Below are 144,179 nucleotides of genomic sequence, written 5' to 3' on the forward strand. Positions count from 1 at the left end.
TTACAACTTGTCTGGTTGTCCCTTTCAAACTGTTCATGCAACTGTAATTTTAAACAGTCCCGACAGCGTGTTGCTGATTGTGCATCGCTACGGAAATAAACAAGGAAGTTGATTCTCGAGAAAACTCCATTATCAATCTACATATACAACTCATATTCGAGTTTTATCACCACATAATAAACATATGTACGATATTACTAAAGTGTTTTTATTAGGACTGGTTAAGTTTGTGCAGGGCTGTGTGTCTCTTGTGTTAAAATTTTATTTGAGAATTTTGTCTGTGGTTTGGGTTTTCGTCAAAGTTGAATTTCTACCGAGTGATTGCAGCGTTAGACTTAGCTACCATGTCTCTCCGAAAACAAGACCGAGTTTTATTTCAATTTTCTTCGGAAAAATAAGAATAACAATAGGGCTTATTTTGAGGAATGTCTTTTATTTTCAGTAGAAAATTTTTATTCAAGTAGAAAATGACGAGATTTTCAAATATACAAAATATGACCAGTATCCGTTTACTTATAAATAACACGTTTTTATTTAAAAAAAAATCGACTAGGTCTTATTTTTAAAGGACTCAAATTAAAATCATTCTTTAAAATTCAGGCTAGGTCTTATTTTCGGGGAAACACGGTATGTTAGCGTTGCAGGCCTCAGATTGAAGCCGCCTCACCCAGCGTGCAAAAATTAGGTAGAAAAAGGTAAGCTAATTATTTCACCATCGGAGTGTTTAGGGTTAGCTACGGGAAACCCACTGCATAACTGGTAGCATTCATTCACTTACAATGCAGTACACCAAACTTTAGATTCTAAATCTGTTTTAAGTTGACTAAAAACCTCATATTAAGGTTTCTGTTTATAATTCTCCTCATCGACTTTCTTGTCATTTTCCAGATTACTTTTTATAAAAAATCTCTTCAGCGTGAGGTTGATTTCTTATGACTCAATTCTATTATTTTAACGTCGGTATCTCTTGTGCTAGCGCGATCCACTACATGCTCTTCTCCCTTACTTTAGTTAGTAGTCTTCACTTGCGCTATATTTCCGTGATTTTCAAGCAACCTAAATTATATAAAAAAAAATGATATTTGTAAAATCTTGCGACTCAAGGATATACTCAAATACTGAGCGGCATGTATTACTTTTATGATCGCAAAACTGAATGACTAATATGAAACAATAATTTTTACATAATATTTATTTCCCCAGAAATTACTTCAAAGTAAGAAAGCGGCACTTGTTTGCCATCAGCGAGTTTATGAAACAATGGCGTGGCCTTACTCGTGCATACTAAACAGTGCCAAGTTTTTACGCCGTGATACTTCCCACATATGAGCAATACTTCAATATCAACTATAAAATGAGCAATAAAGCTTAGTAGAAATAAAATTAGGCAATTTTCAGGATTTTAGGAGAAAAGGGCCCCAAGAAAATACTTAGGCAACTCATAGGTTGGGAATCACTGCTATACTGTATGGCAAATTTTTTTCGGGGGGGGAGGAACTAATGCTGATTAAATATATTCATTAGATTTGATCTTACCCTCCTTGTTTTAGATATTTACGTTCCATCCACATATTTTCAACATGTTTTTTGAATAAAACATACTTTCGCTTCACTGTCTGTTATTTGACTTCTAAAAAGAGGGCGCGGCGCGGCTTGAAAAGTTTGAGAACCGCTGCTATGGATATTTAAGTTGAGCGAAACCTGGTATTAAAGTACCTAGTACTTATTTTATAATTAATCACAGTAATCTTTTTTGTTATTTTCATGGCTATTTTTGATACTAGCTAGCAAATATCCCTCTATCTATCCCAGGGGTCACCAACCTTTTCGAAGTCGAGGGCTACTTTCTGGGTACAGATTAAGCTGCGGGCTACCAGTTCAATGTTCACTTCTAGAAAAATCAGTTGCTCGATTAAGCTTCAATTATTGATATAATTACTGGTATTTAGTGAAGTATAGACACTAATAAACTTTAGGATTCTTCAGGAAATCAAACGATTATCACAACGTTGCAAATAAATTTCTATCAATAACACTTTTATTTCAAAACTGAGTGTTTTTAAATTGATTTTCAACACTCTGCACAAGTCTAAGATAAAATGGACTTAACAGTTGTACTATCAAATGTCGTAGAGTATTATACTCCGACGTGTAACTTGACACTGTAACTCTGAGCGAGTCTTGCAGATTTTTATCAGTGAGGCGTGTTCCATGTTTGTTCCTGGTGGAGTGAGTCGCAGCGCTATGGCCCATCGTGTTAAGCGTTAGGTTCGCAGGTTAGAATCCCATGCGGGGATTGTTATGTGCAAATGGATAGCTGGACTCCTCGCCGCCGTAGGGTGGTTCACGCAACCGCTGGTCGGTTAAGGCTTCCTTCGCCATCAAGTCCAGGCTTCCGGAAACAAATAACTAACTAATTCCATACCCGACATCGAATGGTAACCGGCGAGAAGCCGTGGTTCATCATATGATTAAGCCGTCCTATCGGCTATCTTCTCCCCCGGGATAAATATGTAAATCTCCTCCTATCCTGAATTTATGTCAAAAATGTTGTTTCGAAAGGATAGGTTGAAACAAACGATGGTCTCGTAAAATAGGATTGCTGTATGATTTGAATCGCTAGCTTTTTCTGTCCGTTCTGTGCTGACCAGTGGGTAGTTAGCGCGGAAGATTACGTGACAAGATGTGAAATATCTCTCCGCTTTGCCGTCGCTAAAATCGCCCCACTAATGAGACACACGTAGGCTGTTTTCATGGTGGTATAAATATATCCACCTCCCATTCATCGTGAAAATGATGGGGTTTGCTTTGGAATCAATATTTGTATTATTAGTGCTCCGCTAACCAACGGACAAGAAAAAGCGCGGGTTCGTGGAAAGTGATCTCAGTGTGATGTCATAATTGGAAGAGTGTTAATTGACCCGTCACATTACTGAGGTCAAATAAAAATAAGGTTGATGTTTACAATAATTAATATAGTGTCATTTCTAGTTCCCATATAAGTGTGATTTATACTTAAATAGCAGGACAAAATATAATTGATGTAGCTTACTTATAAGAGCCATTATTAGGCTTAGTTTGGGACAGACCTGCGGGCGACTTGGTGCCCGCGGGCAACGCGTTGGTGACCCCTGATCTATCCGTTACAAATAATTGAAACAGATTAATATGCACAAGCTAATTTATACACCAAACCACGACGTCACAACTGCAAGTAGTTCGCAAATGTAATTGTTTTCGCATCATAATTGGCGACTCACGTTGACTCTCCTGACCACCGGTTCTCAACCAGTGAGCCATGGCCCACAGCAACATTTTCAGGTGAGTCACAAACTTATTAAAAATTAATTGAGTTATTGGAATATTCGTTAATCTTGATTGTTATGGCAATGAATTATGATAGCGTTTTTACGACTGATCAAAAACTTTTAGTATGCTTTCTGAAATAGATTTTTTTCTTGCATGAAAAGTTGATTGTCCGCAGAATTTATGTTTAACAAAAATGAGCCACAAGAACAAAATGGTTGAGACCTGCTCCAGACCTATCAAGACTGCTGTGCCCTGACTGGGCACTATCCTGCCATTGCCCCTCCATAGATTTTCTGATCCATTTTCTGTTTATCTTGGGTTGAGTTATCACTTTCTCTGTTCATCCCGATCATTGCCCACATCAACTACTCTTTAACTGGTATCAAGTTAATTTTCCGGCATGATCTCATCCTAATCTGTTGGCCAGGTCAATATGCCGTTGCCAGATTTATTGTACCATTTTATTGACCAACGTTTCAATACCAGTAGAAACAGATACAAATGAAATTAAAATGAATATTGTTAGGCTAAGGAGTTGACAAAATGTTTGATCTAACCCTGTTTCTTTTTTGGGAAAAATAATGGTGACACTGGTAACTCATTTGAATATTTCCACGGATAGTTTTCTGGTGACAAGATTGGCAACGGTATTTACGAAGCTTGTCACTATTTGCCATTGTGACGCTTGAATGATGTAAAACGTTGCTAAGATAGGGATGCCAGGTGTCGTTATAAATGTAAGTTGCTACAGATAGTGTGGCTTTTGCAATCTCATTTAGATTTGGTTCAAAATTTGATTGTAGATTCCATCTGCATTACCTGAAAAAGAACCGAACTTATCGGCGAGAGTGGACACCAGTACGTATGGCTTTTACAGACTAGTGAATTGTTTGCATGGTCTTACTAGAACTAGAGTTTTGACATACTTTGTCGATGGATTCTTGAATATGCCCTTGGATTTCAGATGCTGAGCCAAATAAAACGATACAATTCCTGTCGATACCTGTAGGTCAAATCATGAAGTGCGATTTATAGCAGCAATACAGTCTTAGTTACTAGATAAAGTAAGGTATCATTTTGAACATCAAGGTTCATTTTTAACATTAATGTTCTGTAACTATATATAAAGGATTAATTAGGTCTAGCATGTGGAGATTATTGAATGTATTCGTGTAAATGCAAATCGGAGGTGCGCGATATTCGTTTTCGAATATTTCAAAAATATTTTCTACTACTGTCAGTTTCGTTCTATATTCCTCTCTTACGTGTCTGGCAACGCCAGTCAAGCAGCATACCAGTTTGAAGTCCAGCATCGTTTTTCGATGGTGTGTGTATTGGCTGATTGCTGTTCGAGTTGGGACTGGTCGACTTTCATTGGTAAGTTTTCTTGATTCATTATTTCTGGTGGCGTTAACTTAAATTTGTGTTGGTTAATTGAGTTCATCGGGTTCAGGTATGAGTTTCTTGTTGAGAAATACTGTATTTTATTATTTTTTTGCGAACGAATTCTTTTTAACAGTTTAGTGATTTTTTGTGTCATAGATGTCAGTAGATAGCTATAGACGAGGAAACTGCGCGTATAGAAATATAACGCTTAACGGAGCCCTCAGCTCTTCGGTAGTTACGGCACATTAATCCATGCATTCTCAGTTCAGTGTATGGAACAGTGAGAATTGGACAAACCTTGGTTCGTTTCCGAGGATTTATATATTTATCCCGGCGAGAGGAAATCTGCTGAGACGGCATAATCATATGGTGAACCACGGCCTCTCGTGCGGTGCCAATCCATGTTGGGTATGAGCATGACTGGGACTTTTAAGAATACCGAGCGAGACGCCTGGACAGCTTGTCAAAATACGTCCCTGCTAAACCGTGACGTATTACGGAGTGATTCTCGCGGACACGAACAGACCCCTCCATTAGTTACCATTCGTCATGATGTAATGCAATTTATTCATTTGCTAACATTTGATGGCTTTTTGTTATTAAAAGTAGCTCATAGAATACCTGGCGGAATCGGGCTGGTAATGAACACGCACCTTTTTGCGCACCGGCTTGCGACAAGTGTATTCAGTCATTCTTCCAATTTTTGTTGGGTGCATCGAACAAACTATTACAGAAATACCAAGCAGCGCTCGCCGCAGATTAAGTAGCTGACAAATGGAACAGGAATTTACTTAGCGTCGTGTCCGTAGTTAGATCTTTGTTTTTTACACTAGAGTGTATTTCACTATTTTTGGCAAACTCAGGACTGCTCTGTTGAGCGAAACCCCTCCAGGATTGCACTATCGCTTTTTCAACAGCTGTTTTTGGCGCCATAATTGACGGTACAAACTCCTTTTCCGACTGACTCTCTCGTTTTAACTTATTTTCCTTTTAAACAATTCTCTCCTAAGTGACGTTTTATCTTCGATCCACATTTTCCAAATATATTCTAAATACTAGTTATTTGATGTCATCTGCTGCTGACCACGGCAATTTTGGTGTCGCTGACACGACGACTTTATAGTTTATTCGGGGCTCCTCGTCAATTGCAATCGAAATATTGTGTTATTTTTTTTTCCAATAGATTTATTTTTGTGTTCTTTGTTTTAATAGTGTAATATTTCATGCATGACGGAAATAAATATATCTGAATCTATACATATTACATACCATTGAGTATTATTGACATTCTAAATTTCCCGTACGCTACCTCGTCGCCAAGCAAATTTGTTTCAAATGCTATTCCCCGACAAATCTCTACTACCTTGTTTTCCCAAAAATGAGACTGGGCCCTTTTTCAATTTTCTTTCGAAAAATAACACTAGGGCTAACAAGTTACAAAGTGGGAAGTTACGAGATTTTTTCCTATCGACTAGGTCAAATCAAATTTCGCGCTATCGACTAGGTCTTATTTTAGGGGGAGGACTTATATTACGATAATTTTTAAAATTCGGGCTAAGTCTTATTTTCAGGGAAACACGGTAAATGTGTTTATATCACGCGTCGTTGACTCAATACACGGGTCACTGCTAATCGTAAATGCTGAATGAGAAGATTTTTCGCCACCGTTGGACTTCATCCATTTACAAATAGTCCATCACGTTTATTTCCAGCCAGAATTCCATTTGGGTTGTACAGTACAAGCAAATTCTACATATGTTATTTTATGTAAATGAAGTCGCTAATAAACTTGAAAGTCAAAGCAACTAATATTGAAAATGAGTTAGAAATTGTTAGTTAAGAAAAATAATTTATGCAGTTATTCTCCGCGTGAAGTTTAGTTTCGAACATATTCTTAATTCGAAAATATGTTTCTAGGCTATATTCGAAACAGCGAGTTATCGCATAACCTGATATATAAGAGACCAATGCCCTTCTTCGGTCTCCCGAAAACCTGTTCTCGAGAAAGTGCTCGCAGAAGTTAATAAAGCAAAACTAGTTAGGTGTAGGGGTGTTGATACGGTGCAGACTGCCATTTGAATGATCGCCCATATAGAAATCATATTGTACTTCCATATCAGGGATGGATATATGGTCCCAATCTTTATTTGAATGTTTTCTTCGGGCTATTATATAGATTATAGACAGTAGGTTGGGAATAGGGGTGGATATATGGTCACAATCGCTGTTTGAATGGCCTTTTTCATAGAGTGCTGTTGGGCTGTCATATATACAATATAGGTTAGAAGTAGGGTTGGATATATGGTCCCAAGCGCCATTTGAATAGCCTCCCCTGTAGAAAGGATATTGGAATGCCATATGACATCAGGTTAGGAATAGGGTGGATATATGGTCCCAATCGCCATTTAAATGGCTTTCTCCATTGAGGGCATATTGTGATGCAATATTCCTACACATTTTATCAATAACGACCCGTAAAACATTTCCTGCAAGAGAAAAAAAATTAATTTTGCATCGGTTACGAGTAATTGTAACCGATATCTGTGTTTGACCTGTGACTTTGTTTCACTTTACGTATATTTTGTACAAAGCCCGCGCCACTAATGAGAGATTGAGAAATAACAAATTGGTATTTCCCAGTTAGGGTTGGGGCGAGGAACGATTTAAATATCCAACACAATCTGCATGACTAACCCTAACTGGATAATTACCTGTTTTCTTATTTTGAGCGTTGGCGGGTGTTTTTTAGCAGGGGCTGTGTACGAAAGATCCATATTTACATATATACAGGGCATTTATATTCCAGCCACTGCAGTTCGTAGTAGTCCGCCACCACTAATTTTTTGTATTACATCATAAATGATTGATGAGCGGAAGTTTGTTACGTAAGAATGCATTCCTATCAGTACGTGAAAGTTCGACGTGACGCCCTGTTCACGTAAAACCTTCCGCTTTCATAGAAATTGATGCAATATGACTTTATACGTCATTTCAGAAAAAAATATTGATTAGTCTGTACCAGTTCCAGTTTTTTTTTATATACTCACCATGCATGGATGGAACATAGTTTTAGTGAATGCTGTTCGGCTCTTACATGATCTTTCTGGGAATGTTATTTTTTTAAACACTCGATCTTTACTGACTTGCGGATCTGTCGAGCAATTTTACTCGTTTTGTGTTTCAGAATTGGTTATTTGACACGGAGTGGACCTATGAATTTTTTTCTATCATGTTGTTGTACTTGTTGGTGTTATCTTTGTTGTTACCGTAACCGTATAAAAAAAAATATCTATTCTCATTAACTACTACAACAATTGCTTTGAAATTTTCAGTGGGTGTAGATTTTATTTTTCGCTAGAAGGCTATTATGATTTATTTCTTCTTTGTTAGGAAGTTCGTTTTAGAATATGGATTCTACACCATTATTAATTTCGATTAGATATAGTCTTTCCGACGGTTCATTCGTGCTTGCTGTGTTCAATCTTTATCTTTAGTTTTTCAAATATATTTGCTCAATTATATCTCAGTAGAATTGGTGGGCATGCAGGATAATATGCAGTTCTTTTTCGATTTTTACCGACTTGTGGGACCTGCATTTTTTTCAGTTCCATATTGGTTGAAAAACAGTCGGTATTCTGGAAATCTTCGCTGTTAGGAATAAAATTCCTATAAAAAGTTCATTCTAAAAAGGTTTAGTATTTATTAGTTTGCAGTTTTTGATTTTGTCTCGTCTTTTACGATTTTAACGAAATCTGAAATTTTACGTGGAAAGTCTTGTTGTTCGGATGCGATCCTTGGCCACTGCAACCTGTATTGGCCATAATGGGACCTGCGTTATAGCCTGTAGATGTAAATTATTAGGTTTAGCTATTATAATCGTGTATAGGACAGAGTGTTTATTCTGTGCAGAGTTCGTAAAGTAAAGTTACTTCGATCTGTGATTGAGAACTTAGTTAAAATGTATTATTGAAACTTATAGAATTGTCCGCGACCAGAAATGTTTAGGTTTAAAACTTATTTAATTAACTCATTTGTATATTTATTTATTTGTAAATATTGCATAATATGTTAGCATAGAATTTGTAATTATAATTGATTAATGGGGCCAAAGATGTTGTGCCTGTAATTTTGTATATAGTTGATTCTCCCTCTACTTCTGTACGATTCCGTCTAATGCACCAGCGTATTTCTATATATATTCAAAGTTTCTCGATATTTCAGTGTTTTCCGTAACTTTGCATATAAAGATGAGGAATTCATGATTCTGCGTCAAAATTTTCTTAAAATACGATCTAATAAATCTGTTGTCTGTCAAAATATGACGTAATAATTACCATTATGACATTGATAAACGGCGATATCAATCGTGTCTTCTGCTAATATGAATCATGCTGCTGCGTAAACGTTTTAGCTTTTATATGTCGTTTTTCACACATTTCGCAAGGCCTGGTAACAGCTGATACCGTTATGTAAGGCGGTGCTGGTTTTCAACCTTTTTTAATTAGCGGACCGATCAAATTTCAAAACTAATTTTGGGGACCGGTAAACCTTCAAAATGTCCAAAACATAAATAAAGATTGTAATTACGACAGAAGTATGCAATTCGAAATCAGACAATTTATTGAGAAATTTGCTGCTGTCTAGCTGTTCTATAGAAGTTTCTGCAAGGTGAAGGGGAGCGTTGACTTCCACACGATTTCTCTGTTTGGTCTCGATGAGAGATATCGATGGCAAGGCATATGTGCTACTTCATTATGATTGATGTTCGCCGTTATTAATTAAACATAAATTTAACGAAACATCCAGTCCTTCAGGGTTTGAAATGGACGTAGGACCTCAACCCAATTTTGGTTTACGCATAAATAGGAGTTAAAACTATAAAATAAATGGGCAGACATGCAATTAAGATGCAATATTGTAATGTATGTGGCGGACCGGCATTAATGCTGTTGAGAACTCTTGATTCAAGGAGCTACCTTACACCTTTTTGTAAGATCAAAATCGTTCCCGTTCGGAATTGCCTTTTACCCATACGCTAGGAGCAACTATTTTTGGAAAGATCGGAATATTTTCGCTTCGGCATCAAGTACCAAAATCATTTCTCTAAGTATTAGGTCCGAAATCTTTGACCCGCTATGCCCACATTTTTACGTTCAACTCTCCAACTACTAAACTATGACGCCCAGTTTTGCGAATATTCGACGTGCTATTCACGAGGAGTGCCGACACTTGTTCCTAAATTGAGTGTAAAAACACTCCCATAATAAACCAAAAAAATGTGAAATAATCGCTGCTTCATAGAAGACACTTCCAATTTCAACTACTAAAAATTTAAAATCGAATATTCAGTTTTTTTTTTATATAATTTGTTAAATATGAATGTGATGCTCGATAGTGATATACAAGTCGTTTCATTTTTCGGCAAAACGATCCATTGGTTCTCTTCGTGTTCAATTTATCCGGTAACCTTCTATTTTCGTGTCATGAGTTTGACGGTTTTGACAGAATCGGATGAGTCAAGTCCATACTCGTCAGCATCGGATGTTTCTCTTCATTTATCTTTATTTCATCAGCATTTATGAGGCTTGATTTGGGTGTTTTTGTGGTAAATTTCATTTGAAATTCTTCGGGGACAGGTAATAGGCTATTTTAATCCCATAATCGCGTCGATTATCAAATTTTCAAATGATTGGTGTATTGTTAAGGTTTAAGATAATGTTACTAATCTACCAAATAAAACGTACCGAAACTCGATCTCTCGTCTGGTTACCAGGTCAGGTATGGGAATAGCTAACCGGCGCGTATGGGATCCAATCTCCAAAAGAAAGAAAGGCCGGTATTATTTATTCGAATGATAAACAATGCTATTTTCGATGACTGCCATACAATTTGGGGGTTGTGGGTTTTTATGTGTCATTTTAGGTTGTATGTGTTATTTGGTTTTATGTGCAATTTGGGTTTTTTATGTGATGGAATTTTGCAAAAATCTGAAAGTTCGCTGTACAGAAGCAAACGTTTGAAAAGCACGGAACTGAAGAATTCTATGTCGTTTAACGAGTTCTCGCTTTCCATCATTAAACGCAAATTCTTGTGTCAACATTTCATATTGTTTAAAAGAGAAAGATCGGCATTTCGTAATGTTGTTTGTGTATTCAAAAAACAAGATCGGCCAAACGAAATTCTGGCCTAATATGAGACTTTTTAGTACGGGCCAAACTTGATCAAGTTATAGTTTCTGATTCAGGGCCCCGATTTGACTACCAACAACTTCCTGCCTGTGATGTAATAATGCTTTGTGGTTACATCGACAACATTTGTTGCCACATTTGCAGAATTGAAATTTCGTGGTAGCCAGCTAGATATAGGAATAGTTATGAAAAAAGTAGGTTCTTGCGTATCAGTGGAGTTTGTAAAGAGCATTGATTTGTGGATAATGGCGTTTTGAATTTGTAATTTAGTTAATAAATGCTACATTAGCCAGTGAGTAAGTCCTCGTAAGTTGAAGACTGACCACTCATCCTTCTTCTTGCCACTGTGCTGGTGGATGCGTATGCATATGGTGCAATGACGCTAAAGCACAGTGGTTCCCAACATATTTTTTAATTACCCACTTCGATTAAGACCGAGTATTCATTCCCCACTTAATGAAGCCTCCAATAAAATCTGGTAAGACTTTGTTTACTTTTTATTTAGTTACTCGGGTTGTTCCGGCTTGTGTATCCACTCTGGATGTCTCTCCGGTAAAGCTTCAGGCCTATAGTTCAAAATGTCTATGTTTAAAGCTAATTACATCGTCTTGAAATATCATTAATATACTATATTTTTAGAGCTGTTATATATTTAGTTCAGTTTTTATAAAATTTCCTGCTCTGTATATCATGCTAAGATTATTAATATATTCTATTTTAAGAAGCTCTTAATATGGTTCATCTGATGCCGGTACTTCGGCATCTCCAAATACGTAAAGCCAATGAGATAGGCATGAGCCTAAATTGGAAACTTATGCAAATCTTTACGCAAACGTTACGTAAAGTCGTTAATATAGATTTAATTCAGGTCATGTACGCAGTCCCGTTTTCAATAATACGTGCGTAAAAGAATAGAAATTTACACGTTATGCTTTCGGTGCTTAGATTAGCCTGTCTAGTAGTTGAATTATCGCAGTTTCTGGTGTTTTAACAAGATATTGCAGTGTCTTGGCTGATTAGTGATCGCGGACTGTTTGTGTTAGCCAAGTGAATATACCACCAATATTTAATATTTTACAACTCATCCTAACCTAAGATAAAATGAAAACAGATCAAAAGGTCAGTAGTTCGACAATAACATGGTTATAAGTACGGCCATTTCTGTATGATATTTCGGGTTATATGAAATAAAAGTGTTCATTCACAGAGACCGAATGGTGGAACACTGAATGCGATTTAGCTGGATTATTCATCAGGAAAAGCCTCGTGAAAATGTTCCTCGAGCAGTGAATCATATTTTAACAAATTTTCTCATCAAAATGTCTCGCTGCGTTGTTTGTTATTCTAGGATCCATTCTATCTAGTCAGGTTCTATCTAGTGGGCCTCAGCGCTCAATCGTAGCCAGTGATCCATGGGCCCTTCTTGAACCAAACGAACATTGGATTAGTTCGACAGCGAAGTACGTCTGTGGAGCGATTCTTTTATCTGGCTTTGTTCGGAGCAAAAGCGTCATATTACGTCATTATACAAAAAACTGCCCCCATCCCCCAATTTGGGACTGGCTACGCTCTTGAATCATATTTATCATCCCGAGCAAACTTTCCTGCAAAGAATTGCCATTGTCTCGTTGTGTTGTTTGTTATCCATTACACCTAGTGGTGGGCTTCAGCCGTGATAATCAGCGAACGAACCCGTTCTTGGAATATCGTTGAATTAGCAAATCTTTTTTTGTTTGTTTGGACGTTATAAGACCGCATCAAATGATTAACGTGCACCACTTTGACGTCTAGCGCTATATTCAACGTTTCGAAAGTTATGTGAACTATTAGATTTATATAAAGCGCGTGTTGAATACATTTTCTGAAATGAGGGACCTGTTGTTAGTGAAGTCGATACAATAGAGAACCAGTTCTAGAAATTTTGATTCCCCACCTATTTCTTCATCCATTCGAATTTAGGTAAAATTACAACCTAATCCATTTTTTATTAATTCGTTGTTGCGCTCCGCCACAAAATAAACAAACGTTTTATAATCTAGTGAACGTGACTTACCAGAAGTGAATCATATTGAGTACTTGGGCCTTTAGAATGATGACAACCAATGCTGAATCATCAAAGTTGGACGCGGGCTGTTATGTCGAGTTACCAGAGCTGCGAGCGGACTTATTTTTACAAGGCTAAAGCTCGGCCCTAACTCGATCGAAACTAATCCGAAGGGGATATTTTTATGTCGATTTGGTTGAAGTTGAGTTGTGAGAATAATCTCAGGACTTTGAATACACGATATGCAGTATTGCTTAATTGAAAGTGAACCTCCTTCTTTATATGGAAAAGCCAAGACATACAACTGGTTTATTGTTGTGGCAGATAAAGCAGTAAATATTAGACATCGAGACTTTTTCAAATAAGCGAAAGCGAATTTCTAAATCTCGAGTTCCCGACAAACGTTTCACGTAGACATTCTATACACGGAACTGTGAATGGATAAAAACCAGCTTATTTAGTAGATCAATTGAACATTTTTTGTGAGAATGTGAACGATTTATAGATCTGTGCCGTCTAGAAATTATTCAGTTATTTGTATATTTTCACCTTTCTCCACTATAATATCTAGCGTATGTGGCCTACAAGTCTCGACATTTGCAGGCACGTAATGCGCTACCTTAATTCTAGCTTTTGTCATTTTAATGGTCGGCCATCGCTTTAGTCAAGATGAGTTTCCTCACTCCAGAGTGAGCGCTTCAGGCAAATTCTCTTTAAAAACTTTGATTGTGATTTTTGGGAGATTTGAATCTAATTCTAGTCATATCCGAGTCGAAGTAATTCAAAAAGAAAGAGAATACTCGTGTCGTCTGCATTCATTTATCATATTACTGTGATGTAATAGAAGGTACGATTTTGATCGAATAATATGTCGCACTTCGCTCGCCTTCTGCCGTCATAATAAGGAGAAAATCACTTCTAGACGGAGTCGTCGTTCCAGTGTCGTTTTCTGGGGGATCGAGGGTGATTCATTTTCATGGTAATTAAGCATGCTTGGCCATGCTTGATAGGTATGTAAAGTTTGAATGTATGGCTAGTTTATCCTTGTCCCATGATTGATAGATTGAGGTGTTTTTTGTTGACAAATTGGTTTTGGATTTATCGTATTAGTTAGTAACATAAAACAGTACTGGTAGCGAAATGATGAAAATATTAGCAATAGTTTGTTGCGTATAGGCTTCGTTGGATAGCAGAGATTGGGAACGATTATGTCTGGGTGTTGTTGTAGATAGTGGTGAAATTTAGTCGAGCATATGGTTATTCTTAACATACGAAGTAGGTATAGTGATATGTTATGGTAGACAAAAGAGTTTACTTTTAACCTAATTTTTGAGTTATGCTCGCCTTCCAGGTATTTCTGCAATCAGTTGGTTTGTTTCCTAATTGTGTTGTTTTGATATATATCGCGACCCTCAGTTTGGGGAGCCCTAATTTAGTGCATTGACTCAATAATGAATGCGCATAGCTGAGTGGGATCAACAGAATCCTGAGTTTTGTCGGGTTGGATTGGAATATTACTTTGGAAGCAGCGAAATCCTTCATTACAGTAATTAATCTAAAAGTATCGCTTACAACGTCTCAAATAAGTATCTTGTTACGCTCAGCACTTATATCTCACAAATCGATACTCTATTTTGGGCGAGAGGGAAACTTTCAATTTCATTTATAAAATACCGTTACTATATAAAACTGGAAGCCGACGAGTCTTGAGGTTTTATTATTATTGTTATAGCACTTGCGAAATAGTCGTGTGTTCGTCGGTAAATAAAACTCATGTTTATTTCATGTTTTAAGAAATTTTACTCCCAAAATATCGTAAATCACGGTAAATATTTCTGTAAATTTAGTCGATATAGAATTCGTTTTGGGGGTTAGGAAAAAGACTTCATTGATTGCATTGGTATAGTCACGAATCCACCTAACTGAGTTGGATCCACATAATCTTAGAGTTGTCCAGTTTCAAATATTGCTGCGAGAATAATCGACAGGGAAGCGAAATTCTTCACACTAACAAGCAGTTAAATACACTTCCACGTTCAACACGTCTGAAACAAGAATACCGTTAGACTCAGTTCTGAAATCTCAAACATCGATACTCTCTTTTGGGCGAGAATGGAAACTTTCAATTCCATTTATAAAGTACGGTCACAATTTAAAACTGGAAGTCTAGAAGTTGGTTTACGACGGGATTTCGTGGTTTCATCTTTATCGTCAGAAAGTAATCGTATTTTCTCGTCTGCGTCTGGTCAACCATGACCTTCAATCGCGACTAAAAACTGTGATTTAAGGAACGTTGGTCATATATGGGCCGAATCTGATCGACGCGCTTCATGTACGGGCATCTTCGGGCAACCATTGATAATAGGCTAGTAATGAAAATTTTAAAGCCGCTAAAATTATATTGACTTGAACTACTTTAAGAGCCGCGCTGGTCGGCCTTTATTATCTCCATGGTTTCAGTAGGTCTTGATATTTCCGTGGCCGCCCGTCACTTTGCTCAGAGATGAGTAAATTTACTTTTGGGTAAATGCGCGTGAACTTGCTTTCAGCAAATTCCCTGTGCAACTGCAATTTTCAATTTGATTTTCGAAACTGTATTTCGGCTCATCTGGTATGGTATTGTGCTCTAGAAAAATACGTTATTTCTTTAATTTTAAAATGCACTTCCCGTGGTGGGGGAGGACGTTGTAACAGATGATCATGCATCGTTCCAACCTACGAAAAATTGCCTATTTTCAATTCAAAAGGGTGAGGGCCGACTCCCGTGTTTCGCTATTTGTTTACCTTAAAGCGCTTCGATTATCCACATAAATAGTACTTCATAAAGCGACTTTCATGGAGCATTTCCCTTGGCTCGATTACTTACAAAGTGTTTACTTTGAAGCGCTTTGATTATGCAATGAAATAGCACTTTATATAGCGCCGTTCATGGACCATTCTCGTCTGCTCGATTTCCTGCAGAGAGAGAGAGTAATCCAATTCCTACCAAGCTAATTTTTAACCAAGACGATAACGCACCTGCGACGACAGGTGGCCGACTTATCAACATCTCAGGCTATTTATCTAAATCGACCCAATTCATTTATCCGACGTTAGATATTGCTTATAAAAAAATAGCATAAAGTTATCGGAAATTCAAACCGAGCTATCTTTCTGAATCAACCTTATTCATTTTGGAAAAAAAATGGTAAAGTTATCAGATCTTGTAGGACAGTTCGCCGACCTTTGGACAACTAGGACATCTTTCTGAATTGACCATTTAAAAAAAAAGTTGCTGGAATTTGTGTGTTCGTCGTACAGGTGGTCGACGCATAAACAACTATCCAGACCGTTAGAAATTAATGCAATTCATTTATGCAAGATTGGAATTGTTTGCGCAGAAGAAATAGTAAATTTATCGGGAATTCGCATATTGGTCGTAAATTTTATCATCATTTTCTGCTTATCTGATCTGAAGCCCTGTCCGTAGTGGTTCTACGTTATCAGTTATCCTTGTTTGAAACTTTCCAGAGCAATAAATTCATTATTATTAATTATTTCATATGAAATTTGGATATTGACTGTAGATTCGACCGTATTCCGTACTAACTTAAATTCATCCTTACTTTTGAGTTGCCGCTTGTTTAAGGCCTTCTTCGGAATAATGGATGGGAAACATTTATTATTTATCAAGAGCCTGATTTTTACGTGAATAGGTTGAAATAGCTCGCACTATAAGTCCTATGGTGAAGACACCTTAATATTTTATTGAAATCGAAAACACAAACCAAAAACTTTTCCACATCCACAGCTCAATTTGATAATAGCCAAGTTTGGTTCCCGTACATTTGAACCCACGACAATTGCACCTGCATACTATTGCACCTATGGGAATTTTTTTTGTTTTGCTGATATTTGAACCCATACTAACCCTAACCCATGGCTTTTAGCACCCGCATATAGATTGAACCCGCGAATATACACATGGGTTCAAATGTACGGTCACCGCCAAGTTTACATCGTTGCTTTTCAAGTAACGTCAATTAAAACGGATTGTGAATTTTCATATTTATCCCAGGAAAATAGAAGAGAAATAAGACGGCTTAATGTTCGCAGTGTATAATTCTTCTGGCATACTTTTTCATTACATGATTTCCAAGTGCTTATAGTCAGGTCAGAATCTTCTCAAAATGTTGGGGTCTTCCTTGTTGCTTGCTTCCTTCCTTGTCGCACATGTGTAGTTGAATAATTTCGTGTTTTCGCAATGATCGATTTTTTGCAAATTTGCTCCTTTTCTCGGTGATAATTCAAAAACTTCGTCTCATTTATATTCATAAAGTATAATTTACTTAGTTTGTAGTTACAGTGAATTTCAGTTAACTCCGCTGCGCGTTTTTAACACCATGCCGTTCTCGCGGAAGGGTTAGGAAATTACATAACGGAAATGACGACGCTTCATTATTAGTACGATACCTTCGGATTATCTCCGATCGAATACGGCCGTGTATAATAGTAGAGTATGTATACTGTTCCCATAGATGGTCGGTTTTAATTTTATTATCGCTGGAATAATAGTTGTGAGAAGAGGTATTATATTACTATTAAAAATAGTATGATGATTAAATAGATGATGCGTTTAACCTAGATTTTTAGGTTATAAATTTATCTGTTGACCATTGTATATAGCTTTAGATAAGCCACGCTGTATATGCTTTTACGACAGGGGCAGCTTTAAAAATTTCATTTCGAAATTGCTGTAAAATTTTAGTTTTTTTTATTGTATTTTTTACTGTTCTAGGATATCGCTGTATCGTGTCACGTCGGTGTTAGTTAGGTTTTTCGGGTTCAAAACGACACAAATTAGGTTGTTTAGAAAAGCTTCATTTTACTGGCACTTGCTATGGTAGTGTGAATTAATACGATATGACAAATTTGTTAAAGAGGAGATGGTGGGAGTAATAAGGCAATTTTGTTACTCAGGTCAGGGCCGAAAGGTTAGGTCACCGCTATTTTTAATCAGACCCGAAGTAGTTCGAGTATGCAATGTGGCACAGTATACCAGGGGCGTATCCAGAAATTTTCAAAGGGTGGGGGGGGGTTGAATTTTTTTTTTGCCAAGTAAGATCTAGTAGCGGGTACGATCGAACGCTGAAATACGCAGGTTTTTCAAGAGTCTTGGGGGTCTAAAAAGCATTTCAAGCTACGGAAAATTGCTATATATGATACAGTACAGGGGAGGTGTCGACCCGCAAAACCACCCCCCTGGCTACGCCACTGCAGTATATTACCGGTACAGCGGTCTTCACGATTTCAACTGACCAACAGATCGCCAACGCAATTTTGATGACGTCATCACACACAAAAACGAATAGAGCCTACAGAAATTTTTAAAATAAATGGAAGTAATAGTCTTCTAACGACGAATACAATCCTAAACCACTGAAAATTTCAAATGAATTGGGAGAGAAATTCAAATAATTGAATAATTCCTCATTGTCACTGGAATTCAATTTGGCAAAAAAATGAAAGGCATTCTTTTCTTTTAACTAAAATCTGAAAGAAAGGCCAAAGCATTAACAAATATCACAGGGGGATTTAAGCTACGTTTAACATCTGCACTTGAATAATTCGTTTCGTCTTCGGGTCTCTCCCGGGAATAAACCGATAATGTATTCATGATAATTATTCCCTCTGGGACAGGAACATTGTTCGTCTTTAGCGTGTTGTTCAGTGATATGCTGTTTTGTATTTGCCGTTTAGAACGTTTTGTTTGACAATTAGGCAGAAAACGCTGGTTGTTAGAGTACAAGTTTATTGCGACTTTATGAGCAGCGATAAAGTATTGATAAAACAAACAATTAAAATCATATTATAGAATCAGGAGAGCGAACAAAACCTTAGGTAAGGTTTGAATGTTCAATTGTAAGTTGTTTTGTAGTTGAGAACTGGGATGTCAAGATCAAATCGAATATTCGAATAATATTTGGTATTCTATATATTCAGTTTCTTGAATTTGTTGGTTTCTACATGTTCTTCGCTGAAAATCACCCAATTACGAATGGTATATACAGGGTGTCCATGAAGTCCTTTTACAGTTTCGATTATATTCTGAAGTCTGTTCTGAATATATGTTGACCAGGTTCGTTGTTTATTAATCAGTAATTGTATGTAATAATACTGTACTGTATTAATCAGTATTTTTACTTCATTTAGTACTGTGATGGCCAAAACAATATAATATGGTATCGATAAATTCCCTTTACAATTTTTAAAAATTTCACGACATTATGGACACCCTATATATCCATATTTGGAAGTAATATTTCAGAATGTAGTTTTTAATAACAGTTCGTTCGGTTTTGGCCATCTATGGATCTTACTTGTAGTCATTGTCAGCCTAAATAGAACTTGCGTCACGCTTGCGTCGTTGAGTGTTTCAGTGTTTTTAATCAATTTTTAAAGGCCAAAGCGTTATGTTATTGTCAGTTAGGGTATTCTTCGCTTTCGTGAGGCACCGGTCATGAAGCCAGTTTTATGAGGGAAGCTAATGTGTTTGAAAGGGCCAAAATAAGAGCTTAACTTTTCACTCGCATTTTTTGTAAGCTTGTGAATACGTTTCAATCAGGATCGTACAGTTATGAAAAGACTTATGACATTCTAACATTCAGCCTGTTTCAGTATTTTTCTTAATTTATCTTTGAAAAGGCTTCAGACTGTCGCGTAACGAATACTGTTTTGGGAAGGTTACAATATGACCCTGTGTACAGGTTTTTTATAACCCTACGGAAGCATTTCAATCTTACTGATTAATTATATACGATCATGTCTATGAAGTCGAGAAAAGTCCTATTCCACCATGACCTGATTTCAAACGTTGTTTCCTGGAAACCTACAATAGCGATTCACTTAACTCCCATCTATTTTGAAGCTATTATTAGGTATAGATTGAAATGATTGATATTATACGACTATGACTATGAAGACGAGAAAAGCCTTATTCCACCCTGACCTAGTTTGGAAGTTTTCTTCATGGAAACTGCATTCCATGCACCTACCTGCCTATATGGGCACCTGTATGTTTGTATCTCCAGACTTTATACGCACGCTTTACCGGGTTTGAATATTATATACTACAAATTATTATACTATCTTGGAAATTCTTGGTACCACTTAGCGTTTGAATGACATTACCGACTTGCCAATTATGGTTTGGAGTGCGCCCTTGACTTCTAGAAATAATAAATTGCGGGCTCACATTTGGCCTCGAACCCGGTGAGCTTATTTCATCTCAGCCTCATCACCGAGTGGAATAAACTATAATTCATTCATTGCTGCAAATCAATCAACAATACTGCAATATGTGGCGACTGCGAGGTATAGTTCCTGTCGCGACCACAGAATATTAATTATAGTTGACGGGGCTGTGGGAGACTAAGTACTTTTGTTTTACTGCAAACGTCTAACGTTTCTGGCAACGATCATAATGCTAATTCAAGGCCTATTTCCCAGACGCATGTTCATGAGACGAATGACTGCCTAACTAATCCCATACCCGACACAGACACTAACCGGACACAACATGATTAATCTGTCTTATCGACTTTCCTCTCCGCCAAGATAATATAACCTTCTATAATAAAACCGTCTTATCGGCCTTCTTCTGTCTACAGGAAGAACATGTTTCTATTACCGCAGGCAACGATCATAATATCAATCCAAGTCCATGTGACTGGAACAAATTATTGGGTGGCTATCTCATACACGGACTGGCAACGAGAGGCCAGTCTTATCCGCTTTCCTATCCCCACAATGAGTATGAAAACTATTAATTGATAATAATCGCATGCGAGACCGTGGTTCGCCATATGATCATGCCGTCTTATCGGCTTCTCTCCACCCGAAATAAATATGAAAAATATTATCTTGCTTGATTTGTCAATTAATATTAATCCCATATGAATAGGAAATATCTTATCTGATATGGATATGAATGATAACAATAGAAATTTCTCAGTCAGCATAGCCACAACTCATTAATTCTCCATCTTACCAATGTCTTTGAATATTCCCCGCGGGTCAAGACTGAACAAACAATTTGGCAACGGTTGTTCGTCGCTGAAAACCGTGTTTGGAACCAATTCAAGGATGCCAGACAATATCAGCTGAATAATTCAACCATGCTTGGTAATGAACTGAGTGGGTAGTAGCAGCGATCTCTTCGAGTTTAGTTTGGACGATGAGGGATTTTGTTTTGATGACGTGATGAGAATATTTAGAAATTATATTAGATGAGAATTCGATTAGAACTCCACATTAGTATAAAATATTACAACACACAAGTCAAACTCACTGAACGGAGATTTAGAAAAATTGCCGAAAGCCTCTAGGGCAGGGGTGTGCAACATTTTTGGTCGTTAAAGTGATTAACCAACTCCAGACATTTAGCCGAGCCACAAAAAAAAAATAGTTTTCTCCAGGCGGGAAAGTGAAGAGAATGCAAAACCTTAGAAATAATGAAACCGGGCATATTGGCGCAAGATGTAACGCAGCGACATGAGCGAAAAAACATGTATTTTTATCCATTTGAGCGTTTTTAAATATAAACTGTCGAATTTTATGCTTGATGGCGAAAAATCTGAGTGCTGCCAAGTGCCACATTAATTGGCTTGGTGGCCCGCGGGCCGCCTGTTGCACACCCCTTCTTTAAGGCAAGGAAATTTTGTCATTCTTGAGTAAAATTTTGCTTAGTATTTGCTGTTGTACAGCTACTAATATTCTTTATTATTATTACTATAATGGTAATTCATGCACACATAAACTACTTTCATTGCACAAAAGCGTGAGTGCGATTTTCACTTTCAACTAGCGATTTAACCATCCACCAAATGACGTAATGGTTAATATTGATATTGACAAGTTCGAGCTCACCCGACCTTGTTGTGATGACGTAAAGTTATTGTCTGGCCTTATTCCCGCGTTCAACTAGTTTCTAGTAGAGTTATATCACAAGGCAAACTTAAATGACATAGTTTTAATTTAAACCTTTGAAAATTTGTACTGAAATTTTGATTTTTTTGCGTTCAAATAGCAATTCACTTAACTCACATCTACTTTGAAGCTAGATTTATATTATCAGGTATGGATTGCGATGATTAATTACTATTGAATTTGTCAATTGCCACCGTTTATAGTTGGAAATGTACCTTAATTTTTACGATTTTGTTCACAGTTTAATAATTAGCGTCATATATATAAATTTAAACCACGATTGGATTCGTGATGGATGAAAAGCCGACTCGTACAATGTTGTAATTCCCAAGAACTCAACGCAACGTGGAATTCATTGCCAAAAATATCGGATATTGATTATAGTTTTGCGAACCACAGTCTCGGATTTAAGTCTACATGGGCTGGTATGCTAAAGTTTGGGAGGGAATATCGGAAAATAAAGATCTTTCAAGGTGAATTTGGTGAGTGTGTTGACCAGGTGTTAGAGCAGGGGTGGGCAAGGTTTTTAGACCAAGGGCCAAGTATTTGCCCACCTAGACTGGCAGGCCATGTAAGTGTGAAATAAAAGTTACATTTTAGAAACGATATTTACAGTGTTACAAAAGCAAAAGTGGAAAACAATAGGTCTTGTGACGAAATACATTTAATCGCAATCTCAACGAATTTTTGAGCTGTTTGGTACTAGTTTTGTTGTGGCAGCATCGGGCGGCCGAGATCGAATTACCCATCGGGCCGGATTGGGACTGCCAGCCGTAGTTTGCCCATGTCAGTGTTAGAGTATAAGTTTTTTTTGACTCCATAGCCAGCATAACAGGCGTTAAATAATAATTGATGAAATACTAGTTATGGAACTAGCAAGTAAGATTTTATTTTAATTGAGATTAGCGATATTATATTTGGTATTTTAGATTTAATTTTGTTGCTTTTTACATGTAATTCTTCTATACGGTGTCTAGCGCTCAAAGCAATGCCCTAGATATGGGTGTGTATTTCATTAATCAAGTTATTAATGTTTGTTTAAGATGTTCCGCGCTCATATACAAAGCAAGACCCAGACTAGAAGGGAGATTTTTCACACTTTTGCTTATAGCAAAGCTTCAGACAAGGTATATTTGAGGATACTGGTAAATTTTGAAGAATCAATGGCGACTTATGACGGTTTTAACTTCTTCCCTTTTTGTCGAGGGATCGCTACCTTTAAGAAAGATTGTAGGAAGGGGTATACACGGTCTTCAGTTTTTAACTCGACAGGAGTGCCTCAATACTCTATTATTAGCGACCGACTATCAGCTGAGTGCATGCGGCGTTCCTTTAGCAAACTTGATACATGTTCAATGATGTGTTATTGGTTCGAATGTCTAGTCTAAGATTTCCTCATTTCATTATTTTTTCTTTGTTAGGTTCGGGTCTTACGGCTGGACACAAAGGTTTGGAATTTCGCCAAAAATATTGGATTCTGAAAAGTTAAAGCTTATATCTTTCAAGCTCACAGTGTTTTACCCCACATAAAAACATTTTGTCAGCGTGCTGCTAGACTCCTGAATCAATTAGTTATTTTTACTCTTGCAATATCATCCTCGCCATATACGGATACACCATCGCTAAAGAGGAGAAATACATTTGTGTTAGTGTGCAGCGAACCTTTCGCATCTCTTAGAAGAGTGGTTCCCAAATCGCGACCCGCGGGCCAATTACGGCCAGCGTAACGATTTGATATGCCCCGCCAAACTTAATTAAATTAGTTTAACACTTTTGCGTTCCAGATACCGCCGATTGTTACATCGTTATCACAGCTTAGACACGTGCTTATTCGTAAAAAATTTATTATACCGGTATCTTGATTCTACGTACCGGTATACCCTGCGGACGGTCATCTCTCTTGGCTCGCGAATATCCTTCCGCTTCTAATTTTGGCCCCTTGTCAACCGACTTTGGGAACTACTGTCTTAGAATAATTGTTGTAATGTTTTGTGACACCTTAATGACATGACGTATTAGAACGATTTATTTTTTGCCATTCTGACAGAACATGATATATGGCAGACAGTTTTTATCGAAAGCAAAAGATTTATTTTCATTTTTGAGAATCAATCAGCTTCGCCAGGTCAGTGAAGGCTGAGAAACGTTTAATTATCCTTGTGGTTCACTTAAAATCAAGCATGTGGGTTCTAACAGTGAGGAATAAGGCCTAAAATGTTCTCTGTTCGGCAGTTTTACTATCTAATTTTATTACACTCTAGACAAGATAGGGAACATTCGTTTGAATATTTTCATTCTGATGCAACAACATAAGTTCTAAGTGATTTATGGATCTTACCGCACACTTGCGCGGATGTATTTCTGTAACGTTCCATCCCTGGGCTGTATGTATCAAAAATGAGACCCACAGTGTAGCAATTCATTTTCCACACTGCAAAATTATGATTATCTGATTCACTATTCTTGCTTCACAATGGTATATTTCCATAACGTTTACCGAGGTCAGACTTTTTCAGACAGGTCCAATGAGAGCTTAATTCTTTCTGCCTAATGGTGGTAAGTTTGGAGCGCTTTGAAGCATCCTTGCAATATACCCCCATTTTTGTGATTCATAAACTTGTTTGACTTCGGTCAGACGGAATCTTACAGAAGTGTTGCTTAACCTGTGGCCACAGAGCAGTCGAAGGCCACAATGTTGAGTGCAGAAATGCTTTTCCCTTTACAAGATCGTTTTTCCAAGTTCTCGATAAGGTTATTTGACAGGGTATTGTTCAAATTGTTGAGCATGAATTGTTTGAACAAACTGAAAATTGGGATCTGCCAATCAAAATAACACTAGAATTACCACTGGAATGATGAGCACAGGGCACAGGAACTAAAATCCTATGGAAGGGGGCCACGAGCCATAAGAGGTTGGGAACAACTGCCTTACATTTCAGTAAGACTTCGCAATATTTTATAATAATTAGTCTAATAGCCAATTCGTTCAATCCTCTGTGACACCTTAATGATATGACGAATTGGAACGATTTATTTTCGACCATTCTGACAGAACATGATATACGACAGACAGTTTTTATCGAAAGCAGAAGATTTATTTTCATTTTTGAGGATCGATCAGTTTTACCAGGTCAGTGAAGAAACGTTTCGTTCGCGTAAGAATGTCATTTCGTGCGCGTCCGCCTATTGATTATTTCTGATATTTTTTGAAACCTTTCAATACTGCTTCCTTGCCAATCGTCGGATTTCGGGAATAGTGAGAAGAATAGTAGACGTGCTGGTGTAGACTTTATGGGTGTTTAGTTACTGTTTTCGTTCAATGGTGGAATACCTACTCTCATGTTGGGATGGCCAAAAATTTCGTACTATCTTGTTAGGGGTGTAGCCAGGGAATTTCAAAGGAGGGTTCTGACATTTCTTATCGTTTCAAGCTACGATAAATTGCTATTTATGATTCAGAAAACGCTTTTTTTTTACATTTCAAAGGGAGGGGTGTTTCTGACCCGCCAAACCACCCCCTGTTCCGTTTGGTAAATCTTAAGATAAGTTGAGTTAAATTATTTTCATACCGCTAATCTTGGGTTATCTTTTGTATCACTGTGACATTGTGTGAAAATAGGCGCGCGTATTATCGTTACGTTACTATACACCGGGCCCAAGCCTAGCCATGCTTAGTAAGAATTCAAGGATCTTTTGCAGATAGCTTGTATTTTAGGAACCATGGTTTCTACTTTGTTCAGTCAGTTTTCCATATTATTTATTCAAAAAACTTTTTGTGACCAGGATCATTTTCATTCGATGGTTTCCAATACTGAAGTATGTCTTGCAACCTTTAAATGTTTTTTTTTTACTGATTCGGTACTTATTGTGGAATTTTATATCGTTAAGAATAGTAGATATGTAACTTCGTGACGAGCGAATGTTATTGATCCGTAGTGAATGCCATAGTTTCGTTTTAAGTTTTGCCATGTATTTTATTTTCTCTATTGTGTTCAACAATTGTATTTTATTTCGACGCATTCATTCAAAAAATCAATTCAATGCGTGCGTTGAATTCAACCAAGTATTGATCACTATTTTTTGTTCAGTCGAGGATTTGCTCAAACACTCACTCAGTAAGCAAAGGAGTTTCTGAGCAAAATTATTGACACTCACTCAGAGAACAGGAGACTCATATCTCTGCAAAGTTGCACACACTCACTCAGAAGTGAAGAAAATTCATCTCTGAATGAGGTTACCGGCGATCATTAAAATTCAAAGAGTTACCAAAAATGTTTATAATGAATTCATACATAACATTCGGAAAGAAATTGTGAAACAACTGAAACTGTTTTTCCCTACAGATTGCAGAGTTTCCAGAATGAGTTATAAACAGTAAGCCGTTTCTAGTCTGTGTGGGCGACTCACGTAAGACGACTAAATCACCTTTATTTTGTTGCGATGGTCTCATTTCGAGAGTGTATTGTGATTCATAATATCCTTTCACAGTCTTATTGTTATATCACAAAATATCGACGCATTGTTTGATTAATGCGTCATAAATGATGCGGCGCATTTATCATCTTCTGTTTCGCTCGGTTTCATGGACTCGTTTTAGGATTGGATATTCAGGTTGTTGTAAAATGGGATTTAATATTATTTTTAAGGAGAGTGGAAAGCAGTTATTTTTCGTCATACAGTAATCTAGAATAACGTCGGCGATGTCTTTTTTGATAAAATTTAATCGTAGAGTGATTTGATCGATGATAGGCGTGATAGCTTGTGGCGTCCAAAAATTTAACTGATATAGATTGAAATGCTAGAACCCCTAAATGTAAGACTTCATCTTCATTTTCACGTTTTCTCGCAGCAAGTTAATGGTCTTTCACGATAAGTGGAACGAGTACTGATAGGATAGCAGCAAGCTACCACCGAGGTTTATAATTGTGGTAGATATGCCAGCAAATAGCGGTTGACACGATGCTTTCAACAATTTAACTAAAACTTGAGATTGAAAATATTGCTAGACTAAGTTTGGGGGGGGGGGGGGGTCTTGTAGCTAACAATGGGTTAGTGCAATTTTCAATCTGTGGTAGAATATTTTAAAATTTGATTTCATACAACTATAAGAAAGAGGAAAGCTGGTAAGCATCATGTTTGTCGTACAGTGTCTCTTTTTTACGACTTTATTTTAAGGATAATTTTTGAGAGGGTCATCTAACATGATGGACGCCACTGTTTTTCTTGATAATTGATTGTAAAGTGATAAATGGTGGTTCATGGCGTCCAAAAATTTGAAACATATTTTTAAATATATCGATCTGTCATAACTCTTGAATGAGCGATTATAACATAAAAAGATTTCGCACAAAGACACTCATATACGTGTAGCTGATAGAGTGTTGTGCTTATGTTTAAAATTAAAACTATTTTGCCAAGTATTTTCGTATGATTTTGCTGAAGTAGTTTGCTCAGAGAAGGTTGTCGTCCCAACTCGAAGTCGAAAGAGCACCGATAGAAGCGTTGCAATTATCAGTAAGAGCTATATATAGACAGGGATACCTTTTCAGGTTCTGTGGACAGGTTGCTTACTGAAGCCAAATTATACCCGCAAGCAGTCCGTCGCTAACTCATGAGATTTACCGTGACTCTCACCGTGAATTAGCTATGCCAGATATCCCTACATTCCAAGAAGAGGTTCGCCGATATCGCGACATTCCAAGAACGGGTTCGCGTAACCCTTATGGTTTTCCGATATTCAGAGTCTTGTCGGAGGGAGAAACCCACTATAACAGCAAGGAGTTCTTCATGGTATTTAAGTTATTACGTGTAAATATCTATATTTATTAGAGTAAATAGAATTGTTCGTTTGCTTATGGGAAGTCAGCACGGTCCCATTTGAGTTGCAGCTGCATCTTATTGGAGGCCAGTTTTTCAAACGTTTTAAAAACCAGCGCTAACTCATGAACTTTAGCGCGATTGTATTAAAATTTAGCGATGCCAGATATAAACGAACTTTATGGTGAGCGGCCATTAATACATTGCGTTGTTCTGTATTTTAAAATAATGTCATCATCCACCCGCACTCATTAAGGTCCTACATTATTCATTAGTTAAAAGAAATATTAAGCCGGTTTTGTTATAGGTTAACAGACTAATTACGTTGGCGGCGTCACCGCACGCGTGGGTGCTTATGCTTATTGCGTGATGAATTGTCTGTTATTATTTATTGTCAGTTTGCGTTGTGTATTCTGTACATAGTGCATGGCTTCATAAACAGACGTCTGGTGTTAAAAGTCAGCAAGAAGGTTGCTTTCAGTACTAAGCAAGCCCAGGTGCGTTGCTATAACGTGCTGTGTGTAGAATGGGATTTTAATATTTATCCCGATGGAGAGGAAAAACGATAAGACGATAAGACTTAGTTTCAATCTCGAATCACGGCCTCTTGTCGAGGGAGTAGCTGACCAATTAATTGTCCTATACGTATGAACTTATAAAAAATTGAGTGGTAATCTTCATTTTTTTGTTATAAAATATTGGATTTGTTATTTTCTAGCAAAAAACACTCATCATGGTTATTCGACATCGGCACCATTATCTCTTACTTCTTTACTTCTGTTATGGTGCATCAATCTAACCAAACCCAATTATACCGCCTGGGACCTTATTTAATGATGAAACGTATGTTATTATTTATCGCCGGTTTGTGTAGTGTATTTTGTCTATAGTGCATAGCCTCATAAGAAGTCTCGTATTTAAGTCAGCAAATGTGTTAATTAGCTGGCATTAAACTAGCTTAGAATTGCTGTTAGGTGGAGATGGTAAGCAGAGAATTTTCATATTTATTTCTAGAGAAAATTCGGTAGTGCATAACCTTATCATTATAACAAGTCTTGTGGTAAGATTAAATTTCTTTCTTACTGCTTTACTTAGCATTAAACGAGTAAGGATAGAATTACGGTACGTACGGATCTCCTGAAGTATGCGCACCAAGATGGCGCAAAACTGAACTCAGGTTGTGTACCAGGTTAGGGTTCAGGTTATGCGACATCTTGGTACCTCGGGAGCACCGTACGTTTTTTATGTCTGTTTCCGAGCTGATTAGATAAGTTAATCGAATGGCGATCCACTGTCTTTCGTTTGGTTACGGGTCCATCTGTTGCTTCTAGCTGTCAAGGGTATCAGGACAATTTGCCAGTTATTTTTACCATATGCTTGAATTTATTGGTGGTGGAAGCCGTAACATGGCGAGGCGAGCAGTCTTCCTGCGCATAATTATCCACCCCGACATCCAAACCTGCAGAGCGGCGCCAGGTGGAGGTATTCGCATGTGGAGTTGCAAAGCATTTTGTCAACTTTTGAAGCAAATTGCTAATCAATGAAAAGAAGTGCTACCGCAACAGCAACTCTCTCACCCAAACCTTTTCCCAATTTTATCGTAATTGAATATTCTCCAACGCAAGTAGAATAACACACGGACACGTGAACCGGTGTTCCCGAAATATTCGTACCAAGATGGCGCACAACCTGAACATAGTATGTACCAGGTTAGGGGTGTTCAGGTTGTGCGTCATCTTGGTACGAATACTGCCGGAGCGACCGTGAACCACCTTGTGACAAATAGTAATTCAAAAAACATGTAATACCCAATTATCCACCTTCTCACAAACCGACGGACGCTTAGCGGATGTGCATTGAAAAGCGTATTGCTAACTCTCACAAAGCCCAAGACACCGAAAAGAAGTGCCACCGCAAATCACACAAATTCACCCGATGTATCTGCCGATATACCGTATTCGGATGTTTTCTAACAGGTGTATGCAAACACATGGATATCCGGTATATGGTCTCTAACTCGTGTTCAAAAGGTTAAAACTCGTGTAAGTTTAGGAAATATGATTTGTGAATATGATCATCAAACATGCGTAGACTTTATTTATTTGAAAAGAAAAGCGTGCGATAAGTAATGCAGATAGAGTCAAAAGTCAGTAGCATTAAAGATATTTTGGATTTATTTAGTACTATTGCAATGTGTATTTATAAACTATTCGATTTGTGCGATTTTTTGTGTACCACAGCTGATTAATGATCTGGGGGTAACAAATGGAAGCAAGAGTTTATATGCGGAGTGAGGAGGGGTATTATAAGGCAGGAAATGGGGCAAGGGACTGAAGGGAGGTATGTACAGAAAATTGTTGGGAACCACTGAGTCAAATATTTATCGATGTTTTAAAGATATGGAGTTATATAGGCTGTAGGTAGATAGTTGTAGTTAGTTTTTAGACATTAATCTTCAAATACAAGATCTATAAATTGGGTAGACGTTACCGAAGGGAAACTTCCAGTTTTTCTGAGAATTGAAGCAAATTGCAAAACAAATAGAATAGAATGAAATAAAATAAATAAAAGTACGCCGAGTTAGAAATATTTTAGTATTTTGTGCCCTTTAATTATCACTGGATAATTAAAATTGCAATAACTTTGACATAGGGTCTCTGGTCTGACTGGATATACGAATTGTTATCAAGAACATACTTTGCAATTCGGAAAATATCAGAGTTATTGCTTTTCATGTCTGTCCCGGAGATGGGAAGTTGATAAGACGACTCAATCACATGTCAAATCACCGCCACTGGCCGCGCGGTTACCAGTCCCCATGCCAGGTATATGAATACTTATCCGTTTCTTTGGTCTGTCTTACATTTTAGCAATAACCAATGTGGTTATGTGGGCTTTTCTCAATCATGTTCACATATTGTTGTCTGTTTGAACAGTCGGTGAGTCATCCTATGGATTTAACATCTTCGGCTTATACGGTTAGAAAAACGCATCAAATTGAATTATAATTTATAGTAACTCAATTTGTATTTATATGTGAATATTCGCTCAAAGCATGCTCACGATAGGGGATGATGGGTCTGACTCACGAGTAAAGTCGCATGCTGCCACCGATTACAAAAGATTCAGCTAGCTTACCAATTTTTGATGTAAAATATCAGCTGACAAGACAAAAGAAGCAATTTAAGTCGACTCGATAAGAAAAACAGCTCAAGATCGGCAAATTACAAATGTAAGTTCTTAAAAGTGAGTCCATGGCGTGGAAATTGGTTTGGTTTAAGACTATGAAGTTTTCAATGGTATTGTTCCACAGAAGAACGGTTCCGATGCTTGCAACAGTATCTTTGCAATCCGTGAATATGGATCCGCTGACACAAAGCAGAGAGAAAGTTAGACATCACAGGTCCCAGTCAGTCATATAATTAATTCAATGTAATTATTTTGATTCTTGCTATACCAGGTTATCAATTTTATGATAACGAGTCTTCAGATAACAGCTGACGAGACAATTGAACCAATTCAAATCAATTAGATAAGAAAAAACAGCTCAGAGAATGCAAATGTAGGTTCTCAGATGTGAGCTTCTAGCTTGGATATTGGTTTAGTTTGAGGCTTCTAATTTTTCAATATATAATGTTAATGTTGCACAGAATAATAAATATATCAATTCTGATTCTGGTTGTATCATATTTTAATTCTTGCTACACTATACAGTAAACACTATCAGGAAGATTGAGAGAAAAGGAGCAATATTTGGAACAGCAGAGTACTCTATAGTCCAGTGTTCTTCAGACTTTTCCCATCACAACCCACGTGGCACCGCCACATAAAAATGATTAACATTGATTAATGCAGAAATATTGAAAAAAAAACTGACAATACTTCAATACTGGGGTCTCGCTCTATCCAATCATATATATAAATAGTAATCTTACTTATGAGTTTTGAAGATTTATTCGAGAGAGCAAGATATGGACAGGAATGTTACGCAACGGTAAAGCACCGGGTTTGCTGAATAAAAAAACGGCTGGCAAGTGTGACTGAGAGCGGCGGCATATGAAGAGTTAATTACAATTATGCCCTTTAATTATGATAGCAAGCAAAATTGTTGGTGAAATATCTAGTACAGTGCTCTTCAACCGGGTATACGGTATACCCAAGTGCATACCAGAACATAAGTTGGATATACAACTGATAAAGGGTGTACAGCCTAAGTCAAGAATTTTAAACTCTGATATATTAAATTATAAAATATTAAAGCGGGGACAACAATGCAGACGCGGCGCAATGAAATATAAAATGTCGCAAAGAACCGACGTGAGCACATTATTACTTCACAAACTATATAGAATATAGATAATGCAGTCACGTGTCTGGGTTGGTGATTTCGGTTGCCATGCACTCCATTTGATTTACGTTGAACATTATTCCCGTTGACGTTAAGGCCTCAGTCAAATTTATAACTTGCGTACACTAGCCTTATTAAATTGCATGATGTAAGGTATTTGTAAGGTATACAAAGTTCTTGGAAAATTGTAAAAGGTAAACCACGATAAAAAGGGTTGAAGAACACTGGTCTAGTACCATAGAACTCAGAAGAAATAAAGACTTCTTTCGTCTTTCAAGCAGTGAAAATATGAAATCGATTACTCTATTTATTGCAGAAAAACGATTTTTAATGACAAGAATCAAGTAAAACCATGCATGTATATTCCGTGTCTGATAAGTTTTCTATGAAGTTCACAACAAACAAAGGATCTTCTGTACATCGCAAAAAACACACACCCGCCAAAGCGAAAAATAAGAAAATTAGTATAACAATCTAGTTAAGGTTAGAAATGCAGATTGCGCGGGAAATTTGAATCTTTCTCAACTTGATAATTACTAATATTTAAACGTGGCAGAGGTGTTTTTCTGAATCTCACATTTTCGATTTAATGGCGGGGGTACTGTACTTGTTGATATGTAATTTTGTATTAACATAGAATAGCCAGTAATGTCACTGAATAGTTTTAACAGTATCCAATTTGTATTCAAATACGTTTTCCATACGTTCATGTATCACGCATCCGTTTGAACGTGAGTCATATTTGTGCGAACAACCGTGCAAGTCACCTTCATGCTCGGGATAGGAAAGCCGACATGGCTTAACAATAGGATTGAATTTCCATATTTATGCCAGGAGAGAGGGAACATTTTTTCCGACCGGGCAAAGATTGAGGTCTGTGTCGCCTGACTAACTCCAATTATGGCGTTAAACACTGAAGCATAATTGAAAATTCGGTTACAAAAATTTCCGCGGTGCCTTCTCTTCCCTTGGTGCCCTAAACACGTGCTTTTGCTGTATCGACGCTAAATTTAAGCTAAAACAATTCAACTCAATATAATAGGAAAACCACTAGCCTGCGAGGTAACGGATGTAACACTCATGCTGTTCATCCTAGCCGACTTCCTGGTTGCCAATGTCAGTTGTTCTACACGCTGTATTGTTCAAGGTTAGATGGAGACTGCGTGGAGGTACTGACCAGGTTTGTGGAGTCGGTGTTTTCGCTGAAGCTTAAACCACGTCGGAGACAAAATTTAAATTTGTCGAAATCCTAATTTCAGACTTTGAGATAGAATCGAATATTTTAACTATAAGGAGCGTAGCCCTGAGTTTTCAAAGAGGTTCTGAAATTTCTAATTGCCAAGTTAGAACGTAACAACCAGCGGGTCCGTCCGGAAAACCTGGGTTTTGGATAGTCTTGAGGGTCTAAAAATCATTTCAAGCTACGAAAAATCGCTATGTATGATACAGAATAGTGATATTTTTACACTTCAAAAGGGTTCTCAAGTAATTTAAGTTAGAGAGAATAGATTAAAGAGATTTTTTGGTTTCAATAGACGAAGAAAAACGCATTGCTGCATTTTGCACTGTGATTTTGACATTTCTCATTATCAAAATCGTCGTACTATGAGGAACGATGGCCGTGTGAAGCGTTTCCCAGCCGGGGAAGAAATTTTTTTTTGGTTCCAAGTGATAGATATTTTTGAGCATATTATTAACTATTCAGTTTGTACTAAAGCCAAGGAGTGAGTCAGTTGCGTGTATCAGGTGTTGCGGATTTTTTGAAAATTGAACAAATAACGAAAGTTGAGGAGATTTTATGTCAAGTGAGAGAGGATTGAGGAATTACCGGTACTTGAAGGGGAAGGAAAGAATGAAAAAAGGTTGGGAACCAATGTGCAGGATGTGCAAAAGGCGGCCCGCGGGCCACAACCCGGCCTACCAAGTCTTTTAGTTGTGGCCCCAACTTTCAGATGTTTCCCCATCAAGCATAAAATCTTAATCCGACAGTATATGTTTATAAAGGCGCTCACATTGGTTAAAATGCGTAATGTTTTTACATTGCATACACATACATAATAGGATTTTTGAGTTTTATCGGACTTTGTGTCATTACTACATTCAATCTAGCAATTGTTTTTCGAATCGAATCATATCTTGAAATAAATATTTAGACCCGTTAGTACAATGAGGCACGGTGACCGAAGGCGCTTCGGACTTATTTCGGTCCGTGGCGTGAGTTAGAAATTTCATATAAAAAAATTTTAATATTAGGATCATTTCACTTATTTTTGGGCAAGCTAATTAAATATTCGCCGGGGGTTTAATAAACTTTGTAGGAAACGCAAGAATTCTGTTTACATACGTAAAAGCTTTCATATCGTCACTTTCTTCATGCGCGAAGCCAAAAAACATAAAAATAAATACTCCAATCTTAAATATGAACCTGAAAACTACAATGCATTATCACTTGCTCTATAGCTGACCATAATTCCCAAGAACCCTGTGACGCGGTCACACATTAACGCGAACTTCAAAGCCATGTTAAGAACTTCAAAGACGATGGCATGCTGAGCATGTCAAACGATAGTTATAAGAGGTCAGTTGAATAGTCAGAGACAAGGTTGTTTGCTATGAGATGCTACAAATTATGAGGAATGGATGTGTAAATTTTTGAAAATTATTTGACGTTTAACCGAGCTTGGACAAGATAAACGCAATTGCCCTATGAAAGCCTTGTTTCAGTAAATACATATACCATTGTTTAGAATCAAATTGTACCAGTTTTTTATATGTCGTTTGTCCGTATCTCTCGCTCCGAGCAAGGCCCTTTGTGCAATAAAATATTATGCTACTTTTTATTTGGAAACACCAATTTTCGCCACATTTTGATCGCATGTCTACACATACAACTAATGTACTGTTATTTATTTGTTTTGGTTGCTGTTTTCCATTATCGCGTCTTAATGGGTCAGCATTATAACAATATAATGAGAAAGCGATTACGATTTGATGAGTCACAATCGAACACCAACCGCTCATTCGTCATTGTCGTCAGCGGACAGCTGTTTGAAGTTCGCTATGATGTTTGAATTCTAGCAATTAGTTAAATAGGAAGGAATGAATTCATTGTAACAAAATTTAACACTCATATTTTAACTTACATTTCTACAATTCAAATTTTATTGAAATCAATGTAATTTTCCAAGTAAAATTTGTTCTTTTTAGGTACAGTATTATCTAGGTCTCGCATTTGGTGTTATTAGAATGTTAGCAATCGGAATTGATTGCAATAACTATCATTAGAATCTCAAATTTTTCAGATATGAAGATTGGTAGCGTTGAATTACTGAATGAGGCAACCCCACTTATAAAACAACGTTGCTTTGAAGCTTTCAAGGCATAGATTAACTTAAGTGGTTGATAATTCATTGTTTACGTTACTCAACTGGGCATTTTATGTGTCGGCTCTGTTGTTTTCATCGAAAAAAAAAAACGGTGAAGAAACATGTGCTGATGTAAAATCACTATTTTGATACGAAAATGGGCACCGTGTTATGAGTAAGTTTTTTTTATCTCAAAGTCCCCCCCCCCCCCCCCTTCAATAATTGAAATTTTAAATACAATGGTAATAAGGAATACCTAACGATATTTCAATCACAAGCAAATTTTTCAAAATCACTTTCTTACGTAATAATGTCTGAAGCAGACGACTGACTTGAGCAAACACTCGATAACGATGAAGAGGTTTTAATAAAGCAGTCTTCGAAGGGCAGGCGTCACTTTCTAGACTTCTGGGTCACGGCGAGGACTGTGATTAAGACATTTTGTTTTGTACAGTCGAGATTTTTCAAGGCTTTTAAAGCACTGGTTAAAATTTCGGGAGCAATTTCCATGCTCAAGTTGAAAGATAAAAAAAATAGTAATGCTCCGCGACCTGTATTACAGAAAGTAAATGCTTAGAGCGACTAGTAAATAGGGCTGGACGTTTTCGAATACCTGATAAATTCAGAATCGAAGCAAATATTTTTTTCCAATCGAATCTCGGATACTTGGAAAATATGTGGTTGTATTTGATTTTTTATATTAATGGCATGGGTCCTCCAGAAACAATGAATTACCAAAAAAACATAGAATCCATCAGTTACGACAGTTTGTTGAGAGATCACACAAATGTTGGTGGTATGTTAGAATTGCATTGTAGAAGAATAACAAGATGGCAGCAATTTACTATTCGATTCGAAATGCTCAGCCCTACTTATAGCTGAGAGTAAGGTATTTGCAACCAGTAAGCCTTCGCACCCTGTCTATATTCTAGTATTTTTGTTCAGTCTAGTGCCCATCATCTCACTCAGAATGTAATAAATTAGGTAACAAAGTCGGAAATATTTGAGCTTTACAAAAATACTAGCACAGCGGTTCTCAATCTTTTTCGTTAAATTCCTCCCGTCGCCTATTTTGAAACCCTTCATTCCCTCCTCAATATCCATAAAAGTACCTTGTTTATTCAATATCTAATGGAATCATAGCTAGTGTATGTGCGAGTCACTCTAACTGTTTTACATAGTTCAAGGAGTTTATAATGCGCGCAAAAATAAGTATTACAGTAATAATAAAGAAAACTAATGAATATTAGTAATACTCGAACAAAAATAGACAAAAATCCTTTCCGGTTGGGAAACGTTGTATTAGCTCTTTACGCAGCAGTGACCGCATGTGCAGAGCCTTGTTCGAACCGAGGTCGTGAAAATTGTCTTATCAATTTGGTTTCTGTGGAAATAATTAGCTTTACTTCTTTAATACTTTCGTGCTGGTGGATCCGTACGTGTATAATACAAGGGTGCTATAGCAAGTATGAAGATGAATATCTCACGAATTTTGGGGCACACTAACACAAATATATTTCTGTAACCTTCGTCTGACCAACGTCAGACTTCCTTAGACAACCATTTATCAAACTACCAGTTTGATCAAGGTATCAGTTCGATAAATGTTTAGCTGAGGAAGTCTGACCTTGGTCAGACGAAACGTTACAGAAATAGTGTGCCGCAAGACTTTTGAATCGCTCAGGATAAAATTAAAATGTCAACTTTTTGTGTTAAAAGTGATTTTACAACAAAGTTGGTTACTTTGTTTACCTCACATTTACCATAATTTAGATTCTCGGATTCACGCTCAACATTTCCTTGAATTTTGTTTGCAGACGACAATTGTCGTCCGCTTTCGAATAATCTTGTATGACGTCATAAGGGAAAACCCATGTTTTGGTTTCCGTAGACTGGCGTAAAATGATATCGAAAGTTTTATTGCCTTTTTTAAAAATACATCCTCAATTGCTATTAAAGCTGTATGAAATTGAATATACTTTGATAACAGCATTGAATGTGTCCCAAATTAAATCGGAAATCGATTATTTCGTGCACATTTTCAACAAACGGACATTTTATTTTCAAGACAACAAACCAGTGCAATTGCACTTACCGCAGATGGCGAGAATCGAATAATTTTTTTTATTTCGAATACCTTATGATAAACCACATTTAGAAAGTAATCTTGCACTACGGTACTTTTATTTATTTCGATTCAATTTGGGCACCGTAGAATTTCTGCCTTAACTTTCAGCGCGAACAGCTTATTAGCTAAATATTGTATAGCTAAATAGGTCTGTGTTGAAATAGATAAAAAGTTTAGGAAAATGGTTATAGTAAGCTTAGGACGGTAGTTTTATGGTAAAATAGGTAATTCACGCTCATGGCACTCTGACAAAATGCACTAATGCATTACAGTGAGTTGTTGTTCTCGTATATTACGCTCCTTTCTTGTGTTTTATCTTCAGCTCCGTTGCAATTGAGTCTCATATTCATCGGAAATGATGACTTCTTGACTAGGGGCAATAATTCACCGACAATATGTTGAACACTGGTGCTTATCTTCTCATAAAGAGGTCGAAATTAGGGCACTTCATGTAAAATTTCGCAGGTGTTATAAGTGCTGCCATGGTCTTGAATACATACGACTTTCCGAAATATGATTCTGCAATGTTTCGCCTGAACAAAGTCAGTCCTCAGACAAGCAAAATTTGTGAAAGCAATATTCCACGATATAGCGTTTTCATTTTTGCTATAGCAACCTTACAAAAAGGTCTGTAGGGTCGGAAAAATTGTGATTTACGATCGACTCTCGGGGTAGAAACAATATTGGATTCGACTTCGACTAACTCAGCGCTGGGGCTACAATCGAAACAAGGCTTTACACATCAAGCCAAATTTTTGCAATTTCTTTTGTTTGGTCAAATTTGCTTTTCCGAAAGATATTTTGTAAGGCGAAACCGCTATTCAGCAATACTGTCAAACAACCAAAAGTTGTCGAATGGCGCAAAATTTTCCTCGTTTGCAAATTTGAAGACAAATGGGAATTATGCAGCAAAGGCTTGCGACAAGAGTATTCGTTGTTGAATAATACTTCTTTTATTACGCCCAGCAATTTAAAATATGCGTTTTTGAAAGCATGACTTGAACAAACATATAAGTGCGCCAATTGTTCAAGTAATGCAAAGAGGTTTGTGTTGTTATGAATTTTTATTGCTAATTCATGTTTTTATATTTCTTCTGGACTCATACGATTGTTGCTTTACCCTAAATTTTACTAGATTTAAAAAAAAGGTTGCATATCCATGTATTTTATAGATTTGTTGATATATCGCATTGCTTCTTTATAGAAATACCTGGGGACTGACTTTTATATGGCAATGTTGAAATCTTTATTATACCTCATTCCACCGTTTTTCAATGTCGTCTGCCAGACGATCAGGGTCCGATTGTTTGCACAATGTTGTAGATTAGACGGAGATGTTTGCATTATGATGTCACCGTATTGTATTAATTTTGGCGGGAAATTCAAATCTTTCAAACATAACATATTTGAAGTGTTATATATTCAATAGAGCGCAGACAATGTTTGCATTTGAATGATGATAAAGTGCCGCAGTATACTCAATTTATTTGATGTATAGTGTGATATGACATAATTAGATAATATCCATGACCGAACAGAGCTTTGTTTAAATCATACGATTTTCGGGATAGGGAATATTATTGTCTTACATTTAATATATTAACTATTACATTAAACGGCTGTTGCAAATTTGGACCTACGGTACATCGTTATCCTAAATAAGTGATCGTCATGGCATACTTTGAAGAGCGCGTCTTTTGAAAATATATTATTGTCTTATATATATTATATCAACTATTACATTAGATGGCTGTTGCAAATTGGACCCGCATCGTTGTCCCAAATAGGTTATCGTCAAGGTTTACCCTGTACAGAGCTTATTTTAAAATATAATGTCCTATATATATTATATTAACCTCTAGATTAAGCGGATGTTGCCAATTTGGACCCGCATCGGTGCTTCAAAAGGTATCGCCAAGTTTAGTCTCAAAGACGCTGACAGTAAATCCGATTGACGTGAGATTTGACCTTACAGCTACAGCTATTCTGGGAATATTTCATGTTAGATTTTACTTCAAATTATGAGGTGTGATTTTAACCGTCAACCAACATCCGTGTGATTGTTTTGTGAACTTTTCTATCCTTGGTTCTTGACAAGTTAGCGGTACTGAAGTTGAAATAAAACTTGGATTCCAAATCAATTGGAAATGAATGTCAATTAAATGTACAGGAAATGTACCGGCTTAAGCATACCTCTTATCCTAAGAGTGAAGTGAATAGGTGTTTCACGACGTTCACTTCGTTTGTATAAAGTTCTCACAATAAAGCGCTTGTAGTTGACATAAAGGATTCAATAACATTACTGTATTCAACGACACCAAGTACATTTTGCTGATTCAAAATGCCGTTACAAAAATATTCGAGGTGCTTTACACATTCGCTTCTAAAAAGGCTCTGGAAACGCAGCTGCTAATACAGAAGCAGCAAAATTGTGACGTCTGTATAATCCGTTGAGGTAACTCCGTGATTCCCAGCATTTTCCGTTATATTCCTCATTTCGCCTATTTTTGAACTCTTCTATCCTCCCTTCCCGCGCATACAAATCCCTTTATTTATTCAATTAATAATGGATCCCTGGCTGGTGTTATGCGCAAGTCGTACACCCGCCTGCACGGTTGACACAATATTAGTAATAAACTTACTACAGTTAATACAAAACGTGCTGTTGAGCAAACCAAAACGTGGAGACAATCAAATCCCTCCAAAGTGGGAAAATGACTAAAATTATGAGATAAATTGTATCTGAAATTTCGCAGAAGACTGCAGTCGTCTGCTGTTAAATATTTCCCATTGTTCGGATAAAATGTACCGGTGTCACATCATAATGGTTACTTAGAAACGTCGTTTTTAATATGACATCATAAACTAGTTTCTTCCAACTCGAGTTGCGTTTTCAAACACGTACTATTTATCAATAATTTTATGGCGAGCAGTTGTACGCGCTGTCGGAATCGATAACTGGATTTTTAAGTTTTTTTTAAGCTTTTTGTTTGGTCGGTTTTTGTCACTGGTATATTTTCGGAAATCCAATTTTCTAGTGACTATATTGAATATCGCCAAGTTTCAGCAAAAATTAAAGTCAGCGCAACTTTCCTTTTTCGGGAATCTGAAAATTTAAGATGGCCGGACTTGTTATTTCTAAATATCTTTCTGATTAGAGCCGTGGATCTGTCAGTAAACGAGGAGAAGAAAGTAGTCAAGTTTATCATAATTTAGGTCGAGATACTGTATTTATTGTCAGCATTTCTTTGAGAGTCTTAGCTTATCAACTTGCAATTCTTCTATCATTGTCTTTCAATCTTCATAAATTCATATTAGCGCCGGCAAATTGGCTTTGGGAGAATTGTAAAGTAAAAGGTAAATTGTGTATTTACTCGAGGTAAAAGTTAAAATACCGTCGATCCATGTGCTTTTATACATGTAATATGATTCGTCATTAGTATTAGTGTTCTGTGAGACGCGCCAATGCTAATAGAATTAATGAAGAGGCATATGCAGAATTCAGAACCTTTGTCTTAGAGCGAGATTATTCTGGCAGATCATGCTTCATTAGTTCCAAGTATGGAATAGATTTTCTCATAAAGTTGTTTAGGAACAGATGGGATTGCAATTTTAGTGTTTTGTCAATGCAAGCGTGACTGACAGCATTAGAAACCCAGGTACCATGGAGATCGCAATTTTAGTTCAGAGTTATGTAAATATAAAATAGACTTATGTTCATCCATCGTCGGTGTGAAACAAGGTCTTTCGCGGTATATTGAGTTCGGATATTTCGGCAAATTTAGCGGGTTTCCGATGGGTTTGGAAAATAAGGCTGCTATCAAACCTGTCCACGAACTAAGGTCATATACAAAATATATAGTTGAGAGATGGTATAATAAACGAAGTCATAGTGTCTAGAACGGTGGTTCTCAACATTTTTCTTTCGTGACCCCCTTTTGATTGCAAAAAAAATTTTTGTGACATATTAACTTATTCGTGCAAGAGAAAAACTACAGAAAAACAAAATAGAATTTTTTCCACGAAGACACTCTCTCTCTCTTTAATAAATACATTCATTGCTACGACAATCAACGTTTAAATAAGTTACCAGGCAATAACTACTCTAGTAAATTTCAGATGATTTGCTATGGTGCTTTTGAATTTTGTTGTTGGGGGATTTCGGAAAATGTCACTGTCATAATGGAACTTGTATTGATGTATTGTTTTGCATTTACAGATATTATATAATTATTGTCTAATGTTAATAAACTGTGATATTGGATATAACAAATGATTCTATCGACTTATAAGTGATTACGTCATCAACTACTGACGTCATACCTACAACATGACGGATATGGAAATAATTAAACAGGTATGTTCGTGGGTTTATGTGACTGTAGACAATTTTTCTTTTCAAATTGACCTGGTTACCGGGAGATTATAATCTCTTTCCTTTCTGGTAGCGCATATTTGTCTCGAAAGAAGACAGCTTAGTCACATGGGGAACCACGCCCTCTCGCCCAGTCACAAATCCACTAAATGGATGTCCACTAAATGCCGACGAGGAGTCTAGTATGACTCTCGCACATAATTACTCATACTGGATTTAAACTTGATAACTAACCCACGAAGTTATCAAGGTTCGTGTTCCTAAGGTTTAGTGCGACACCCCTAACCTAAATAAAGATATTACTGACTTGCCAATCGCTACAGTAATATGTCTGCTATTTTTAGGCAGACAAACTCATAAGTTCAATGATTTTCGCGCCAATTTTATAAATAAGATTATTGTTGCTATCATTCATTGTTGTCTAGTGAAATTATTATGAGAAAGGCGCTCAACTTTCGCGCGCCATTTATCATTTTTTTTTTAAGATATTCGATTTGGATTATCAGCCCACCAGTTCCAAGCATAGCCCCCCCCCCCTCTTTTGATCTACTTTTCAGTTACATATCCAACGCCACCAAGACTACTATACCACCGACCCACAGTTACATGCTCAGATTGATTTCTTGGCCTCAGATTGACTGAATCTCATAGCATAGTTTGTTGAATACAACCAGCGTTATATTTATCGTTTCGTATTTATCGAGTGGTATGTTAATGTAGCTTACGTAGTGAAAACCCGAGAAAAAAAGAGAACCCGGTTTCACAATTTTAATTCCCATTACTGGCCATGGAATATATTTCGAATCTCTTACAACAGGGTGGGCAATTACTTTGTGTAGTGGGACAAGTACGGATAATAGACTTGGTTACTGGGCCCTTGAAATTCAATGTAAATAAAGAACAGTTTATTTAAAAATAACAGCTACTGGCACAAAGATAAATGGGACTGATGTAGCCGACGATTTGGTATTTTCATCGATATTTCAACGGAAATTTATACTCATACAATACAAATATATTTCAGCAGACACAAGTGGGCCGGATGAAACACTAGACCGGATCGCGAATAATTTGCATTAGGCATTTTTGAAGGGCCTAAATCATGGGTGGGCAACATACGGCCCGCGACAAGATTTTGACCGGCCCGCTGACTGTATCCAACCGCACTCTGTAATGTGGTTCGACGCATCATTCTTGAAAGTTGCCGATAGCTCTGTATTCTCACCACACAGTCAGTGCGAGCTGGTGAAATAAACAATTGCGTTAGTGACCAAACAATAGATTTTAGAAATCAGATTTTATATTAAGTTTTATTAACCATGGAATATCCCAAGAAAGGTAAAGTTGAACTATGTATGTCTGAAGAAGTCTGACCTTGGTCAAAACGAAACGTTACAGAAATATATTTGTGTTAGTGTGCAGCAAGACTCTTGAATCACTTTTGACAGAGAGTGTCGAGCATTTAACAAAGATTTGATACCGATATATTTTTTGTAATATTCCGGCCCGCCGTGGACTTCATTTTCCCACATCTGGCCCGCCGACTACAAAAGTTGCCCGCCCCTGGCCCAGATAGTTATGTCTAAAGTTGGTTATATACCGCACCAATTATAATGTCGCACACTCTGTCTTATATTTACTGAAAAGATTTGTTTTCCAGGGTTCCCGAGTATGGCTGGTGACCGGGGAAACCCCTGATGATTGGATTCCTGCCACGGTCGAACAAAATGATTCCGTGGAAGTTCTTATCAAGACTGATTATGGAGAGGTACGTATTGTGCTCAGAGCTTATTCATAATCTTTTGTACGAAATTCCCGCAAAAAAACACCCCCGCGACCGCTTATAATAAAGAAAACTAGTAATTATCCAATTAGGGTTAGAATGCAGATTGCGCTGGAAATTAAAATTTTCAAATTATTCCTAACCCGATTGGAAAATTACTCATTTCTCATTTTAAAACGTGACGGGCCTGCTTATCTCAATTGTCATATTTTTTGCATTAGTGGCGGGGGCATTGCACAAAAGAAATCTTCTTATTTGGCTTTAGTAGTATGACATGTCGATGGCTTTAACCCAAACCCGGAAAAACTGTTTAGAGAAAATGTGGAGAACTTATCTTTTTAAATCTTAAAATCTATCAAACTATGATTAAGAGCCAGCTTGTAGATCTCCCATTTCCTTCGTGATAATTTTAGATAAATTTTTAATTTTGGGGAAGGGAAGCGGTTGGGAAACGTTAGCCAAGCTAGTTATTTCGGTCCCGGTTGGTAATGGAAAGAGATATCATATATTTTTATATTATTAAGTATTAACGTCTTCCCTCTCCCCGGGATAAATATGATAAATATATACAATTCTGAAGATAAATAAACCGTCTATCGTAAGTTCCGACCTTGGTTAATAAGTAAATTAGAAGCCAGAGGTTTCCGAAATGATTAAACCGACTCAACGGCGTATCTCGGCGTATTAATACGAAAAATGGTGATATTCAATATGACGAAACAAACCACAAATATGCTAATCCAAGTATTGTTTTGTAATAAACATTTTAGGCATCGATTTCACGGTATTGTGTGATAATAATTGACAGTGGCGCCGCGTTAATGGCAGTATGTGTATCGGCGATATGTATGATATATGAACTAAATTATAAAAGCATTCGGCTTCTCTCACAAGTGATACAAAACTTTGCGAGACGTCCTATTGTGTAGTCTGTAGTGGTTCTTTTAAACTTCACGATCTACGACCTCCATTCAATGACTCTCAAAACTTGTACCCCTGCTATTCGATCATAATAAAAAAAATGTGTCTGATGCTTTTTCAGTTCAATACTTAATACAGTGCTCGGCAAAGTCTTTTAAGAAAGGCCCGAATAGTAAGATGGAAAACATTCCAACCAGGGCCTAATAATTTCGTTGGAAATTTTAAATTCAACCACGTAATAAACAGGTTAAGAGACATTTGATTTGTTGTAATGTAAACGTAATGTATGATCGTTTGATATGAACAAAAACCACTTGGCAAAAAATTATAAGTGATTTTGGATTTATAGCACTTTTTTTGTATATCACTGCCATATTTAAATTTTCTTTGTGGCCCGCCAGAAGATGCTCGGCGATCCACGATTCCGCCACCGTCTTATTAATACAAAAGGTAGCACGCCCCAAGCGCGCCTATATCATGCACGTATGGCTAGTCATAGCTATCACATATCTTCTGAACTTCTTACATATCCGTGACTGCTTATACATAGCCATAGCAAGGTGTGAAACTACATAGCAATGAAGTTTAACGCTCTGAACTGGCGTTTTTCTCCAAATTATGCTCGTCTAAAAAACCAAGCAATCACATATTTTCGACTTAATATTACAGCAAATATGTTTGACCGGCCCTTCCAAAATCATAGATATTTACGCACGAAGCTTGTCTAAACCTTGTTTAAAGAAGTGAATGCACATTTTGAAAGAAGTTCGAACGAACTTTCAACACATAAAGTGCGCAATATTTTCGGCTTAAAGTTTTAGCAAATGGTTTTGACCGCAAATATGTTAATGCTGATTCAGCCATAACACATCGTTGTAATACGATACGATAAGTAGTGAGGATCACATTACACGGAGTATCGGTTTACTAGAACCGATTTGCGATCACGAATCAAGACTTTGAAGAATCCAAATGGCGGTGGTATTCTGTTATTGCCCCACAACTAATTTCTGGTACGTTCGCTGTAGGCTCGGCGGTGTGGCGCATCGCGCTAAGCGTTAAGAATACGCTTGCCACGGCATCTATGATTGCCCTGCGTGGATTCGGAGGTTCGAGTCCCATGCGGGCATAATTATGTGCAATGGGATTAATAAACTCCTCGACACCGTAGGATGGTTCACCTGACCGCTGGTCGGTTACTGCTTCTTCCGCCATCAAGTTCATGCATCTGAAAACAAATGACTGGATAAATAATTCTGTACCCGACAAGGGCTGGTAATAGGACGAGGGGCCGTGGTTTACCATATGGTTAAGCCGCATTGTCGGCTTTCCTTTCCCCGGAATAACTATATATATCCTATCCTATCCCTACGATAAGTTAGTCGAACTTAAACAGGGAAAGGTACTTACATAATCTATAAAAGCCGGGGCAATAACCTAACTTATATTAAAGCTAAATATCAACGGAATCAAAGAAAACGAATGGCAGAAACAGTCTGGGAATCATGATTTGAAGATTTTGGGTTCAAACCCTTTATATCTGACTCGAACATGTAGGTTTACTATGGTTGGTATCTTTCTCAGGACCAGCAGAAAAACTTCAGTAAACTCCTACCCTTGCTTCACTGATTATTATTCAATTTTTTCTCCAGACTCATCGCATGTGGTGCTCAGAAGTTGACTCAACGATGGTTCGACCAATGAATGGTTTATCAGCCGAGGGACTGGACGACATGGCTAAATTGTCTGAACTAAACCAGGCCTCCATCTTGTGCAACTTGAACGTCAGATATCAGAAGAATACTATATATGTGAGTATATGTTTCTTTTTCACGATAAGAACGGCCTCAAAAACCTGACAGCCGACATTTGCTCCGAGCTTGGCGCTTCGTTCTGGGGTGTTGAAAACACCCCAGCCATTGTACTGAGAATACCCTCACGAGTTTACAGTTTTGAATGAGATGGAGATGGATCAAGTGAGAGCGGATTGTTTGGGGTTTGCTGTTTCCCACCTTCGGCAAGTCCACCATACAAGTCCGTTCACCTTGAACGTTTCACCAGTGACCTAATTCTGGACTAGTAACATGTCAAAAGGATTGGTTCGCCATATTGTTTGAGCCACCTACCCCTCAAACCCATCCATATGGGAATGGGAGTCGATGGGACTTTCAACTGGTTCGCTATTTCCATTCTGTATATATAACCTCACAGATGAGAGAATATGGTTCGCCACATGAATAAGTCGTCTCCTCCGCCGTCCACTCCAGGAACACTGCGTGAGGAACATTTAATATACCCGCTGGTCGAGATATCGTGATTCACCATATAATTAAATCGCCTTGTTCACATTTACCAGGTTACTGAACCCCATACCCCAAAACTAAGGTTCGTCATATGTTTATCAGCCTTTTAAACCACCTTCTAGCCTAGATAAACAGAATAATTCCACTGAAAACCTCGTTTTAACATTACTAGACATACATCGGTTCCATCCTCATCTCAGTGAACCCCTACAAGAAGATCGAAGGCCTCTACGATTCAGATAAATTAGCGTTGTACCGAGACAAGGACCTTGGGGAACACCCTCCCCATGTCTATGCTATTGCTAATGAAACTTACTCCTGCATGTGGAAAAGAGAGGAAAACCAATGCGTGCTAATCAGGTAGGTGAATTCAAACTTCTGGGAATTCGCTTTTCATGCTAAGCCTTTGATTACCCGTTGTGGGTTTGTAAGTTTGAATCATGTGAGAATAATTATGTGAAGAGGATTGCTCGACTCCTTGCCATTGCAGAGTGGTTCATGTATAGTAATTCTTGGTCAGCTTCTTCCATTCTCCAAGTGCATGTATTTGTAATGAATAAGGGGTTAGCAATTTCTATACTCGACATGGAGCCCATGGGTTGCTTAAAATACAAAAATTTTCCCAGTTTGGCATAGTCCACCCATACCTTGGTTGAGGTGGGGGTTATAAGATGAAAGAACCCAAGATTGGGTACTCCTGAAGTATGCGCACCAAGATGTCGCATAACCTGAACCCTAACCTGGTACACAACCTGAGTGCAGGTTGTGCGCCATCTTGGTGCGCATACTTCAGGAGGTCCCAAGATTGTTTTTATTTTGTCATGCAAACATATTCCAGTTCAATAATCTTTTAAACATTGGCACACAGGATTGGAATGTTAACATTTTTAATACTCAAATACCGTTTATATTTCCAGTGGGGAAAGTGGTGCCGGGAAGACTGAAGCAACAAAGCTGATGCTGAGATTTCTGTCGGATGCGAGTCGAATAAAAGCCCATAAAACAGAGTAAGTTGTCTGATTTCAAATCAAAATAAGGAACAAAATGGTTTTGAAGATTGAGATGAGTCTCTGTTGCCTCTGATTGAGTGTGCACAACTTTGTCATAAAATGAGTGCTTTTTGACCTTTGAGTGAGTGTGCATGATCCTGCTCAGCGATGAGTCTCTTTTCTATGATTGAGACTGCGTCAGTCTGCATGGCCTTGCTTTGTGCAAATTCTTTTCAGCAGCGCTAGGCATTTCAGTGGTAAGGTGACTCTTTTTTACTTCTCAATAAGTACACATAATGCAACGGCATAAGTCTGTATAGTTGTAAGCAGCTCTTGCCATTCCATTGGTCTCAATGATTTTTATTTACTTCTGAATGAGTGCACACAACTCTTGGCATTTCAGTGGTATCTCATAACTAACTTCACCAAGGGATGAGTCTATTTTACTTCTGAGTGAGTGTTTTGAGAAAAGTCTGAAATGCTGTGGGATTGTGCTGTAGCCTGTAGTAGGAAAATTCTGGTTCTAATAGCCCTTGAAGTGCAGCTCGACTAAAGCCATGTTCAGAGGAATTAAACATCACCTAAATCTAACAATATTTCCTTTCTCCAGATCACAAGACAATGGTCGAAACACATCGATCGAGAAGTCAATTTTAGAGAGCGGACCATTATTGGAAGCATTTGGGAATGCAAAAACTGTCTACAACAATAATTCGAGTCGATTTGGAAAGTTTATTCAACTTTTATTCGCTCAAAATGGAGGAATCCAAGGAGGAAGAATCACTGACTGTATCCTTTGTATTAAACATATATTATAGTTTAGTTGGTTGGAACATTGTACTTAGCTGTGCTGGTATCTCAAGTTAAATACCTTGGATTGTAACCCTCGGTTCATGTAATTGTTTCTAGAGTCAGGTCATCATGTTCTTGCTCTTGGAGCAATGAACCTATTATCTATTAGCCTCTCATCTGGTATATTGACCAGGGCGGACATATCCTATACCAGTGGTTCGCCATATGGATAAGCCGTCTTATCGGCTTTCCTCTGCCCGGGATAAATATGTAAATCCTATCCTATCCAGTGGTGGGCAAATTACGGCCCACGTCCCAGACCCGGTCCATTGAAGTGTTTAATCTGGTTCACTTGTGTTTGCTGAATATATGACTATAGTTTTTATGGATATAAATCGCCGTTGAAAATAAGGTCATAACAACCCCGATTGTTACATTGTGCTTCTTAATATTAATATATAAACGTTAGCATAGCCGTGTGACTAGCTATTGTGATTAAACTTTTTTATTCATAGTTTTCCATATTGAGTTTAGGGTCTCATGCCCAGTAACCAGTAAGTCTATTATCTGTAACTGGCCCACTCAGGAAAGTAATTGCCCACCCCCTTTAGTTTTAGGGGGGAACATTATCAACAAATTTTTGGAACTGCCATGAGCTCCCCTGTTTTGGTCGTTGTTGCCAATATGGTTATGGAAGACGTAGAAGAAAGGGCATTGACATCCTTTCCTAACAGCCGAAGAATTCGGGAAAGATATGTTGACGATACCTTCAACATCATCAAAGAGGAATTCTGAGACGCGGTTCATACGTGGAGGCAACCATGCACTATTTAATCTGAGATATGTTATCACATACATTCCAAGCCTAACTATTGCTGGTGCCTCTTATTATATCATTTTTGTAATTATAATATATTTACAATACTAATTATATAATTAAATTTGAATCAATCGTTTTCCTTAATTAACTTCAATTTCTACTGGAATATAAAGATCTTCTTGAAAAGGTGAGTTTCTTACTTTGCTTGAACACTGAGATGGCACTGCCTAGGTTGGGAAATCAAATCACTATTTATCAAAGACTCGACTCAGCTATCCTCTATTGAGACTTAGCTCATGATTGACTCACTCCACACTTGGACTAGAATCTCATGATGTGTGATACGCTTTGTACGGCTTTCTATGTTTTAAGCTTGATGTATGTTGGGAGCAAACCCATATTCACCACCACCAACCCAAGTGGTCACTGGTCTAGGGTCTTATTTAGAGAAAGTCGCCAAGCACCCCCCTCCCCCCCTCAAAAAAAACTATAATAAAATAGTAATGATATAGATGTTGGCGCTTACCTAGAGTCTTATTCCTGGAAAGTATACCCCCAGAGTGTTTTCAGAAAGCTTTCAATACTTCTGGGTATAGTCGCTTCTTGAATAATTAATAGATGCTTGCATGTAGCCTTGTTCAAGCTCAAAAGAAACTAACAATTCATTTTATTATCTTTCTAGCATCGCGTTGTTCGACAGAATCCTGGTGAAAGGAATTATCATATTTTCTATCAACTTTTATCTGGGCTGGAGCAAGAAACTAAAGGTGAGAGATTGACTTTCTCTGTTTTCAATAGTTAACTAATGAATGGATTTTGGCCTAAAGATTGAGCCATCTATATCAACTACCTTTTCCAACATACCTACATACAAACATAATCAAACAATGACTCTTAAATTCTCAGATTCTTTATTCCTGACGAACCCCAAAGACTTTTGCTACTTGAACACAACCGGCTGCATCTCTGATCCTACATTGAACGATGCCGGTGATTGGGAATCACTTGTGGTGAGTGTTAGGAACATGCCTGCCATTGTGCCTCTGATGATGATTCTAATTCCTTTTTAATCTGTCATATAACCATATATTGCGTACTAAATATGCTAGTACTACGCCCCTCAGCTTACTTAAAAGTACCTTTCCATTTCTAACGAAGAATGTACAACCTTGGTTTGTGCTGAATTATTGTTGCTAGTTACCTAGGATTATCTCCCCTGAGGAAGAGACTTGTAATTTATATCAAACTCATGAAATAGCTCAACAATTGGAATAATGTGTGTAATTAGAAACATACCTTATTGTCTTCGTTTTGAATCATTAGTATATCAGTAGAGTGTGGTTACCATGAGACTTGAAACAGTTTTACTTTAACTTGTCAGGGAAACTTAACTGTAAAGCATTTTTATTTTTATTTTCGTATGAATTAACCTTATTTGCATTTTCCACAGAATGCTCTCAAAGTGATTGGTTTCAAGCAAGGGCAATGCATAGACATGCAGAATGTGTTGGCTGGCATCCTTAACCTGGGAAATGTTAAATTCATGAATGCTGGAGGAGCTCAAGTCACTGATCTAGATGGTGAGTATACGTTTTGTTTTTATAATTTTTTATAGAATTTGCTGAAAGTAAGGTCTTATGCACTCACTCGCAGTTAAGGAGACTTGTCTCTGAGAAAAGGCGAGATTCAGTGAGCGACCACCATAATACTGTAATGCCGATATCTATTAAAACTATACATATTTAATGGTAGTGCATTAAGTGAACTTACTCAAAAGTGAAGAGTTGAAGCCAACCGGGTGAAATACTGTCAACACCACAGACCTGTTTGTGGGAGATGTCAGGTTAAGGTTTGGGGGCTGCTATGGCCTGGTAGTTGAAGCAATGGATATAACTATGTTGGCATCCCAGGTTAAAAAGATTTCCCATGCGCACTGCCTTACCCAAGCTTCAATAAATTAAGTAGGCAACGGCGGATGTAAATCGGTTTTCACAAATATAATAGTTCATGACATAACAATGACTGGCTGAGTGCTATTTGTTTTAGCATTGAGTTCAAGCCCATCACATAATTGCTTGAACGAAAATTGATAGGTAAACATCCTCTATTTATTTATATTATTGATAAACTTAACTGTTTACTATCTCAATTACTCAGACTTAACTGTACGAGAGTGGGAGCCCATATTTAGCAATTTGTTTGAGACCAAGATCTTTAACTTGCCAACAAAATTCTTACTTTTATTTGTTTTTCTTCATTCCCTATACAGCTGTCGATAAGGCATCCCAGTTACTCGGGCTCGAAAGTGAGCGTTTGGAATCGGTTTTGAAAGAAAGAACAATGAAACTGAGAGGAGAAAACATCACATCACCACAGAGTGTTGACCAGGTATGTTTCCTTGCGTAGTAGATTCGGACTTTGCAAGTCTAATCTCAGTTTGCTAGTTTTAATCAAATGTTTAAATACTTCTCTCCATATTGAAGTTGCATTCTAATGAGAAGAAATTTATTTAACAAAATTGATGGAGTTACGGTACCTTTATTAACAAAATTAGGTATTTAGAAATGCTATAATAGGAATTTCATTTATCCCGGGGAGAGGAATGAGGTAAGCTGATCTAATTACCCAGCCTCAAATATGGGGAAAGGTTACCAATACTCACTTGTCGTTCATGGCTTGCTCTGCAAACAAATACAAGTAGTGAATGAATACTGGTTACCTACTCCACATCTGATATGCACTGGCCATATTATGGTTGTGCCATTTTGTCAGCTTTCATTTTTATCGGGATCAATATGAAACTCCTATTCTAAACATGTCAGTATATTTGCTTCAATTAACATTGTTTTCTAATTTATCTCTCCAGGCCTGCGACTCTCGGGATTCCATCTCCATGGCTTTGTATTCCCAACTCTTTCGTTGGATGATTTCAAAGATCAACCACAAAATAAAAGGACCGGATGATTTTCATTTCATCGGGATTCTGGATATTTTCGGATTCGAGAATTTTGAGGTGAATTCTGCAAAATTTAAATCCAATCTGTAATGGGGGAAAGTACTGTTAGAAGAGTGTATTATTTTTTTAGATTTAAAAATTTAGAGTTTGTTGTATGCTTGGTCATATTATTAACTTTCTTTTTTTTTGGGATAAATTTTTTTTATTAACATTAAGATTTCTATTCTATGCCATCCACAATGGAATTAGGTGTAATATGTGAGAGAAAACAATTTTTTAGACATTTAAGCAAGAGTTAGGGGACTTGTCTTTTTCATGATAAAACACTTGGAACTTCTTTGCTCGAAAATTTAAAAAATTGAATTTTGAATGGTGTATTGTAAAATTTAGAGCGAAGCTCTAATGGGAGAAAAAGCACTGTTAGAAAAGTCACCAACGACTATTGAGCTGTATTGATTTTTAGATTTAAAAATTTAGAGTTGAGTAATGAAAAATAAATAAATAAAAGTTTTTTAATTAGGGTTCCGGACCCTCAAATAAAGTGTTTAATATGGCATTTCATATGAACAAAGTACATACTGTACGGTTAGCCACTGCTAAGTAAAAATCCCTATACTACCTACTCCAGTGGTTCCCAAACTTTTATAAACTGCAGCCCATTTTTAGAATTTGTCAACTCTTGCGCGCCATCCCAAAAATAACTAGTTAACAATAAGCTACATATAACAGAAGTTATGTTTTATCTAAAGAACTCATTGAAAGAAAATATGTAGATGGAACGTAAATATTCAAAAATAAAGAAATGTAAATATCCAAAATAAGGCGGGCAGATCAAATCTAACAAATATTTTTTATTTTCAATTGACTTCACGCCCCCTCAAAAAATTGTTGACGCCCCCCCCTATGAGGCACCCCACTGCTTGGGAACCACTGGTCTAGTCGATATATTATACCCTGGATGAGGTGCTGGGCATGGGATTCAAGCTCGAAATGTGTAACTTTCAATGCCGACATAGTCACGCTCCTTTTTTCATATGGTATGTCATATTTGACTTGACTGCTTTTATTACAGACAAACAGATTTGAACAATTTTGCATAAATTTTGCAAATGAAAAACTTCAGGAATTTTTCAATCGACATATTTTCAGTCTGGAGCAATTAGAATACAGAAGGTAATGTTCCTTTTCAATAAATCTTGAAATTGAAAAGTTTGGATGGGAATATTTCCATCATGCCACTGATTACCGGTACAAAGTTACCAGTTGTGGTATTTATATGAGATGTCCATAAAGTCTTGAATTATTTTAAAAATTGTATAGGTAATTTATCGATACCATATATTGTTTTGACCCTCACAGATGTATTAAATGAAGTAAAAAATTTTAAACAATTACTGAATAAAAAACAACAAACCTGGTTAAGATTTATTGAGAACTTACTTCATAACAAAATTTAAATTGTAAAGTGACTTTATGGACACCCTATATTTATATAACCCAGCTGCCTCTTCGTGTTAGACAAGGGAATAGTCAACCAGTCAATTGTTTCAAATATATGGACTTGGAAAACAAATTGAGTTCGCTAAGTGGTCTAAGAATCTATTAAAGAAGGCTAAAACCCAAGTTTTACTTTCAAAATTTGATTTTCTTAAAATCAGAGTTGAATTTTCTACAAAGGGAGGCCGTCGTCGGAGTTGAAATTGATTGTAACTTTGCCCTACTTCACAACCCTAGTTTTGTGTTCCCATGTTAGACATGGAAAGATACCCCTTTTAACAGCTTTCCGCAAGAAAAAAATCTTAACTTCCATTTTTATCACAGAGAGGAGGTCGAGTGGTGTGATATAGAATGGACTGATAACAGCGAATGTCTAGATCTGATTGAAAAGAACATGGGAGTCTTATCACTGATAAATGAGGAAAGCAGATTTCCCAAAGGAACTGATAATTCATTGCTGAATAAAATGCATGGACAACATCAGGTGAGAGGGAACACTGAATTTAAGCGGGTTGTAAATTGGAATTTCTATGATATGTTTCATGCATTTAAGATTAATTCCAATCCAATTTCTCTTAACAATAAGGTAAAGAGCTATTTACAAAATGAAAATCATAGTTTACTATATTCGCGGTCAACGGTGTGGCGCACGCGTTAGGAATACGCTCACCACCGCACTTCTAATTGCCTTGTGTGACTGTGTTATCGACTTTTGTCTCCCCGGGATAAATATGTAAATATATAGTATTCCCTTGTGACATCAACTTTCTATCCACTAGGCCCCATTCATCTAAACTCTTTTTGCTTTCATTCACTCCATTCCCTAATTTATCGCATTTGCCATTTGTAATATTAAAAAAATCAATGGAAGAAGTCAAAAAATAAATAGATTGCAGTCAATTTATTTTATATTAATGCAGTCATTACAAATGATGCCTAATGAATGCATTTGCTTGTGGCAACCATAGCTCCCGCAGAATCTCTGTTACTCGCTGAGGTGACTGCGGGCCCAGTTTGAGAAACCTGATCTAAACAATGCTTTTCTTCATTCCAGAACAATTCCTACTACCTGAAACCTAAAGTATCTGGTCAGCAGTATGGAATCAAACATTATGCAGGAGAGGTGAAAAAGCTATTATTATTATTTTTTTGACCAGTTTTCATTTAAATCAGTATTGCTGTATCAGTAATATATCGTAGTATTAGCAGTATATTATTCGAATAATAAGTAATTAATCAGTAATCTGTAGTTTTGAAGAGCCCCCATTGAAGGTTCAAATACTGTGGGAGCCACTTGCCTTGGTCATTAATTGCCTTCTTATCCCTGTATCTGAGCTGTAATTAGCATCTGCTAATTGCTCAGAAGGCAGTGTCGGGACACAGTACTCAGTTATGGGTTTTGTTTTACAGTTCGGTTAATCTCTTCCCAGGATAAGTATGAAAAACCTTTTTTTTTCTTTTTGGTAGAATTATGCTACTGGGTAGCGCTCAGTTAAATCTTATGTTCACTATGTATTCAGGTATATTACACAATCACTGGATTCCTTGAGAAGAACAGAGACACATTCAGAGATGATCTTCTGACCTTACTGAAAGATTCTAGGTACGAAAAGAAAGTTTGAGACCCTCTGAGTTATGATCATTAAATTTATTACAGGAAATGGCATTCAAGCAAGGTGATATCGACTTCATGATAAAAAAATTTAGTAACTTCTCTATAAATTTTTGACTCAAGTAAAATTTGAATGCTTTGAATTATTTCCTATTGTATTTTTGTCGACTTGTCAACCACCAAAAACCTTGGAAAACCAGCATCAACCTTGAAAGTTACTTTCAAATCTAAGAATTAGATCTAATTTTTTCTTTACTTTTCTCAGCAACGATCTCATTTATGACTTGTTTGAGAAAGTTAGAGGAAACAATGAAGCAGCTGGAAAAGGGAGAAACAAAAAAGCAACAACTATGAGTGGACAATTTAAGGTGAGAATGAAATTATTGTTGCATATTATGCACTTGCAATCGGTCCTAATTGTCAAATTAAGTCCAGTAATCAATCCCTTTTATGGGATGGGTATGTTTACGTACTTGCGAACACCTTTATTATAACTGAATGAGTTTTTTACTCACTTTTTAAACAAAACTATCTGAAATCAGAATAGTGATACGAACATTTATACAAGAAGGCATCAAAGCCTTAAAATCATTTGTCAAGAACCATCTATCTCATTACTTCTAAAGTCAGTGCGTGACCTTACTTCAGAGACATTCTCTCTAAACAACTCAAATCTCTTTTTTTATTTCAGCAATCTCTTCACTCCTTGATGGAAAGACTTTCATCTGCGAATCCATTCTTTGTCCGATGTATTAAACCAAACATGGAGAAGGTGGGTGAAAAATATAAAGTATTAACAATCGATGTTTTCATAAGCCAGTGGTTTTTAAACCTTTATAATATGTGGCCCATTCCAAAGTCTTTTGCGACCCCCTGCCTATCTATAAAAATCTAATTACTTATCGATTTTAAGATCGGTAAGTATGTTGATAGGTATTTGTCTGTTTGTTTGTTTGTTTGTCTGTTAGATACTTGCGATATCTCACGAAAGCGAGGTTGAATCTGCTCCAAATTTTGCATGTGCATTCATCATAGTTCGGAACAGAAGCCTATTGACTTTCGATGAATTATGTCGTATAATTAGCGAGTTCCTAATTAATTAGTGATGGGACACACGGTGTTACTATGGAGTAAGAGCACTGTTTTGAGGGATCCCCTAACCTCCGATCGATAAGTCTTCGGTCTCCGACCGATATTCTCGTTTTATTCTTAATGGGTTTCCATTCATTAATAATAAAAACCCAGCAAACGAAAACAATATTTGTCACAAACAAATAAAATAACAGCAAATATTAATTAATGTAGTCTCTATAGATGGTACCTGGAGCTCATTGCTCTCTTACGCTCTGTGGCCCTTTTAGGTTTTTTCAAAAATTCTGCTCGAAATAAGGTTCTGTACAAAGAGTCAATTGTAGGTAGAAAACGATACTTTTTGGAAGATCCGAGTGTCATGGTTCACAAGATGATTGGATCGTTTTATCAGCTTTCCCTCCCCCATTTCATATATTCTCTTTTTATTTAACTTTTATTTAACACAAACTTAACCATGTTTCCTACTGCAGGACCCAGACAACTTCGCAGCAGGTGTTGTGTTGAATCAACTAAAATACTCTGGAATGTTGGAAACTGTGAGAGTTCGAAGGGCAGGATTCCCTGTCAGAAGAATTTTCCAGGATTTTGCAGATCGGTAAGCAGTCAACTTCATGTAAAATCCATTCCTTACAAAAACAAAAAGTGGCATAAACAAACAAACTTTAACATTGGGCTTTATGCTGCCAACATTTTTACCTATTTTGAAACTTCGCTTTCCATTCGGTATGAGTATTAATTTTTTTTCCATTTGTTTTTCAATAATTAGTGGAGCTAGTTTGTACAGTGATACCTCGGTATTCAAACGACTCGATACTCAAATAATTTGGTAGTCGTCTAAAAAATTCTAGTAAAAAATGTAAATTTGGTGCTCGAACACCCAAGCGAGACGTTGAGTGAGATGGATACAAAGGCCAAAACGTGGGTGTGCAATCTTTCACAGTAGATTACTGGTACGACAGGGAATGCAATTTTCTCGACTAACGCAAGAGTGAAACCGCCAAAAGATGCGAAATTTTTGCACACAAAAAATGAATCACACAGAAATTTGTCCAAATGTACAGTAACTGATACAATATTGTTTCTATTTTTGTCTTTATAACGTACACATTTAAATAATTATTGTTCCTCAGGTCAAGTTTTGTTAATAATTTGCTCAGGGGGCGTAAAGCTAATTAAAATAAAAAATTCGTTAGATTGTATTTTATACGCCTTATTTGTGTTTGAAACTTTTATTTTATTTCATTATTTACGTCCCATCTATGTATTTTCAACTTGTTTTGAAACATACTTTCGCTTTACTATCTGTTTTTTGTAGCTTATTGTTAGCTAGGCATTTTTGAGATGGTGCGCGAGACTTGACAAATTATAAAAGGTCCTAAAAAGTTTGAGAACAATCGTATTAGAAGATGAGTCGAATAATTCATGTTTATATCATAACAATAAAGCAATAAACATTAATGTATTCTTTGTTGTTATTTTTTGTCTTTCTCAGATACTGGATGGTTAAAAACTTCAAAGTTCTTCCAAATAATCCCCAAGATACTTCTAGGGAGGTTCTGGTTGTCATTGACGACACAATGAAACTGTGGAAACTCGGAAAGACAAAGGTAATAACTAATTTGTAATTCAAACAAATACCAAAGATTCAATCGAATATTAGAGACAGGGAAGGTGATAAGATGATATAATCATATGACAAAGCACTGCCTTTTGAATGGTCACATGTCCAGATAGGGAAGTTTTTTGATGAAGGTTTTTGATGTGTGGAATTAAATTAAATTTAAATGCTTTGAACATACTTGAGCTTGAGGTCAGCGCATTGTGTTTACAATTAGGAACACGCTTGCCATTGCACCTCTTATCCTGTCTGGGTTCACAGGTTACTTGTACAAATGTTTGTTTGGAGTGAAATGCATGAAAAAGCACTGTATAGAAAATTTGTAGTAATTAATACTAAACAACTTCACATATTTTAAGGTTTTCATGAAAGAAATTCTCGAACAAAAACTTGAAAAAGTCCGCCTTGAAAAAGTCAATAAAGCTGCCGTCATTGTGCAAGCAACTTTACGAGCTGTTGCTTGTCGGAAACGATTCTTGAAAATGAAGAAACTAATCATTCATGTACAAAGGCATGTGAAGGTATGGACAACGAAAATAATATTTTGTTCCTCATTTTTTGGTGTATTCTCATTAAGTATTGGAAAAAAATGGGCAATTTTCTAGATAACTTTGTTGCTCCAGAGTCGGTAACTATAAAATGAGATGGATTCAATATTCTTGATTCGATTGAAGTATTCTAGAATTGTAAATTATTCTACATTGTCCATCTTTACTTCTGACTCTATGCAGCACAACGGTTATTACGGTATTACCAAACCAGTAACCAGATGAGGTTGAACAGTTGACTTCAATTTATTGTTTTTTTGGGGCCAATACTTTTCAGTTATTCCTTCTTGGTCCTTACTTGATTTGGGGCTAATTTTCAGTGTGTTTAAAGTGATGGTAAGAATGTTAACTCAAATTTATACATTTGTTGGAGTGCCATACTTTTTGGAGACTCCCCTAGAGACTCTACAAAGTTTTGTTTGTAAAAGATCGTGGTGCATGACATATGATTGAGTTGTTCTATCAGTGTTATTTTCGACAAGTCGAAACCTAATAAATTGTCAAAGTCGATGATTCCAAATCAACATTGCATCCTTGTCAATGAGGATGTGAAACTAACAGTTTTTCTTGCAACCTGAAGCACAATTTATCTTTTCAGGGTTTCATTGCAAGACAAAAGTTCAGGCGGACCATGCGAGCAGTTGTCATGCTTCAACGTATAGAGAGGGGAAGAAAGGCTAGGACTCTCTTTCGCCAACTACTGGCTGAAAAACGAGAAAGAGAAAGAATTCGTCTCGCTGCTACAATCGTACTTCAGAAATATACAAGAGGGCTCTTACAAAGAAGAAAATACAAGGTTTGTATCTCAATTCTTCTGTAAGGGGTCAGAATTATGAAGTCAAAAAATTTCCATTTCGTGTCCTTTAAAATATTAAACTTCTGGCCATAGGTTCAAAAAAATTTTTTACGCTGACTACCATATCCAGATTGAAGATAATTTTGATTCCAGCTTCAGACTAACAAAACCAAATTTTGAAATTGAAAACTTTGGCTGTTAAAAATTCTTTGTCAACTTATGAGTACCCCTCAAATTTTGAGTTAAAATTACAACTATCGTTTTGAAACCTAACTCCCTGGTGACAAATGAGGAATTTTTGTACAAATTTGCTTAAAGCAAGATCCCATGCCCTTCAAATAAAAAGAAAATGGCTTTTTCCTCCATTCTGATCAAATTCAATCGGATGTAGTAAAAAAAATGAGAGTGAAAACAATTATCCAGGCTAATATATTCACTTTCATTCAGGTAATCTTGGAGAAGCATCGTCAACTTATTGCACTCAAAGAGCAAATGGAGAGAGAAAAGAGAGAGAGAATAGAAAGAGAGAAGAGAGAAAAAGAAGAAAGAGAAAGAAGAGAACAGGAAGAGGTAAATTGATAATATAGAAGCATGAGTTCGAATCCCATCTTGTCTGGTTGAAATTAAAAAAATGAATTTGTCTGGTCTTAAACTGACTTGGGGTTTAGAAAGTAGTAGTTGCTAAAATACAAAAGAACTTTTTAATAAAAAAAAAATTTTTACCCTTTTCTCATTATGTAAAGTATACGATACCATGATAGGAATGGAATCCTAGTAGTGATATTTTTCTGCATCCAGGTCCAAATAAATCAAATACTCTAATACAGTGCTCCTCTCCTGCTCTTCAATAATACAAAAATTTTGTTTTTGATTGGTTACTGTTTCATATACACCACCACTTATACTTCAAAGAAAAAGCCCGTCAATATCAGACAACATTGGAGGGGCTACTATTTCCTGCAATAACTGGGATCTTTATGGTTCGGCATTGCCTCCCCAATTTATTACATCCTGGGTGAAATAGGAGCATGGAATTCGAACCCAAGATGGGTAATCTGTGATACTAACACCGATAAGTCTAGCGCTTTAACCGCTAGGCCATGGCGCTGTCCCAACACCTACCTTTCACTTTCTCCTATGAGACACAACTTATATATAAATCTGCTTTTTATTCAAACAGGTTCGAATTGCCAGAGAAAAAGAACTAGAAGAAGTGGAAAGACAGAGAAGAGAGGTAAGAGTGACTCATGGGATTTTTAATATATGATTACTGTTGAAATTTTATTAATAATAGCTTGAGAATGCAAATTTCGTATTAAGAAAACCAAACAAAACAACAATGATAAATGATAAATAAATAGGTTTGATATATCATGTCTAGCATGGATTTGATTGCTAGACTCCTCAGTGTCAGTGCCACTGGCCGGTTATGTTTCCATGAACAGCTAGCCATACATTTGTTTATGTCTTGGCCATCTTTTCCTTTCCTCCCAAGATAAATATGAACATCTCATCCTATACTAATAAGTCCTGTTTTTGACATGTTGTCCTGCGTCCCACCTGGTAGACCCAGTAATATTCATACTAAATTGTTTTTATTCTAATGCAAACAGCCCATTTATCACTGATTTACGAGTCATTTCACCAGTATGCCATAATTATAAATACATCAATTTAACATCTAACGTTAGTTGTACTGCCGTTCAATTATTCGAATTCCTGAAAACTTTCTCCATCTCACCGTGGATTAAGCATTGAATTTATGAAGCATAGGTCATGGGTTTGAATCCCACTGGTGACAAATGGAGAATTACATCTCAGAAATATTATTTTGCGAGTTTAACAAATTTTCAGGAAGAAGAAAAATCAGCAAAGCAACAAAAACTAGATCTGGAAGCTGTTAGTAGAAAATTACTCACTGAAACACAAATCGAGATTGTCCCCACTCAGCCCCAAATTTTACCCCTACCCCCATCTTTGGATGAAGATGCGTTAAGTCCTAGTGAGGATGACTTCATGACCTCCCCAGGGATTGAAAATTTATCTGGGAAATCCCCTAATTTCAATGACGAACCGTTCCCGTTTTACGAGGAAGACTCGACAAGTTTTATAGAAAACCGACCAAAGGCAAGCTTGAGAGAAGTAATTAGAAGTTTGTGGATTGGATGTAATCAGCATGAAAAATTAACAAAAGAGGGGAGGGGTATTCCCCTGTAGATTAAATACTAATTTGCATGGCGGTGACGAATCAAAACAAAAAATTAACAAAATAGAGGAGGGGTATTCCCCAGTAGATTAAATACTAATTTGCATGGCGGTGACGAATCAAAACAAAAAATTAACAAAATAGAGGAGGGGTATTACCCAGTAGATTAAATACTAATTTGCATGGCGGTGACGAATCAAAACAAAAAATTAACAAAATAGAGGAGGGGTATTACCCAGTAGATTAAATACTAATTTGCATGATGCAGACAAATCAAAATGAAAAATAAACAAAATAGGGGAGGGGTATTCCCCTGTAGATTATATACTAAATTACAACGCGGAAAATCAAAATGAATAAATTAACAAATCAGGGAAGGGTATGCCCCAGTATATTGAATACTAATTTGCATCAGGAAAAAACCGAAACAGTTTTTTTTTGAGAGAATTTAATCCGCATGAGAAAATTAGTGTACTTGAGGAGGGGTAATCCCCAGTACATTATATATTACTTGGAAAATATGATTTGCATGAAAATTAACATAATTAACCCGCAGATCCAGATTCTCGTTGTTCTGAAAATTACTTTGGGCTCTTTTTTCATCCAAATTTTGCTTTTTTTGGGACTAGCGTGACAGCAACGGTGATATTCTGCTATTTAAGTGAACGGGTGCACAGCATTCACACAAGAGCATTTAAACAGTGAATGTTCATGTAAATGACACCTAATCTCCTGACAGGTTATAATATTAAAATATTTAAAAAATTTGCAATCCCGCCAGCCTACTACTTGGTAGATGCAGCTGATGAATTTTTTGTTTTCTACCCCCCTATGTATTGTTGTTTACCAGTCTTTGTTTTATTTAATCAAAAATTAACATTGCATGTTTAGTTAGAAACTAACAGACTAATTTTTTATTTAATCTTATATTTTAGTTGTCACTGTGATTAGTGACTCCTATTAGTTTTTTTCAAGTTAATTGCCATAGGAATACATTAATATTTTTATATTTTTCTGATAAGCTGATAATAATTGGATGTGAGACATATAAATAAGCCGTATTATTGGCTTTCTCACCACCGGGATAAATATGTAAATCCTATCCTATCCTGAGCCGTGATTAGGATGTGATATCTGCTTACTCCTTCTTGCTGAATATGGAATTCTCTCCTATTGTATTTGCAATGATCAAAAGATTTTACAGAACATCTGAATGAGAATTAGATTCTGATTAATTCAGTGTTCCCTTAGATATCGTTCCTATTCCTCTTCTAACCAACCTTCCTTTTTTCAGAGTGCAATACTAGCGGACTTGGATGCCGTATTGAAAGATGCGGATGATCTTGCAAATGTCGACAGTGCCTATTCAACTGTAAGAAAAGGAGAGAATATCAGTAAGTAGATTTATATTAGAAGAGAATGTATTCATGTAATATACGTTTATTGAACATCCTGCATACAGACTGTTTTAATAAATTGTTTTTGCCGCAAAAAAAAGATTTGGTCACAATTGATTGACTTATCGATTTCAAATTTTCAGTACTTATGGCAGAAGAAGCTGCAAGAAGGCTTTTATTTATATACATATATATTTTGAATTTTCAATCTCCAGTCCTACGGGGCTCAAATTTCCACCAAGAATTTGGCTATTTTTACTCGTATTGCGCAACCATGTGACATCCCATCAGACTAATCTGTCATCTGCTCAGCTAAGGCCAGTTACCCCAGTACCAGCTCCTGCTACATTGCATTCATCATATATTCAAGCATTGATTTATTGTTTATTTAATTACCAGTGCAAGACATTTACGATGTTCCCAATGCTGATGATGAACTTAATGAAGCAGAACAAAGTGAAATGGAGAGAATTCTGCAACTGGAAAGAGAAATCGCAGCACTGCAGTATGTTGCACCCCAGGTAACTGACTATTGACAGATTTGGGAAGAAGACTTTCAGATTGTTAAAGATCCATGCGTTAGAAATGTTATCACCATATCATCCTGTGGAAGGATATGGGGATAAAATTCATTCAAATTCTGCCATGGTGCCAAAAAAATAAATATTGACAGTTTTGTAAAGAAGGTTAGCTAAGAAGCAAAGCATTAGGAACACCATCTTGTGATATCATAAATGGATAATTTAACATGGTGCCATGGTGCCAAAAAATGATAACACACACGACAAACGTACAGGACATAAGATCAGAAAAGTTTTCACTTTGAATAAGTACTTAAACATGATTTTTAAGAGTACTACCCACATTGTGACATAGAATATGAATGAAAAAAATACGATGAGATACTCTCAAATCAGCGTTTAAGCTTGTGAGTAGTGTGATAATACACGCCGGTACGCATGCAGTTAGCATTCAATAAATATTTTTTCAATGCTTTCAAAATTGTAGATTATGCAGTTTTACATATCATCAAGCTCAATATCACCATACATTTTTATTTTCAGCCGGAAAAAACTTTATTCGAAAATGACATATTTGGAGAAATTGACAGAGATGTCGGTGATATGGATCTGCTGAAGGTGAATGAATAATACAAGAACTATTTTTCACTGATTTTAAATGTTTTTATTTGCAACACTTGCTTATCAATTTACTTCTGAGTGAGGCCCGTAACTAATTCAGAGATAAGTCTCCTTTACGTCTGAGCGAGTGCTCGTAACTTTGCTTAGAGATGAGTCTCTTTTACTTCTGAGTGAGGGAACGTAGCTTGCTCAGAGATGAGTCTCCTATACTTCTGAGCGAGTGCTCGTAACCTGCTCAGAAATGAGTCTGATTCACTTCTAAGTGAGTAACCGTAACGTGGCTCAGAGATCTCTTTTACTTCTGAATGAGTGCGTGTATCTTTGCTTAAAGATGACTGTCCTTTACTCCTGAGTTAGTGTTCGTAATCTTGCTCAGAAATTAGTCTTTCTTACCTCTGGGCAAGTGCCTGTCAGTTTGCTTAGAGATGAGTCTCCTTTACTTATAAGTGAGTGCTCGCAACTTTGCTCAGACATGAGTTCCTTTCATTTCTGGGTGATAGCCCGTAACTTTGCTCAGAGATGAGTCTCCTTTACTTCTGAGTGAGTCCCTGTAACTTTGCTTTGAGATGAGTCTTCTTACCTCTGAGTGAATGCTCGTAACTTTGCTCAGTAATGAGTGTTTGTCTTACTTCTGAGTGAATGCCCGTAACATGCTCAGAAATTATTCTTTTTTACTTCTGAGTGAGTGCCTGTAACTTTGTTAGTGTGCAGCAAGACTCTTGTATTAAATAGAGTAGTCATTTTTACTCTTGCTACATCATCCTTGCATTATAAGCAGATTGAGCCTCGTGTCAGTGTGCAGCATGAATTGTGAAACGGTTAGAATTTCTTACAAATCACACAACCAACACTTTTTTCAATTTTTAGGATCTCGGTTTCAAAGAATTGGAAAACACGATAGATGAATTGATTGATACTAAAGCTGTGAAAGATATCACTCCTCTGCAGTCAGATGAGGAAGAAGAACAGGTAGTTACTCAAATTCCAACAATGCCGGCGGAAGAAGAACACGTCTATGACATGTCACCTGGTAAGTTGAATGAATGTTTAACGGACAACAATTAAAATGCAAAAGCTACTGAAATCATATAAAATTGCATTCTATTATGCCACGACAAAGCCCTCTAGACCAGGGTTTCTCAAACTGGGGGTCATGACCCCCCTGTGGGGTGGCAATGAGTGTACTAATGACACAATCTTGGAATAAAGACAGTTAATGAAACTAGTGCAAAACATAAATCTTACTATTTTGAGATAATCCATAGAATTAGAAATGCGACACGCTTGCATAACTATGCCGACTTAACAGGGGTCACGAAAAATATCAAAAAATTGGAAGGGGTCGCGAGATTAAAAGTTTTGAAAGTTTTATCCTATACTCCAGACTCAAACTATCATGATCATGGTTAATCATTACCAGTTCTATTACTCTTCTTTCCTTCAATAACATATTCACTTTTCTAGGCGAGGACTCCTGCTATCCTCAGACAGAAACTGATTCCTACTTCACCGATTCATCCTTCTCAAGCGACGAGGATATCAGTGAGGAGGGAGCGGATACTGATACAATCGTTAGTTCAACACCTGAATCTCACTGGCGCCCCACAGTGTATTTCCATGGATACTTATATATTAAGGTGAGTGACAGGTAATTTTTTTTTCATGGGGAGGTTTTCGCATTGTCTCTGGAAACAAGGCTCTGTGCAAGCATGCTTTAATATGCAGAGAACGACAATTTTCAAAAAGACTCGAATCTTCCTTGGAAAAACTATTCCCGGCTGGCTTCTGGAATAACTTTCATGATTGTACAAGTTTTTTCCCTGTCTCATATATTGGAGATATTATGAATAGCTTGAAATCCAACTTCACCCCGAACAAGATTTCATACAGTAATAAATTCAGTAACCAGTAGTTTATTCTTCCACAATATGTAAATACACTTACAGAATATGAAAGTAAGAATGTAGAAAAACTAATATTTCCCCAATCTCCCTAATGTTTTTCATCGGATTGTGACATCTTTACAGATGATAAAAATAAAGTTACTTGATTTTAGTGAAGGAGAATTGGCATTTTAGAACACCTTGCATGTCAGTGTTTACTTGTATAAAGTTTTTGCGGTTTAAAAAGCTGTCTTTTTTCATATTCAGGGAGGATTGCGTAACCAATGGAAACGACGTTGGTGTGTACTCCGAGATGATATGTTTATGTTTTTCCGAAGCAAGCAAGAATTCATTAAGTGTGGGTGGCTTTATAAAAAAACTGGCAAAGCTGGAACTATTCGTGGCACCTTGCCTAGGAAGGCATGGCAGAAAAAGTAAGGCAGTGTAGTGCTGTGTATATCTAGATCTAATATTGTTGGTTTAGTTGAATATGTTATTGTTATGGCACCATGCTTGGAAAGGCATGGCAGAAAAAGTAAGGCATTACGTTTACAGCTTTCGCAAGTCGTAACACTCTGGGGGTTGTTATATCTCATATGGTATCACAGTTTTAGAGAAACCAATAGTTTCGCTAATTTTTTTAGACCGTTTAAAATGTTAGGAAGTTTCACAAATATGTCATCATATGAACATGTCTTCACATTACGTATGTAATGTCACTATAATAACAACATTATTCCTCATTAAAAACATAAGTCTTGAAAACATAATTCTGTGATACCTTCCTCCAAATCATTGGTTTTTTAAAATTATGGCGCAAACAGTACTAACGCATATTTATATTATGAATTATAATATTCAATTTTAGAAGAAAATAATACTATACGTTGTTTAAAACAACTGTTTTTGTCTACTAACTTTATTCATTGTTAAAATTCATTATTGTTAGCTAATTGCAATTAATCTTACAGTTCTTCCAAATTTAAAGAAAGTTAACGATAATATTCAAATTCGAAAATTGTTGAATCAAAACATTCTGATTGGAAATTTGATTCGAAAATAAAATATTCGAAACTTACATCCCTAGTGGCTTTCTGTATAAGGGGGCATATAAAAAAGAGTAAGGTAATAATATATTGTCTTATACGGCAAAATATGTTGAAGCCTGTTTCTACTGAGTTTATTTCACCACTCTGGTTTAAACAAGCAGCTAAAGGTGGTATACATGGTGTTTTGGGTAAACAAGGTCTGGCATTTTGCACACAATTTTATTACACCCTGGGTAAGTTGGCCGTGGGGTTTAATTCATGTTCGTGCATCTGAAACAAATGACTGGCTTACTAATTCCATACTCGACATGGACTGGTAATCGGGCGAGAGGCTCTGGTTCGTCATATGATTAGGCCATATTATTAGTTTTTCTTTCCCCTCCGGGATAAATATGTAAATCCTATCCTATTGAGGCATAGTGATAATACACCACAGCATAAGAACGAAAATTAAATAATTTTTTCAGATGGTTCATCGTGGATGATAAAGAATTGAAATATTTTGACACAGATGAAGAAGGAGCCAAATCTAAAGGTAAGAAATCAAAGTTCCATCTGGAATGTTTATTTATCTAGAAAGTACTGGTTTGACAACTGTAAAGTATTGTATTGGCAACTTTAATGATCAGACACGGTTTTCAAGCATGTTATCCATATGTACATTCTGTCCCCATATCGTCATTACAGATTACAAGGAGAAGTTTTGACATGATTTAATCACACATTATCATGATGTCAACAGTGCAACATCTGTCAAACTAGCATGTGCCATAAACAAAATATAACTTGCACAGTAAATAATAAAAAAAACTATTAATAACTGGCAATCTCCCCACATGATACATTGCAACTTTCCACTTCATTATGCAGTGTGAAACCAATTGAATGCAGCTATAATACAGCAGTTATAAGACATTACAAGTATGAATGATAATGGTGCGTCATATGATTAGTTTATCTCATCACTTGTTCAAATAAGTATAAGTAGTATAATTTTATTTTGCCTCCATAATCAGCATATTCGATGATTAAATAAGTGATAAAAACAAATAAATAAAACGGAATATATAGAATCAGGAAAGTGAACAAAACCTTAAGTAAGGTTTGAAACGTTCAGATGTCAAGGTATCAAGGATTTATTACCTGATTAGCTGCAGCTAACTATGTGGGACACTACCTAATTGAAGAACTTCAACTCTGTAGGCTTACAGCTCTAGTGTGGTAACTGCTGCTTCCACAATTAAAGTCCATGCATCTGAAACAAATAACCTGCTAACTAATCCCATAACTGACATAGACTGATATCCGAATAAAAGGTTGCAGTTTGTCATGTGATTAAGTCATTTTTTTGAATTTCCTCTCTCTCCCTTATGAATATACCCTTGGAGTGACATTAATTTCAATCCATTACCAGGTTCGATCGACATCCACAAAGCCACTGAAGTCCTTGATGAAGTCGAGAAGGAGAATGGTATAGATATCATTATGTCATCAACAAAGACTCATCATCTTGCTGCTGAGAATGAAGATGAGGCTTCTGATTGGTTCAGGTAATGGGTGTGACTGGATTTGAGATTTGAATGTCCTATTTTAGGAATGTAACTCCTCATGAAGAAAGTGCATACTAAGGGGGGTCTTAGACTTACACCTCTGATTGGTTCAGGTAAAAAGTTGTGGCAGGGATTAAGGATTTGCTTGGTGGGTGTGACTACCTTGCTTTTTGTACGTAAATGGAGGGTTTGACTAAGGTTGAAGATCTGATAGACTCTGCATTTTTATTTTCTATTTTCTGATATATTTCATTCAAGTTATCACTGTTTGATACCCAGTATTTGTTTTTTCTCTTTTTTTTCCTTTCTAAAGTAATTTAATCCTTGTAGTCTGTATGCACAGTATGTATTTTCAGTTTGCTGAAAAAATAAACTGATTACTGATTACGCACTACTACTAAATCAGTGCTTCTCATACTTTCATGATCCCTGCACCGCTCTGTAGACTAAACACTTCGTAGCCCCTGCTTTATACTATGGATAATTAGTTTTGCATCGTAGTGTTTCTATCAGTTAATTCATTCGCCATGAGTGATAATGAAAATCGAAGAATCAAACAAATCATAGCCAATTTCAAATCGATGTTGTCATTGCAAATGGTACATAGTGAAGGCTTTTGTTTGTGGCCATCAGAGTAACTCCACGTGGACGCCTTACGGGACCAGAGACCCGATTTGAGAAACCCTCGAACTAAATGTTATATCTTTACTCTTAGCATTCTAGGCAAGATTCAATCCGGAACCCCACAGGACATCTCCTTCATGGAGAAAGCACCTGCGAATCCTAGGAATGCATCTGGAACTGTAGATGTTCAAGATATACAGAATGTTAATGCTGCACAATTGCCTGGTAAGTACAATACCTTGTGATGGCCTGGTCCAGAGGTGGTAATACCTCGGCTATTCAAGACAGGGATTGTATTAGGGATATTGCACCACCTCTGAATCGTTTGTGGGGATAAATATGTTCGAGAAGATTGCTAAACTTCTGACTGCCAATCGGTGGTTCACGTAATCACTGGTTGATTACGGCTTCCTTTACCATCAAGTCTATGCATCTGGAACAAGTAACTGGCTAACCATTCTCATACCCAACATGGACTAGTACTTGATATGATAGGATTTACATATTTATCCCGGGGGAGAGGAAAGCCAATAAGGATGGCTTATTCATATGGCGAACCACGGCCTCTCGTCCGGTTACCATTCCGAGTCGGGTATGGGATTAGTTATATTGTTCGTTTTTTCGGAAGCAAAGGACTTGGTGGTGGAGGAAGCCGGAACTGACCAGCGGTTACATGAACCACCCAACGACGGCGAGGAGTCCAGCAATTCTCTCGCACATAACCATCCCTGCATGGGATTCGAACCTGCGAACCCACGCAGAGTAATTAGAGGGGCGGTGGCGAGCGTATTCCTAACGCTTAGCCCGTTGAGCCACACCGCCACGTCACACTTGGATGAAACGCTGTGGTTTGCCATATGATTAAGCTGGCTTATCGTCTCTTCAGAATGTTGATTCTGACTACAAAACTTTATGGTGGCCCAGTGGATAAGGCATTGGCTATCTAATCCAGGAATTGCAGGTTCAATCCCCAATCATAGTGTTAACAATACTGTTTCTATCCTTCAGATTAAATGCTAAATAATTTATTTTTCTTTAGGCAAGCAACACACATTTGTTCTCACAACTGCACAGAGAGTTCATTCCTTCGCTTGTGAATCGGCTGATGAAATGCATCACTGGATAACTATGCTGAATGAAAGTAAAAAGAATACGGCAATGCATGGAGGAGTAAGTTCAATTTGAAGAAGGGTTTAAAGCAGTGGTTCTCAAACCTTTTTAATTTACGCCCCCTTTTTGTGAAGTCTCGCGGCCCACCTCAAAATAACAAATAGTAGTCGAAAGTAGGTTTTATTCAAAAAACAAGTTGAAAATACGTGGATGGAACGCAAATATTGAAATAAATGAAAAAAGTTAACTTATATTTATTATTGCAGTTGTTTTTGGCTGACGAAATAAGAAATCCAATATAAGTATCCAATATAAGTCGGGCATAATCAAATCTAACAAATATTTTTATTTAGCCCACCGCTCCCTCAAAAAGTGTCTATTCCCCCCTCATGGGGAGCGCCCCACCATTTGAGACTGGTTTAGATTCATTTTAGGAGAAGCTTTTACTCTTGCTAGAATATTGTTTTAGCTTGGCTTTTTTATACAAGCATTTACTTACACTGTGCCAAAACGTCTCAAAAAAAAACTATATTTTCTTAATACAGCTGCTCGTATTACAGTACGTTGTGTTTGAACATTTGGATTCAGAGCTGCCTTGCTGTTGTTATTTAGATGAATATCCATAAAATTTTCAAATTCTCACAAAGCCATTTTTGAAAAACTGCATACATGCCAATTTCCGTCACATTACAATTTATCATAGAAAATTAAGTTTTGTGTGTCTTGTTTCCAATTAGTTCAATTTAATCAATATCGGTGTGTACTGATACTTTCATATGTAAATGAATACACAGAAATATATGTTCTTCAAATCAAACTCATTTTTAACCCTGTATTTCACAGAACCATGGCTCTCAATTTTAATTACTGTTTTTTACAGAACCATGGCTCCGGAACGCAAGGATGGCTTTTGAGAGGTTTAGTGGAGCGAAATCGATTGACATTCCAGCGTCGTTATTTCAAGTTAACGCCGAATACTGTCGAATATTACAAGAGTCCGACGAGTTCTCAGAAACTAGGATGCCTGGCGTTGAATAGTTTATGTATTGTTACAGCCCCTGATGAGGAACAACAGGTTGGTTATGATTGGTTAAATACGTGGGTGTGTTTTTATAACAGCGATTGATTGGTTGGGATTGAATTTACCTATTTATCTCGGGAGAGGGGAAAATCGATAAATTGGTTTAATCATATAGCGAAACACGGCGAAACTGTCCATGGATGAAGCCGTAACCGAGCAGCTGTTACTTAAACCACTCTACGACGGCGAGGAATCCAGCAATTCTCTCGCACATAATTATCCCTGCATGAGATTGGGACCTGAGGTTCGCAGGTTCCGGAATAGGGTATGTGCGAGAGGATTGCTCGCCATCGTACATTTCCATACATGACATGGGCTGGTAACTTGGTTGAGGCTGTGTCTATCTCAACTATTTCTTGAACACATAGTTTTGCTTGGTTTTTATCACTTTGGTATACTGGTTAGTTATTATACTGTTACATTTAGGATAAATAAACTTACGGTACATACATTAGCCCCGAGCCAATATTTTAATAAGCCGGGCCCCTTCTAAAGACTCTAGTTTTGTTCACAATGGATTGGGATTGCAACATTAATAAGCCATAACAAACTAATTCATTTTTCTACCTTATAGCCTTACATAAAACAAATATTTCGTTTCCTTCAGAAAATCACTGGTCTCTGGGAAGTAGTTGTGTACGGTCGCAAGCACACGCTACGTTTGAATTCCAAGCTTTATAACGATGCTTCCACCTGGTATAACGAGATCCAGAATATCATAGACGGTCACGGTGACGTCGTCTCGAGAACTGAACAACTTCTGAGCAGATTTAAGGTTTGTATTTCAAATACTGCATTGGGTTATATGAAAGAGGTATTCATTATCATAAAAATGGAGTCAACACGATTATAATAAAAGCCAATAGTAAAAATGATTTAACAATCGATCTTTGTCATGTGCGGGTTGGTATGCAAGACCGATAAAGGGTAATCAGGCTCCTGGGCCTGAGCATAAGTTGTGTATAAGCTGAGATAGGATTTACTATTTCATATAGGTTTGCTCGAAAAAGGTGTCCAAAGCACTGGTGGTAAACCGGTTGCGAGCGAACACCGGCACACTAAATCATGAGGATGGCTGAAGTCACTAAACACCTTCATATGACATTCAATACAATTCTTATAACAGTTGCTGGAATTGCGGTAGTCATTACGACTACACTATATTCAAATGACATTTAGTTTAATTCTTTCTAACAATTGTTTGAAAATTTGCTGACATTGCGGTGGCCATACTAGTCATTTAACATTCACATCCATATATTCAAGAATTGCTCTCTTGTTGAAACATGTTACGAAATGTTTCGCATTCGAATAAATTTGCTGTACCATGGTTAGCCATTTTGTGCTGATATATTTGAACATTGTTCTATTGATTATAATGAACTTAGATATATTATCTAATAATAATTAATAAGTCAAAAATTACTATCATTTATTATTTCTCAGGATCTTGAAAATGAGAAAGAGATTGATCTGATTTATAAGCGGAATCCAGTTCTACGACAAACTGATGAACCAATGCGATCACCACTGCTCTCCCTCATGTATGAACAGGTTGGTAAAGTTAAATGTTAAAATTAGGAGAGTGGATAAAAATTTTGAGAAAGAATAGATTTTCATAATTGTCTTGTGGGAGATGAAAGTCGATAAGATGACTGAATAAGTTTTGTCAAATTGCCCTCTTCTGGAAATAAATTTCAAAATTTCATGCTAAAATATTAATAAGCCTATGTAAGCATAAATAAAATAATCTTTATTCCTCAGGTACCATATCGTGATGATCATTTCACTCTTAGAGACGAGGCCACAAGGTTGTTCTCTGTTTTATTGCGAATGGAAACCGAGACTTATCAGAGCATTGAAGAGGAAGCCTCAGCAATACAGGTATTTATTGTCTCTCGGGACAAAACTCCAGGAATGCAGATACTAATATATAGGGAGGTATTTTGACTGTTGATAGAAAATACGAATTTTCATGAAAAAGGATTTTTCATTATGATCTGATTATTAAATGGGAATCTCTGTAATTTGGGAGTCTTTCCGCTTTCACATATAGCATATTTGCAAAGTATAGCAATCTCTACCAACTTAAGCGTGATACTCTTTGATTGAAAATCAATATTCGAAAATTAGTTGAATGATAATGATATAGCACCTGCGTGGATTCAATGGGCGTGATTGTTGAGGTTTTCAGGTTCCAAGCTCTGAGAATTTCATACTAGGAGATTCCAGTCCTTTGAAAAAATAGTAGCTCTTAAAGCCTGGTATCATAATAGAGTTGCACCCAGGGTGTAGAAAGCTGGGAATCTGATAATGAAGCAGAAGAATTCCACTTTTTTTCCAGCTTTTCCAGTAGCTCTTGACATATCAGTGACTTCATGTATAGATCCATATTCGCAAATTCTGAAGCAAAATTGAAAAATGTCTCTTGGAAAAAATTCCGTGATTATTCACACGATTCTACTATTTTTGCACATTCATTTCCTCAAATACTCGTTATTCACATTATTACTATACTCTCTAACAGAACATCCTCTCTTCTCTTCACGGAATTCAATCATTACAAGACGAATTTTATCTTCAACTAATAAAGCAAACAGCCGTCTATCAAACCCCTCTAGTGACAGACGAGCAACGGCAATCACAACTTCACGTAACGTCATGTCCACACTACTGGCATCTTATCGCTTGTATGTGCTGTGCGTATCATCCTTCTAGGAAAGTTATGCAGTATTTGAGGTTCCATTTGAACAGGTGAGAATTGGATGATTTTATATTTTTTTATCCTGGGACAAGGCAGCTGATAACACAGTTGTGTTGTAGGATAGGTTAATGGTGATGCAGCAAGTGCAGATTTAGTGTACCATGTCGGGTATGAGATTAGTTGACCAGTTTTTTGTTTTCAGCTGCATGGACTTGATAGGGAAGGAAGCTGTAACTGACCAGTGGTTACATAAACCGCCCTACGATGGCAAGAAGTCCGGCAATCCTCTCGCACATAATTATCCCCCATATATTTCGAACCTGTGAACCCACATACGGTAATAAGAGTTGCAATGGCAAGGATTTTTCTAACAATTGTGCACTCTTAACATGAAGGATTGAATTTTATATCCTGGTGGGAGAGAAAAGATGATAAAACACTCAATTATAAGAAAGGGTGATGCTAATTCAGCAATTGCAAATTAGCATACCAGTCCCATGTAGAGTATGAGAATGCTCAGCCAGTTACTTATTTCAAATTCTTGGACTTGATAGTAGAGGAAGCCGTAACTGACCAGTTGTTACATAAACCGCCCTACGGCGGTGATCCTCTCACTCATAATTATCTCTCACAAGATTTGAAACTGTGAACCCACACACGATAATAATCAGAGATGCAATGGCAAGCGTGTCCCTAAAGGTTGGCACAAGTGTTCGAACTGTCAAACCAAAGTAAACAAAGCATATTAACCAGTCAGTAAACCTTCATTTAAATACAAGCTTCACATTTTGCAATCTTCCTTTTTTTTTTAGAGTAATTCAAAAATATCCAGAGTCACCAGCAGCACAATATGCAGGATATGCAATCGATTCATTGCAAAGAACTCGACACAGGATGGAAGTTCCGTCACTCGAAGAAATTATCACAATACTCGAACTACAAAGCCTTGTAACAACGATTTATTGCTATGGAGGAGCAACCTGTGAAATACAGATTCACTCGGCTACTACTGCTGGAGAGGTAAAGTGATGTTTTTCACACTTTTTGCTAAGAACAAGGCTATATTAAAGCATCAATTGATATCTAACGGTATACAAAGCGTCCAAAAAATTTTTCCATTTTTTCAGTAATAAAAATTACAAATTTCGCTTGATTTTATAGTAATAACAATTAAAAATTACTCTATGGTAATAACAATTGAAAATTTTGTTCCATTTTAGAGTAATAACATAAGTTTAAATAAATTTTATCGTATGATCAATGAGAACTACAAGCACAATAAGAACTATTAATAAACAAAGACAAAAATTTCTTTATTAATATTACTATAAAATTATTAGACACCCTGTGTAAGGCCCTACTATGATTTGGGAGGACTGGAATGTTTCTGTTTCGACATTTATTACCATTGGTGAGATGATGGAAATGGGATTTCAACTCAAAATTTCAAATTGCACCACCAAGATAGTAAAATGCAAGAGTGCTGTAGGAGTAATAAAAATGACCATACTATGCAATTCAAGAGTCCTGCTGCACACACAAAAGTATTTCTGTAGCTTTCCGTCTGATCAAAATTAGACTTCTAGCGACAAGCAGTAAACTTGTCTAGGGTCAATCTTTTAAACTGCTTGTCTGTTGAAATCAGACTTCAATTAGACGAAACGTTACAGCAATACATTTGTGTTAATGTACAGCAAGACTCTTGAAATGCATAGTTAAATTCTTTTATCATTATTTTTAGGTTGTGGAGAAACTTCTTCGAGGAATGCAGCTAGAAAACAACACAAATACATTCGCGTTATTCGAGCGGTGCGGATCTGAAGATAAAGCGATTGAAAGTAATACTATTGTGGCCGATGTGATCGCGAAGTTTGAAAGGTGAGAAGTAAACTAATGAAAGAAATGAATTAATGACAGATTGTTGATTTATTTTTTCATTGTCGATGTTTCATTTGCCCCATGTACATGATCATAATTAATGAAACTAGGAATAATTGTTTTATTAATAATTTAAGCATAAATTTTCAATACATGATGATCTATGCGCTTTACAACAGCTACTGATACCGTGTTTCCCTGAAAATAGAACAGAGTCTTATTTTAATTTTCTTTCAAAAAATAACACTAGGGCTTATTTTTGGGTGATGTCTTTCATTTTGATTTATCAAAAACAAGATTACCGAGTAGAAAATTACGAAATTTTCAAACATACAAAATATATAAACCGTTCACTTATAAATAATACGTTTAGTTCGAAAAAAATTTGCGATATCGACAAAGTCTTATTTTAAGGAGAACACTTATATTAAAATCATTTTTAAAATACAGGCTAGGTCCTATTTTGGGGGAAATACGGTTTGTAAGTACTGGAGGACTGGAGTCTCTCCAGCTTCAATTACGTACCCAGTTTATCACACCTTGGGTAAGGTAAAGTGTATGGATTTTGACCTCAAGATCTTTATTCTGTTATGCCAACATAGCTGTTGCATAAATGTTGCAAACCTATTTTTCACTAAAATTTCTCTCAGTGGTGTGATTCAAAATCTTAAGATTGTAAATCGTGTCCATAACTTTCAAAACACTAAATATAACTCTAGTAGTTGGCTACAGTGCTCATTAGCTGCAGTCATATAAAGTCTAATACAGACGGGCAATAAGCTCACCGGATATCATGACATCCTAAGAATGAGTTCATGCAAACTTGAACAAATCATCAGTGACCCCATCCCATTTATAGGAGTGCCACAGATTTGATTTTTTTTTCTAACAATTTCTTACTGTGAATTCCCAGGTTAAACGGTGGAATTGCCCGAAATTCTGTACCACAGGAAAACCAATGGATACTTTATTTTAAGTTGTTCTGTGTCTTCAATCCAATGCAGGCAAAAGAAACATCGATTGAATATTTGTTCTTGTTTGAGGAGGTGGGTCTATTAGTTGGAAGTATATAGATCAAGCGGGGGCAAGGTTTTCGGACCAGGGGTCAAAGATTTTGCCACCTGGATTGGCGAGCCATGAAAATTTGACGTAAAAAGTTACATTTTTTGAACAATATATACAGTGCTACAAAAGTAAATGCGGGAAACAATAAACCTCGTGCCGAAACTAAATTTAATCGCAATATTAGCAAATTCCATTTTTCAGTTAAAACATCAAAATTTGGTTTTAGTTGGGTTGTGGCAACAGCAGGTGGGCCAGTTTGAATTACCCAACGGGCCGTCATTTGCCCATGTCAGATATAGATGCATGGATATGCCATTTGAAGTTTTGTCTGTTTCCCAGAGTATGTGTGTCATCCACCGTCTTGGTAACATGGTGAAGTTTGAAATGACATATCTCATCTGTTTCATCTTGGAATTCTGCTGATGGAGATCTATTGAAATATTTTGTGTCAAACCACTAATCCAAGTCTCTATCTCTGTTGAGAGAATCATCTTAGCACATCAAATATTCACTTGCAACTCTTCAATCAGTTCTCGTTGAGTTGAGGGTTCAAGACCTTGCTCAAAGCAACTTGTCTAAATAATAACATAGATTTGAGCATACTTGCATCTTTCTACCTCTTTCTATTTTTGATTCAGGATTTAGAATCTGCCATTTTAAATTGAAGGCTCTGGAATGGTAGTATTAGTAGATCTTAATATATCAATGGCAACTGGTCCAATGCCTTGTTCACAGCCTTGTCAAAGAAACATAATTCTAACCATAATTTATATTTCAGATCCATGAACAAGTGATCCATGGTTTGTATCCATTGAATGATGAGATCACTCGACAACTTGCTGCTCTCAGGATTCAGTTCGTTAAAGGAGATTATAAGAAGAGCAATTGGGAGTAAGTATATTAATGAAATTGATTGAATTGTTTGATTAAGATAGGTTAACGTTTTTATGTTTATCTCGTGAGAGGCAAAAGATGATAATACAACAGGCAGCTCCGAACCTTGAGCCAAAAAATGCCGATTTTTATCCAAGGTGTAATAAATTGGGCCCAGTCTATACAACAATAGTAACACCTCACATATTAATGGATTCTCGCTCATAACTTTGTTTTGAGAAGAGATGGGGGGATACGGAGGACACCTCATAAATACTGAAAAATATTATCATTCTAAATAATTAAAAAACATTTTTTCAGCAAAGAGATTGAATCATACTACCCAGTCATAAAGATGCGACAAGCTTATGAACTTCCAGATAAAGTATTATCACCAATGCCTTCCCCACAAAACACAATATCTGACAGGAAAAATGATAAAAGGGGATCATTTTCTCTGGGATTTGGAGATGGAATGGGAACACCAACCAGGAAAAAGGTATGATAATTAAATTTAATATTCCTCACATGTCGGCGGTGTGACGCATTGTGCTAAGCATTAGAAATTTGCTCGCCATCGAACCTCTGATTACCCTGCGTGGGTTCGCAGGTTGGAAACTCATGCGAGGATGATCATGTGCGAGAGGATTGCTGGAATCCTCGCCACCGTAGGGTGGTTCACATAACTGCTGGTCAGTCACGCAATTGGCTAACTAATCCCATACCAAACATGGAATAGTAACCGCGTGAGAGCCGTGGCACAGCACCTCATCGGCTTTCTAATTCGCTTTCCTGCGCCCCAGGATAAATATGTAAATACTACAATATGTTAACATGTTAAACACCCAAATAAATTTTAGTTTTCATTACAAAACATTTGTGATATAATTTTCTGTTTCTTCAAATTTGTGTGGTGAATGGAAATGTTTGATTGTCCGGCATCTAGTTTTATCGCTGATAGCAAAATATCTACTTTACGCTAAATTTGGAAACACACTAATATTTCTTGTTTTTCAGTCATCCACTCTCCTGAATTCACTGAAGAAAAGAACGGTGAAACGAATCAAAGAAGAGGGAGGACGGGACGCTGAAATGAATGAAACATTGTTCAAAGAAGAACTGCAAGATGTGAAAGCAAACATCGCAGATCGCTGGTACAAACTGAAAGGGATGCCTCGAGAAACTGCTGTGGTGAGTCATGAATTAATATTGTTTTGGTTCGATCATTCTCTATTTGAGATTCAAAGCTGTGATACCTCTCAGTGCAATTTATGCCGCAAATTGATATGTTATTCTAAATTATTCTGGCATTTAAACACATTTGAATTGAAGGAGTCTATCAGTAATCAGTCAGTAATCAGTAATTTATTTTTTCACCATGCTGAAAAATACGAATTCTACATACACAATTTAAAAGAAATATATAAAAACAATCGCATTTCAGGGTAAAGGGGGACGCAGAAAGCAAAGCTGGTTATTGAGCGGCGACATCGTTGAGAAAGTCTAACAAAACGTGATAAATACAATAAAGTCGAACAAAAATATGTACTATCTCAGATGCACAAACACATTTAAAATAAACTTGATTATTTATTAGTTCACAGAATGCATAATACAAATTAAGAACGGGTGGTTATTACGATCGGTGAACCATCCTTGAGTAATGCAGTAAAAACGATTCAAAAAAATATGTAGAAAATAAAAAAACGATCCCCTTCCAAGGCCCGTGGACCAAATCGGGCCAATTGAGTGATTCAATCTGGCCAACCTGATAGTGCCACAACTAAATTTTGATGTTTTAGATAATCTAGCTGTCAGAATAACTATTCCCGTATCCATCTAAAATGTACTGACTGATATATAATGGAAATCCTGACTAGCTTTTTTTAGTACGTCACAAGACCCCACAAACACTTTTTGTTATAGATGGAATATAAACTTGATTTGATTATTCAATTCACAGGTTGAATACGTCCAACTCGCTCGAACATGGCCTGGGTTTGGTTCAGCATTGTTCACTGTTTCAAACAATGAAGCAGCATTTGGGGAGTCCTCATTGACTATCGGGGTTGCTAGCGATGGAATATCGGTCTACAAAAGAGGTTTCCCGAATATTTTGGATCATTTTACTTATTCTGGGTAAGTTTTGAATTTATATAAATGGTGTCTCTAAATGGTGTAATCTAGTTATTGAGCGGGTAAATGTGAAAATCTTAACTTATTCTTTATTCTTATTAGACTTTTTCTTCTTACAGAATGTTGTCATTTGGAGCACTCAGCGCAAATCAGTTCCTGGTACAGATCGAAGGTCGCGGAGAAATTATGTTCATCACCGAACAAGTCTTAGAAATCATTAAACTGATGAATTCATTCCGTAAAGCTATGGTCCGAAGGAAGCGGTGAAGCTTATGCTGTCACTATGACTTATTGTCACAAACTTATGATGTCATAATATCATTTGTTTCTGATATCATCATACCTTATTTAATGGAAATTGAAACATGGGGATGTGATACTTGATAATGATTTCACAAAGATGTAGTATAGTTATTGTGACCTTTTGTTGAAAATCTGTTGTTTGTGAATCAATACAAAACCGAACCTGTTTATTAAAATCCATCAAATTTAAATTTTTCGAATCTCATCACTTGTTAGAAATATTGTTGCCCTGCTATGAATAGCTGGCCACACCTGTTGCCTTTTTACATTTCCTATCACCAATTCTTCACTTTGTGGCTTTCTTATTATAAATTCATGTATCAAACTCTTATATCTATGCATTAGTATTCAAATTAGTTATGTGCTGCCTTAAAATTGTTTTGCTCAAATGATTTTAGACACAGAATAATCTGGTTGGATGATTTTGGATGTATTCTGTCTATATGATTTTGGAAACATAAAATGTTCTATTTGATGATTTTTAGACAGAAAATGATTTGCTTAACTAATTGTTCAACAAGAAATGTTCTGAAGAATGGTTTCAGACGCATATGATTTCACACTGCATTATCAGTTGATGGAACCACATACTAAAATAGGTACTCCCATAGTGTATGTACCAGGTTAGGGCCAGGCCATAATTTCATTCCGATTTTTCTTATTTTAGTTCTATTACAAGTTCAGGGCTGTCTGTGTTAACCAAGTGAATATACCACCTGCCCATAGGTTTCAGTCCCTCTACACAACTTGATGTCAAATGGGGGAAAAAATTAGATACCTTCGTATTGGTACACATTATTCTGGAGCGCCCTAAAATGTATTATCAGCCTTTTGGTTGATGCTTAGATATTTTATATTACGATGTTATATATCCCTAACTATTCAAGTGTGGGCATGAAAAGTTTGTGATATCCCTTAAATATCTTCTTGTCAGCTTCGTGTTGTAAGAAATTTCAACTCCAATCTAATTTTGAAAACAAAAATTTTTTGTAAATTATAAATGGCAAATTAAATTAGCCATGTTTTATCCACAAAACCCATTCATCATAGAACCGTTTATTTATTTTTTTGTCAAATTATTACATTTTATTCTGTCAAGTGCCTTTTCCCTTTTGTTCCTTAAAATTGTTTAATTTCAATCATTCATTTGTAGTATTATTGCACTATTCTGTATTTTATTATAACTCTGTTAAATGATCAAACTATCGGATTCATGATTCACATCAAAATCACACATAAAGGTTGGTCGAGAAAAATAAAATGGTCATAAATATATTTTAATGATTATATGAATATCAATATATTAAGGTGTTTATTTGTCGTTTATGAAAAGCAGTAAAATAGTGATATTAGGGTTAGTATGTTCAACTTTGATATTGAGCAATGATTATGTTGAGTGGAGTAGTACGATTTGTGGCCAAAAAGGAAGCATGGTTCGAATTCCCTTTTTCAACCAGATGATGAATTATATCTCGCTTTAGGAAGCATTTAACTTTTTTGTTTTTATAAAATTGTGTGTTCCTATCTTTCTGTGCCTGAATTTTTATATACTATTTTGATTCTGTAAAACAATATTGTTTATCTTGTTTCCCAACCTATGTGGCAACAGTGTTTTGACAGAAGTTCCACCGGGTTCAAGGCATGTCGTTCATTCGGCTTAAACGACTCATTTTTGATGAATAGGGACTTGAGTCGGGCCAATGACTAAAGCTTTCACAATACTAATTGACAATGTCTCTAAAATTCAAGTAATTGGCAATTTACATTTTACCAGTCTCATAAGTTATTTTCACATTTAGTTGTATCAATCATATTTTGATCACTAGTTTGGTTTTAACCGGAATTCATCCGACATTTTCCATTTTTATTTTTTCTGTAAAGTTCATCATTATGTCATTTTATTATTTTTATCTTTCATTGTGTAAGACTATTATTGAATTGAAATAAAGTTGAAACAAAATTAGAAGTCCTTGGATGACAGATTCATTAATTATTAAGGTTATTTTGACTCCATAATCAGCATGAAAGGGGACAGAATCATCGTATTCCATTAAAGGTTTCCATCTTTTTTGTAGCCAGATATAAGGATTGATTAGGATAGACATGATTGTATCTTTGACTGTGCATAATGACTGAAATGGACCACCGCTGTAAGCGATACCTTTACACAACGTGGCCCATACAGCGTGGTTTTTCTTGATGACACAGAGGAGATGAGTCCCCTTTACTTTTGAGTGCGTGTAACTTAGCTCAAAGATGAGTCTTCTTTACTCCTGAGTGAGTGCTTGTAACTTTACTCATAGATCTCATCTCCATCACTTCAGAGTGAGTGCTCAGTGCACGCAATTTTACCCAAAGACAAGTCTCCTTTACTTCTGAGCGAGTGCCCGGAACTTATCTCAGAGATGCGTCTCCTTTACTTCTGAGTGAGTGCCCGTAACTTCGCTCAGAGATGAGTCTCCTTCACTTCTTTGTGAGTGCCTGTAACTTTGCTCAGAGATGAGTCACCTTTACTGCAGTGCGGGTGCCTCAAATAACATTTATCACAACTCAACAAATGACGTCTCAATCTGTGTTCTATTCATGTAAAGGAATATTCATTTAGCAAAGAATCTGATCTGCAAACTTTACAAATACAAGTGAAATTCCACCCCAATTTTGCCCAACGAAAACCCTCCCGGCTTCTGGACAAAGCCATTCCAGACCCCATATTGATCACTCAAGCACAGGTTTTATTCAATAATATTTACTTTCAAAGCAATTACTAAAATATATGTAAAAGTGTTGAAAGTGCTTCGGCACGAGAAGTTCAATATCTTTGTGATATTTCTTGGGATCTGAAACAAAGTAGAATATGAGAGTCTGAGTTTGACATGTTTTCACTAGGACCAGAGTCAAATTTTCAATTCGTTTCAGACTTCAGCAAAAACGTTAATCTACAAGTCAAGAGCTGAATAGTTTTGCTTGTTTATATTATACTGGAGGAGTTGATTATCGAACAACTCAAATCTTGAAGTCAGAGACTAATTAGAATCAAAATTGTTGAAATTCTAGATGGAAAATCGAAGAATTAGGTTGAAAAAGCATTCTCAAAAGACAAATAATGAAGGTTTGCAGCATTCGCAAGTTTTTGGTAATGGAATTTGATTCCCATAGTTGAAATCAAAATTTAAAATTCTTCTCAGTTAGGGGGCAGAACAGTCAACCATAAGTCAGAATCGTTTTTACTTTGAGTTTGCAATTTCCAGACTTCGCAACTATAAATGATACATCATAGCAAATTTGATTTATCTTTCATTCTGACTAACCTTGATTTGACCTTCAATCTTCAGCCAATAAAGTTGACGACAACAAGATGAAGAACAACATGAGCGAATATGAAATCTGCAAATGCTCGCTGAGGTGCGATGTTACGGAATTCTTTACGGTTCTGTGGGTTCACCTGGAGTCGGAGATTTACTGAAAAAAATTTGATATTCATTCTATGAGAGAAAATAGGTAAAGGGTGAACGAGCGCCATAAGACATATTTTAAAATCCAGTCGTTGTCTCTAGTTCAGTGTAATAGAATAAATTCGGACCTCCCGAAGTATGCGCACCAAGATGGCGCACAACCTGAACTCAGGTTGTGTACCAGGTTAGGGTTTAAGTTGTGCGACATCTTGGTGTGCATACTTCGGGAGTACCGTAAATTCTGCAAGCCAGGATTGTAGAGTTTTGAGTTTTGTCATTGCTGCTGATCGCTGCTGTATATTCAAATTACCTACATCAAAATGTGAATTTCCCCTAAATTGGATTCTTGTGATAGAGTTCTCTCAAATCAAGTCACTTACACCCACTCAGAAGTGAAAGAAACAGCTTTGTTCAAGGCAAAGACGTGAATCAGCATCACAATAAAGCAAACAAACTTACCTGCCAATACAAAAGAAGCGACACATGATATGAATCCGGACAGGAATGAATTGAAAGGAAATGTTCCCACTAGGGCGCAGTAGACGAACTGTAACACTCCGGTAACGAGAATGTAAACGAGATAACAGTCAATGAGCTGAAAATGAAGAAAAAGTTGAAAGTCAATTTTTTGATAAAATATGGGAATTTGCGAGAGAGTAAGGACACGAATACCGACCCCAAGACATAATAAAACATGGACTGGAGTCTGCTTCTTATGAAGACTGTGCATGGCATGGGAATGGTTAGCCAGCTATTTGTGCCAGATGCATGGACTCTATTAGTTGAGGAAGCCCTGAATGAAACAAAGAACGGTCCCATACCAGGATTGTTAATAGATAAGATCCAACAATTTTAAGAATGAAAAAAATGGTTCACCACCTGACAATTCATTTTATCACTTTTCTCTCTACATAAATATGAAAAATTGCTAAGAGTGGGGGACATATGCCATGCACCAGGGGCGTAGCCAGGAATTTTCAAGGGGGGGGGGGTTCTGAAATTTTTATTTGCTGAGTTATATCGAAACAGCTATCGGGTCAGATCGGGTCAAATGATTTTTTTTTTACATTTCAGAATGGGTTCGACCCGCAACCGTCGTCTTATTGATTAGGTCGTCTTATTGACCTTCGTCTCAGAATTAATATAAAAAATTAGAACTACATACCTTCAATTTTTGAGGAGTTGAAACTTCATAATCTCTGTGAAACTTTGCCAAAACAGATAAAACTCCTTCAGAAGACATGATTATTATTTTTATTTATCACTATTTTGGATTCTGTGAAAAAAATAATAAAACAGTGTTTTGGGAAATACAGAAATATTGGGGCTCCCGAAGTATGCGAACCAAGATGGCGGATATCGGAACGTAACATGGGTAACAAGGTTAGGGTTAGGCTATAATTTTTTTCCAATTTTAGCCCTATTATCAGTTCGAAGACTAGCCAAGAGCCTCCCGAAGTATTTATACCTAAAATTATGGCCTAACCCTAACCTAGTACACATATTACATTCCGATGTCCGCCATCTTGGTTCGCATACTTCGGGAGCCCCGAAATATTACTTTGTATTCACTATTCAGTGTAGATTTAATAATATTGTTTAGTTATTCAGTTTTATTGTGATACATATTTATGCACATATCATAAACCAAGTGCCTGGAATTAGAAATTTCAGAATCCCCTGTTTGAAAATTCCTATCAACGTTTCTGCATTAACCACTTTAATTGAGCAAATGCCGGAGCGCGAGTTGTTCACAACACTAGCTTATGATCGTTTAAATATCTAGAAATCATGGATACGATTTTCATGTATTGTAAGAGAGAAATAAAGAGATCCAAAATGGACGACATTATCGAAAGATGTTGGGAACGACTGCCCTAGGGGTTAAAGTATTGGACTTAACTTTGCTAGCATTGCCGGCTAAAATCTTCGGTTCCTACATGCCCACATCATCCGGTATGAACAGCGTTTTTGTGTATAGTGAGGAAGGAATAAATTGAAAAATGTTGGGTGTGGTTAACTATGTTGGGATCTTGGGTTCAAATTTCAAAACCCACCATTTCACCCAGGGTTCAATAATTGATGAACCCATGTTAGGATAAGAAAATTCTTGAAAGACATTTGAGAAAAAAAAGGTTTTAAAAATTCATGATCACTGATGTGTTTACCTGACAGAATTGACAAACCTATGTTGGGGTAAGAATATCCTGACTGGTCATGCTTCATAAATTTTTTTAAAATTGAAGAATAAATGATGATTAGAAATATGGCAAGCAAAAATAGAGTAAACATTGAGTAAAAGTACATTTAGCCATGACTAGACAGCAGTGCTGATGCTGCCAGTCATGTTACAACAGTGTGAATGAGCCCATTATAAAGCGTAAAATCTTAATATGACAGGTTTATGTTTGAAAAGATGCTCAGGCGCTCACATGGGTAAACATACATAATGTTTTTTTGTTCTTGTTGCTGTGGTATATTTTACGCCGTTTTACCTGGTGCCTTTATTAGTGCAAGCTAAGCAATAGCCGCATTTTCTTCTCTTGCCTTTCTCGCTGAATTTTTTGTGTGGCACAGCTAGATGTCGGAATTGGATTATATGGCCCACCGACAATAAATATTGCACACACCTAACATAAACCTAAAACAGCAAATGAGCAATAACTGGATAGTACTGAATGCAAGATGGCACCACAGGAAACAAAGAAGCAAGCAGCAGTTGCATTCATATTTTACAGCAATAAGATTCCGCCCAGCCACGCTTCAGTGATAGCTGATTAGAATTTCATCTTTTTCCATTTCTCCTACCACTGAACAACTTTGTCTGTTTTTTATTTGCTCCTCCCAAAAAAATTTTCATTTCTTTGTTCCTTTTTCTGGGAATTACATCACAGAGCTCGAAATGAACTTCCGGAAGCACAGTTTGAACGTATTCTATGGTATCAATGAGTGTCGGCCCTTTTATATTTTTATTTGACAGCCATCTTGGCAAGAGAGGTAGCGTCTCTGCTTGTAATTGTAGATTTATATTACCAAAATCGCATTGTTCTATTGGGATATCAGAGCCACTTCTCAATTCAAATCTTGCTAAAAACGCAAATGGGTCCGTGTCTTCGTTATTTGAAATCGAAGTTACATCAGAACACTGGTCATTTTCATAATCCTGTGCCAAAGAAGTCTGCTGCAAATATTTTTCTTCTGCAAAATTTGAGATTAAATCTTGCGTGTCCATCTCACACTCTGATTCAGAGTTCTCTCTTCTTTCACGATCGTGCGAATAAAATGTTTGATTTTTAGTAGAATCGACTTGACCATTATGATTTGAAAAGGAATTAGTTTCGCTTACATGTGAGTAATTCTCCCGAGTTGCGGAATCCAACATATCAAGCGTATTTTTATTTTCTAAATCAGTGCTCTCTCTACTGCCATCATGAGTATTTAATTCTTCATTTATGTCAGCGTTACAGTCCTCAGACGCTTCATTTCCAGGTAGATGCCGTTGCTGAATCTCATTTTCTTCCGTCTCTAGATTTATAATGTCTAGCGTGCTCTCTGAATTAGCATTCTCTTTACTGCTATCGTGTGTGATTGACTGACTGGCTTCAGTTTTCTCAACTTTGTCTGGAGAAATTGAATGTCTCCCTTTTTCTACTGAGGATAGAAGTTCGAGTGTGTCTACATCCACAGTTCGTTCTGAATTAATCTCTTTAGTGCCATCTTGTGTATTTGGCTCCTGATTGGGTGAAGTGATATCCTCTTTGCTGCCGTCTGGACATAAACAGAACGATTTGTTAAATTGTTTTGATAAAATATTGACAAACTTATGAACAATGTCATATTTGAATCACCGCTTGTTGCCATATTTCAACGCTACCATTGTCAAATTTTAATATTGCCCTTATTGCTTCTTTGGACAGTTACAAAATTGGCAAGTCAGAATTTCAATGAGTAAACGACTTCGAGAACTTATGACAACCCTACAGGGGTGTCACATATGAACTAAATATCCAGATACATCCATTCAATATAAAGAATTCTTTAAGTGAGTGATATATTATTGCCCACCACAAATTTATAATCTGTTTTATTTTTGGTTAAAAAAGTTAAAAGGTGGCATTAACAGGGTGGTATGCCATGATTGAGTATTATAATAAGGCAACCACGGCGATGTGGCACATCATGCTAAGCGTTAAGCATACAGGTTTTTCACCTCTGTCACGCTAGCGAAATCCTGCTGCTCAAAAATACGATGTCATAAAAAGTGTTTCATTATAAAATTTATGAATGAAAAATAATTTAATTGCACTAAGCAAATGAGGTCTAAAATTTCGTTAGGGTTAGGGTTTCCGTGGCTATCGATTAGAAGTACTTCGCAAAGTAGGAACAAACACACTTTTATGACATCGTATATTTTTTATACTACTCCCATACCCGACATGAACTGGTAGGCAGACGAGAGGCTGTGGTATGCCATATGATTGAGCCGTCTTGATGGTTTTGCTCTTATCCTGAATCCTATCCCAACCAAAGTTAATTTCGTCTATGTAAGTTATATGAATAAGTTGGATAAATAAATCGTTGATGAGAGACCAATCGCTTTTTTACTATTTTGTGAGGGTTGCCTCATAATTGGAAAAGTAGGCCTACTTTGAGATGCCTACCTCTACTGCCATCGTGTGTATCCGTCTCTTTTTCCTCTCCAATTAATTCCGAGTTCAGAGAAGTATTCATGATATTTTCATTTGGGGTCGGGACTTCCTTTTTGAAAATATTTTCCGCAATGTGAAATGCTGATTGTAGACTATGTACAGCATTAGTAGAAACGTAAGCTTCTCTGTCATCAGCAAGATCTTCCGCAATATATGAGATCCCGACTGGACGAAGAAATGACGGCTTATCTTCCATTTCTATGACATATTAAGCTAAGCTTTCAAGGGTATAGGATAGAAAAGAGGTATGTATTATGCCGAATAAAAAATAGGTAGATATTGCCTATACCATGAAGAGTCCAACCAGGGGCGTTTCGAATAATGATGCCCCTTATGCCGCTAGGTACCGTCCCGTACCTAACTTCAAAAATATTTTAGATGTTTTTGTTGACTACATGCAGACATGAGAATGAATAAATGAAAGTTCAAGTAAGAGTGAAACCTTTATATCACACTAATTAACTCATCAAACTGAGCTATAAACTCACATGTCAGCATGTGTAAGATCGAACTCTATCGATCGAACTTTATCTGCTGCCCCCACATCGTGCTGCCCGGTGCAGCTGCCCCTACTACCGCTACCGTACTCTCTCTTTGGCCCCCATCAACAAATATCTGGCTAACTAATCCCATATCGGTACCGGTACCCGACATGGACTAGTTACTAGTACCCGTACGGTAACCGGCCGTGGTTCGCCGTATGAGTCACCCGCCTTATCCTGTTATCGGCTCTATCTCCCTGGAATAAATACCGGTAGGTGATCCCGGATTCTCGTCACCTTATCACATTCTGACATTACAGCATTATATTACACCTACACACGTTGTCTTTGGATAATATCGAATTGGTCCTTATTAGCCTGAGTATTTTAAAAGTATACAACAGCCCGAAAGTTCATTACGGTGAATTTGCGTATTTTTTGAGTGTTTATTTCTGGGCCAAGCCTTGTTTAACAAGATTTGTGTTTTTTTTTGTGAATGCGTGTTGGTGAGCGGGCACATGATACTTTTTTAAAGGTTTTGCTTGCTTTCCAGAATTCTCCATTTTTAGTTTGTTTATATTGTCAGATTGCGGAGTTTTCAAAATAAACTATCTATCTACCTATCCGATTCTACACTTGACACGAATCTCACATCAAAGTTGTGCACACGTATACCTAAATCGCTACAGCAATTTTTGTGTGAATGATTGACAGCTACCGATGCGCTCCAGTGCACTTCCCTATACGGCTGTTGTTGGTGCGGCCAGAGACAATGCATAACAACAAGACGTCAAGCTGCCTTTGTTTAATCATTATAATTCAACGTGAATCTGTTGGCCACGATCTGACACCTAGTGGTAGTTTACTACTTACCGTCGTCTGCACAACTTTTTCGCAGCGGAACGCGGGCAGACTGGCGTTTTCAGTAAGAAAACCTTGATGAATCTTTGCAATAATGGAGAACAAGTATGCGGGAAGTGGTAGAGAAAGGCGTTAATGGTAAGATATACCGGAATATCATCACACGAAAAGCATCTGTTCAAAATATCATCAAGAAAAGCCTCAAATGGTGAGGCACTGTACCGGTATCAATGGACCTAGCCTATGCCAGAAACAGCCGTGGACCAAATTAGCAATAGCGATCAAGTCGTTCGCCGTAAGTAGTTTTGGGTCTAAATTAATTTAGTTACCGATGTTTTTGTATCATATAGTTTGCTCATTCGGTATTCATATCCAGCTGCACCAGGACATTAAATTACTCCATACGGTATGTTAACGCAGCTGGTTTACAAATAAGTAATATAGTTGTTTTGCAGATATTCATCATTCAGGTTTAGTGAACCAGAGTAACTGTTCAATACGCTGCGGTACAGTTGGTCTGCATGTTCAGTTTTTCAAAAAAAATGGGGAAACTGAACATCAGATATATTCAGAACAGGTGTAAAGTTTTAAGAGTTGTATTTGTATCCATTTGCTCTTAGAAATTGGTGAGATTGATGGACAGCCTGCTTGGTTAACAAAAATAGCAAAATATAATGACATGATCAAACATTTTAAGATATATGTACAATAATTGACTGTCGATGCATGTGTATTGTACTGGTAAAATGTTTATTAATATATTCCAATGAAAAAATAGTTTTCGGTAATAAACCGTTCGCAATGCCAAAAGATTGTTCGCAATGCCAAAAGATTTCAAGTAATGAACACAATTTTATGCTGTTTTATTTGCCCCAGATTTCAAAATAATAACTTCAAAAATTTATTTACATAGGCTACCTAAGCTATGTTATATCGAGTATATAGAAGTTTTTTATTCATATCATCTCCAAGGTTTCCAAATTTGAGAAGAATATGTTATACAATATCGTTATTTTGTTATTAATAAAATATGATTATAATATTGTCATAAATCATCAAAAACCTCACAGAGAAATGACTTCATATTAGATTTCTTACAGGATACGTTACGTCACGTTTTTAGGTATTTTGCTTAGTAGATATCATGTTAATCAGTAATCAGTAATTTATTTCTTCACCAAGCTGAAAGTACGAATTATACATACACAAATAAAGGAAATATAAAAGACCGCATTCCAGGGTGAAAGGAGACGCCGAAAACCAATTCTGGTTATCGAGCGGCGGCACCCTCGGGGAAGTCTAACAAAAACGTGATAAATATAATTAAATCGAACAAAATATATTACTTAATAAATAAATAAAGAAACGCAATCGATGCGTCAAGGCGACCCGGTGAAAACCAAGCAATCGCCGTTTAAAAATAAGAAAATCGACTCCATGCACCACAGTCTAGGTAACCATGGAAATTATTAAGTGAACCAAACAGACTTGCAGCGTTGTCATGGCAGGTAAATAGTTCGGCTACGGTAAAGTGCAACACAAGTCGATTGTGTGCATATAAGTGTCCAGATTGAAATAAAACTGGATGTTAAGAGTACACAAATTGTAAAAGTATAGAATACCGTACCAATCAAGTATGCAAATAACAAAATATTGACACTTTGAGGCAGAAACAAGCTAAGAGTGTAAAAGCTAAAATGTTGACCTGGACTAACAAGTGTTTTGATGCTGGAGTCAAAGATTCACATACGGAAATTGTATAGACATGAGGAAAATATACATCGAAATATTCAGCAGTATTAATACAACACAATGAAGTGAGTATCATACCATAGAAGTAGACTAGGAAAATTTACAAAAAAAATTAAGTTAATCAAAAGGATAAAAACAATTGACCTGGATCACTGTTACCGAAGCATTATAAATAGTAAAAACAAATACAACATTAGGCTTGACTGCCCATAATGAAAGTGATCAGAAGGATGCCAATTAAGTTTGGATCCCAGTTGAGGCATGTAAAATGGCATGGTAACAATAAGTGTACTTATGGGCATTGGACTGTAGGCATGAATTTAACAATTGGCAGTTAACAGAATAGATATCAAGAAATTACACACTAAATAGGAGACCAAGATCATTGAGGAGCGGGCTCAATAGTAGGGCAAAAAGCATGCAATATTTTTTTGTTATATAATTTTAGTAATATAATTTTTGGCTTTACCTCAACCCACAATGTGTTGGTGACAGAAATACTTGTCAAGTGGCTTGTGCCCATCAGTATGGAATACACAATTAAAATTATAAGCTAAAATACAATACGAATATTTACACGAGACATTGTTTTGTTACAGGTGATTTGGATCGAGACAAATGATGAGCTGGCAATGACGAAAAGATTTGCTGGGACAACATCAACTGGATGTAGAGGCAGTGGAAAGGTAAAGGGAGCGCATGAATTTTTTGTATTTGAATTTGAAAGTGTCATAACTACAGTTACGTAAGTTTAAGGGAATATTATTCCAAGTTACCACACCTTTATATTTCAAGGAGTTTTGGGATTTGCTTAGAGAAAATCTGGGTACAAATAAATTAGACCTTGTCGAAGAGCGTGTGTTATGATCATGCACTTTACTGAGCGAAACAAAATAATCGTCGAAAGCAGCGGGCAAATGGTTGCTATGAAACTGATGCATGACCTTGGAAATCTCTAGTTGATAGATATCGGCTAATTTTAACACCCTGGTCTTATAGTATAGGGTGTTTAAGTTAGATCGAATGGGTGCTCTGGAGAGAATTCTAACTGCTCTATTTTGTAAAACTTCCAAACTGTGCAACGCTGATTGTGTGGCGGAGCCCCATGCAGTTATAGCATACTGTATATGAGACTGGAAAAGTGCGAAGTATATGGTTCGGAGAGTTGAGTCCTGGACGTAATGTCTGAGCTTACCCAGGATTCCAACTGCTCTTGACAGTCTCTTATGCAGTTCAGTAGTATGAGTGTTCCAATTTAGTTTGTCGTCAATAAGAAGCCCAAGATATTTGAAAGAGTGGACAATTTCGAGTGTGACACCCCTGATTTTAATTGAAAAGTTTTCATGTCTGGTTCGAGTTTTAGGACCAAACAACATAACTTTAGATTTTTTAACATTCACAGTAAGTTTATTGCATACCATCCAATTATACACTTTGTTAATTTCAGTGTTCACCTCGGCTTGCAGTGAGATTAGATTCTTTGCACTGTCGAGCAGACAGGCATCATCGGCGAAGAGTTTGCTCAAGAAATTTGAACAATTTGAAAGATCGTTTATGAAGATTAAAAAATTCAAAGGTCCTAATACGCTACCTTGTGGAATTCCGTAATGGATGGGTAATAACGAAGACCTGTGAGAATCTAACTCCACATATTGATAACGTCCGGACAGGTAATCATTTAATAACTTGCCTGCGACACCTCGAAAGCCAAAATATCTAAGTTTTTGAGAGAGAATAGCATGGTCGACAGTATCAAAAGCTTTTTTCAGATCTAAGAAAGTACAACAGACGAATTCCCCTTTGTCAAGTTTATCATAAATAAATGAAGTTAAGTCCAAGATAGCGTGGCTGGTCGAGTGATTGCTTTGGAATCCAAATTGACATTTATTGATCAAGTTAAATTTTTTACAAAAATTCAGCATTCGACTATGAATTAATTTTTCTAAAATGATGCCTAGGGAGGGTAAAATGGAAATTGGTCGGTAATTTGACGGGTCATTTCTTTTGCCATTTTTAAATATTGGTTTCACTCTGGCAATCTTTAACGATGAAGGAAAAAAACCTAATTTAAAAGATGAGTTGAAAAAATGACACAGAGTTGGCGATATGATATCAGCGACTTGTTTTAGAAAGTAAGTTGGAATACCATCTGGGCCAACTGCTTTTCCATTTTTCAGGTTCAATATGGTTTGAAGAATCTCTGTATGTGTCGTTGGCTCCAGGAAAAAGGTGTTTTGCAGCGGAACACCCAAAAAATCGGTAGAAGGGTTAGAGCTACCAGGGATGTTATTCGCAAGTTTCTTTCTTACCGTTGAGAAGAATTCATTAAATTCACTGGCCATCATGATGGGGTCTGTCACTGTGGTACCATTTTCGAGTTTCAATTCTGAGATGGATGTATCATCTCTGGACTTAGTCTTAATGATCTCGTTAATAGTTTTCCAAGTTTGTTTGATATCTCCCCGGTTATTCTCGAGGGCATAGCGATAATGCAGTTGTTTCGCAGCTCGATAACCAGTTTTGGTTCCCCGCGGCTTCCCTTCCCCAGTAATTTAAATATCATTTTTTCTATATATTTTTGCATGTGTTTCTTGTTTTTTACTGGTTGGAAAAAATAAACTTGACTTGACTTGACTTTCGATTTTCTCTGCAAGTGCATTAAGATATTTTTATATTTTTTGAAGTGGAGACGCTGAAGTGTATTACCTTTCAAAAAAATTTTTTTGAACATATTATTTTTGTGAATGATGGACTTGCGAATTCCCTTAGTGATCCACGGTTTGGAGTATAATTTATTTTCTCTTCGTGATAGGGGTCTTAATGGAGCGTGTTTGTTTATTAACCATTTCATTTGACCCAGGAAATCATCAAAAGAGCTATTGAAATTTTCTCTAGTAAGAGTAACACTCATGTAATTATTACACATTGATTCAATTTCAGATCTAAAAGAGTCGTTACAAAATTTAGTCATATCTCGCTTCATTCGGATCTTTGTTTTTGTGCCAATATTCATACCCGAAATTGTACACATTACTGGAAAGTGGTCGGTGAGATCGCTAAGTAAAATAAAGGATGAGGAACAATGGTTTATGGCGTTTGTATAAATATGATCGATGAGGGTTTGGGAGGATGGCGTGACTCGAGTAGGTTTTGTGATCAATGGAAATACGAAATAGGACGTCAGCATATCTAAATAGTTGGTGGTGGATTTATCATGGGTGTTAAGTAGGTTGATATTAAAGTCACCCAGAATGTTAATTAGATTAGACTACTGCCAGGTACAGTATGAATCATTAAAAATACAGTATTTTCTGTCGTATAGGTGCCATTGAAATCTTTTGAAACCGTGAGGCTACATGGCTACTCTGCAGTAAAATACAGGTTCGGTACTGCGTAACGTACGGGTGGCAGCCATTTTAAATCAACAAGTAGTAAGTTAATACCTCTTTTGTCAATCAGATAAATTTGTCAAACCCTCTTCGAATTCATCAGAATAAATATGAAAACTCCATTCCGTACTTCTGACAACGAAAAAGCGCGGTAACAACGCTAGCGCTCTCCGTGGAAAGTCCAAAGTAGTAAACTCCCACTAGATGGTGTAGGTGACGACGTAAAAGTATGGTGCTTGTCATCTTGTTGTTATGTAAAATCTATGGTGTGGCTGATCGTGCTCAAAGTGACTATACACCCACTTTGATTCAGATTCAGATATTTATTTTCGTCATGCAAAAAACAATGCGCGATATGAAAAATGAATAAATAATATAATGTAACAAAATGTCAAATGGATATCGGCTTGTTGCAGTTGACGCGGAGTCGCGAAAAGACTCATAGAGTCATCTAGTCAGCGACACCTTGTAGCTGAAATTAAGCAGCAAATATAAGAAACGGGACACTCAATATTACACATTAACTTAACAAATTAACACGATCATACAAAAAGACAAAAAAATAAATAGAACTCAATATTACACATTGGCTTAATTGGACACAATCATTCGAAAAATGAAAAACAACAAGGAAAACCTGAGTAACTACGGGATGCCACAATCCCTGTGGAATGATTAACAAACATGAAATAGGCTATAATCATACAAGAAAAAGAGCGGCAAAACATGCGAAATAAACCACGGAATGCCACAATGACTTTGGAATAAAAAAAGATTACTTTTAAATAAAACACAAGACAGATAAAAAACATCAACAAATCGAAAATACACCACGGAATGTCATGACGGACGCAACAGCGACATCTATAAAATGGTTATGCCTCGTTGAGTACGGAGCACAGCGAAATAGCGTTATGACTCAGCGTTCAGTCTACACCAAGATGGCGTACCCAGCAACGGGAGTTTGCTGCTAGGGTTGAATTTGTGGGTCCTTTTTGTTATAGCGATTGCTAGTAAATTATTGGCTCTACAGATTAGTGCAGAATGAATTATGAGATCTGCATACTTCGTGTCGATTGCACTGGGCTGAAAATAGTAAGGAAATACCAGGACACAATATGCAGACAGAAGAAAATGGCAAGTTTCAAAAAGATGGATGGATATAGAAAACAACAGAAGGTAATGTTTTCAGATCAATGACAACTAGGCCTATAGGCATCAAGATATAGGCTTTTCAGTGCATGTTTGTAAGAATTATAACTACTGGACTGGTACTGGATCGAATGTTATTGGGGAGGTTATTCCACAATTTAACACCAACGAATTTGATCGAGTTTTGAGTTCGTTTGGTGCTGAAGCGATTTACATAATATGAGCACCCGACAGAGGAACGCGTTTCATAAGAGTGAACGTTGCTCTGTTTTAAAAAATAGTTGGTGAAAGCAGAAGGGAGTTTTTTGCAGTGATGCTGGTGCATTATTTTCAATACCTCAATTTCATAAATATCTGCTAATTTAATAATTTTGAGACTATGATAAATAGGACTAAGTCGTGAAATATAACTGGCAGCAGAAATTGCACGAATTGCTCGGTTCTGAATAATTTCAATGCGGTGTAATAAGGTTTTATCAGCTGAACCCCAAGAAATTATGCCATACTGGATATGGCTTTGAAATAAGGAATAGTAAATCATGCGTAAGGTGGTAAGCGATGTGTATCTTCTAAGCTTGTATAGCATTCCAACAGACTTGGATAATTTCACGGCCAGGTTGGACAAGTGAATATCCCACTTCATTTTACTATCAATGTATATACCAAGATATTTAAAGGAATGGACATTTTCCAATTTTTTATTATCAATTTGGATTTCCAAAACATTTTTCGATTTGCTTTGGTATGAAGATATTAACATAGATTTTGATTTTTCAATGTTTAGTGTTAATTTATTGGCTTTCATCCAACTTGACACTTTTGCAATTTCAGTATTTACTCTCAACTGAAGAACTGCACAAGATTTGTCGCTGTCAAGGAGATTAGTATCGTCAGCGAACAATTTGGAAAATAATGATGAGCAATAAGTTATGTCGTTAATATATACGAGAAAAAGGAGAGGGCCCAAACAGCTACCTTGAGGAACTCCGTGCGTCACCGGTAAGGGAGAAGAACAGTATGATCCCACTTGAACATATTGAGATCTATTATTCAAATAACTAGAAATGAGTTTGCTTGCAATTCCCCGTATACCATAATGCCTCAACTTAGAAATCAGGATGTCATGATTCACAGTATCGAAAGCTTTCTTTAGATCTAGAAAAGTTGCACTGACATACTCCTTTCTTTCCAATTTATCATAGATATAAGATACTGTATCTAAAATGGCATGTGATGTAGAATAATTGCTCTGAAAACCGAATTGATATTTATTTATTACATCATATTTAGTTAAAAAATTTGCGAGTCTTTTATGTAACAAACGCTCAAACATTTTATCAATTGCTGAGAGGATTGATATTGGTCTATAATTTGAAATTAATTTTTTATTTCCAGATTTGAAAAGAGGAATAACCCGGGCGGTTTTGATCACTTTTTAATCATCATCACTTTCACTTCGATCGTGCTAAGCATCAGGAATACGGTCGCCACTGCACTTCTGGTTACTCTGCGTGTGCGTGGGTTCGCAGGTTCGTATCCCATGCGGAGATGGTTATGTGCGAGAGACTTGCTGGACTCCTCGCCGCCGTAGGGTGGTTCACATAACCGCTGGTCGTTTACGGGTTCCTCCACCATCAATTCCATGCTACCGAAAACAACTAACTAACCAATCCCATACCGTACCCGACATGAAATGGTAACCGGACGAAAGGCCGTGGTTCGCCATATAGGATTTACATATTTATCCCGGGGGAGAGAAAAGCCGATAAGACGGCTTAACCATATGGCGAAGAGTCCAGCGATCCTTAGGCACATAACTATCCCCGCATGGGATTCGCACCTGCGAACCCACGTATAGTAATCAGAGGTGCGGTAGCAAGCGTATTTCTAACGCTTAGCACAATGGCCACACCGCCGCGCTGGATCAGGAGCCTCGATGACCTTCAACGGTCCCGCATACTGGCCAACATAAAACATCCGAAAGTTATCGATATTGTTTTCATTATAGTCTAACTCTATATAAAATTATCGATATTATTTAACATTGTTTTTTCATTGTTTGTGGAAATAAATCTCTCTCTCTCGCGCGCGCCAATGGCTGCGTCCCCTTTCCTCTCCCCAGGATAAATATGGAAATCCTATCCTATCATTCTGATCGTCACAGGACTACACGAAAAAGCAATTCATTAAGAAATCCAGTTTGAAATTCAATTCGTTTATTACTCGGGACCATTTAGGTCCATATCTGAAAATTCACAATAGCAGCAAAAATTCCAGTTAAAACTAATTTAATTTGTTTGTTATTGACACTCATGATCCACTTTTTTGTCGCTGGGAAGTAGAGTCCTCAACCTAAAAAGACAGCCTTTGAAGTCGACCGTTGTTTTCGTCAGATAGAGATCTTTCCCGGTATGACATCATAAGAAACGTCATTACCAATTGTGAAGATTAGAATGACAAAAACGTACTCAGAATAAATATAGCATGAGTGTATTCGTCTTCACAGACGATTTGCCCGCTGTCGATGAGAGAGATATATATGATTTGAGAAATATCGTTATCGATTGTCAAATATGACGAAATATAAAAACTTTAAAGCTGTCGTTCTCACCTTTATTCTCTTGTGTCCCATTCTCAGCGTCAAAGGAAATCCAGGCCCACAGAACATTTAATAAAAAAATCGAGTAATATGAAAATAGCGAATTATTCCAATTATTATTATTTTTAGTTCTATCACGAGTTCGCGGACTAGCCAAGTGACTCCCATACTCTTTCTACCTAAAACATACAAAAGAATATTTGGATGTCTCATAGATGTGATAACAGAGAAACAGTGGCTTATCTGTGTCCTGGGATACGGCAGTAATGACCTTCGGATAGTGACGCGGAAAGCTTTAATCGTATAATGTTTTAATAAATTTATTTAAAATTTTAACTCGTAGTTTTACTTAAATAATAACATATTTGAGCGCTGTTTCGCTTAGGAGGCAATACGTTTGTACGTTTGGTAAGGTCCCAAATATAAAGCCGGCGTTCCGGTCCACTGTTTTTTTTTTATTGTAAAGTAAAGTCATAAATCATTTGTTGTTTGCGAATTCAGAAGTTTGCTAATAATTAAACATTCTAAAATATAAACGATGACGCCTTGTATGTGTAACCCTTACAGTTCCAAGCATTTGGCTGTTTACCTTTGCTTATGTGTGATTGTGACATTCACTGGCAACGAGTGAAACAAAGTCATTTTATTGCAGCCCGTCTTGATGGCAAAGTCATTGTTATAGATCCAGAGTTGAGGCTGTTAATTAGAGATTGGGAAGTCAAGTTGTAAGCCCACTGCGTTCCGAAGAAAAGTGAACATAGGCGATATGGCTATGGTTTCGATAATTCAAAATATAGTATCGCCTAAGTGCAGACTTGTCTAAGTTCTTGTTAGGAAAAATAGTTTAAACTGCGAATCCACATTATCACCTAAATGTAGATGAGAAATTAATGGTTCAGTGCGAGTGGACTTTTGCGAGAATGTAGTTTTGTGGGAACTAACATTGCCTCGTTTTCGCGGTATTGTGCGTTATCTGTCAGTTTTCCAACAATTCGTAGTAAAGGAAATATTATAATTGTCATAATGTCTTTCGATGAGCTATAGTTTATTTGCAATAATCAAAAACTAGTCCCAGAAAACTTCGATAGACTAGGTTAAAATTGGCTACCTTGTTTGCAATAGTAAATTATAGAAATCATTTTATTGAGGTCGAGGGTTGGGGAACATTCATCGCGCTGTGTCACTAAATTGTGACAGGACTCGTGCTATACTACTGCCTTCAGTAGACATTACGCTATAACGTGGGAGACCCAATGCTATATTACTAGCATTTGGATATATTGCTATAATGCGGTAGACCTCAAGCTATGATACCAGCTTAGGGTTATATGAGTTCAACGACCAAGCTATTATGATAAGGGTCCAATTGAATAATACAATCAATTATTAGGAACCTTACACGATAAGGTTTCATTGGACATCATTGATAAATATTCAGTATAGTTGTCACGCTCACTTATACACACATTACGAACTACGTATTTGAATCGTGTAGCGAGTATGTTATTTGCGCCTATCACGAGAGAGTTATGCTCAAATATATGGACACGTAAGACAAAACGAAATATGGTAGACTACAAAACTTGCATTACTGCAAATGTTCCGGTACCTTCAAAAAAATTCCGAATATCGTGTAGCACGAATTTTGCAGAATCAAAAAGGACAACCAGTCATCACGCCGACTAAAAACCATGTTATCATGAATAAATATAATAAAGCGAAATTTCAGATGAAATATCAGATCTCATGGAATTCATACGAAATACAGAAATAAATAAAAGTAATAGCCTTCTAGAGAAAAAATCCATCTTTAACCACCGAAAATTTCAAAGCAATTGGTCCTGTAATCAAAGAGAAAAGTGACTTTTCAATAACGTGTCAAAGAACAAGAAAATAACTAAAACGATTCATAGGTCCACTATGTGTCCAATAACAATCCGGTAAAGATTGAATGACAAATTAGAACACCGTTTTATAAATAGCGGGAAAATGAGGAGTTCGAAATATAATTATTTTGAGTCAATTGACAAAACTGCCGTGATCTCGTTGCGGTGTTGACTATGTTTTAATATACTTAATAATAGTACGGAAACCAAGGGTTCGCTTCCAACTCTTTGAATAAGTTGCCACATATTTATTGTTGAAATAATAAAATAACGTTTCCAGAAAAATCGGGGGTTGATTTTTTCGTGAAAATTTACTCAAAGCAAGGTCGCGACCTAAGAAGTAAGAAGGAATAATCTTTGAGCGAAGTTCCCCCCAAAATGCCACTGAGACTATAACGATATATGGTGTAAAATATCGTGTTGGTACTGGTGAACACGAGGCTTGAAAAGTTATGAGGTAGCGGCTTCCACGCAATTAACCTTCTGCTAGGTACACTGATAGAAAACGAATGGGAGCTTTTGTGGCCAATCGAGTTTGCAGCTGAAAACTCTTCCGGGTAGTTGATTTTTTAAAGTTGAATAATTCCGTAATAATATATGAAAGATAAGCACAGCGAAGCATATTTCGTCGATGGGTATGATTTTGCCAAGGACCGCAAAAGTCTACGTTAACCTAAAGTCCTTTTAATCAATAAATTTCTATTAAATTATCGTCGAGTTTACGTGGATTATTTGGCAATAAACGGTTGTCTGGAATTTGATATTGTTCTCTAATAACGACAAGAAAACACCTCGTGACATATCATTAACCCTTACGTCAATTTACTCCGCTTCCACAGCTATTTGATGGGTAAAATATCGCACGGAAAGAGAGAGTTAAAAGGGTATTTTAATCGGGTATGTGTTGTTAAATAGTTTTCGGTATCCATGCATTTTATTTGCAATCAAATTTAAGTTATGATTGATCGCGATCGGTGAAGAGTTACTTTGCTTCAAATTAGAGAAATATGCTCTCTGTAGGGACTCTTCAGTTGCGCCAAATAATAAATATGAAGTCATCAAGACGTCACACATTTTCAACTTTTTCCATTTCAACGAAATCCTGATAAGTCCGCTACGTATGATTAACGGTTAAATATAAGTTGTACAAACACGATTGGGTGAGAAGTGTTTTGTGACGGAATTATTGGCCACATCGACTTCTTTCAATTCGTTGTTTGTTCTGGTGATATATGGCTTTTGTCTTTATAACTGTTTGTTGATCATAAATCTCTCCAGTTGAGTACGCTATGGTATTCGTTTATAATTTATAGACGCGGTCGCACAGGCTATTAATTAAAAGACAGCTAGCTTGGTGTTGTCACAGCACCATCGTCACGTGACATCCGAGTCTTGCTTCTTATTGGTGGTTAGTTGATGCGAAGGATTCATATTATCTAAACAACGGAAAATAAATATACTCAAACCATAAATGTTGCATGACTTCAGTACCAACTTCAGTATCTAATTTAAAATTTCCTCCAAGTACGATTCGTCTCTCGCTTTTGCACATATGCAGTACTGTATTCGCATTATTTTATAACACAGAACAGGCGCTGCATGAAACTGGTTCAAGGCAATTTTTGGGGTAGGCATATGTTATTATATTCGCTCGACATCAGACGCGATCGACTACTCGAGAGGTGGCGATCGACTGGTCGGATCGCGATCGACGTGTTGGCCACCCTGATCTAAAGTATATTTAATTAATTCTTATTGTACTAAAATAAATTTTTACTCCGTATGATTTTATAGCAGACTTGGGGATTTTCCAACGATTTTATCTTGTTTGAAGGGCGGAAATTTTGATTCATATTTGCCTGAAGTACTAATATTTTTAATATTGTTAATACTACCCTGGTAATGTGAGCAGTTGTACACCTAAGCAATTATGATAAGGGTTCAAATGAATAATACAATCAATTATTAGGGACCTTACACGATAAGGCATCATTGGCCATCGTCAACAAATATTTAGTATTATTGTTATGCTCAATTATCCGGTTAACCGCCGCGTGACGTTTGACGTAATAGTTTATATTTTCAGCTTGTTACGTCACAATGCTTATAAAGCAATTTCGCGTGTTCTTATTCCGGTATCGCTTATTAAAATTATTCACGAATCGAGATAGTTTCATGATTGCTCTGCTGCAAGAGATAGGCAACGTGGTTCGGGCGTGTGGAAGTATTTTAGAAAACCTGATCCCGTTGTTAAACGTCATTTATATGGCAAATTATCAGTGTTCGATGTGCGAATTTTACTTCGAGATATATATATCATATAAAGAAAAACGGCATCAACTGCGCACTTGTTGTAAGACATCGAATATCCGATTTTGCAATGAAATCGTGAACAATACATTTCGAAATCGACAGAAACTGATTCTGAATTCACCATTGTCAAATTTCCATAATCAGCAATCTTGGTACTTCCATTATTTTTCACAATTATTGAGTATTGTACGGTATGAAGATGATTTGTACCTGAGATTTTAGTTAACGGTTAAAATAAATCGTAACCGTTAATCATCTAAAATCGGTTAACCGGTTAACCATTCCCAGCCCTACTAGTGACATAATATTAACTCTTAACTCAATTTACAAATCATCTTTATAATGTACAATTTCTTCAAAAGTGATTACGTCATCGCAAATTTATCTCTGGTGGCGTTTAGTTCAAAAGAATATCACGAAAAGTATTGGTAAGGACCCGATGAATGTGAAAAATAATTGAAGTACCAAGATCGCTGATTATGAAAATTTGACAATGATAAACTCAGAATCAGTTTTCGGTCGAAATATATTGTTCACGATTTTATTGCAAAATCGTATATTCAATGTCATCGAATAAGTGCGCAGTTGATGCTGTTTTTCTTCATGATATTTCAGAGTAAAATTTGCACGTCAAACACTGAAAATTTGTCCCACAAATGACATTTTATAACGGATTCGGGTTTTACTAAAATACTTCCATATGTCCGAAGCACGCTGCATATCTCTTGCAGCAGAGCGATCATGAAACTTTCTACATAATTTTGAGCGATACCGGAATAAGATCATCCAAAATTGCTTTGCAACCATTGTTACGCAACAAGCTAAAATTATTAATTATTATGTGAAACGTCACGCTGCGGTTAAACGGTTAATTTTACCCGGTTAACGGTTAAAGTGTTTTTCCTGAAATTCCCAGCCTTAGTCATAACACGTTTTACGACCTCACATATTTTTAAATGCTTTCATAACAACGAAATCCTGGGGAGCCCGTCACATAGCTTGGGTCTTTAAATCTTATGAATGTTTGAGCATCATAAACCTTTCTAGTCGTCTAGTACGCTATGCTATTCGTTTATAATTTATAAGTCGCGGTCGCACAGGTCATTAATCACTCAGTACAATTTGCGCAAATATGAGTTTTCTTTACTTCTGAGTGAGTACCCCTAACTTTGTTGAAAAATGAGTCTCCCTTATTTCTGAGTGAGTTCCCGTAACTTTGCTTCAGAGATTTCTTTTAATTGAGTGCACATGTTAAACCATCATGATATTATGTATTCCAATGGATCAGGGCATTTCAGTAGTCGCGAGCCTCCTTTTTTTCTTAGTGAGCCAAATGTACCATCCTCATTCTATGCCGTTCCAGTAGATTTCAGGGGTGATGCCTAACTCTACTCGTGTCTTCCTTATTTCTGAGTGGTAGGCTCTTGAATGAGCCTCTTCCCGACGTTAGACGTTCAAGATTGAAACGCTAACTCACACATGATTATTGTTTATAATGGTTCAATTTAATAATTCACCCATGAAATTAGCAAGGTGTAACACTGAAGAAATATGTGACCACGGGCGCATAGCTTGGCCGAACCTTCTCCTTATATCTTGTTTCGCGCAGTCGTTGCTGCACGTTATGAAGTCGATATCATTTTTTAATATTCTAATGATTCAGATTTTTTTCTGGTTATTTCAATATTAACTGTGAATAATAAGGCTTTAATCAACCAATGATCAGTTTGTGCCTAAAATCTTTAGGTCACGATTATTTACATCTGGGCCATATGATGGGTATTTGGCTTGGAGCCGGTTCTTCAGCGTACGATATAGTTACGTCCAACGCTTAGAACTGAAAGTCCCGTAAACTTGAAAAAATTGAATTTCAATCGTATTTTCGAGATGGGGTTGCAAAGTATGACGTAGATTGTTCATTGCTCGCCGACGATTATTTAGAATTCGATGCGTATTGTTTGCTAATAATGATAAGGAGTCACCAGTGTTTGTTACTTGGTATTAACCCAACTTTAACCCTAGGCGCTGTTATTTTTAATTATCAATGCTGAGACAAGTGAAACATCGAGCGTAATGAGAGTGTTAAAGCTGCTTGATGTTTTTATTTATAACGCGATATTCACAGCGAAGAGTTATTATGCATCGGCGAAAACACTAAAAAACAAAACTAAATTTTGTTTTTTTTTGAGTCCAGACCCGGCTTATAACTCTGACCTAGTTATATTTAATATTTTTTATTTGTGCTGTTCTCCTACATACACTCTACAATCTTTATAAAATACATATTTCATTTTTTCAGGAATAATTTGCAGTAAATAAGACAATTCGTTGAATGGCTGAACAAGAGCGTCAACCTCCAGTTATTAATTTTCAACTTCCAGCTATCAATTTCCATTATCAGGAAGGAACGAGGTTTGCTGGAGATAAAGTTGGGTAAATATTGATTGACATTGTTTATATTAGAGAAAATATTTCATTTTGCCACATACGGCTCTGAATGCCGCGGTTGAGAATCATTGGTTTAAAGTGAAACATTCATTTTACTTCAAATAATCCGTTCATTTCAGTGGTAGCGCATAAGTTTTGAAATACTGGCAGTTATTAAGCTGTTTATGACTTATCTCATTCCTAAACCTGGAGTATACGTAACGTATTGATTTGAATATTTTTATGAATTTTACTTGAAAAAAAAAAAAGTGTATATAAAGTGTGTCTAATTACCTATCATTGAATATATGAAAACAATTTTTCATTTTATTTCCAGGCACAAGACGGATGTTCAGGCTGCAAAGATTCGACAGGTCGTCGTTCCAACACCAGGTATATTTTCAGCTCAAATATGCTTCCTCATCAATAGCAATAGGAGGTTGTTGAAATAAATTCAACTCATTTTCAGGTAACTCAGCAGCTACTCAGCCAGAAACACTACAACATGATTCGATTCCAACAAATGTTTTCACAGAATCAGATGAAGGGAAAGTAGAGAACTCACCAATGCTGTTTACACAAAGTATGTCGACGCTTTGATGTTTATTTGGTTCACGATTAACGTACGGCAATATATTCTTTTACATAAGGAACTGATTTCCGATGGCTTACGGCTCCAGGCTAAACCAGCTTCTTCTTTTGAAATAAAAGGGTCAATAGGTCGTTTGTATATACTAGCGCAGATATTTAGACATGTGAATACAATCAACATTTTTTATTTTGCATCCGGACCTACTGTGCGTTAGTGATTATGGAGTCAAAGTTCTGCTGTATAGCACGTATAGGTTTTAAATATTTATTGTGAGCCACAAAATCTTGGCTCACAATATATATTGACGACTGATTTTCACCAACCGATTCAACTTTTCTTTAGACACCGAACTTCCATCCTCATCATCTGACGTCACACAATCGCTTGGAAGTGTGAATTTGAGCGGCGGAATGATGGATTTCATCGCATTTGGTAGGTATTTGTGATTTTTTATATTTTGTCCACTTCAACATCGTGTATCCAATGAGATAATATATACGACAAATGCCGATATCATGTACGAAAAGACTTGCTGCCCGCTATTTAACACCGAAGTAATAAAACTCTGATTCCAGCGGGATAACCTGTTGGTTAACTGAACTTGTTTAAGTATCATGAGTGGAGATGTATCGGTATCGGCCATATCGTCCATTTTTTCGGTAACGGCATCGGCTAAATACAGATATTTCCTATATATTTAGATATTTAATCTGATCCACAATGTTTTCAAAAATAATTCAGAATATATACTAATGTTATTATTATTTGCTTGGAGGAATTGTGTTCGCGGTATTGGTCTCGTTAACTCTGAACCATGCTCATCCCAATCTCCGCGAGCAGAAACGGAAACAGGATTCTGGCCTGTTTTAACCATTTATCAGCCAAACTAGCTCAAATAATTTGGCTATTTTTTCCGGCAAATTTTTATATTCACATTTTCAATATTACATGGTGATTATGATGAAATATATCAATCCTGCGCACGCAACTCGATAGTAAGTAACCATTTATTCATTTTATCACTCATCGTATAGCCAAACTCATGAGTGATTGTTGGCGTCGATGCGAAATGCGTCTAAATGAATAAATGCATTTTGATCACAAACATCAGTCTGAAATATCTCTTTTTCAATCTGAAATAATGTGCACTGTGAATAATGCTCACAGACTATTGTTTTAAACCCGTCTGCCCACTTAATGTAACAAGAGAGATATGCTCAAATATATGGACACGTAGCGCCACCCAATGGCAATAATTTTGATGACGTCATAGCGAGAGAAAAAAGTAATAACCTTCTGAAGAAAAATTTTATCTTTAACCACTGAAAATTTCAAAGCATTTGGTCCAGTATTCGAAGAGAAAAGCGATTTTCTAATGATAATGACGAAAGAAAATAACAATAACAACAAAATTTTGAAACGATCGTTATGGCCACTAAACGTGTCCAATAATTATAAAGTATCGGCTTTTAATATATCGGCGTTTTTTCATTGGTATCGCTATAGGGCAGGCGACAAAACTGGTATCAGGTACATTTCGGTTTCAAACTGGCTGTCCATCACCTCACCTAGGGTTGAATGAGGTGAGTGGGAAACCGGGAAAATTCCAGGTACTTTAAAACATAAGTCCTTACATACCAGTGGCCGATTGTATAGAAATTTGGGCGCTCCGGAAGTGGGTGCTTCAAACAAATCCTGGTGTTCCCGAAGTATTCGTACCAAGATGACGCACAACCTGAACCATAACCTGGTACACATACTATGTTCAGATAGTGCGCCATCTTGGTAGGAAAGCTTCGGGAGCACCGAGATTTGTTTGAAGTTAAAGATGCCGTTCGAAAAATAGTTGCAAATAACAGAGCAAGCTGTTGACTCCAAAATCGCAAGCTTACTCCAAAATTTATTCAGTTTAAGGTTCTAATACAGTGTTTCCCAACCCGAGTCCGCGGTTTCAAATGAGTCCGCCGAGCGTTTAAATGAGTCCTCAACGAGCAACACCGTTTTAGAAAGTTATGTAGTAGTATATTTAATGTAGGCAACTGACCTTTTCAGTGTCGCGAAATTCACTGCGGCGCAAAAACGTTTTTACCAGACTTAAGTACCAGCCAAGTTCCAATTTACGTTAGTATTTACATAAAACATAAAAGGCAAGTTTATACACATAAAATTTATGTAGTAGTATATTTCATATAGGTCACTGAGCTTTTTAGTGTCGCAAAATTCTTGCAGGGCGGAAACGTTTTTACCAGACTTAAAAGGCAAGTTCATTCCCATAAAATTAATCGAGTTAATAATTAGCGAGTAGGGCTGATTAAAATATTCGAACAGCAAACGCGCCGAATCAAACATGAGTTTCACATCCTTTTAGTTGGTAATTTTGTCTGTCTGTTAGATGCACGCGATATCTCACGAAAGCAAGATTGAATCTGCTCCAAATTTTGCATGTGCATACCTCATGTATGTCGGACCAGAAGCCTATTGATTTTGGATGAATTATGTCGTATAATTAGCAAATTATTGATTAATTAGTGATGGCACACAAGGTGTCACTATGGAGTAAGAGCGCTGTTTTGGGGGATCCCCTAACTTTCGATCGATAAGTATTCGGTCTCTGACCGATATTCTCGTTTTTGATTTTATTGCTTCTTCACACACAGATCAGGTTTACAATTAACGCCTAAAGTCGATGACGTCATCAAATTGGTTAATGTTTACATTTCTGATTCCTCTCATATTCGTGCATTGATTTTACTCTCTTGTTGTGCTAAGTTGTATAAGTTCGATTCGAACTCGAATGATTCGATTGATGGGATTAGGGAATGCGCATTGAAATGTTACCGCACGATCAAGGCTATGGCTGATGAAGACGATAGAATGAAAGCGATTGCAACAGATGTTGGCTTGGGAATGATCACTGATATGTTGACAGAGTTGAGATCAGTATCAGGATCTGATAAGAATAATAGAGCGAATATGGAAGCGAGATGCTTGAATTATGTTGGTTGGAGTTACCATGTGGTTGGCAAATATAAGAAAGCGATCGAATTTTATAACGAAGGTGTAGGTTTGATGAAAAAAACGTTTGGTTTAAACGCTGGAAAAGATTATGTGTTTGGGAATCTATTAAGCAACATTGGCTCTGCGCATCATATTCTCAGAGATTATTCCAAGGCTGAATCGTTTTATTTGCAATCTCTGGATGCGTATGAAAAAGCTGAGAATTGGTCTAGTGATGGGAAGAAACAAGCTAGAATAGAAAAGACAACGAAACACTTGAAAAACACCCGGGAAAAAATGAAAAAGTGTTGATCTGAATGAACCTTGAACCCTGTAGTTGCGGACGCCTTCAATTCATGTTTTTTATGAAATTTATTCGGACCGATACAATTGATGTCGAAATAGTTTATTTGAATTCTCAAAAACGAATTTAAGTACGATATTACATCACTTAGATTTAGAACATTTCAAACACAAAAAAATTGCTGTAAATCACAAAATCCCCCGCATAAAATAAGATTTTCAAATTTAGAAAAACCAAATCTACAAAAAAATATCAAACTCCTCCAAATTCAAACATTTTCCTGCTTTTTTCTCTTCAAACTATTATCTCTTCAAATTATTATAGTAGATAGTACGCGATAATTGTTCTTAGTTTCAGTAGTTTTTGGTATTCCATTCTGTAGGTGAGAGATCATTTTCATTTATTTCCGGGTGCGCCATCATATTAGCTTCAGTAGCTCTTTTAGTGGTCGCCCATAAATTCGCTGGAAAATCAGCCTTCCTTGTTTCTGAGTCAGTGCGTGACCTTGCTTTATGAAAATTTCACAATAACAACTCCAAGCAATGATAATTGATTGCATTTTAATAATATGTAGAATGTATAATTATAAATAAGTGTTGATTTTGAGCACTGTATCTATTTTATCTGTTTGGAACCGAATCGCTAAATCTTTTATCACGCGATTGCTTTAAAATATTCGTGTTTTTTGTTTCCTTATATCTATGGATGAGACTCAATTTATTTTATCACTGTTGATTTCTAACAGTCCAAGAAGGATTCGACCCAAGATCTTCAACTTGTTATTAATAAACAAACAGGTTTACAGTCCCCATAATTAGACAATGGCTGGGGAATCCCCATAACTGTTTTGGTAACGCAGATTACATTCAGCCCCAGATTGCCGACGAACCAAAAATATTCCGGTTCCCAGGCATCGTTAGATAGTGGCCTTTTTCGGAGAGAAATACATAACCAAGTGGCATATACAAAGTAGTGGCCTGCCATCTTTAATTCATATGTAATCTTAAATATTTTTGTTTTCTGGAAAAATTTTGATTTCACTTAACGCTTAAAATCCTGTCTCTCGAAATATCTATATTTCAGTGTCCCGCCCCGGATAATTTGAGAATATCGGCTCCAATGAAAACATTTTTTGACTCACACGGCCCTGCCATATAACCCAAATACATTTTAAGCTCCATGCTAATACAAAGATATATTTTTAAATTATTTTTGTTTCTGTATATATTTGATCTGATAATGTCAGTCTTGTATATTGTTGTATGCTTGTAGATTTTGATTATCAGTAGTTTGCGTAGCAATTATGAGTTCATTTGAACTTTGATGATAGATAACGCTTCAGCAATTCTCGACTTTGCAACGTTACTCTCAAATTTAGATTTATGCACTTTTAAAAACACAAAAACTAACGGATATTTCATAATTATTTCTCATGTCATTTCCATCGGCTCATTCAAAGCATGAAATCTAATATTTGACAGGCGAAGTCTTGGTTTCGAACCTTCTTACAAACTATCCTGATTGTATTAATCGCTCCATTTGATATCGATGCCCAAGTACAAGCTTGCCTGTCATTGATCCTAATGTACTGGACAAATGACCCCAACGATTTTCATTGATTGTATTGTAATAAAATGAATTAAATTTACTGTTAGTTTACATTGATTCACGTTAGTTACTGATATTTTATTTTAATTCATTAAAGGTTTTTATGATTTTGGTTGATTTGATTTGGATTTTAAAGTCTGTAACTTTCGTTGTTCATTATTATGTCATTTTACATTAATTCATTGAGCGTTTTAATGATTTTTTGCAGCGATAGATGTAGCAATTGAATAAATATAATCGAGCCTATTAATCGAGTGGTTTCTTAGTGTGATAAACCTAATACAGAAAGAAACAAAACTTGTATACTAGGCTTTCATTAGCTCAAACGTCGACTAAGAGTCTTAAACCAACACAACCAATGAATGACTTTCAAATCAAAACACTTCTTAGTTTGTCGGAATTTGTCAGAAACAACCTTGATTGAGGTACCTCGCCCTTTCCACATATTTCCCACCCTGGTCTAGATAGAGGTAAACGCGCTAGATTTCGCTGTGCTGACACAGCACAAGCAGGTTACATACTGCAATTCGATTTCTACGTCTTAGTTTGTCGAGAACAATTTGAAGAACCCCACCATCCAATATATCATTACCCGGATTGTGAACAACGTAGTGCAATGGCAAAGCGGTTAAAAACTTGGCTGTGTTAGCATCGCAGGCTACATACTCAGCTCAGATTTAAACCTAGGCTTACCACACCACCCAGGGTGTGGTGAACTGTAAGCAATACTGGATTTTATTAGATTCCGGTTCTTAATTAATAAAAATATTAGGTTTTCATATATTGTTAGATACCAGTCACCGCTTATATAGATCCTTGTTCGAAGCGAACGAATCCTGTTAGTCTTTTTACACCAGATCTGTGTAAAACTCTCACGGAATAAAATTGATTTCAGTACAATAAAAATTGATTTGAAACTTACATACTATCACAATGCGAGAAAAAGTAGTATAGAATGGATGAGGAAGAAGTTGATCGTGGCACGAATGACTATTTCGATTCCAGTGACAGTATGGTTTCCAAAACCGATCAACCCTGTGTGCCATACGTCTGCGAAATCATAAGATTTACACTGTCGAAAAGGGCGTTTTTGATCTCCCGCGGCTCCCGAGCCTCCTAAAACAGGTTGTATGGTGTTTTCTGTTGTATTCTTATAATTTTATACTGCCGTTTTTCGATCTAGATACTAGAATATTTGAGAGCACAGAATCATTTTCATATGATATTTAGCATCGCATCATCGCCGATGATTACATATAATAAATTTATGGAGAATAAACACAGGCGTAAAGTATTTCCGGCCTACATATTACGCTGTCAAAAACAATCGGCGATTTTAACAAAATGTAATCGCGCGCGTTATTAGCGACTTTTCTATTCTCCCAAATATTTCAGAATCTGACCCATAAGACATCCCCACCTGACTGCGCCACTGAATTATATATAAGGCTTGGCAACATCACACAATACCTCACCAGATAATATCGCGTCTGTCTCGACAAAGCATATGATTAATGAAATCCAGTACTCACAATCTCCATTTTATTTCTAGTTTCCAGCTTTTGATACAGTCGTTCATGCTTGGCATATATAAATTCAAGTATAATTAATCTATAGATATAGCTTGGCCATACATGGCACTCTCACAAACTATACATCACGCACTGTGGTAAATGTCGTAAACTTAATCGCAATTCGCGAAATTAAATTTAACTACTCTGCTAAAACGAGATAATTGATAGTTAGGGCCAAGCATGGCCAGATGGCTCTATGTATGCACGTCCTACAAGCTTGGCAAAATCAAAAATTAACATTGAAAACACATTTACGTAGAAATTACAGTTGAAGTTTTGATTCAATTAAAAATTTACCGATTTGGACAACTCAATTTATTGTGGATTTAAGCTTGTTCACGAGAACGTGTAAGATATTGGTTCATTTAGCTTCCTTTGGTTGACAGCTGTACGTGTTTTAACTCAAAATTATTCTAATCATACGCGAACGTTTGAATAAGAAGTAAGCCAAAGTGATAAAACGCGATAATCAGACGACCTAGAGCAGAGGTGGGCACGGTTTTTGGATCAGGGGCCAAAAATTTGGCCCACCTAGACTGGCGAGCCATATAAAAATGACGTAAAGAGTTACATTTTATAAACATCACAGTGTTACAAAAGCAACCGTGGAAAACAATAAACCTCGTGCCAAAACTAAATTTAACCGCAATCTCAACAAATTCCTTGAGCTATTTTTAACTGAAGCATCTAAATTTGGTTTCAGTTTGGTTGTGGCAGCATCAGGTGGGCCAGATTGAATTACCCAGCGGGCGGTACTTTGCCCATGTCTGACCTAGAGGCTGCAAAGACAGTACAGGTCCATTCCCTCGGGATGGGATACCAGAACCAAGGTATAAGTGACCACTCGTCAGGCGAGGGGAATGGGCTGCTAGAACAATTAACAACTCGACATGCGTGCAGTAAAATTCGGATTTTGTTTGTCTTATAAGCCATGCTTTGGAACTGTTCATTGTATTCGTAAATAAATACGACTTCAAAACATGTATATGGAACTGTGCATATACAGCGTCAAAAAAACATCAGTTCAGCCTGTCAACATCTAGAAATATTTTTATTAAACCCTAGAAACGCAAATATTAAATTGATAAGTAAGTAGAAATAATACTAGCCTATCACACTCTAATTATAAGCTAATTACTGTACACCACTATAACTATGTACAAACCAGACCGTCAAATACATTCGCGATAACCAAGACATGTACCGGCATTTCCGGTGCTTTGAATTGCCAATGAATCGCCATGAATATTTAACCCGCCTTGCTGCAAGCCGCTTTCTTGTGGAGTCTCGTACCGGGATCTGTGGCACCCCGCCTGCAACATTAAATGTAAATCCCAGCCATGTTTCTGACAATCCTACTGTAAATAATCTTTACTGTTGTACATGACGACTCGCTACGACCTTAGTTCCAGAAAAACAATAATCGGAGTAGATACCGTTGGTTACAATCGTGTCAAGTTCTGTATTCAACAGGTAGCATTTTTGTTTAGCGCTGGGAACACGCTTGCCACCGAATTTCTGGTTACCCTGCATGTCATCGCGAATTCGAAGCCTTGGGTTAGAGTTAGCCCGTCTCTGTCAATTATGTGCGGGATTGTTGATATCAGTCTCCGTTCACGTAATCGCTGGTGGCTTGCAGCTTTCTTTACCATGAAGTCCGCGAATCTTGACTGGACTTGAGACATATCGTGGTTCTCATTATGGACTAGTACAACAAACAGGACGAGGGCCATGGTTCGCTGCACGATTAGGCCGTTCTGTCATTTTCCTTTCATTATAAGAGTCCAATACCTGTCTAAAGCGCTTTGACCACACGTCGAATTTTTAATGCCTAACTGCCTATCATAAACGATTTAACGGGAAATAGCTGTATAAATAAAAAAAAATATCTCGGGACCGTTTAGGTCCATATCTGAAAATTCACAATAGCAGCAAAAATTCCAGTGAAAATTAATTTAATTTGTTTGTTATTGACACTCATGATCCACTTTTTTGTCGCTGGGAAGTAGAGTCCTCAACCTAAAAAGACAGCCTTTGAAGTCGACCGTTGTTTTCGTCAGATAGAGATCTTTCCCGGTATGACATCATAAGAAACGTCATTACCAATTGTGACGATTAGAATGACAAAAACGTACTCAGAATAAATATAGCATGAGTGTATTCGTCTTCACAGACGATTTGCCCGCTGTCGATGAGAGAGATATATATGATTTGAGAAATATCGTTATCGATTGTCAAATATGACGAAATATAAAAACTTTAAAGCTGTCGTTCTCACCTTTATTCTCTTTTTTCCCGTTCTCAGCGTCAAAGGAAATCCAGGCCCACAGAACATTTCATAAAAAAATCGAGTAATATGAAAATAGCGAATTATTCCAATTATTATTATTATTTTTAGTTCTTTCACGAGTTCGTGGACTAGCCAAGTGACTTCCATACTCTTTCTACCTAAAACATACAAAAGAATATTTGGATATCTCATAGATGTGATAACAGAGAAACAGTGGCTTATCTGTATCCTGGGATACAGTAGAGATGTACCGATGTATCGGTATCGGGTATCGGTATCGGCAATATCGGCCATTTTTTTGGTATCGGCCATGTATCGGTATCGGTTAGATTAATGCCGATATTGCCGATATATTTACCTTTTTGATATGATCCAGAATGTTTTAAAAGATAAGTTGGAATACTACTTTTTAATTTATTTTTGTCTGGAGAGATCGTGAGCTATGAGCCATACATGCCCCCCCCCCCCCCCCCCCCCCGAGAGAATAGGATTCACGTGTTTTTAGCTATTTATCAGCTAAACTAGCTCAACTAATTTGGCTATTTTTGCTGTCAAATTTTTATATTGACATTTTTAATATTACATAGTTTTTATGAAGAAATATATCAACACAGCACATAACAAAAAGCAACTAGGCGCCCAGTTTTAAATCATACAGTGGAATTGGGGTCCTTCCTTATTTACGGCACATGGACTTTTGGCACGGGTATAAATTCTGACTGTTTGTCGTCAAGTACGAGTGTCATTTAGTCCGTCGACATCGATAAACTAAATTCCGACACAATTATCCCACTACACAGGTATTGATTTTAATTCTGCTTAACTACACGATTTCTTTATAGATATATTGACTTGACCGCCTAGCACTAGACTGTCTCAAAATATATGATAGCAATTGTAAAATATTATAGATAGTGAAGTAAAAAAACATCCTCAACGGTTATCGGTGGGCCTTCTTTTTGTCGGTGCTGATTGATATTCTTTCATGTTGGCTTTGACTTATTGCGTCGACGATTACGATTAGCCACTAAATTAAATATTTGTAAAATGCTTTTAATTTGAACGTAGGACGGCGGCGCTAGAATGTGTGGGTGATATTCGATATTCTTTTAAACACGAATAACGATATTCGAAGCTCGCGATATTAACATTAAATTCAAATTGGACATCCCGGCTTATGAGTTTTCTAATTGAACACCGAGATTACTAGCGTTACTGTACAATGTATCTTAATCAGTTACAGCATATGGATACCAAACATTAATTTCATATTATGTGATATATATATCTTTTTTTTCGATCTGAAATAATGTGTACTATGAACAACGCTTAAAGACCATTGTTTTAACCCGTCTGCCCTACACAGCATATCTAATTAAGTAATAATTACATAGTATTGGTATCGGAATATCGGTAATATCGGCCTTTTTGTAGTATCGGCCTATCGGTATCGGCGTTTTTAGCTGGTATCGGATCGGTATCGGTATCGGCGACAAAAGTGGTATCGGTACATCTCTAGGATACAGCAGTAATGACCTTCGGATAGTGACGCGAAAAGCTTTAATCGTATAATGTTTTAATAAATTTATTTAAAATTTTAACTCGTACTTTTACTTAAATAATAACATATTTGAGCGCTGTTTCGCTTAGGAGGCAATACGTTTGTACGTTTGGTAAGGTCCCAAATATAAAGCAGGCGTTCCGGTCCACTGTTTTTTTATTGTTAAGTAAAGTCATAAATCATTTGTTGTTTGCGAATTCAGAAGTTTGCTAATAATTAAACATTCTAAAATATAAACGATGACGCCTTGTATGTTTAACCCTTACAGTTCCAAGCATTTGGCTGTTTACCTTTGCTTATGTGTGATTGTGACACTCACTGGCAACGAGTTAAACAAAGTATTTTATTGCAGCCCGGAGTCTTGATGGCAAAGTCATTGTTATAGATCCAGAGTTGAAGCTGTTAATTAGAGATCGGAAAGTCAAGTTGTAAGCCCACTGCGTTTCGAAAAAAGTGAACATTGGCGATATGGCAATGGTTTCGATAATTTAAAATATAATATCGCCTAAGTGCAGACTTGTCTGAGGTTGTTAGGAAAATAGTTTAAACTGCGAATCCACATCATCACCTAAATGTAGATGAGAAATTAATGGTTCTGTGCAAACGAAGTTTAGTATGTAGAATGTAGATTTTCGGGTATAACTACTGATAAAATGTACGTTTGCGAGAAGGCATAGGTTTGTGTGAGCTAGAGAGAGACCTCATGCTATTCTACTAGAATTTGAATATTTTGCTATAGCGTGGTAGACCTTGCGGCTTTCGTATACCAGCTGGGTGTGGTTACTACAGCATTGTCTCGTGACATCAGAGTCTCATTAGTGTTAACGACGAGCTCGATTGATTTTATTAAAATAATTGGAGCCTTGCTAACACAATTTTTAATCAGATAAAACGATAAAGCACAATTTGATGAACGTTTTTCCTCGAGACTCCTTTTCAGTTGCTTAAAATTAGGCATTTTTGATATACCTAATTTGGAACGCATTAAACAGTTATGAGGTAGCGGACCACACCCAAAATGTAGCTGGTGGGTAAGAGTTTACCAATGCTCGCAAAAGCCTACGTTTCCATCGAATCAGTAAATTTCCATCAAATTATCGTCTAGTTGACGTGGATTATTTGACAATAAACGATTGTGTGGAGTTTGATATTGTTTGCTAATAACGACAAAAAAACACCTCGTGACGTATTATTAACCCTTAAGTCAATTTATATTCCGCTTCCAGAGATATTTAATGAGTAAAATATCGCACGAAAAGAGAGAGTTAAAATGGTATTTTAATCGGGTATTTGTTGTTGAATAGTTTTCGGTATCGATGTATTTTTATTATTTTTAATTAAATTTACGCTATGTTTGACGCGATCGACGAAGAGTTACTATGCCTCAGATTAGATAAATATGTTCCTACGATTGTCTGGAGTTTGATATTGTTCGCTAACAACGCCAAAAAAACACCTCGTGACATATCAGCAACACTTGATCCACATGCGCAGGGGTTCCATGCTTTTTATTTCCAATTAAACTTACGTTATGTTTGACGGCGATCAGTGAAGAGTTACTTTGCTTCGGATTAGACAAATATGCTTTCTGTATATTTATCGCAAATTTAAACTATCGTATGACCTTCCTGCGACTGAAAATGGGCATTAATATGAAGTCGCGTATTTCTGTTAATTTGACGTTTTATTACAACTTTGAGTTATTTTTCAAATCAAGTTGATGTCAAATATAACCGCTTGTGAAGTCAATTTTTTTTTATCATTATGCATATCGCCACAACACTCCTTAGCCAATAAATATTACGTCACATAGAGACCCCCCCTCCTCTGAGCAAAATAATTAATAGTATGGAGTTATTTTATGACGCCACATATTTTTTAGATGCTTCTATTTCAACGAAATCCTGGGGAGGGCGTCACGTATGATTAACCCGTAAATTTTAGTTAAACAGACACGATGGTAAAATAAGTGTTTTATGACAAAGATATTGACCACGTCGACTTCTTTCAATTCGTTGTTTGCTGACGATACATTGCTTGGGTCTTTAAATCTTATGAATGTTTTTGTTGATCATAAATCTTTCAAGTTGTCTAGTACTCGTTTATAATTTATAAGTCGCACAGGTAATTAATCATAAACTAAGTACAATATGCGCAATTTAGTTGGCCTAAACGGCAACCTGTGGTTCCGTTGCCGCATTCGGCTCTTTGCTTCGAAGCCCTGGCTTATGTGAATCAAAATTATTACAGCATTTTTTTTTGTTGGAAAATTGGGATTCAATGAAAGGGGAGGCATAAAGCTAAATACTACTCAATAATGACACATCGCAGCGGAAAAAGTTATTTTCATTTCGTCATACACTGTATTAGTGCACCATTCGTACTCATTTGGCTTTTTCTCAGTAAGAACTAGGTTATTTCATCCTAAGTAGTTTTCCCAGAGTTTTATTACTCAGCACTGCCGCTACCGACCGTAACCATTCCAACTATTGCTAAGTTTTGTTGAATATTTTGTGAAATCCCCCGCTAACGCTCAAAATAAAAGAATTAGTAAATATCCAGTTAAGGTTTGGGCTAGGAATGCAGATTGCGCTGAAAATTCAAATTCCCAAACCCTAACCCTGATTGGATAATTACTAGTATTCCGGCCTGCGCTTCGTTCCAGAAGCATTCAATTTTACGCTCTCGTATCTCAAGATCACAGAATTACTCAAACATGTTTGATGCATCATGAAAGGTAGTCATGTGACTGTTTACACCAGGGTGGTACAAGGTTGTCGGCCTCGCGGGCCACACTATTATTTTTGTATTGTTCGCGAACCACAATACTACCAAGAATAAGTAAATAGTGCAATACAAATCAAATACTTTTTGTCCGAACACATTGACCATTATTTGTCATTCATCAAGCTAAAACTTGCAAAAACAACAACAAAACTCACTAAGACGTGCAAAATTTTTTACTTTATCCACATTTAGTGTAAGATTTCAAACTTTCCACAACGGATGAAATGACATAAGAACAAATTTCCTTTTCAGATTGTCACCGACATAACGTACAGACATATTAGGCAAGCATGGGGTGTTTTCTTTCCCATATTCAGTCAAAAGTCATCTGAATTGGTCCGCTTTCTTTTCATACTAATGTTTAAAAACTTACAAATAACAAAAAATAAAATGCCAGTTAATAATCCAGACTAGCCTATCACAATATTCAACTTCGCTAGTTGCCTCAGCTAGCCACAACACTAGTCAATTCAGTGAAATTAGTGATGTAACAATATGTCAAAATATTTTTCTGGCTATTTTTATGTCGAAACAACACTGATTGCGATTTTTTGTTTGCTCTCGCGCAAATGCGACGCGGGCCACAGATATTGAAGCGGCGGGCCACTTATGGCCCGCGGGCCTGGGTTTGGACCATCCCGGTTTACACCATCAGGCTAGGATTATAGGATTCGCATATTTATCCCGGGGGAGAGGAAAGCGTCAATACTCACTTTTTTTGATATTTACACAAATATTTGTGTAAAACCGAACCATCTTCCGAGAGAATTTATTTTTATTTACCATTACAGTATTCATTTTACGTATCTGGTGTCTCAAATGTGATATGATTATCAGTGTTAAAATTTAATCGACACTCGGCGACACTCGACTTTCTTGCTGAGAACGTGATCACACGCTATTTCTTAATTGCTATCTTACGCATCTTCGCGACACTAGTTATGTGATCCATTCGCGTATTGCGTAATCAGTACGTCGTGGTTATACGTAGGTATAACCAGGGATTCCATCGATCTGAAACCAAAAATAAGGACGACTGGAAAAATTTCTGCATTGTGAGCAGAAATAGCTGGCTTCCCTATGCTCTCCAGGTTAATGTCACAATTACAGACGTCACAGTGTGCGAAGCACTCACCCTTCAAGCTTTGTTTAACTTTGAATTCTTTCCTGTACTCATCACGAAAAACGTTCTTAAATTTGCTAATTTTTAAATGTAGGCTAAAATACACCACGACAAAACCCAAGGATCGCCACACTAACAATGTTTTATGCCTTTCTGTGCCTTGCTTCTTTGTGTTCCAAATTGGATTGTGTTGCTTTTATGATGCCACGATAAAGCTTTGGCGATAAAACAAACAACACAAAGCTTCCTTTATGAAGTCCAAATAAGACAAAATAATGACACGCAAGCCAAAAATAAGGACGCAAGCCAAAAATAAGGACAAATTGTAGAAATAAGAACGGTATGGAATCCCTGGGTATAACAGTGAACGCAGTGTATTTTTCCCGTATCTTCATCGTGTAGGACGTAATTATCCGTGTGAACTAAAGCGTACGACCTAAAACACTGTAAATCGCCAAAGCCACGTTGTACTCGGCCACAATACATACCATGGTCACTGATGTTGTACCAAGTGCCAGTCATTATTAAAAAACTGCTCAAATTTAACGAATTCCCAAGACCGCACAAATATACAAATCAGATTTAATCTCATTCGGACAGTACAGCACATATTTTGTGTCCACAGATTGCCGTAGTAATTTAGAGGAGTAAATAACCTTATTTTAGAAGAGTAAATAAATTTTATCGGAAAGTCGAGTGCTGAGCGAGTTAAACATTTGAACGAATATGACAAGACATTTTAAATGCTCGTATCGGCCATTGATTGGATATTTTGCGCAACAAAAAAATCGTTATCCGCTGACAAAGTAGGCTTTTTTAACGAGAGGCGACTATTTTAGAAGCCGAATTCAATAGGAATTTCCGATTTCAAATCCACCCTTCAAAACATCCAGGCCGCGACCCTGTATTTGGGGTCTGTCTTAGTGAAACATCGCATGTTGTCGGCTTTAAGCTTAAGGTACTTGTCTTCTTATGGGAATATTTACCTCGTTTTGCGGAAACCTACTGTGTCTTATTTCAATTTTATTTTTCAAAAAATAACACTAGAGACGTTCACAGAAATTTTAATCTTGAACCAACAACGACCGTGTTCTATGTAAATTTCCATTAATTTAACGCATATATGCATAATTTGTGTTTCAAAATATCTTAAATCTAAATAAGTGAAAAAGAAATTCGTGAAATGGCTGAACGAGAGCCCCAACCTCCTGTTATTCAAGTTCAACTCCCAGCTATCACTGTCCATTATCAGGACGTAACAAAGTTCGCTGGAGACAAAGTTTGGTAAGTATTGATTGACATGGTTTAATGAAAATATTTCACTTTGATCCAAACAGGACGTAAATCTCAGATGTGGGCCTCTGGCCGCATTATTTGAATCAATAATACAAACATTCCACTCTCACTTGACCTTTATTCATTCTCATGTATAACAACATCTATAAATTTCTTTATTCCCCGAATTATTTTTGAAGTTAGCTATAGAGGGCATCATTACAAGGAACTCGCCCCAGGCAGCAGTAAAGTTTGGCACACCCCTGGTTGTAGGAATCGGTTTCGAAAATCTTTCACCCAATTCTTAAACCTGGGATAGCCAACAATGACATATGAATTATTGACTTTATCGGGGTAATTATAGTGAAATCGCTTCAAAAAAGTGTGTAAATGTGTCCAATCAACTATCACCAGATATATGGAACAGACTTTTATTTTATTTTCAGGTTGAAGACGGATGTTAAGGCTGCAAAGATTCGTCAGGTCGTCGTTCCAACAACAGGTATGCCCTCAACCTAAATATTTTCCCTCTCTTGTCAGTAGTAATAGGAGTTTGTTGAAAAATATTCAACTCATTATCAGGTCACCCAGAAGCTACTCAGTCTGACACGTCGCAACATGACTCGATCGAAACAAATGTTTTCAAAGAATCAGAAGAAGAAAAAGTAGAGAAGTCATCACAAAGTATGTCAACGTTTTGATTATTTACTTGGTTCTTTTGTAAAACAATAGACTATCGCATGAAGAATTGGCCTAAGATACTTACGACTTCGACGGTCAAAATGAAACGGTCAATATGCCGTTTGTATACACCAGCGTGAGGTTTAAATATGTGAATATAATCAACCCTTTTTGATATGCCATTCGGGCCTACTGTGTGTTAGTGTTTAGAGTAAAAGTTCTACCAAGTACCAAGTAAAAGTTTTTATGTATTTTATAGTGAACCACGAAGCCTCTGCCCACAATACAGGGTGTTAAAAAAGTACCGAAAATTTTTTCGTCATTGCATCAAACCATGTTACGTATAGCGATTCCAATTAAATTCTTAACATAAAATGCCAATTCAACACGCTCAGTATTAGAATATCGTTTTAAAATTCTCGTTACCATAGATTTCATACGCGTTCGATTCACTTTGAAGTCTCCCAGTTGTGCATATCAAAGAAAGGATTGATTGGGTGAGAAATTACCACTCATTTGGAAATATCAGCATCAGCCTCACAGTGATGAGAACCCACTTTATGCTTCCACAGTTACGAGACTTATTCGTAAATTCGAGGCAAGTGGGCGTGTTGCTGATAGTGTTCGAACATGCGCAGGACAGGTCCAACGCCTTAACCACTCGGCTATCACAGCTGACGATTGTGGCGTGCTTCTCCCTCTCTCTCTTGCTTCATATTTCTAGGACGAGAGAGATGAAACACACAAACGAATAATTTAATTCATATTTCAAATCAGTTCAATGCGATTTATAAAATAAATGAAACTATTAAAGGTTAAATTTAGTGGAATTTTTTACCTTTCGAAGATTAAATTTTGCGTTACTTTTTAACACCCTGTATAGAGTTGCACGGGTCACGTGACTTTGTTTACTGGACGGCAAAAAAACAAAAACGTCCAGCTGGCTCCTGTCAGGTTGGCTGTACGTATAGTATAAACAACGAAATGGATCTTCAGTTATATTCCACTGTTTTCAAAAGATGCGGAACGTCACGCAATGTGGATATCATCTATTGGCAGGACTGCTTGGCGTCAGTAGCATGGACTTGATGGTGGGGAATGTCGTAACCGACCAGCGGTCGTGTAAACCACCCTCAGTGGGAGGAGAGCTGCAATCCTCTCGCACATAACTATCCCCGCATGTGATTGAAACCTGTGAAACTACCAGGGTGATCAGAGATGCGGTGGCGAGCGTATTCCTAGATGGCGAATTCAATTGAATTCTGGTTCTTTTTTGCATGAGCACTGGCGTTGAACTTTAGTTATCTATTCAACTTTTCACACTCACTGATAGATTACCTGCTAACTAAGGAAACAATAATCAATCAATCAAATCGTTTTTTTATTAGCCGTCCAGGCAATACCTTATGGCAATTGATGATTAATTTTTTACACAAGTCAAGTCTGCAAGTAGGCCTACCAATAACAGTAGTTTGTCATCTGCTTTCCATTGAAATGAGGAAGATTATGAATATTTAAAGAAATTGATAACGGCACATTATCACTCACCATCAACGAAGTGCTGTCCGCAAACAGTAAAACACAAGCGAGATGACTTCTGGACTTGACACACTGGACTAGATGATATCCACATTGCGCGACGTTCCGGATCTTTTGAAAACAGTGTAATATAACTGAAGACCCATTTCGTTGTCTATAGTATACTGTACGTACAGCCAACGGAACAATACAAAATAACCATTCTCAACAGCCAAACAAAACGGAAACGTATAATCCAACTTGCAACTGACAGGAGCCAAGTGGAAGTTTTTTTTTTTTTTTGCCGTCCAGTAAACAAAGTCACGTGACCCGTGCAAGTCTTCTATATCTTGAAGCCTGTTTTTTACCGACCGATTCAACTTGTTTCAGACACCGAGCCTACAACGCCATCATCATCGTCTGACGTCACAGGACAGATTGCAAGTATGAATTTGAGTGACGGAATGATGAATTTCATCGCATTTGGTAGGTATTTGTGCTTTCTACATTTTTGCCAATCGAACATCGGGTATACAATGATATACTACAGGGAGTCAAAAGTTGCGAGTTTGAAGGGACGCAAATAATTTTGAGAAAGCTTTCGGGCTACAGTCCGGAAAACCTAAACGTGATCAAAATACCGCGAGTTCAAATATATTAATGAATGATGTTTTGTCGTTCTAATTAGTCTGTTGGTATGTTGCATGTGTGACATTTGCTGATAGTTGAGGCCCGCACTCAGCAACGGATTGCATCCATAGAAATTTGGGGACCTATTACGGCAGCGTGATTTAGTGAGTGTGTTATTGCAACTGCCTGTTCATGAAATTATCCCTTTTTCATGATTGTGTTTAAACATCAATTGTAATATCACGTGATGTGAGTCACGTCTGTATTACCGGATCAGGTACCGCAGTCGAACATTTCCCATAAATAACGCCTCCAAATCATATGCGTTAACTTACCAGCACCTGAATCGGGGCACAGGGACTGCCATAGCTATTCCATGCCCTGTGGTAATGATCTATTCCTCTCCATCAAATTTCAGCGTGAATTGAAATACCAAGTGATCCGAATCACTTCTCCATTACCAGGGCAAAATAATAATAAAATATCGATTTCCCGATAATCATATGCGGTACGGTAACTTACCAGTACCTGTAACGCCTGATATTCGTTCGTGGAACGGTTCTTCCTTGGCATAGAAAAACTCAATGCATTTTTTCTTATCAAAATAAACAAATAAGGTAGGCTACCAAATTTATATCGATAATAAATAAAGCACAACCGATGTTAGCAAAACGATATAATTTGCCGACGTTTTGAATTTCTATTCAAAAAAACTTCCTCAGGGCATGATATGGTAAGCACAATATTTTATATATATATATATAAGGAAAAAGAAAGAAAAAATTATCACGGCGAACAAAATCTAAAAGCGCGCAAATATGACAATAGACAATGTGAACTAGCGCAAGTTCAAACATATATGGCGACTATAGTTGAACAATTACTCATACACGGGCGGGAACAAGGTAGTACGGTAAAAAGTGCTTAAATGTCAAGGATTTTCGAATACAGAAAATCCCTGCAACAAATCCTCAAGTTTTCAGATATTGCGCATCCACGAAATCCTATTTTTTCAGAGATAATTCGCATTTTCGTGCAACACAGATTGTGTCGAACAATTTTGTCTTTTTAGATATGGTAACCCTAATCTAAAACCTCCCAAAATATTTCCAGAGAATTTGCGTCATCTCATGGAAAATAACAAGTTCCTTGAAGCTGTGGATCTGATTGAAGAATTTTTGCCGTCGCCATGTCAACAGTTAATGATGTCAGAATGCTACTTTCAACTTGGAAGGGAAAGAAACGCATTGAGGTGCGTTGAAGCGTTACAGACAATGATGACGTCATCGCCGAGACCAATGGTCGGTGACGTCACAAAATTAGTTGATATTTATATTTCTGATTCATCTTATATTCGTGCATTGATTTTACTCTCTTGTTGTGCTAAGTTGTATAAGTTCGATTCGAACCCGATTATCTCGGTTGTTGGTATTATGCATTGCTCATTTTATTGCTACCATGTGATCAAGGCTCTGGCTCAGGAAGGCGATAGAATGAAAGGGATTGCAACGGATGTTGGCTTGGAAATGATCACTGATATGTTGAAAGAGTTGAGATCAGTATCGGGTGCTGATAAGGATGATAAGGCGAATATGGAAGCAGTTGGCTTAAATTATGTAGGTGCAAGTTATGATGCGGTTGGCAAATATAAGAAAGCTTTCGAATGTTATAACGAAGGTGTAGGTTTGATGAAAAAAACGTTTGGTTTGGAGGCTGCAAAATATAATGTGTTTGGGGATCTATTAAGCAACATTGGTACTGCGCATGCTTATCTCGGTGATTATCCCATGGCTGAATCGTTTTATTTGCAATCTCTGGATGTGTATGAAAAAGCTGAGAATTGGTCTAGTTATGAGGTGAAACATGAAAATATAAAAATGTCCAAAAAAAACTTGAGAAATACTCAGGAAAAATATAAAAAATAGATTTTCCGAATAAACCTTGTAGTTGGGGACGCTATAATTCAATGTTTATCATGAAATTTATTTGAACTTTGTACAATTGATGCCGATTTGTACAATTAATGAACTATTATAAGTTTCTTAATTTAAATTAGAGGATTAGAACTACAGACCTTGATAGGTAGAGTAGACATAGAAAATAGGTAGGTAGAGTAGATCTGACCTTGCTTCAAGCAGATTTCACAATAACAATTTTTAGCCATGAGGATTGCATTTCTATAATAGGAGAATTTGTAATTATAAATAAGTGTTGATTTTTAGCACTGTATTTATTTCATCTGCACTGAAGTGTGTCCCTCCTTGATTTATATTTCGCAATTGCTTTAATATATATTTTTCTCTTATATCAATAGATGAGACTTAATTTATTCCATCAGTGTTGATTTCAAACCAAGATCTTTAATTCAATATAAATAAACAAACATATTTACAGTCCCCATGATTGAACAATGAATGTAAAAACCCATCCCGTACCTGTGTTTGCATCGCAGTTCACACTTCTACAATTCAAAGCCAATTGGCTACCTGTATAGGGCCTTGTTCGGAGAGAAATACATGACCAAGTGTCTTATAAAAAATGAAGTCCGTTTCCCTTTTTAATCTATGTAATCCTGAACAATTTAAAATTTTGTAGAAAATTTTGACTTTAGTTTCCGCCTTTACCCTTTGAACTCCGAAGAATCTAAATTTCGGTCCCGGAAATGCGACACCAATGAGAGTTTGCCGAACTCAAACATCCCAACTATAAACTGTGTATTTTATCCCAAAGGCATCAGGGATCCCTTTGCTACTATAGAGATATTTCCAAATGTATTTTTGTTGTTATTTTACCCGATTAATTTCAGTGTTTTACATTGTTAACATGTATTCTTGCTTCTAATATAAAGTAGATTTGGCTTATTTGTAGTTTATGTAGCAATTATGTATTCATTTTGAACCCTGATGATAGATAACGCTCCAGTGATTCTCGATTTGCAGAATTATTCTCAAGTTCTTTGATTTATGTACCCTAAAAAAACACACAAATTAACCAATATTTCATAGTTATTTCTCATGTTATTTTCATCGACTCAAAGCATGAAATCTGACATTTGACAGGCAAGGTCATGGTTTCAAACCTTCTTACAAATTATACTGATTGTATTAAACGCTCCATTTGATATCTATGCCCAAGTACAAGCTTGCCTGTCATTGATCCTAATCTACCTGACAAATCACTGACAAGGCATGCCCGACATTTTTATGGATATTGATCGTATAGTAATGCATCAAGTTTACTGTTATTTCACTTTAATTCAAGTAATTTTACTTTAATTCATTTTGTGTTTTAATGGTTTTTGCAGCAATGGATGTAGTGATTGAAAAAATATAATCGTACCCACTGATCGATTGGTTTCTTAGTTCGTTGGAATTTGTCAGAAACAATCTTGAATAAAGATCCTCGCCCTCCCACATATTCATCCGGATTGGGTGCAATGGCCTAGCGGTTAAAGCGTTAGTTAGACTTGGTTGCGTTGACATTGCAGTTACATACTCAGGTTTATATCCCATGCCCACTAAATCGCACAGGGTGTAATAAAATGTAAGCAATGTCGAACTGGAACGATTCTGGTTCTTGAAACATATATTTATAGACATCAGCGGCTGCTCATTAGGGCCGTGTTCGAAGCGAACGAATTACATGAGTCATTTTATATCAGATCGATCCAAAACTCCTGCGAAATGAAATTAATTTTCGTACAATAAATAATTGATTTGAACCTGTCGGCAGTGTAGAATGGATAAAGAGGTTCATCGCAGGTACAACTGTTTCGATTCCGAGGTGAGGTTTCTGAAATCAATGAGGTCCGCGAAATTATACACTGTTGACAAAAGCATTTTCAATCTTTAGCGGCTCTCGGGCCTCCTAAAACTAAACTTATGGTGTTTTCCGTTTTATTTGCCGAATTTTATATTGCTTTTCGATCTAGATTCCAGAACATATGAGTCGCAGATTCACAGACTCCTTTTTTTATACGTTATTCAGCATCTCATCGACGTTGATTATATTATAAATTTATGGAGAATAATTAACACCGTATGGTGTTAACGACCTACCGGTACATAGCGGGTCACGCTGTCAAAAACAATCGGCGATTTTAACAAAATGCAATGGCATGCGTTATCAGCGACTTTTCTATTCTTCCAAATATTTCAAAATCTGATACATAAGACATCCCCACCTGACTGCGACACTGAATTAAAACATTACACAATACCTCATCAGATGAACAATCAGATAGATATCTTGTATGACCCTACAAAGCATAAAAATTCAAATAATGAAATCCAGTACTCACAATCTTCATTTTATTTCCAGTTTCCTGCTCTTGATACAGTCGTTCATGCTGGGCATATAAATAAATCCAAGTATAATCTATAGATATGAGCTTGCCATACATGGCAGCCTGTAAAAACATACCTTACGTACTGTAGTAGTAAATGTAAACTTTGAATGTAAAATTAAAACAAGCACATTGATAGTTATGACCATGCATGGACAGTAGGGCTCAATACAAGCGCAAAAAAAACACAGGATAGACAAGAGTAGAGGTGGACGAGGTTTTCGGGCAGGGGGCCAAATTTATTTTACCTAAAACATCAAAATTTGGTCGTGGCAGCATCAGGCGGGCCAGATTAAATTACTCAACGGGCCGGATTTGGCCTGCGGACCGTAGTTTGCCCATGTCAGGACAAGACACTAACTGCCCATCGCACTCTAAGATGACAATTTTAAACTAATATTATTTAAAAATTGCCTGATGCTCTTATGGCGCAAAAAACTATCAGTCTCGCATAAAACTCAATTTTGTGGAATATAGGTAAATGGTCAGTGTGGTGATGTAGAAGCGTCCTTATCGCCGTTAAGTTCTGCACAGTTACCATTGGCATTTCTGTCGGAAAATTAGATGCAAATCCTAGCGAGTTGGATAATTTTGCCGACTTCCCTATAAGTAGGCTTTTCTTATCTAAGTAATATTTTGCCACCGCTACAATAGCTCCGAAATATTAACTATCCTAGCATAGCATTCCTGTTTGCCCTGATGAATAATTTTGACTTGAGCCTAAAAATTTCAACAAAATAAAACTGAAAACAAGTTAGCGCTAATTGCTACCAAACAAATCCTATATTTTTCGCCAAATTGATCCATTGCCAATTCGTATTTATGAACATAATAGTTTTGGGAAAGCCGAATAAATTACGTCAGTTTTTTTTTATACAAAATGGAACATTTCCAATTTCCCAAGCAATTTAGGTATATAAATATAAGTTTATTTCGACTCCATAATCGATAATCGCATAACAAGCAATAAATGATTAATAAAAACAGATAGAAACTGATTATGTAACAAAATATATAAATACAGTATACGATAGAAACACTTAATAACAAATATTTGACAAACAAGTTAAATTTACAAACTTGTTTCCATATTTCCGATTTCATTTACATTAATGTTCATTGTTCTGAAATGGAGAACCACATATTCCGATATCGTATATATTTTCGGCTCGCGGTGTGATGCATCGAGAAAAGTGAGATTATTACTGGACGGAAGGATTGCTGGACTCGCTATGTGGGAAATTAAAAGTTGAAATTACGTTTTCGAGAAAATATACATGCCATGACGCTTATAAGCTATTACCAGAAAGTAAGTGACAAGCCAAACTTCATTTAATGTATTTTCTATGAGCTCTTCAGTGATTCCTCCCATCTATGACTAAGTAATCTTTCGAAAATGTAAACATTTTACTTGGCCATGCATGGCGGGTTGAGTGATAAAATCGTGAACGAGAGTAGATCGTAAAATCAATTGTGAATTTCGATGTTACAGCGCATACTGCCTCGTTTGCGAATTGTTGCGCCTATCATCATCAGAAATGATTACATTCGTTATATTTCGAACATTTTTGCACTAATAATTGGGACGTGACATTATCAAAATCGTCGAGTGAAATGGTGAATTTGCAAATTCCGTAAGTAAAATTGTGAATCACTCGGAAACGAAGCTATAATGGTTGCCAGGATATTGTTTTTTTAAAAGAACGTTGAAACTTGAAAAATCAATTATAATAAGTGTCTGACCCACTTTTAGGCACAAAAGCACTCGAGTGCAAAAATTTAGCATTAGGTCGCATATGTATAATAAAATATCATTTAAGAAGTGCTGTTTATCAACGTCATCTCATCTTTTGACCACGTAGAAATTGCCTTTATTGTCGAATCATTTAATCATATTTTAAATCAACATTCAGGATTGATGCAATCGCTTTGCGAGGTTTGTCTTTCTAATACGAAAACCATAGAAAAGCATAAAAAAGTTAATTATTGCCATAATAAATATTTGCATCTCGGTATCGAAAATATTAGCGCTCGCTTAAAATTCGGACGATAAATTTACAAAAGTTGATAAATAAGTAAGATCAAAACCAACGCACAAAATAGAAGTAAAATTAAATTGGGTTTCGAAATCAATCCTTAATACCTATAGCAAATGTTGCCGACGTAAACGCACGGGTATGCCCGAAATATAAAACTTCGACGTCCGCCAACCCGTAAAATAAATCCTTGCGAAAATAAAACGCTTCGTTGCCGATTTTTCGATGTTGTATTTGATTTTCAAAGAGAGTATCGGCCGACAAAAAAATATTCGTTATTCGTTAAAAATATTTGAATAATTCAACTCGATTTTGGACACCCCCAGGGCCCGCCCCACGAGTAAGACGTCTTATCTCTTTCCTCTGTGGGATGATTTAAAAAAATGATCTAAAATTAAAAAACTATATGCCAAATTTCCTACCTAGCTATTAACCTATCAGACGTTATATGGAAATAAGAAAAAAGATGATGACAGCATAGATAATCCGAGTCTTGTCATCACATAACCCGTGATAAGCTCAATCATATGGCGAACCACGGCCTCTCGTCCGATTCCAACCCATGTCGGGTATGGGATTAGTTAGCCAGTTATTTGTTTTTAGACACATGGACTTAGTGGTGTAGGTAGCCATAACTGACCAGCGGTTACGTGAACCACCTTACGGCGACGATGGGTCCAGCTATCCACCCACACATAACTATCCCCGCATGGGATTCGAACCTGCAAACCCACGCAGGATAATCAGAGATACGGCGACGAGAGTATTCCTAAAGTCCACCCGGGATGAACAGGACATCCAATACTGTCCTACAGGTTACGGTTTCAGCCTAGCCCTAGTCCATCGCGGCTTCGGGACTATTTTTATTTACTGCAACTGAATTAGAACTTTTCAGAAAAATATAAAATGATCATTGAGTTATTTATTTTAACCTAAATCTCGGAAATACAGGTAAAAACTGACAAATACCTAGCAAAACCACGAAGACGAGCCCATGCTAGTAAACATGCCGTACCTGGCTAATCCGTCTTGGTGGAAAGGTTGTCTGAGTGGTCGCTAAAATTTTATTTGTTGCGTCATCATAGACATATTGTTGATTGGCCAATGTAACAGAAGTCGATTTGTTTCTCATTTGTTTCCATCATTTGTTTCCATCATTTGTTTCTCTTCTCGTCATAAGAAAATGAAAAATACGAAATAATTCCGAATCGTCCAGATGTTACTAATGTATTCCTGTCACTTCATACTTTCTCTGGGTGCCGCAGCAGAGCCGGGCACATCGGAAACAACAAATGCCAATTTCGTAATCTTTATGCAGATTCTGGCAACGAAATAATAACGGATTATTGGACACGAAATGGACATAACGATCGTTTCAAAATTTTGTTGTTATTGTTATTTGTCTCCGTCTCCATTTTTGAAAAATCGCTTTTCTCTTCGAATACTGGATCAATTGCTTTGAAATTTTCAGTGGTTGAAGATAAAATTTTTCTCCAGAAGGCAATTACTTTTTTTTTCGCTATGACGTCATCAAAATTATTGCCATTGGGTGGCGCTACGTGTCCATATATTTGAGCATAGCTCTCTTGTTTATTTTATGATTGTTTTCCTAGTTATATACTTTTGGATATATTTTATTATATTATCCTATTAAAAACAAATGAATTTACTGACTGAGATACCGTACCGTACCGGTACATCTGTACATGGGGATTTCGTTTAGCTGTTAAGGGAGTGCCTGTACGGTACCGGTACCGGTAACACTGCTGTGAGTGTGGGCCATAGAAAGACGGTACCGGTACGGTACCGTACGTACCGGTACCGCAGCAGGTTAAATTCGTGAGTATTCGTACCGGTACCGGTACCGTACTGGTACAGAAATAGGAACACCAAGAAGTGAATGCTATTTCTGAATTTACAGATTTTATGCAGCAAAACATATGAGCAATTTAAAATAGAAAATGCAGAGCATTTCATGGGAATGTTAACAATACGAATACCCACAGCAGGTTTGTGTCCTGTTGGCAGATTGGGGATAAATACCGGTATGTCTGTACCGTACCGTATGTGGAAGATCGCAAACAAAACATACCGGTACCCGACATGTACCGGTACCAGCAGACCGGTGCCGTTAGCCTGAACTGATATGATTGAAACGTCTTACGGTACCGGTATCTGCTTCCTCCTCTCTCAGAGATAAATATGGAAATTCTGTCCTAATAGACTAATTACTATCAGTCATGTCAGGGGAGGTGCGCGAGACTAACTCTCAATCCTTTTTCAATGCCTTTGCGCTAGTGGATCCATATGCGTGTAATGCAAGGATGCAATAGCAGGAATAAAAATACCACACGATGCAGTTCAAGAGTCCTGTTGCACACTGACACAAATATATTTCTGTAACGTTTCGTTGTCGCATTGTTGTAATCTGCTTGTCTGATGAAGTCTGATTTTGGTCAGACGAAACGTTACAGAATTATATTTGTCTTTGTGTGCAGCAGGACTCTTGAATTGCATGCTATTAATTATTGTTAGTTATATTTAGGTGTTCTAAAGACTGTTAATTCGAATTTGTGTTGAACGCAAAATGACTCTCCCACTCCCTGGCGTCGGAGTTTTTGGGACTGGATTATCAGCGAAAGCGTTTATCATCATGCTACGGTCTGCTGGATTCAGCATCGAAGCATTATGGGGCCGAACAGAAGACGAGGCCGCTGAATTAGCGGAAAGAATGCAGATCCCGTTTTTCACGAATCGTATCGATGAACTTTTACTTCACCAAAGAGTCGACTTGGTCTGTATCAACAGTCCGCCATTTCTTCACTCACAAATTGCCGTTAAAACTCTCGGAATCGGCAAAAATGTTTTATGTGAACGACCAGCTGGGTTGGGATATTCAGACACTGCAAGAATGATTAATGCTGCACGTTACTACCCTTCCCTCATGTCCTTATTAGGGTACAATTTGCGTTTTTTACCAACATTTCAAAAAATGAGGCGTTTAATTTCAGAGCGCTTTCTTGGGGATATTTTAGTGTTCGAAGTCTGCGTACATTGTGGAATTATCTTTAATGAGAACTACAGCTGGTCAAATGATGAACGCATGGGTGGGGGGATGCTGGCCGCATTCGGAAGTCATTTTCTTGACGTATTAAGTTTCGTATCTGGACAGCGAGCAACAAAAGTCCACGGATTTCTGACAACATTTCAAAAAAAGAACTCAAAAATTAATGGTTTTCGTGAGATAACCAGTGATGATTTCTGCACTTTTCAAATGAAAATGGACAAAAACGCGTATTGTACCTGCGTTTTAAACAATAACATTCCTGGCAAATTTTGCTACGAGGTTTTAGCTATCGGTACAGAAGGTCGTCTCTCTGCAAAGGATGGTTTTTTATACGGGCGGAAAACCTCTGACGCTAATAACAAGGAGGTGCTTTTGGATGAGGATGCCATTGAACTGCCCTCGGAAGTGGATGAATTCCTTCCCCCAGAAATGAAAGATCAGCATCCAACACCTCTATTAAAGGTTGGTATCACAGGTTAAAAATTTCTGTTTTAAATCATATATGCACTATAATACAGGATGTCCATAAAGTCCCTCAATTTTGTTTTGAAGTCAGTTCTCAATGTATCTATACCAGGTTTGTTGTTTTCTAATCAGTAATTGTTCAAGTATTTTTACTTCATTTAACACATAAACAAAAACAATATATGGCATCGATAAAGCCTTTTTGCAATTTTATGACTTCATGGATATCCTATATTAGACCCTTGTTCAGAGCGAATAGCCTGTAAAAAGCTTCGTATCAAAAAGCTATGGTCTAGCTTTCGTTTCAGAATGTGTTAAAAATGCCCCGTTGAGTTGGATAAAATGGCAACATGATCTTTTAATTCAATGGTTCCCAAAGTTGAATGACCGGGAGGCCAAAATTAGAAGCGGAAGAATATTTGCGGGAGCGCAAGGGACCTATATTAAATGCTTGGGAACCACTGTTTTGAATGTATGTATACATACATCAGCTGGGTTTTGTTTTGTCATTTTTTTTTGTGGTATTATTTTTTGTGGTATGTTGTATCATTACACTGTGCTTATGTGCTCTTAAAATCTTTTGAAGTCCCATTGGTGTCAATGATGAGCCCAAGTTGGGTTCACGAGTATGCTAAATTTATTACTTTTAAAAAATAAAATTAGTTAAGACTAACCTAATTCTGTTCGTTTGTTTATTGTGCTGCGCTTAGTTTAGGTAATATGATTTCATGGACTTTCAACTACCTATATAAAGAGTTTATTTTGTATGTTGTTTTATTTTGCAATGGTACTTTAGTAGGCATTCTCACATGGATTGGACAACACTAAGCATTACCATGGTATTGGTCATTTACTCAAGGGTATGATTGAGTTATTGTGAAAATAGGCTGCACAGTTATGTATTAAACACACATGATTGTATTTCACTATACAACACCACAGTATTCAGCCATTAATTTTATTCTGGAATTTAGTTTAGCTGTTTGAAAAACAGGCAGTATCTACTGTGTATCGCGGCGAATAAGTTTGCTTGGCAAATAAATTGAGGATCGTTTTTGAGCCTAAAAAAGTTTTATTTTGCTTATAGCCCCCCCCCCCCAATAAGACGGGGAAGAAAAATCGAAACTCTACTTCACTGTTTGTCAATTAAGTAACAACGTGCGCTATATTTTTATCGATTCTGTTGATGCATTTTTTTCTCAGTTACGCGCCAATGCCCTCTCTCTTTGATATGCTGTCTTTCTATTAAAATTTAATTTTGTTCAACGTGACTTGCGATCGATATAATCTAAAATGACATGCCAATCTGCGGACATATTACGTAAGATAAACTGCCCGATCATATTTAGTTTTGATACATATTTTTGCGAATTCGTTATCGCTGTTATAAGAATATCAAGATTTGCTAAAAAAAACCTGAAATTTAATTAAGGACAAAAAAAAAACATTTTAATCACCTCAAAACCCCTACGAAACGCTTCTGAAACAGCCGTAGATTGATAGGGAGGAGCATACCGATATCTGTGACAAAAATGTCGGTTGTCTGAGTAAAATTTAAAATAAAGGCTTGTCAAAATAATCTCAAGCCAAACCAAAGTCTGATAAGATAATTATTGCTGTGTTGGTTTTTTCTTCGTTTTAGTATTGCCTATCCACTTTCTTTGAGTTGTTTGCGAGGTGGGGGTCATAAGAATTGAACACAAGATGTGTAAACTGCGACACCAACACCGTCATGTTCAGTTATTTATAACAAAGGATCCCAAACCACGGGCCAATTACAGCCCGCATAGCGATTTAATATAGCTCATCAAACTTGAGCAGTTCAACACTTAATGTTGTTTTTCTCTTTGTGTTTTTGATACCACCAATTGTTACGTCATTATCACAGTTTGAGCATGTGTTTATTTGTAACAATCCAGTTTGGTATCTTAAAAGTATAGGGCCTCCCCTCTCCTGGATATCCTCCAGCTTTCAATTTTGGCTCGCGATAATTTCACTTTGGGAAGTATTGATCAATATGATCTGTTTATCAGATGTTAGTTAGGTTATTGCCTCACCTTTGATTTTCTCTTTTTTAGTCTTTGTGCCCGCAACTAGCTGTTATGGGCATCTCCATGTATATGTTAAAATTGAATTATATATAGTAAATATATTGCATTGAGCACAGTAGTAGAAAATTATTCGATTTTGGTCGTAAATTCACTTATTTCATTTCTTCTTGCAGGGAATGCTAAAGTTCACAGAAGCTCTTCGAGACTCGTTCTGTAAGTTTGAAGATCGCAGAAAATGGGATCACGACATCCTCCAATCAGCATCCACGTTTGAAGACGCTCTCTACGTTCAAACAGTTCTGGATTCGATCAGAAAATCAAGCAAAAGCTGTGATTGGGAACAGGTAATTCAGTTATTGTTGTAAATGTCCGAAATTACTTTATAGAAGTCCGAAATAATTTTAGATGCTCGAAATTACTTTTTAGACCAGGGTGGTCCAAACCCAGGCATGCGGGCCACATGTGGCTCGCAGCGTTATTATCTGTGGCCCGCATGTCGCCTTTGCTGAAAGGTAATCAAAAAATCGCATATATGGTGTTGTTTCGTCATAAAAATAATAGATAATCTTTTCGACATTCTGTTACATCCCTAATGTCACTGAATTGACTAGTGTCACGGCTAGCTGAAGCAACTAGCGAAGTTGATATGAGTGTGATTGGGTAGTTCAAATTGTTCACTGGCTTTCTATCTATTTGGTTGCGAATATATCCGAACAGTTATAAATACCTAAATATGATAACTAAATATTAATGTTATGACCTTTGTATATAATTTGTTCCGGTGATGTGTTGCAGCCAGCCTAAACAGTATTACAAAAAATGCTTCTAATATTTCAGAAAAATTAGAAATTACTCTCCTGTACCTTACATTTGGTGAAATATGGTAATCAATCATTCAGCAGTTATGGAAAATAGAATCTAAAACAGCATTTTGCTATCATGTGAGCAATGAGCATTTCCAAATTTCGAGGGATTTTGCTTTGAGAACCCCATCGATGTTCGAGAGACTTACATTTGCGGGATCTATTTCTCCGTAATGAAGAGTTTGAAATCTTACATTAAATGTAGCAAAACGTTTGCATGTTTCAGTGATTTTTCTGTCTTATTTTGTATGATTTAGCTTGATAAATGACAAACACTGATCAATCGTTTGCACAATAAAAGTGTTTGTTGTTTACATATTTTTGACGCTATTGTGGCCCGCGAACAATACAAAAATCATTTTGTGGCCCGCGAAGGCGACAACCTTGGACCACCCTGTTTTAGACGTTCAAAATTACTTTATAAACGTCCGAAACAATTTTTAGATTCCCTAAATTACTTTTTACTTTCAGAGCTCTTCAGGCACTTTTTCCTTACCGATACAAGTCCAACTTTAACAATTTATTTGTACTCAAAGCAAACAAAATCTGTCAATTGACCGATCATTTATTGATCCAACTATATCAAATTATTTTTCCAAGTGGACCATGAAAATCCCTCAATCGAGACATTTCTCTTGTTTCAGGTACCATTGTACGATTCATCCAACATCAGCTGATTTCTGCATAGCAAGGAGAAAGTCTCTGGAACAAATATTTATCAATTTCATAATAAGCAGTAACGGATAAGCATAATCATGCAGTAATTAAATATTATGGAGTATGACTTTATATCAGTGTTTTGGGCTGAGCTGATTTATTGTTTATGCTAAAATATCTAAAGTTTCAGGGCACTTCAGAAGTTTGTGTACCGATATGGAGGTAACCTATTTTACATCAAGTTGTGTGAAGGGACCGAAACCTATGGGCGGGGGTATACTCACTTGGCTAACACAGACAGCCCCCGAATTCGTAATAGAACTAAAATGAGGAAAATTATGGCTTAACCCTAACCTGGTACACATACGACAAAAGTACCCTTTTTAGTAATATGCTCACCTACCACCCATTGGGACACCTATTTTCAATTTTTTAACGGCGGTTATACACGATCTTTGGTCGTAACATGGCTTTTTACAAGCTGTCGCTGGTATCACACGACATGGAAGGGAGCTACTATAATTTGAAAAAATTGAAATCTTCTCGGTTCTGCAATATTTCATCCTTGGTGGGTAGGGGGACATTGATGTCGGTTATTTGTTCTATATTCATGAACTTGATAGTGGAGGATTTCGCAACCACAGCATAAACCATTTTTCGGCTGTGAGCAGTCCAACAATCTTCTCGCACATAATTATCCCCGGCAGGAACTTGCAAACTGGGGTCATAGGTGCGAATTGCACAAATACTCGGAAACCAGGCTGACAAAGCTTTGGTCCTGAATTCTTGATTTTGGGCTACTGTGAATATTATGATGAGTCAACTTTTGCTGATTTTAATAAGGTCAAAATTTGACTCAATTTTTCAGGGTTCTCTAAATTCAATTCCCAATCTTGTTTCATATGATTCACACTTTTGATCCCAACATTACTCTAGGCCAGTGGTTCCTAACTTCTCATATCTTGTGACACCCTTCTTTGTTACTTTGATTGGTGGATTCCAAATCCCATTATGTTCTAACAATTCATGCCTAACAAAGGGAAAAAACCCTGTGATATAACCTCATCCAGCAATGAAACTTAAGAAAAACAATGAGTTTTCTTGTAAAATTGGATTTGCGGCTGACATGGTGGCCCTCTCTAACTGCTCTGTGGCCCCTTTGGTGAACTTCGGGCCCACGTCCTGGAACCACTGCCCCTGACAAGTCCCTAATAGACATTGAGCTACTGTTTTCGGAATATTCTTAATGCGGGCCTATTTGTTACACTCTAGCTGAGTGACTATCTAATCTACCAGCAATGTGGAGTCTAAAGCAATGGTCTGACAACTAAGCCACTGCACACTTGCCTTCATTCAACAGTATGCTCAATGTTTTTCAAAAATACTTTTAACCCCATCCGCAGAGTAACTACGACCTGACAATTTTTCATTAACTTTCTCAAATTTTTAACAAATAAAAAATTTGTTGTTTTATGTAGAGGCTACAAACGATTATTTTTTACACTTTTCCATTGTAGATGTGAAATATATACTGCAGTAATAGTTTTTTTTTTACATAAATTAGTGATTTTGCAGTTTTGCAATGAAATTGTATTTATTTTGCATGTAAATTTTGATTATTTAAAATGTATATCCTTTTTGAGAATGCTACGATATTGTGTATGGAACCACAAGTTCTTGTTTACTTTCTACTTCGATAAGTAGCAGTTGCCACAAGGATAATTGAACTAGATTGTAAGAAAGTCAAGAGCAAGAATAGTATAATCTCTCTCCATGAAATAGCAAGTATAGGGAGGCCCCAAAAACACAACTCATAAATTTTTTAATTACTCCTACAAAAATGAAGAAAATTCACTTCTCATGTATAAGATTGTCAGACAACGTGAAGGACATCGCAGACATAAGCATGCTTGAGTTACTCAGAATGGCACAAAACCGGAAACAATGGCGGCGATTCGTGAAGAGTGCCACGGCTGGTCAGTGATGACCATCCCGTCAGAGAGAGAGAGTATAAGATTGTACCCAAAAGTTTCGGTAATCTCGACACTTTGCACAAAAGTTACGTTTTAGAATATGTTTTGAACGGCCTCCGGCGCGTTCGTTGTTCAAAAATGTTAATCACTCGTGTGCACTCTATATTCGTGAGATTACAGTCAACATCAGCGATTCCCTTTTAGATTCTTCGCCTTTGCCTTGTTTCATATTTGCGAATGAATTTAATCTATTCAACATCAGGGGACTATGATATTGTGTATCGAACTGCAAGTCTTTTTTCCTCGTCTACTTAGGAGCCAAGAGAATGCGTAGACGTCACTGTATCAGGATTTTAGATCATAGTATCAATCTTCTTCCATGAAATATATCAATTTGGTTCAATTTTATGTCATTTTATACAAATTAACAGAATTGCAGAGTCTAGACAACTGTTATGCTGAATGAAACAAAATAATAAAAACCTATAGCAGAAATAATTAATCGAGTGATTCTAATTAAATTAATGATTTTGCATAACTTTTATAATAGGTGTATTACCTTGTATTGCTTACTTACAACTGCCCTATTCTACTGAAGTAGCATATTCATGATAAATAGCAGGCATTTATGGCATGTTTCTTCCACTCCTTTTTGACTATGCCTATGTGTAAGTGGATCTATATGTACTGGCAATCATTTGGCTACATCTGTATATAGGTTATTTACATATCTGGCATCACACTAACTGGCTAACTAATCCCATACCGGTAACCAGAGGCAGTGGTACGCTGTATGATTCTTAGCGGCTTTCCTCTCCCCTGGGATAAATATATGTAAATCCTATTCTTTTACTACCTCTCGATAACCAGCCACTTATGCTTAAGAAGCCACTTTTTTAAATGAAGGGTGAAACTTCTTTTCTGTGTTGCCATACAGATTCTATACACCCTATCAGATACAACGCTCAAATATTGGGCCATTTCATTCACAGAAGCAGCTAAGGTCACTTGAACTTTGCTGCGACTCATTTTGTTGCCTCTCCATGCTAATTCTACCCAATGATTTCAGCTGACTACATTTATTGTATAACCTGATTATCTGTTTTCTATGCATTTAATATGAACAAATATATGATTCGTAGAGAATGTATCGGATTCGTTTTTAATTTGGATGTCAACCTATCTCGTTAAGAGTTCCCTTTTTAAAAGATTGGTAGATTCATCAATGATTTGGAAAATAAGGTATTCGTATTACACATATAGACATGCATGCAATGGGAAGCTTTTAAAACTTGGGTACGCATATTAATTATATCAGGGTAGTTCAAACCCTGGCATGCGGGCCGCATGTGGCTGTTGTTGTTTTTTGCTTGTACTCGAAATCCAATCTTGGACAGACTTGGTGGTTTTTTTGACGATTAATTGAACATTCTCAACGATACGAAATAACCGATGATCATGTGACCTCGTTAATTAGAGTTGGTACTGTTAATGCAAAATCATTTCAGCCTGTATTCTTCTTTCCTTATCAAAACTTTGTTCAAAAATGTTTGGATAGTTGTTCATAAAAAGTTATGATTTTTTGTAATAAATACAGTAAATTGCAATGATAGCGAAATGCAAAATTTAATATGTAAATGGCATTTGAAATTTGAGAAAATATGAAAACTTCATTCGGCTGTTTAATTGCATCACAATATATGTCACAAACTACACATATCTAAAAATATGCTTCAAGTATACTCTAATCAAAAACTGTTTGCGACCCTTTGCACAATTCCCAAAATGCAATACGGCCCTCGAAAACTCACCGAGTTTGACACCCCTGCAATAGAATAGACAAAGGAAAAATCAGTGGGAACCTATTTTCTTGCCCACAACAACTCTATACCACAGTGTCAGATGGGCTTTTGAATAATATCTGTCACGAAAGAATATAATATGATTCAGCATTTCCAAACCTGCTTCTTCCTTAAAATAAAAAACGCCACCCATGCAACAAACAATAGGCTGATTAGAACGGTAAACTATCATTATTTAATATATTTAAAGTAAATAACTCGCAGTGTTTTGATCACTTTTGGGTTTTTCCCGACTGCGGCCCGCGAGACCTCAAAAGTTTTTGCAGCCTCGCAACCTTGGACCACCCTGAATTGTATAAAATAATAATATTGCATTTGCCTTATCGACGTAGCAACTGTGATTGTTACGTTATAATCTTATTGGATTGTTATGTTACGATGTATTTGTGAACAAGACGTCTATCTTCCGCGGCGGTGTGGCTCAACGGGCTAAGCGTTAGGAATACGCTCGCCACCGCACCTCTAACCACTCTGCGTGGGTTCGCAGGTTCGAATCCCATGCAGGGATGGTTATGTGCGAGAGGATTGCTGGACTCCTCGCCGTCGTTGGGTGGTTCACGTAACCGCTGGTCGGTTACGGCTTCCTCCACCACCAAGTCCATGCTTCCGAAAACAAACAATACAGTAAATCTAATCCCATACCCGACTTGGAATGGTAACCGGACGAGAGGCCGTGGTTCGCCATATGAATAAGCCGTCCTATCGGCTTTCCTCTCCCCCGGGATAAATATGTAAATCCTATCCTATCCTATATTGACTTGCTCGCTTGGTTGGCGGTGGTGTGGCTCAACGGGCTAAGCGTTAGGAATACGCTCGCCACCGCACCTCTAATTACTCTGCGTGGGTTCGCAGGTTCGAATCCCGAGCAGGGATGGTTATGTGCGAGAGGATTGCTGGACTCCTCGCCGTCGTTGGGTGGTTCACGTAACCGCTGGTCGGTTACGGCTTCCTCTACCACCAAGTCCATGCTTCCGAAAACAAACAATATAGCTAATCCCATACCCGACTTGGAATGGTAACCGGACGAGAGGCCGTGGTTCGCCATATGGATAAGCCGTCTTATCGGCTTTCCTCTCCCCCGGGATAAATATATAAATCCTATCCTTAACAAATCGCGGCAGCTCTTGCCATGGTGTTATAGCGCTTTTCAGTAATCAGTATTAACGGTATATTCACAAATTAATGTACCAGAATTTAATTGATCATGTGGAATTATATCTACTTAAAACCCTAACCCTAACCCCAAATCCATCAAAACTGTATCCATAAGAAAAACGTTCCAACTTACCCAATATTTGTCACCATAAGGGACAACCCTGTCTTTAAGGCCCACTTGCCGTGGTTACGGCAGGAATATTTTACCTGTCATTGGTTTTCAATTTGGTGCCGCAGTAACGGCAGCTCGTCATTGGTTTGTGACAGCTAAAAAGTCAGTCGCCATAGGTTTGGCCGCAGCAGCCATGGAAATATCGCAATGGTTTTGCGGCAGCTGCAGACGCCCCAAAATACTTAAAACTGCACTTGCTTGGTTGGGCCAACATTAGCAAAGGTTTGGACGAGTTTTCGCTATTCAATCATCGGTGTAAAAGCCATCAAAATAATTTTGCCAGTTGCATTTTTATGACTCTATGTCTATGAACACGAATTCTCATCTCTCTCACTGAAATTTAAAGCAAAAAAGGGAGCGACTTCTTGGAATTGACGTCGCAATGCCGGTGTGCTTGACAACGACGGACACACACTCGTTTCAATCTTATTTGTTTCTCTTAACAGGCACTCCCATTGCATTAACATAAATCTAACTTTATTTTTCATAAGTGTGTCGCAAAATATTAATTATTTGCTTAGTGAGGAGCAAGGAAAAAAGTTTCAGAACCACCTTGAGGCCTGGACTTGAGAGGATAAAACTGGAGTGTCATTGCTGGTCTTCAGATTTAGAATGTACTGCTTGCGCGTATGTGCATATTTCAAGTGACCATGAATACTTATTGTTAGTGTGTAAAGGTGCCATCTATCCATTGCCGAGTGGGTTCCTAAAATTTAAATGTCGAACAGATGGTCAAATATTATTATGTATTCAGCAGTTGAATCACAATCACTGAATTGCTGCAACTGCAGATGATGGTTGCAAACCTCATTAGTATCTGCGACCCCCTCTGTCTCAAAAGTTTGTGCAGCAATGTTAGCTTTCATTTTTTGTTCTCTCCAGTGGATGTGTCACGTTTCAATTCGTTTGTCAATCG

At 36.9% G+C, this 144,179-nt stretch overlaps 5 protein-coding genes and 2 long non-coding RNA genes across 7 annotated transcripts; 5 read left to right on the forward strand and 2 right to left on the reverse strand.

The window, feature by feature from the left end:
- Window positions 1-41,769: 41,769 nt before the first annotated feature.
- Window positions 41,770-82,639, forward strand: LOC120332175 (unconventional myosin-X-like). Its single transcript, XM_039399373.2, has 48 exons — window positions 41,770-41,909; window positions 43,588-43,695; window positions 46,284-46,442; window positions 47,107-47,294; window positions 47,852-47,941; window positions 48,534-48,712; window positions 49,709-49,722; window positions 50,218-50,302; window positions 50,442-50,545; window positions 50,986-51,115; window positions 51,805-51,923; window positions 52,402-52,548; window positions 53,564-53,664; window positions 54,313-54,472; window positions 55,043-55,111; window positions 55,509-55,591; window positions 55,866-55,968; window positions 56,292-56,372; window positions 57,163-57,287; window positions 58,185-58,299; window positions 58,670-58,831; window positions 59,457-59,654; window positions 60,102-60,224; window positions 60,835-60,888; window positions 61,509-61,796; window positions 63,155-63,254; window positions 63,657-63,778; window positions 64,322-64,396; window positions 65,267-65,429; window positions 65,864-66,036; window positions 66,550-66,716; window positions 67,799-67,866; window positions 68,746-68,881; window positions 69,597-69,730; window positions 70,545-70,675; window positions 71,496-71,690; window positions 72,304-72,471; window positions 73,143-73,250; window positions 73,461-73,580; window positions 74,224-74,450; window positions 75,213-75,420; window positions 76,142-76,278; window positions 77,192-77,324; window positions 78,122-78,234; window positions 78,538-78,715; window positions 79,234-79,407; window positions 80,180-80,355; window positions 80,472-82,639. The coding sequence occupies exons 1-48, from the start codon at window positions 41,883-41,885 to the stop codon at window positions 80,617-80,619; spliced, it is 6,366 nt and encodes a 2,121-aa protein (XP_039255307.2). The 5' UTR covers window positions 41,770-41,882; the 3' UTR covers window positions 80,620-82,639.
- A 742-nt stretch (window positions 82,640-83,381) lies between these two features.
- Window positions 83,382-85,412, reverse strand: LOC120332189 (dolichyl-diphosphooligosaccharide--protein glycosyltransferase subunit DAD1-like). Its single transcript, XM_039399391.2, has 4 exons — window positions 85,273-85,412; window positions 84,567-84,702; window positions 83,964-84,114; window positions 83,382-83,492 (listed from the first exon to the last, which is right to left on the reverse strand). The coding sequence occupies exons 1-3, from the start codon at window positions 85,348-85,350 to the stop codon at window positions 83,984-83,986; spliced, it is 345 nt and encodes a 114-aa protein (XP_039255325.1). The 5' UTR covers window positions 85,351-85,412; the 3' UTR covers window positions 83,382-83,492; window positions 83,964-83,983.
- Window positions 85,413-85,516: 104 nt separating this feature from the next.
- Window positions 85,517-89,039, reverse strand: LOC120332183 (uncharacterized). Its single transcript, XM_039399386.2, has 2 exons — window positions 88,769-89,039; window positions 85,517-87,875 (listed from the first exon to the last, which is right to left on the reverse strand). Exons 1-2 carry the CDS (start codon window positions 89,010-89,012, stop codon window positions 86,893-86,895), a joined length of 1,227 nt encoding a protein of 408 aa, XP_039255320.2. The 5' UTR covers window positions 89,013-89,039; the 3' UTR covers window positions 85,517-86,892.
- A 1,081-nt stretch (window positions 89,040-90,120) lies between these two features.
- Window positions 90,121-91,221, forward strand: LOC144431296 (uncharacterized). Its single transcript, XR_013479918.1, has 2 exons — window positions 90,121-90,297; window positions 90,604-91,221. It is a non-coding gene; the product is annotated as an uncharacterized LOC144431296 (long non-coding RNA).
- A 5,087-nt stretch (window positions 91,222-96,308) lies between these two features.
- Window positions 96,309-97,879, forward strand: LOC144431433 (uncharacterized). Its single transcript, XR_013480002.1, has 3 exons — window positions 96,309-96,479; window positions 97,284-97,451; window positions 97,848-97,879. It is a non-coding gene; the product is annotated as an uncharacterized LOC144431433 (long non-coding RNA).
- A 23,120-nt stretch (window positions 97,880-120,999) lies between these two features.
- LOC120332184 (uncharacterized) lies at window positions 121,000-127,954 on the forward strand. Its single transcript, XM_039399387.2, has 5 exons — window positions 121,000-121,797; window positions 122,235-122,290; window positions 122,371-122,472; window positions 124,378-124,473; window positions 125,731-127,954. Exons 1-5 carry the CDS (start codon window positions 121,697-121,699, stop codon window positions 126,540-126,542), a joined length of 1,167 nt encoding a protein of 388 aa, XP_039255321.2. The 5' UTR covers window positions 121,000-121,696; the 3' UTR covers window positions 126,543-127,954.
- Window positions 127,955-133,474: 5,520 nt separating this feature from the next.
- On the forward strand, window positions 133,475-139,891 carry LOC120332185 (glucose-fructose oxidoreductase domain-containing protein 1-like). Its single transcript, XM_078119226.1, has 3 exons — window positions 133,475-134,527; window positions 136,755-136,925; window positions 138,089-139,891. Exons 1-3 carry the CDS (start codon window positions 133,586-133,588, stop codon window positions 138,119-138,121), a joined length of 1,146 nt encoding a protein of 381 aa, XP_077975352.1. The 5' UTR covers window positions 133,475-133,585; the 3' UTR covers window positions 138,122-139,891.
- The last annotated feature ends 4,288 nt before the right edge of the window (window positions 139,892-144,179 follow it).

This window comes from Styela clava, chromosome 13 (assembly GCF_964204865.1).
Source record: "Styela clava chromosome 13, kaStyClav1.hap1.2, whole genome shotgun sequence".
Taxonomy (NCBI): domain Eukaryota; kingdom Metazoa; phylum Chordata; class Ascidiacea; order Stolidobranchia; family Styelidae; genus Styela; species Styela clava.

Bases quoted from the DNA above. Each gene is read 5' to 3' on its own strand.
- LOC120332175 (XM_039399373.2), top strand. From the start codon at position 41,883: ATGACGGATATGGAAATAATTAAACAG. The intron at 52,549-53,563 runs GTGAATTCTGCA...CTTTTATTACAG, and splicing joins TCGGATTCGAGAATTTTGAG to ACAAACAGATTTGAACAATT. The intron at 55,969-56,291 runs GTGAGAATGAAA...TTTTTATTTCAG, and splicing joins CTATGAGTGGACAATTTAAG to CAATCTCTTCACTCCTTGAT.
- LOC120332189 (XM_039399391.2), bottom strand. From the start codon at position 85,350: ATGTCTTCTGAAGGAGTTTTATCTGTTTTGGCAAAGTTTCACAGAGAT. The intron at 84,703-85,272 runs GTATGTAGTTCT...CTTCATTTTCAG, and splicing joins CAACTCCTCAAAAATTGAAG to CTCATTGACTGTTATCTCGT. The intron at 84,115-84,566 runs GTAAGTTTGTTT...AATTTTTTTCAG, and splicing joins CGCTTCTTTTGTATTGGCAG to TAAATCTCCGACTCCAGGTG.
- LOC120332183 (XM_039399386.2), bottom strand. From the start codon at position 89,012: ATGGAAGATAAGCCGTCATTTCTTCGTCCAGTCGGGATCTCATATATT. The intron at 87,876-88,768 runs GTAGGCATCTCA...GTTTATGTCCAG, and splicing joins TACACACGATGGCAGTAGAG to ACGGCAGCAAAGAGGATATC.
- LOC120332184 (XM_039399387.2), top strand. From the start codon at position 121,697: ATGGCTGAACGAGAGCCCCAACCTCCTGTTATTCAAGTTCAACTCCCA. The intron at 121,798-122,234 runs GTAAGTATTGAT...TTTTATTTTCAG, and splicing joins TTCGCTGGAGACAAAGTTTG to GTTGAAGACGGATGTTAAGG. The intron at 122,291-122,370 runs GTATGCCCTCAA...ACTCATTATCAG, and splicing joins GGTCGTCGTTCCAACAACAG to GTCACCCAGAAGCTACTCAG.
- LOC120332185 (XM_078119226.1), top strand. From the start codon at position 133,586: ATGACTCTCCCACTCCCTGGCGTCGGAGTTTTTGGGACTGGATTATCA. The intron at 134,528-136,754 runs GTTGGTATCACA...TTCTTCTTGCAG, and splicing joins ATCCAACACCTCTATTAAAG to GGAATGCTAAAGTTCACAGA. The intron at 136,926-138,088 runs GTAATTCAGTTA...CTCTTGTTTCAG, and splicing joins AAAGCTGTGATTGGGAACAG to GTACCATTGTACGATTCATC.